Raw genomic sequence first — 144,179 nt, forward strand, 5'->3', positions numbered from 1 at the left:
GAGGAGGAGGAGGAGGAGGAGGAGGAGGAGGAGGAGGAGGAGGATATTTAGGAAAGAATCAAGAGTAGGAGGAATCACCGAGGACTCTGAGGAAGACGGATGCATGAAACTAAGAAGAGGTAACTAGCCTTATGGCAGACATAAACTAGTTTAGACAGGATAATTGGGATATGAGCTAGTGCCTACAGTTCATTAAACAATCTGTGAATAAAAGTCATGGATCGGGGTTGGGGATTTAGCTCAGTGGTAGAGCGCTTGCAAGCGCAAGGCCCTGAGTTCGGTCCCCAGCTCCATAAAAAGGAAAAAAAAAGTCATGGATCATGTACATAATAGGAAGTCAGCTTGAAATATTTATTTTTGTGTGTGTGTGTGTGTGTGTGTGTGTGTGTGTGTGTGTGTGTGTGTGTGTGTAATGTACATAGCACATGAATGGAGGCCAGGGGACAACTTTGTGGAGTGGATTCTCCCCTCCACCTGTATGTGATTCCAGTAGTCAGATACATGTTATCAGGTTTGCATAGTTGAACAGAAAGTGCTGTTACTTTCTGAGCCACCTCTCTGCCCCTATTCAGCTTCTAAGACATAAATAACGTCATTTGTGAGAATATGAGTAAATCTGAGGGACATTATGATAAATGAAGTCAATCAGGCATAGAAACACGTACTGTATGTGCTTAAAAACATGTGGAAGCTAAAAACTCACATATCTACAAGTTGAGAGAATGGTGGTTGGTAGAGGCTTGGGTTGAAGAGGCATGGTCAAAGTTCATAATCTGTCAAGTAGACAGAATAAAACATAAATGAAATGTTGGATATGTTAACACTGTAGGTTAAGTGTGGCTGGTTTTTTATTTATTTAAATTTTATTGTTTTTATTTTATTATGTCAGTACAAAGATGTAACAGGTCCTGGTAGCAGGTTGCTGACCTTGCTTTGGATCCCTAACCTGCCACTTGATCTCTCTGTGTCACATGTGTTTTTTACCATGAGGCCATTCTGTCACAGTCTGATACAACCTGAAGGTTGTGCCTGCTGGATCGATTCTGTGTTGTTTCAACTTTCTACATCTAAAATTACAGTAATATACATTTCTCTTTTTATAAAGTAGCCACAGTTGAGTAGTGAATGGATGAATATAGCTAACTAGCTTTATTCCATAATTTCACATTGTGCGTATGCAGCATAGTATGTTTTATAGTTTTCAACATTCAATAAAATAAATTAACCATAAATCCTGAGAACGATTGAATATAGGGAATGGATTTACAGCATACTATTTTATAAATATAAAGCACCATCTGTTTCATTATTTGTTCTTTTTAAACTAGCCTAGAATGTCCAGCCACAGTGGCAATAAACCAACTTCTAAGTTGAGTCTTGCTTTAGCTAACATCTCTACCATAATCTCCACAGCTGATGTAGATATTAATATCTTGCTGTACTCTATGAACTTTTTGACCTTAACTTTATTGAGTCAGTGCCATATCTTCATTACAAGCTTCACCCCCTTTCCACCAGAATTGACAGGATAGCTTAACTATTCGTGTGTCCGTGGCACCACTGAACCTGCTGAAGTGTTTGTAATCACTACAGATTACAAAGCAGCTCTGGACTATGTTTTCCAGTGCTAGGTCAAACAGCGGCTGATAAAAATATCTGCAAAGGGGGTTATGTCAGTCTCACAAAGTGTAGCTCTCTTGGAATTTGTGGGTCACTCTGGCAGATGAAAACCTTTCATTTCTAAATACTAAACGTAGCACTTAGAGAAGTAAACAAGAGTGCTGTGTTATGAGATGAGTGGAAAGCTTTGCTATAGGCTTTCAGAATTTGCTCATTGCTGTTAGGCACAGACACTGTATCAGACTGGAAAGAAAAAGACTACATCATTCATTATACAGTGTTCTACTAAGGACATTAATAGTCTCTTGCCTCTCTACTTTTGCCACACACTGTGTGCACAAAGATCTTCAGATCACCATGAAAGAAACAATTTCCTATTGGTAGTCAGGGTGTTAGCACTTATGCACGCCTCTACAAGTCAAATTCCATGCAGATCAGTTGTATTACTTTTTTTTACATTGTTCAGTGACATGATGGAAATTCTTTGCAATGAGTTTCACTGAGCAACTTAGGGTGAATAGCTTTGTGTTCATTGTCGTAGCTTGTGGGATAAGCCTTAATAAAATTCACATTCCTAAAACCTGTGGTTGCCTGTGAAACTGTTTCACCCAACAATGAAATATTTGGGTTGGCTAACATGAGCTACCAGCTGGCTAAACATGGGTGAGGCTGAATGTATTGTAATGCCATCATTAGTAGGAGTTGGCAGACAGTTCATGAAGATACTAGGCATTAAGACAGGACTGTGCCCACAAATAATGGGAAGTAGTCTAGGAGGGAAGGTGACACTCCAAGCCTTCACTATTTATAAAGTGCTGTGCAGTTGTAAATGGATTCCTTAGGCAGTTAGTTTCCTTAAGAGTTTAGGTGCATAGCCAATGTCGTAGTTTCCTGTTACAAAAGTGAAATATTCCACTGTGGAAACAATGGTAGTTTGTGGGGGTCCCAGACCAAATTCCCCAAGAGACCACCTCATTGTTATTGTTTAGGTCATACTGACCTGGGGCTCAGAAAGTGCATTTTCCACAGCAGTCTTTATGCTTTTTACATGTTAGCTGTCTCCCATGACTAGCCTTTCAGGGAGTAAAAAATAGTGTACATTGGAAACTCATTGTTTGTTTTTCCCAGAGGTCTCTGTAAAATGTCAGTATTTTTTTTGAAGGCATGCTCCTTGACTTGAAATCCTGAGGTTGGAGAGTTCTTAGGAGTTTGAAATTCTGTATTTTATGTTTCCATAAACCAAGGATTTACAGCTCATAAATATAGTGACAAAAGTGAAGAAGATGCAATTCTGTATCTGAAATGCTCTAGAACAAAAGCATTTCTCATGAAACACACAAGCACTGTTATGTCCTTCAGGCTGTGGCCTATCCTGACCACATCAGGTGACTTTTTATTGCCATTTGTTTAAGACAATTGCCTTCTCTGTATGGGAAGCCAGTTCCTCCTGAAAGGTTCACAGATGGAAAGAGGAATTGTACATGGGGGCACCAACAAGCATAAAGCAATGTCCTGGAGAAGCTGTTGAAAGATAGAGCACATGCCTTCTGTTTCGCTCCATGTCTGGGCTCAGCTTCCAATGTATTACAGTTGGGCACTCAATAGTCAACAGATTATTGGCTTCAATCTTTCTTGGATACAACAACAAGTCATTTGATTAATAATTGATGTTAAATTATCTGCTGTGTCTAACTGGGGGAAAGAAAACATGTATGATCTGGTCTTTACAATGTTAAGGAGGAGAATCAGGAAATTGTGTCACAGTGGACATTGGACCTTGGTAGATGATACAGTGATATGAAATTAGTAGTTAAATCACTCAACAGAAAAAGAAGCAAGTTGAAAAATAGTTGTGAATTCATAAATCTGGGGGGAAAAAGTCCCTAGACTTTTTTCAATATAGCTGTGAATTGACTTGACACAATATCCAAACAGGGCAAATGTTGGAACTTACCCAAAGATTAAAAAAGAGTGACTTTCCACCCTTGCTTATTTTATATAAATTAAAAGAAAAACAGAATTTTGTTCTCATTCTGATCTGCCCAATCCACCTCTATAATAACTTGGTAACCTAGAAGGAGCTCATTCTGCACATAACCCCTTTGATGGAGGTGTTTGGTCATAATTAAGAATAGCTGATAATGGTAGGAAAGAGCAGTGAACCGGGGGTCAGAAAACAGGATTCTGGTCCAGGATTCATGACTGATAATAATTTACTCTTCATGCTGGGATTCTCTGGGAAAACTAGATTCTGGTCCAGGATTCATGACTGATAATAACTTACTCTTCAAGCTGGGATGCTCTGGGAATGAGAGGTTCCACAGGTTGATTCTTATCCACAGGAATAAGGTAGCACTGCCTTGAAGAAACTGAACTCTGGATCATTCTTTCATGCACTGCGCATTTGGGTAAATTATTATTTTAAAGAAAATGCAAGAATCAAATTAATATGGGTTGTTTTTGATAACCATTTCCTTTAAGTTAATCTAATTGTTTGAAAGGTTAGCCCCGATGTAAAAAGTAACATGTATTTAGAGAAGGACTAAGGAATATTCAGCACATAGCTGAGCAAGCGTCCCTGTGGTGTAGTGAGGCATCTTTTGAGTGTGTTCCCAGGAGTGTAGCTGGTTCTCGAGGTAGAACTGTTGCCAAATTTTCTGAAAAACTGACAAGTTGAGTTCCAAAGTGCTTGTACAACCTTATAACTCCTACTGGCAATGGAATGCTCCCCTTGTTCTACATCTTCACCAGCACGTGTTGTTTGATCTTAGCCGTTCCAGCAGCAAATGGAAATAGGTGCTGAGAGCCAGAGCTAAGCATCATGTGGCACATAGGGAGTTTGTAAAAGAGAGGGGGATAGAGTCGAGTGAGCCAGAAGAGTCAAAGACACCACAAAATCTACAGAGTCGAGTAACCTGAGCCCATGGGGACTCACAGAGACTGAAACATCAAGCAAAGAGCATACAGGGGCTGGACCTAATCCCCCATTCTATACTTGGAGCAGAGTGCAGTTTGAGCTTCATGTGGGTCACCTAACAGTTGGAGCAGGGGCTGCCTCTGATCTGGACTGCTGGTTGGGCCTCAGAGGGAGAGGAGGTGCTTAGTCTCAGGGAGTGGTACCAATGGTATGTGTGGGGGTACTTCCCCTTCTCTGAGGAGAAGGAGAGAATTGTGGACAGGGACTCACAAGGATGGGAATGGAAGGAGAGGAGGGAGGGGAGCTACAATTGGGATGCAATGTCAATAAAAAATAAATTATGACATATACAGCCACCCAATTAGTTAAAATGGATGAAGCAAAGAAGTGCAGGCCGACAGGAACCGGACGTAGATCTCTCCTGAGAGACACAGCCAGAATACAGCAAATACATAGGTGAATGCCAGCAGCAAACCACTGAACTGAGAGCGGGACCCCATTGAAGGAATCAGAAAGAACTGGAAGAGCTTGAAGGGCTTGAGACCCCATATGTACAACAATGCCAACCAACCAGAGCTTCCAGGGACTAAGCCACCACCCAAAGACTATACATGGACTGACCCTGGGGCTCCAACCTCATAGGTAGCAATGAATAGCCTAGTAAGAGCACCAGTGGAAGGGGAAGCCCTTGGTCACCAAGACTGAACCCCAGTGAAGGTGATTGTTGGGGGAGGGTGGCAATGGGGGAGGGGGGGGAGGGAACACCCTAGGGAAGGGAGGGGAGGGTTAGGGGTTAGGAAGGGAATAACAATCTAAATGTAAATAAGAAATACTCAAGTTAATAAAGTTAATAAAGATGGAAAAAATTATGAAAAACTGGGATATTATGGATCTTAATGGTGTCACTAGGCAGGCCTGTGTCATGCATATTTAGAATCCAATCTGCAACACAAAGGTCTGATATTTGGACTAATTAGTTCTGTTGTTCATCTTTTGCAGTGCTGGAGACTGAAATGAAAGGACTTTTGTTTTTTCTCCTTAATAATTTGATAATTTTTTGTCTAATTTTGTGATTTTTGCCTTGAGCCTTCTGCCCCATTGTTGTTTATGAGATAGAAAGACACTAAGATACCATTTGAAGAGTTCCTGCTACCATGTAACTGGTCATGGTTCATAGAGCCCAGACACCCTCAGCCATCTGTTCATTCTCCCGGCTGTGGTTCTGACTTAAATAACAGGAGGCAAGTCATTAACAAACACCTTCTGTTGGCTTACAGACCGTGACCAAGAACCTTCAACTGCAGGTTTGAGGTCATATATTTAACTTCTAGATGTTTGATGTAAGCGATTCAAACCATAGGGCCGAGAAGATGGCTTAGCAGGTAAAATTCTTATGGCACAAGTGTGGGGACCAGAGTTTGGGTCTCTACAACCCAGATAATAGCAGCCCATCTGTAATCCCTGCCTGAGGAAGATGGAGTCTGGAGTAAACTGGCTAGCAATCTAGCTGAAGGTCATGCTCTGGGTTTAGTGAAAGAGCTTGTCTCAGTAAGCCAGGTGGAGAATAACTGAGAAAGATACCTACTGTCAACTTTGGGTCTCCAAATGTATTTATATATGTGTGTACACTAGTACATGTGTGCATCTCTCTACTTGTAAACATGCTCGCACAAATATACATGACATACACTTGTATACAAAAATTGTAATTAATATATATTATCATGTAAATACCATAAACATGTTAATTAAATGACACTGCTTCAAATTCAGTGGACAGTCTTACACAGAACATCATTTTTGTTGTAAAGGAAGTTCTAGTGCAAGAGAATTGTTGTAGGTCATATGTCTTCATTACTTTATTCATTTAGGAGACAAAATACCTGGTGAGAAGCAAACTAAGAAAGCAGATCCTAATGTGGTGGCAGGAGAGTGAGGACGCTGCTCATTTCTCCCATCAGGAAGTAGAGAGGAGACTGAATGGAGAACAGAGCTATATGCCTCAAGATCTATCTCCCAGGGTTGATTTTCCCCATCTAGTGTAACGCCGGGTGGGGACTGAATATTTGAACTTGTGAGCCTGTGCAAGAAATTTCTCATTCATGAGATGACATCCAGGCAATTTTTTTGGAATATCTTTTAAGTAAGAAATGCAGGCAAAATGTTTTTGTGCACTGTGTAAAGGTTATCCTGGTGTAATTCAAATGCTGATTTCTCTGCCCTTGGATCTTGTTTCAATCTGGACACGGCATTGTAATGCTGTCAAGGATTTTCTACCTCATGTTTGCGTAAACAATTCTTGCCATTTATTCTTTGTCTTGCCAATAAATGTTGATCACCCAAAAGCTAGACAGTCTAGAGACAATAGGGTGGAAACCCACTAGCCAGGAGGAAAGGAGAGAGAGAGGGAGAGAGAGAGAGAGAGAGAGAAACAGACACGGACACGGTCACGGACACAGACACAGACACAGACACAGACAGACAGAGAGAGGGAGGAACAGAGAGACAGAGACAGAAAGACAGAGAAGGGAAATGAGGAGAAGGAGGAGGAGTTGTGAGTTGGAGCCTGGGTGAAAGGGTCTGGAGGCAGATTGGCCTCAAAGAGGAAGGAAGATAAAATTTGTAAGAGTTCAGCAGAAAAATAGAAGGTCTAATTGCAAATATTTGAGATTGGAGCTGGGAGGTAGTCAGATTATTTTAGGGGTTAAGATAGATACTTAGACTGCCCAGGCATTGAGGTGAGTCTTTAAAATGAATCTTTGTCTCTCTGTGTGGCTATTGAGAACTCACTAGGATAAAGAACACAGCTACCATATCAATTCACTATTTACACTCATATTAAAATAATTCATTTCACAAAGAAACAAAGTGATAAGGTGATTTGGCAAGTTACTTATGTTGCTGTGATGAAATAGCATGGTCAAAAGTGACGTTTGGAAGAAAGAATGTATTTTGGATCACAGTTACAGAGGCATAAGAGTCTGAAATCCGGGCCCTGTACTTCCTAAACTTCCTCAAACAATGCCAGCAATTGAAAACCATGTGTTTAAATACAAGTCTGTAGGGGGACCCTCATCATTCAGTGCATTGTACAAATCAAAAGTGATTTGTCCTTCACTTTCTTCAAGGCAAGAGGCTGCTGTGTATCCAATATATAGGTCACCCCTCTGCACCTGACCCAGGTAGGAACTACTGTCTCATTAGCAATGAAATATGAGTGGAGATAGAATCATCTTTCCCTGCTCTCATCTGTATGCTTTGGAGACAAGCGAAGGGCATCTAGATCCTAAAAAGAGGAGTCTGGTGCTTGGTATAACAATGTGAAGGTTATGTTTGCATCCAGTATCTTCCTCCTCCAGCAATACTGGAGCACTGGCATTGGAGGTATATGCTGCCACAAATGCCTTTTCCATGGATGGTGAGATTTCATCTAAAAATTTCTTCAAAATAAAATGGATAAATTAGTGTAAAAAACTAGTCTATTATATCTAATAATAAAGATGAAGTTAATTATTTTATTAATATCAGACAAGAAATATTTCAACTGGAACGTGAACAAAGCAAAGTGAAGACATTTCATCTAAACAAAGTCATCAATCCATCAAAACAAATCTTAAACTTTTGTTCAGCCAAGGCACTAACACATATCCTATTTCATGAAGCAAAACTTGGTAATATGGATAAACAATAAAGTTACATTTAGAAACACCTTAATTATAATTGGAACATTGCTCACATTACAGTTAAAATCTCAATACTCTTTTCTTGATATTTTTCTTGGATCAAAAATAAAGTTCAAAAATGTAAGCTCAGACTTAAATCTACTAACCAACCTGGTCTAAGAGATGTCTGTGGGCCACTCCATACTTAGAAAATGAATCACAATAGGTTATATGTTTGTTCTTTAACAACATCTCAATACCTTAAAAAGAACAAAATTCAGAGTAGTATTCTCTGACTAAAGTTCATTTAAGTAGTTTATGTATGTTAAAGTATGTTTAAGTAGTCCTAATAGGTAGTAACTAATACACAGAACTATACGACAATACTTGGAAATTGAATACTATATTTTTAGGTAATTGATGGGACAAGAGTCACAGGAAGTTTTAAACATATAATAATAAATGCCAAAATGTGTCAAAACTTGTAAAAAAAAAAGAGCTGAACACGTTTGTAGGATGAAATTTATTGATGCAAATGATGTCTTTAGAAAAGAAAAAAAGTTTAAGTGAACTATTTAACATTTTATTTTCAGAAATTATAAAAGGGGGAGTAAATATAAAGTAAGAAAAACAATGTAAACCAAAGCAGAAAGTACAGAAAACCGATGTTTCGAAAACTCAGCAAAATCAATGACTATTGTAAGTTCCTCTTCAGAATGATGGGTGAAGAACACAGCATACTCAGGCTTCAGCAGCAGGAGAAGTGAGGTCATCCTCGGATGCAGTGAAAAAGAAAACAGTCTCACAGAACAAATATGGAGAAATTTGATATCAATGGAATAAATCAAATTTGTGAAATAAACGTAAAAGCTTTCTCAACGAGAAACAGGTAGGCTAAACAGATGAAAAATTTTTACAGTTAAAGGTTTTCTCATAAGATGTGAGAAGACGCCTCAGTGAGTAACTTGATTTTCACGCTGAGTACCCAATGGTGGAAGGAGAAAACTGACTCTCACAAGTTGTCTTCCGACATCCAGATGCTCCGTGTCTCTCTTTCTGCCTCTGCCTTGCTCTCTATCTTTCTCTTTCTCTCACACACATACACATACATACTCACAGAGAGAGACGAGAGACATTAGATAGACTGAGGTTTATATTTTTATGGATAGATATAATTATATGTTTAGAAATACATATATGCATAGACACATATGTAATAACAATTAATCAGAAAGAGGTCATGAATTTTAAGAGAAAAGAGGGACTTGGAAGGATTTAGAGGAAAAGGAAGGGAGAAAAGATATAACTATATTATGATGTCAAAACATAAAAGTACTTAAAATCAATGATTAAATGAATGTAAACAATTAAATCCCCTTATTAAAATTCTCAAGACTTAGAAGACTTTACTGGTGAGTTCAAACACACAGTTATTAAAACTTATTTATTATAAAACCTTTCAAAAAATTGGAGAGAATAATCCATTTTACAAGACTAGACTCACTTGGATACTAAAGCAGACAAAGACAGTGTAAGTACAGAAAGCTATAGGCTTTATCTTTCTGAATACTAAAGGGTTAAAAATAAAATAAAACAAAACAGCATCCATAATATGAGAAACCAAATCTTGGTATATATAAAACGTACTGTCAACGGATAGTTAAGCTACGAATGTAGAGGTAGGTGTTTATAACAGTAGATATGTCAATTTAACCAATATATATCTCTGCATATAATTTCTGTTGATATAGAAAAAAATAGATTTGACAGAAGTCAGTGTATGAATATTCAAGACAAGAAATTCTTTGAAAATTATATTAGAATGGAAGTTAAACTAATAGGAAAAAAACTTAAAAAAAAAAAAAACTTCAATGATTTTTATTTGATGGCAAAAATTTGGGAGTGTTTTACCTAAGATCAGGAGCAGAGAGAGAGGATGTTCTGCCGTCACCTGTGGACAGCCTTGCACCAGCAGGTCCTTGGGACATTCATAGAAAACCAAACAAGTCGTACAAGTACTGAACTTTAAAATGAAGTGAGACTCATTTTATTCACAGATAAAAGTAAAGAAAGAACAAATTAATTAATTAGCTCAAATCATGTGAAGTAAGTGAGTTTAAGGGCAGAGAATATAAAGTCAGTTCAAACACATACAATATATATTGTGCGATAACTCATTTTTATAAAGTGTGTGAGTGAATGCCCATGTGAGAATTTGTACATCCCATGTGTGCCTGATAATCTTCAAATACCAGAGGAGAGCATCGGATTCTCTGGAACTATAGTTAGAGTTGTGAGTTGCTGCGTGGGTGCTGAGAACCAAACCTCAGTTCTCTGCAAGGGCAAGTGTTCCTGACTTCTGAGCCAACTCTGATCCTGTATGCTTATACAGCTGGCAAATAATTGCATGATTAAAGTTTTAAATGCCATGCAAATAGTGTTGAGCTTTGAAATCATGATACGTTTAACAATGATGCATCAATCAGCCTGCTGAAATACAAAATGCTTTCTTCTGATTTTGAGACCAGGTCCTTCTCTGGAGACCCAGACAATATGGAATGAAGTAGAAGTTTCTGGTTGGGCCATGTGATACAGACTCACATGGTGAGACCTAAGCTCGTGGCGTTTTGCAAGATCCTGGGAAGACACATGATGTTTGAAGGAAGTATAAATAGGACTCAACGGGTGATACATGCTTGCATAGCTGGCTTTGTTAATGGTCTCAAGACTTCATTTTCACTGACTTCGCTTCATTGAGAGAGGCACGGCAGAGAACTTCTGGTTTTCCGGGTGGTCATCGTCTCTCCTACTGACTCCTGCCACTTCGGCACAGACCTGGCAGTTTTTTTGCTAGATTGGCACCACCACTGCTGATGCCACCATTTTCCTCCCCTATTTTTGGACAGTGGGCTAGAAGGGGGGTCGTAGCATTTAAGAACCCTTATTAAAAGTATGCTTAAATAACCTTGCCTACAGTTGATCTTTTGGCTTAAAGACTCACTATGATCTCTAGGTTTAACCCTTATTTTTCTGATGAATATAACCCGAGGCCCAGAGAAACTGTTGAATGCGGGTGTTAAATTGGTTTTGATCCCAGATCCCTCTTCCCATGGGGCAATTCTGTTAAGTTCAGGTAAAATCCACTCTTCTATATTGGCGCTGTAGAGTAAACAGTGACTTACTTTGTTTTTCTGGAATGTTAACAATGGGAAACTGGCACACGTTTGCTCAGCTGTGAGGGTGCATTTCACTTCTTTATTCTTGCTTCTCTGGTCTGTTTCCTCTGCTAAGTGAGTGACTCCCGGTGACCTTGCCACGTTTGTCAACAGTTCCCTAAGAAAGCTCCAGAGAAGACAACTCACAAGGGATCAAGTTGTACCTGCTTCTCTGTTATGATTCTCCTGCCTCTGTCTTTTTGTGCTGAAATAGCAGATCTGTAGCACTGTGCCAGACCTGAGACACAATTTTTAAAATGCAAATAATTTAAGCGGTATACAAAACTTGTGGATCAAAAGAATACTTGTTTTGATACTAATTCTAACCAAATGGACATACAAAATCAAGGCATTAAAAAAAAAACACTTTCAGAAGTCAGGTTTTACCAACATGAGTTTTTATTTTTTTATATATATATGTAAGTGTGTGTGTGTGTGTGTGTGTGTGTGTGTGTGTGTGTGTGTGTGTGTGGTATTGGTGCATGTATGTATGTACGCATGCTTAAATGGGTTTGTGTGCATGAGGGCCAGACGTTGACATCAGCTGCTGAGGAAGGGTCTCTTGCTAGGGATTTGAACTATTGTACTTATGTCTGCTCAATAAGTGCCTTTTTGATACATCTCTACTTTACCCTCCACCAGCTATCTTTTGGCATATAAAATTGACAAACTATTTCTAATATATGTTATATTAGAAATATATATGGAAATGTTAATAATAGTTGAATAGCTAAAATTATTTTTAGAAAAAATAAAGAAGAAAATTTTACATTATTTTTATAATTTTTTGCAAAGCTACAATGATCAATACAATATAAATTAACATAAAGATAGATAAGTTATACCACTATGACTTGATAGAGTACAAATAAAAAATGTGTGTATGTGTTTGTGTGTGACATACCAGTGCAAATGGCCAAGTATTTTTTGACAAAGTTGTTAAGATAATTTAGTCAGAAAGAATAGATTTGCAAGAAATGTTAGAATACTTGGATAAAATCTCAAACTACGTACACTAGAGGAATATTACCACGAAAGGTGCCATGGCCCTAAACCTAAGAGCTCAAACCACAATGCTTCCAGAAGAAAGCAGGAGAAATCTTTGTGATATAAGTGAGAAATACCATTTAAGAAATAAAACCATAAACTACAAAGTGAAATAAATGAGTTGAAGGTCAACAAAATTAAACCTGGTGCCTTTCAACAGGAATGGTTTTGAAAACTGAAGGGGGAAGAATGCTTGAAAGACATTAATGTAAAAGCATCTGTTTGATGAAGGAAGGATGTGTACCTAGAATACATGAATAATAATTATCTCAATAATAACTTGTAATTTCAACTTAATTTAAATGAGATGAAATTAGAAAGAAATAAGAGATTCAAAAGGAAAATAATCTCATCAAAATATGCTTGATGTCAGGCATAGTAGGTCACTCTGTTATTTTAGCAGGCAAGAATCAAAGTAAGACAGGAGGATTATTGAGGTTAATCTAGACCACACAGAGTGATTGTCTAAAAACACAAGCAAAATCTCAGTATCATTAGAGAAATGCCCATAAACTCCAGTAGAATACTCTAAGGCACTAGAACAGCTGAAGTTAAAAAGACTGAAAATCGTAGGCAGCTTGGATAAAACTAGGAAATTTCTTTAAAAGTCAAATCTCCAAGAGCTATGTATAGCTTGTATATCTCTAAGTGGAATGAGTCCTATCTCCACATCAGGATGTTGACATAAATATCTATAATATTTTCATTCATAATAACCTAGCATCAACAGTAATACATCCATCCATACACAGGGATATTATTCCTCAAGAGAAACAGACGACAACATGGATAACATTCAAGCATAACACTGAGTCAAAGAAGACAGACACAGAGGGATGGGCACTGTGTGATTCCATGCTGTGAATACGGATATGATATGCTGCCCAAAGATGTATGTGTTGGTAGCCCGTTCTCAGGGTGGCGATATCAACAAGTTGTACTATCAGAGTTCTGACATAGTGGAAGAGAAGTTAGATTGCAGGAGAGAATGCCCCCAAAAGAAGGAATTTGACCCCTCCCTTCTCTGGCTTCCTGTCTTGCTAGGTCCATCCATCTCCTTTGTGCTTTGTCTGTGACATCACCTATATGTGCTATAGACAAGGTAATGCCCTTGTTAAAGTTGACACCATGCTTGAAACTATGACTTAACCTATTTTCTTCATGAGTTTTCTAGTGTCAGATATTTTTCTATAAAATTCTATAACTAGCTGGCCTGTAGTAATCAAAAGAAGATTAACCGTTGTCTCTTGCCATAACAGAAGAATGAAGATTAACCAGAAAAGTAGATTTTTTTTTTAAAAAAATGCAATGAATGACTTGACCAGAGTGGTGGTCACAAAACTGTGAACTACACAGAGTTGGCTACACGGATTAGTGTATTTATTACGACTCTGGATAAAATTAGCTGGTTTTCAAGAAAGAACCAGGAGAAATGGTTGATTCCAGTTTTATGCAAGGAAAAGTATGGAGTAGGTCAAAAACACATTTTTGTGCCTGACAGAAATGAAGGAATATGCAGCAAATGATGCTAGGCATCAGAAGGACAGTGAGGCACATGTGCAGAGGTCCCACTGAGGTGTCCGAGGATACCTTTAGAACCCAAGATGATTACACAGTGGATCGCAACCCATTGATAAGAGTAAGAATCAATAAATCCCCATTGTCATGAATAGATCCGTGAAACAATTTATCAGCAATAGCAAAGACAAAGTTCTTAATAGTCAAATGCTGTCAAAGTATAAAAATAAGGACATCGAATATCACCAACGGACAGTAAAACTACCAAGGGAAGCATTTACAACAGACAGGAAGATTATACATTCTTAACACCTTCCCTCTCCATAGCTCTTGAATATGAAGTTAAAATAATATTCGTAGTGGAGAAAACTGGCCACCTTACACAGGTGATCACAGACAACTGTTGAGACAGGAGAGAGATACCAACAGACTTGGAAAGCCGAGAGATAGCATGAAGGAGGTGAACTCTGAGCTGGGTTAGGAGGTGGTCCGGAAGGAGACAAAGAAGGCAGAGGCAGCATTGAGGCAGAAAGTGCAGCAAGTACGGAAGGATGTGGGATAAAAGGACGTGTGTTCTCAAGTTTGCCTTGAATGGCCGAGTAGATGTGAGATGAAGGGAAGCAAGATATGAGGAAAAGGAAGGGTGAACCTTCCACAATGAACTCCACAATGACAAGTGGTAAAGATGTTTCCCTGCATCCTGAAGATGGAAACTTTTAGACAATACTCAATAGACAGGCTCCTCAGGGACTGAGAAATCTACACTCGGAAGGCAATTGTTAGGTTGGAAATGTAAATTTTTAGTTTTCTTTTTTATTACATGCTGTGTTTGCATGGGGTGTGTGTGTGTGTGTGTGTGTGTGTGTGTGTGTGTGTGTGTGTGTGTGTGTGTGTGTGTGCAGTCATCAGTAGTTACAAAACACCAAGAGGAGCAAGAGACAAAGAGTTACAAACGAACAAAGCCAAGACAATGTTGGAGGAGAGGAAAGAACAGGACAGCAACAAGCACAGAAAAGGAAGTAACATAAAGGTCAGCATTTCACCCCAGATGAAATTGCCATGAATAGAAACCACTGCCTGGCCTCATCTGCAGTTTTTTGCAACTTCCTGTGAATGGGACTCACTGGCCTCTTTCCTTCTGTTTGTTTTGACGGGTCTTCCTCCTACAGGCAGCTGCAATCTGAGCTCTTTTCTGCTGTAAGGTCATCATACTGTAGATGTTTGTTAGGGGTCTCCCGCTCAGGTTTCCCGCTACTAGAAAACAAAGTTAAATGTTTCCATTGTAGCGTACCACTGCAGTTGGCTGTGACTTATTTGGAAAGAAGGCTGAGGGGAGGGTGTGGAAACACCCTAAAAGCTTCGAAAAGTCTGCCGTCACTCTTCAAGAAACTTCAAGCGTTTCCAGCAGCAGAAAGAACAAGCAGGCTGTTTGTTAGAGTGGCAAGGCCACATGGCTCCATTTACATCCCTAGATAGCCTGTGGCGTAGGGCTGAGGTTAAAAGTTTAGCCTTCTGATAAAACAGGTGATTCAGACACTGCCCCAGATGGAGGGCACAGCCAGATAGCCTCAGCAGACCACTTCTGGTTTTTACAAGGAGACTAGTTATTCATTTACTTAAAGGGGTTTGCTATTTCTCAACATTTTTCTGAATCCGTTTTGCTTAGCAAGGAGCTAATCAGTGTAGGACTTGTATCAACTCTGTGCTGCCCACTTTCGAGGAACAGAACTTTGAAAGTGACATAGCTCAAGACCACAAGGAAGTTTCAGTGCAACAAGGGCAGACAGACATCTGCATATGTGTGCTCTGTGATAAAGAATGGGAACTGAGACCCTGGTAGAGCCTGGAAAAGAAATCTTATCTCAGTGTGCTCCCTTACAGACACAAACAGCGCATCAGATAGCTGGGTTTGGGTTGTAATGGCAAAGGCCTTTGAAGATAAGAGGAACTGTGCATTTGAGCATGACCTCAGCCAAGAGATCAAATGCGGGACAGAGAAAGAAGGATCAATATTTGAGGCAGGATAATTCCGTTTCCCTTTGCCCCCTTCCCATGGAAAAGAAAAAAGGAGTTCCTCAAGAATATGGTAGTTGCGCGGAGAGGCTCCAATACTCTGGTGGTCTGTGAAAGCATTGAGACTTCAAGTTTGAATTGTTTATACACAGAGAAAGCTCTGGAAAAGTCAGACATCATATATTTAACAGTCACCTAAGTAACACTTAGTCTGTTCAAGGCACCGCTCCAAGTGACTTATAAATAATAACGTAGTGCTCTTAATAAACCTGAGAAGCTTTAGTATTCCCATTGTGCAGCTAAAAATCGAGACATAAAGAGGTTAAATAATTTGCCTGGGTCACATTTGTCTTTTTATTTTGTTGAAAGGTCTCAGGAGTAATACAGCCTAAAATGCAGGGAATGGGGAGAGTTTTACTTTCTCTGATGGCACTCCAGGTGTTTGGGTCCCCGGGATCAGAACACTGACCTTCTTGTCTCTGCACTCACTGCTGACAGACTTGGCCAGTGGGGTTGCTGACCCCCTCTCATTCTTCAGGTGTCTGTTTTAGGGCACCTTCCTCAATTCTTTTGTCTTTTGTTTCTTAAGCTTAGTCTATTAGAGCTGCTCGTGGGTGTGCTCCAACATTAGCTGAGGTTCATGGTTCTTTTCAGGGAACTGTCTGATTCTCCATGCCAGCACAGGGCAATATGATGATTCTCTGAGGATCTTCTTCCTGTATGGTTATTTGGGAAACATCCATCTTCTGCGGGTTAATCTTTCTTTCCTGAGACTATACAGGCATAGTGATGAGTTTTTCTGTGTTGTGGAGGTTTGAATGAGGGTGGCTTTCAGAGGCTCATATGTTTTGGTCTCCAGTTGGTTAAACTCTTCGGGAAGGATTAAGATGTGTGGACTTGGAGGAAGTGTGCCACTAGGATGGTGTTTGAGGCTTTAAAAGCTCATACCACACCCAGTTAGTTAGCTCTCAATCTCTCTCTCTCTCTCTCTCTCTCTCTCTCTCTCTCTCTTCTCTCTCTCTCTCTCTCTCTGCCTCATGATTGATTATTGTCTCAACATGTAAGCTTTCAGCCACTGCTTCAGTGTTAGGCCTGCCTGCCTGCTGCTATGCTCCCCACCATGATAGTTATGACCTCAGTCTCTGAGACTGTGATCCTCAATAAACTTTATCTTCTACAAGTTGCTTTGGTCATGGTGTCTTATCACAGCAATAAGAAAAGTAACTCCTGCTCACAGAATACATAGGATGAAATCTCGGTGCTGATCCATTGCCAAGCATATATGAGTTATGTGTTGACCTTTCTCCACCAGTGTTCTGATTATGATGCTCAGGCAGGAGTGGTAGCCAATGTCTTCTATACTATATGCACCCCATTGCTAAAACCCAGGGTGGCCCTTAAACCCATCTAGTGGTTTGTTGACCCATATAAGAAGTCGAAGGTTACCACTTTTGTAATAGCTGTGGACTCTAGGCTATAATGTACCATAATGCCTGCAGCCCTTCTACCTGATATGTCTCCTGCTTCAGTTTCCTGGAAAAATGTAGAATTCTCTCAAATCTGTCTTTTGCCAGGGTAGAAGAAGGATTATAGATATTTTTGCTTGTTTGGAACAACTTCTTTATCTCTGTCCATGCACGTCACCAGCTCTTCTTGCTATGTTGGTGTGAAAGTGGTTGAAATGAATCATATTCCAGAAATGTAATGGTCATGGACTAAGGAATTCAAGAGAGGATACCATGGAAAGTGAACTGTTCTATGCATAATCATGAAATTCCAAACAGAAGACTGAAAATAACAACCAGCCCTTGGCCTTCCAGTTTCTGCCTTCTCAACACTGCCCACCTGCATGTATCATCACAACCTATTAGACCAGAATTCACATTTCTCCACAGTCCTCTCACAGGACTTGCATGGTTAACAAAGGGGCACTACTATTTAAAAGTCATTGGAATCCATCATTTTCAGGAAACACCATGGGTAATTCAGTATTTTAAACAATCGTGTAAGAGCATGTGACAAGTTGTGTTAGGAGTCAAGGGGCAAGCAAAGCTAAGCTGCTTTAAAACAGAGCCTCAGAGAGCTGCGGCACTGTGTTAGCAGAACTATTGTCCTTTCTCTTGATAGGAAACGAATTTATTAGAAACAGTGTTTGGGACAGCAAAAAGAGGTGGTCCTGAAACTATAAAACAAATAACACCACCACCCTTCCCCACTCATTTGCACAAAAGTAGGTAATAAGCAAATGTATTTTCCTTGCATACGTGCTGTGCTTTCTTCCCCTTAAATATGTCTACCAATTTCATCTGTCTGTTTGGGAGTTATTCTGCTCCTGTAAACCTTCACTTCCTCCCTTCATTGCTTTCCAGTAGAATACGGATCTCTCTCCTCATTTCATACTTTGAGGCATAGCTGCCAGCTACCTTTGTGACTCCATCTCTTAGGCGGGGCATTGCCGCACATCTGCAGCCCTGAACTTCTGGCTGTTTTTCAGCCTTTCTGCCTTTTCTCGTTCCACATTTGGTTTTAATATCCCTGCCCCACTTCTGTCTCTTCCATTTTTCTCCATTAAAATCATACCCGAGCTTGAAGGACTCAACGGTCTCCATTCCCGCCCCCCGCCCCCTGCCCCCGCCGTAAGTCAGACATCTCCTTTTCATCTGTACGCACAGGGAGCTGCACTTCGTTTGTAGTTTATTTTCTCCTTTCCTTTCTTTTCCTCCTTTCTTTTCTTCTTGTTACAAGTTAAGTAACGTGAAGACTTAGGGGCTTGACCAGGGCTCGAATTCAAAGGAGTCACGCAATCGTTCATCCCAGCAGAAATGGTTTTCCGGTTTGCCAGTTCTGACATCTACCTGATCAGTTTTGTTTTAAAGGAGTCATATACATTGAATTGATGACAAAATTATATTCATAATAGAAGCTGATAATGGGAATAGGCTCGTGGGTTCCATGCCCAAAGTCCTTGTGCTCGGTTGAGTAAAATAGAAGAAAAGGTCCAGTCTTGACCTGGAAGTCTAGCAGTGCATTAAGTGTCCGGCGTCCATGGACACTTTAAGAACAGAGTTCGAGAAAGCAGAGTTCTTTTCATTGCCCCTGCTGTCTTGAAAGAGCAGACCCTGCCAAAACGACAGCAGCCATGCAGAGCCTCGCATCTGCAATCTCTAACAGGTTTCAGATTTCCAAAAATGACTTAAAAACTACATGTCAGCAAACTAGAGGGGCAAAAGTGAACTGCTGATAGGGAATCAGTGAATCTCGCGCACTCTTGAAATGCTGTGACAAAAATACACAAGGCACCAACCACCAGGTCTGCAATGTGTCATTTTCCTCTTCTTGACAGTGATTGCATTTGTGATGTCTTTCAGAGACTTGAGCAAAGAACACAAGCTGGAAAATCAATACAGCAAACGTGCCAAGGGTGTGGATTAGAATGGGAACCAGAGTGAGCGAGAACGTGGTGTTTGGGTAACATTGTCCCTGCATTGGCAAACTTTAATCTGCTACGTTTTGTATCTAAAATATACAGAAACACACAGATGTAGTGAGAACGGCACAGATACAAATAGGACAGGCAGTGTGGGGATGAAAATCAGACACCTCTGACTAAACTTGGTCTATGCCATGCTTATCACAAATGACACAGTGAAGGCTCCAGAATGGAAGACAACTGCCATCGGGCATCTTATCTCCTAAAAGTCTGTCAGTGGCTTCGTGTTGTCTCTCCTTCTCAATTCCTTTCCGTTCATCTGATTGTGACTGTAAAATCCTCAAGGCTGTATATTTTCTTTGGTTGCATTACTGCCGTAGAGGAAGAAATGGACAATTATATTCATATGCCTACTGTGACGGAACTCAGTCTTGTATATTAAGGAAACGATGCCCAAGGTGAATGGCAGTGTTCTCCAGAGGCTGTATGTTACTTCAGTCCATACATGCAGCCTTAGTAGACTAATGCTTTGAGAATAGAAAGAGGATATATTTTGTAGACTCAATATATACACATACAATGTCTTTAATTTACATCTATAGGTGATTTTAAAGATTATTGTTTCATTTGTTTTTCTTATAAAGGTTAGCATCTAGACTTCCTTTAAATTATGAGTGCTTAGAAATGGAAGACTCTCATCCTTAGACAAATGGCTCCAGAACATGCACTAGTGGGTTACGAAACACAGTCAGGCACTGGTTAAATTGCCATCAACCAGGAATTCTGAGCATCCCGACTGAACATATGCATGGAATCCTGAAAAAAGCTTTAGAAATTTAGTACTACAGTTCTATGTTTAAATAACTTCAGAGTTGATCTACAATGAAGGCACTTCTAGGTTTAAGCAAAATAGCAATTCGTTTCTCAATTTTTAAAGGAGGCCTATTTTGTGTAGCTGAATATAAATTTTTTTAAAAATACTCTTCCCCAAGGCAGTTTAATTTTGAGCAGAATTTGAGTGAAGAAGTAAAAGCAAATCTCAAAGATGCTTCTTCAGTGGTAACATGGATCCTGGAGTACAGCCTCAGAGCCATTTGGCAGTACCTCACATTCAGAAGGGCCAGCCAAGGAGGCACATAGACAGGCTGCTTCAGAGAGATCAGCCTAAACAAGTATCAGTTCTCAGACCTAATTTCCCATGTCAGAAGCCCTCTGTAAATCTCCGAGTTCCTGTAGTAAGAAGTCTGTCCCTTATTAGTTTCTTTGCATGTTATCATGAAATGTGAGGGAATGGCAAAAACCACGGTCAAGGATACCCATGTGACACTGGCTTAAGCAGGCGTAGGGCGTGGCTGGAGTATGTTTCTGCTCAAAACTGGGTTAGAAATGTGACCTAATGCTTGAAGTCTGTCACTCCCAAGGAGGAGGAAGCTGTGCAGAGTGCTGGTGATGATGGCAGGTTGCCGCCCCAACTGGATTGCACAATCAGCTTCTAGGACATGCATTCTCTCTCTCCCTCTCTCTCTCTCTCTCTCTCTCTCTCTCTCTCTCTCTCTCTCTCTCTCTCTCTCTCTTCTCTCCCCTCAGAAGTCAGTAAGCCACACTAGAGGGCAGGCTAACCTAGACCTTTATTTTCCCCTGAGATCAAGAATGTACTCTCTTGTGTTTGATATAATGTATTATAGAAATAGAAGCCTACAGTTCAAAAAGACTGTGGCACTCTACTTTTGGCGACAGGGCTTGTGCTTTTTGCTCTATGTCTATTTTATTCTGTCCTTGGAACATGTAAGGACAGCATCACTTTAAGTAAAGCTTAAAGAAAACTAGATCAACGAAAGGCAATGAAAATAGTCAATAACATGTGGTTATTAATATGAATTAATTAATGTTATATTATGAGAAATTAATATTATCAGAACAAATTAATATTATTAGAAAACTGGCATTTCTTGGCCAGTAACATCGTCTGCATATGAACAGGGGATACAGAAGACATTGTCACTCTGGTGCAAGTCAGATGCACAGTGCTGGTTTGTATCTAATATCCTGCTTCTATTTCTTTTGTCTTCTGTGTGGCACTTTAGGAATCGAGACTGTAAACTGTATAAAGTGAGCTGTCTCAGGAACAAGGTTAGCATTCTTTCTGCTAGGCTCACCCCATGCTGCCTCAGACTCCTCAGACCTCACAAGGATTTTAGGATGTAGTGGAGAGTTACATGAAAATTCCACACTGAACACTGGGTGTATGTATTGTTAGAACGTCACTTGCTAGCCACAACTGGCTGTTTACTATTATTGAAAATACCCACGTGGAAGATTAGCCTATTCTGCATATGCTATGTGCTGGTCCAGCTTCTCTACACACATGGTGACAACAGGATATACACAGCAGTCGATTTCTCAGAGGATTGTGACACGCAATTCTTCAGTCTGAGAAGTTTCCAGATCTGTAGCCACAGCCAAATGTAGTAGCACAGTTCAGTAATCCCAGCATCTGGGAAGACAAGGCAGAAGGATTATCAGAACTTTGAAAATGGCACGGGCTACACGGGAAGCCATTTTCTTACACATAAAGAGACAGAGACAAAATCAAAACAAGAAACAAACCTGTAGTCTGCCGGCTGGAGACAGTGGTGCGGTTTCGTATCTGAGTGTAAAGACCTAAAAGCCATGAGAGCTGAGGATGTAATGTTATGTCTGAGTCAGAGGCTGAGAGGAGCAGCTGACGCTGCAGCGTATAGACGGGATGGGTGCTCTGGAGTTCTTGCTCGCCCAGTCAGGCCTTCAGCTGACCAGATGAATCTTCTCTGACTCTTGCTTTATTGCTTTTCTGGGTCTACAGATCCAAATGTTAATTTCATTCAGAATCAATCTCCCAGACACAACTAGAATAATGTTTTCCCCAAATCTGGGCACCTCAAGGCCCAGTACCACAGAAGTCTAATTATCACAGCTACTCATTGCTTTGTGTTTAGTTTTATGCTTTAGAGAATGCAAAAAAAGAAAAAAAAATCCCCCTCTGCAAGCATCATTTCAATTGGTCCCCACTTGCAACCTGTGACCAAGATGTGTATGTTCAGATCATCACAATAGCTTACTACGGTCAGAAGAAAAAATTTGAACCAAGAGCAATCTTCATGCGCCTTACAAAAATGAAGCATAGATAGGTTTCGTAATTTGAACAATATGAAATTTATGTTATTTTTTTCTAACTCTTAGTCATAGGCTTAAAAGAAAATCCATTGTGCATTTATTTCAAAGTCTAAACAGTGATAGCCACAGCAACAAGTCCCCAGAGAAGAGTAGACTAGCCGACACAGGAAATTCTCTTTGACTAATCCACTCGTGTTAGAGTGGTGCACAGTGTGTCTCTGGTGGGCTTGGTGCATGAGGGTGAATGTAACACGAGCTCAGTGATGGTAGAGGCAAGCACGAACAAGACATGAGTAAGCATGTCGTCACAATTAATACCAACGGAGCCACAAGAACACCCCATGCTGAGAGTGTCCCCTCCTCATGACTCACTTGTCAGAGATTTCCTGTGTTTGCTACTTTTCTCACATAGCATTTCCACTCCCCAGAGAAGACACTCTAGCCCTTTGGGTTGATCGGATACATTTGTTCCGAGAGCAGGACATCTGGGCCCTTTAAATATTGAGTGTCCTAGTGATGATGGAAGTGGTTAAAAATGAACCAAGAGAGCAGGAAAGGGGAAGGCTGTACCAGACAGAGATGGTTTTGTTCTTTTGTTCTTATGTTTATAAGCCAAAAACATTAAATATCTAAAATTTTAACTTTCCTTTATCCTTCAAGAATTCAGTGGAGTAAGACAAGGCCTAAAGTTGGCATAGGCTAAAAATATCATGTACAAGCAAAATTATCCTATAAAATATTTTAAAAATTCCTTTTATTTTGTATATATAAGTGTATATGACTGTATGTATGTCTGTGTACCATATGCCTATCTGGTTCCCATGGAATTCAGAAGAGGGCATAATGTCACCTAGAACTGAAGTTGTAGGTGGTTATGAGCTGTTGTATGGGTGCTGGGAACCAAACCCAAGTCCTCTGTAGAGCAGCTAGGTCCTCTGGTAGAAGCCAGTTCTTTTAACTTCTCTCTACTCACTCTTTAAGTTCTTAAACCACTTGAATTGTTGTATAAATCCTTCCTAGCAATTTACTTGTGCATATATGATAAAAATATACATATGAAATTTAGAAACAAGACATTTTGAAAGCCAAGGTGGGTCTTGGTACTGTCTGATGTGAGGATGTGTTAACCATGGTTACCTGAGTATTTCCTTGTCATCTTCACTCACCCCGCAGCTTGTGTTTGTTAAGTAAAATAACCTCTGGAATTGCAAGGCAAGTTTCTTCCACTAGTTTTTGCTTTTACATAACTTCAGACAATAAAAAAGCTGCAATGATAGCATAAAATTCCCCAATGGTAGACTTTAATATTTTCCTTATTCTTCCTTGATTTCTCATTCCTGCGGTTTTGAGTATATTTATAAACAATGTGTGTCCTTGTTTGTGTGTGTATCATATTATGTCTGAGAGTGATCCAATCACTGATTCCCTAAATGATGACCTGATTCAAAAAAAAAAAAATCCTAGCAACGGTGAAGAATAAAAGATCTTTCGGTACTCAGCTGGTAAGGATGCTATTTGGGTTTACTTATGAAAATCTTCACGAAACCGAAATAAAATCTGTCTTTTTCTAATTTACATTACTAATGTGCTATTACACTCTCTTGGCTTTTTTTTTTAAACATACAGATGTGAATGGCATGTATGATCTCATGAATAATTCAAAGACCCACTGTGAGTTCTTGCCCCTGGATTCTATTGTTCCCCAGCCAAGGAAGATGACTTTTCAGTTTTGCTGGAGCTGAAGATCCTCACAGGCAATATTATTGCTATTAATGTTGCTGCAGGTGATTATTGCGGTTACAAATGATTTTTTTACCAACAATTACTAGGATCCCGCACTGTATAGTCTTCAAACATCAAGACACATCTCACACATTTCAAAATGTAAGTTACTATACGTAATATATGCTTGTCTGTGCGCTTGCTTAGTAAGTTGCTGCCTTGTGCAGAGTTAAATGCTTTTAATGTTATGGAGTTTTGCACTGGCTCAATATGTAGATTGCACTCTCTTTAGCAATATGTTCCAAGTCACAGAAAACAATGAAACCTGTGAGAACATAGTAGAGAACCCCTAAGGAAGGTAGATCAGTCAAGTCGAAGTGACATCTCCCGAACACCACTGCCAGCTGCCCTCATAAGTGTTTGTGGTATGATTTGAGCATGGTTTCCAAATTGTAGTAAATTCGACTAAGCCCTAGGATTGCTGTTGTTTGCAACGCAGTCTGATTTACTTAGGTTAGCACATCTTATCCCTCAGAAAGTTTCATCTTTCCTAACGTGTGCCAGCAGTGATCGGTGAGCTGGTTTCACAGGAAGCTAGCATTTCAGAGGAGTTCCTAGAGTAGGCTGGGGAGGCAGCTATTTTCAGTGACCGTTTATGTTGTGTGGACTAAGGGCCCAGAAATAAACAGACCCCAACAAATACTTGTAACTAGACGACAACGACTCTTGTGACTATTGCACAGGGCCAGCATGCTGTGTGAGGAGACTTACAATAAAATACATTAGAGTAGGAAATGCCTGTCCTGCTTCTGCATCTATGGGGTACCCATCTTGTACCCTCACATCACAGGGTAAATGACCCATGGGACTGAAAAGAGGAAGATGCCACCATTCATGGAGGGTTTTTTTTTTCCCTAAAGCAAATGTTTAACAAGCCCTGTCATTTCTTCTGCACAGTAGCCATTATTATTTGGGGGAAACCAAAACACAGGATGGTTGAGTGATGTGTTAAGTGAGATTCCAAGAGCTAGGCAAGTGGATGAGCATGAGCATGAGGCTATGGGTTTAGCATGAGATGCTGAGGCTCAAATCGTCCATCCCGGCTCTAAAACATATCGGATGTGTACCCCAAAGCAAGTCAGTAATAAGCGTCTATTTTTCTTATACTTAAAATTGTCATACTTTTTAAAGACTAGACTTTTGTTGTGTGTGTTTTCTTTAACCTATAGCTAAGCTAACATACAGATCTACTTGTATTAGTGCAAATTCTCCCTCCTTCTCATTTCATGGCAGGCTGTTTCCCCAAACCCCCAAACCCCCAAACCCATATTGCTTCAGTTTTGTCACTGAAAGAGCACAGATAATAATAATGACTGCCCTCTCTCCCTGTGTGAGGACTGGGACAATCACAGGACAATATATTTTACAAAGCAGTATGTATGTATCTTGCATGATTGTTGTCTATGAGCTCCTTTTGTGTCTTCAGTATTCGGACCCAATGGAAGCTCCAGAAAACAAGGCACTGTATTGTTGCTTCTGGACCCTGAACTTGTAATTCAGATGTCTGCAAACATGACGTTCTCTGTGAGCGCTGACACACTGCCTCTCACAGCCATTTATCAACAGCATGTTCACTCAAACCCTTTTTATTTTATGCTTAGTATTTTTGATGGAAAGTTGTATAATCCATTTTGTTTTTATATAATAAGAATATTATTGAGATTTAAGAGTGCTACTAGAGTCCAGCAATCACACTTTTATAGTATTATAAATCTCTGTCTTCCACATGCCTTGAATATTGTTCCTAGAAACAAGAATCATGTTAAAGGGGCATATTACCATTTTAATACCCACAGGTGTTTCAGTCTTAAACCTCTTTCTTGCCCACATTGCCACACTCGTCGTGTACTGAAATAAATGCATATTAATTTTAGTGCTATTTCATTTCTGCAGGTGTGTCTTAATTTCAGAGTTCACTTAAGCCTGTCTAGACCTTAAATGCCACCAAATCTCTTAAGCACACACTTAGATTTTTATTGTTTTTGTTGCATTCTTTATTATTCGAATTAATGAATGCAGTTTTTTATAAAGCTTACAGCTAACCTGAAAGACTGGATCTGAATGTGCCATTCTGGTCTGCCGAGTAAATGGAGATTTAATTTCAGATACTTCATTGCTTAGTATGAAGCTGATGAACTAGGACTGAGTAAGGCTTTCTGCACTGTTTTTCCTCTGTAAATCGACTCCTGGAGCACACCATAGACTAGCTGCTTACCTAGACCATTTTTACTACCAACCTGTCAATCACCACTGACTGGGGTTTTTGTAAAACATATGTATGCTTGACAATAGTATTTACAATAGACTTACTGTACTTATATACGGAGGATATTTTAAGAACAAAGGTTACCTTTAAGGAAATGAATTCCTGAGCTAGGCGAGAAGATTCAGAGGAACTACCACTGAAGTTTTGAGATCAGAAAAGTCAAAAATTTAACTGAAATGTATAATAAATTTCTGATATGCAATTATACTTACTGTCATAGAAGTAAAATACAAAGCATGGTATTTTTGGAGAGTACTTAGCTGTGCTGGAACACAGCCATGAATTAGAACCAAAAATGATTAAACATTCATTTTCTGTTATGTCGATGCAAAATTATGGAAATATTTTATCTCATATACATTTAATGAAATGATTTTAATCAAAGTTTTTTCTCCTCAAAATATATCTATTCCACAGTGTAAAACAAAATAAAATGTTTACATGCTCTTACTGGCTGAAAAATATTAGCCATTTAATAAATATGACTCTTGGTACAGTGTCAGGAATGTTGTCATTTCATAAATGACCCTTTACATCCCCTTGGGCATCATATAGTGAGGCACTGTTCTGCTGTGCAGGCCCTACATACACCTCAGTTTCCTTTATTACTAACTGTTTCTCCCTTCCCTTCATCTACCCCCTGATGACTAAGTATTTCTGGGGACCTTAACCCCCATTCTATAAAGAATGCCTTCTCTCTTCCATCTTGCCTTGGGCAGTAAATCTCCGTTCTCGTGTCAAGCCTGGATAGTTGCTGTACTCTGTTCTTATTTTTATTCTTTATTTTGTTTTTACAATGTTAGCTTTCTTTTTTTTCTTTTATTGGATATTTTTTATTTACATTTCAAATGTTACTCCCTTTCCCAGTTTCCCGGACATAAGCCCCTTACCCCACCCCCTTCCCCTTCTTCTATAAGGGTGTTCCCCTCCCTATCCACTCCCTTTCACACCCCCACCCCTGACATTCCCCTACACTGGGAGGTCCAGCCTTGGCAGGACCAAGGGCTTCTCCTTCCATTGATGCTCACCAACTGCTACATATACAGTTGGACCCATGTGTCAGTCCATGTATAGTCTTTGGGTTGTAGCTTAGTCCCTGGAAGCTCTGGTTGGTTGGTATTGCTGTTCTTATGGGATTGCAAGCCCCTTCAGCTCTTTCAGTCCTTTTTCTAGTTCCTCCAATGGGGAATCTCGTTCTCAGTTCAATGGTTTGCTGCTAGCATTCTATTTTTATGATGACCACTGCTAACATCGGGAGTCCTTGCCTCCTACCCTACCCAGTGCTACCCTGGGGCTGAGGGTTCTGTGGTAAGCAGTAGTTCCAGATGACCTGGGAAGTGGTGTGGCGTTTTGTCTAAACAGCACCTTTATGTAAGCCACTTCCCTCTTTAGTGCTGAGCCACGTTGAGGACTTCAGTGATGTGCAGCTTCCACATGTCTACACCGTGGGTCCCTTCAGTCAGGGTGAGTTTACTTTACTGATCTTAATCCCCCTTTCTTACTCATGTCCTTTGCCAGAAGTATCTAGTTTATACTATTAGGTTTTAGTAAAGGACCTCATTAGAAATTAATGGCTATTTATTCATCTTTTATATCAAAACTTCAAGATATCAATTCTATTCCCTCATACATTCACAGTGATTTTTTTCATTGAAGAAGTTATTTTCATGTATATGCTGTGTTTTGCGAACTATTACATGTAGGAAATTAAATTAGTTTGGCTTTAGATGTGGTCAAGATTATATTTAAAGAGTTGATGAATAGCAATTTATTGGGTATAATCTTCACTTAAAATTACTTCCATTGAAGTATTTGAGTCTTTATAGTTGAATACAATTTTTAATATTTTGTGAAAAGTTAAGAATCTTCGGTAGTCATGGAATATGAGGAGAGTTAATGAATGTAACATTGTAGTTGTTACTGAAGCATTTCATATCCTATCTTTAGTTACTGTTTTCTTTCTCTCTTGCTTAAAGGCGACCACAAAGAAACAGCATTGATAACAGTATTTCAGGTGTATGTCTTGACCACTGAAAATTCCAGAATATATGACAAACTATGAAAACAGTTCTTTATTCTATGTGGTCTCCTGGGCACAAAGCCAAATCAGTTAATGGACTTTGCAGAACCAGGTGGGTTATAAAGGAAAATATAGACAGAAGAATATGATCTGAGGCTTTCTGAGGGACGTAAGCTAGGGACAGGCACTGAGTTACAGATTGGTGATGTCACTGTGAATTAGGGTAAACAGGAGCATTTTCTCCTCCTGAATCACTCTAGGAGATAGATGGCAACTGTAAGACATGAGATACAGGGGACAGTGACAAAAATATTCAATGCTATTTTCTTATAGCAGTGCATAACTTGACCTTGGCCCCACCTCTACAGAGTTTTATGGCACCAGAAATGATATTAGAAGGCCAGTCAGTAACGGGGCGCATTCCCAAAGCATTGTCATCAAGGCCAGTCAGTGGCTAACACAAATGAATCGGGATTCAGGTCAGCATGCTTTGTTAAATTGAATCGTTCAAATGCATATGCTGTATTTCTCTTAAATAGCACATGCATAAAGGCTTCCATGACTGATCTCCAGAGAAGGAAACATCACACATTCTGCCCTCTCAGAGGTTATTTGGGAAGATCCGTGGAGCCCATATGTTGGAGGTGCCAGTAAAGGGTGGAGGTCAGCCTTCACTGTTTCTGGTCCCCCTGGATGGATTTGGCATCATGGACTCAGTCATGAAAATGATCTCCATCTCATACTTCTTCAACTTTGTGTCCTTGGATGCCATTTACCTGATTATTCTTGAGTCGCAGACAGCTCAAGAAAATTTAACACATCAAAGCCATAGTTAAGGGAATGGAATTCCTCATTTATCATAGGACGGGCCTCTAGTAGTTGTCTAGCTGCCTGCTTTTATTTTACAGCAAAAATCAGAGTTACTGATAACAACAGTGATTATGACAGTCAAGATTTATGCTTTATGCTATGTAAGTAACTAGGATTATATCGTTTAATCCCCCTGGCAGTCTTGTGAGGTAGGGACTCTCATCCCTCTTCAAAGAGAGAAAACTGAAGCACATCAAATAATTCTTAAATATAAAGAGAAGCATAGTCTTAATAGTCTGGCTATAAAGGCTTACCTACTCCACTGTACAGCTTATAGTGTGTGTGCATGTGGGAGGTATGTGTGCATTGGTGCACATGCGTGTAAATCCCTGTGTGTGGGTAGTTGTTCATGTATTATGCATGAATGCAATCTATGTGTGTGTGCATGAGCATATATCCATGTATATGTACATGTCTGTATATGAGGTACATCTCTATGTGACATCCAAGTATGTGCATAAGTGTATGTCCATGTATACGTACATGTGTGTCTGTGAGATACATATATGTGCATGAGTCCTCATCCTCATGTTACTCACATGTATGTGCATGAGTACATATCTGTGTGTGCATGTGTGCATGTGTATAGAACAAAGCTCAACCTGATGCGTCATTCTTTGAGAGCTGTCTACTTTATCTTAATTTTATTTTAACTAAAATAATATTTATTTTATGTGTATGGGTATTTTTTCATACATGCATGTACGTGAATCACATGTGTGAAGAGTATCTGCAGAGATCAGAAGAGCATATTGGATCCTGGAGCTTTTTGATGCTAGTGGATCCTGGAAACAAAGCCCGAGTCTTCTGCAACACGTGCTTAGAACCACTAGGCCCTCCCTCCGGCTCCTCTCTTGCTTTTTGTGAGGTTCTTTCTCTAGGAGTGTGGCTCACCAACCAGGCTGGGCTCGGTGGCCAGTGAGCAGCAGGGCCCTCATCTGCCTGCTCAGCACGGTGTGTGTGTGTGTGTGTGTGTGTGTGTGTGTGTGTGTGTGTGTGTGTGTGTGTGTGTGTGTTGCTCAGCCCTTTGTTCGATTCTGGAGATCTACTCGGGTTCTTCTGTTTGCAAAGCAAATGCTTTGCTGACTGTGCTGTCCTTCCAGCCTGCCTTTTTATTTTCAGTTTTCAATGACTTGCAGAATATTGCATGGCAATTTACTAAAACCGTAGCTCAGATGTTCTGCTTCTTAGTCTTTTGCAATTAATGGATTGCACTGAACAGTGGTGGTAGCCATTGATTTTAAGAGGTGGGGGAGGAGAGACAAAGATAGAAACAGACCAGGAGAGTCTCTATTATGTTGCTTTCCTTTCAATTTCTTATTATTTCATGTTCCCTTTGCCCTTTCCTCCTTCCAACTCCCCATACACTTTCACATTGATGGCCTATATTTTTGAATATCTATATATCATCTATATATCTACATAGCTATGTATCATCTATGTATCTATATACCTAATTAACTGTACACGGCAGATCCCCTTTGTGGGAGTCTGCCTATTATAATCTCCAGCTTCTCCAAGGGCAGCCTATATTTTAAATGCTAATTAATCCTTTCTGTGTGTATGCATGTGTATATGTGTGAATGTGTGTGTCTGTATGTGCACATCCCTGTATGTGCATATTTGTATATTTGTGTGTGCGTCCATGTGTGTGTGCACGCATACATGTGCATGCATGCCTATATGTATGTGTGTGTCTGTGTGTATATCTGTGTCTTTGTGTGTACATGTGCATGTGTGTACCTGTGTATTGTATCACCTATGTATATGTAGCACAGCAGTAAATTTGAACAGTACGATTTTTCTTTTTCTCTCCTCTTTTACTGCCTGTCATATGTTTTTCCTCTTGTGACTGTCACACATCTATCACATGAACACTTTTGTAAATCTTCTGGAGGTAAATATTTGACCATATTAGACAACATTTTCCTTTATCATTATTATAGTAGTGTACATTTATTTCTTGTGAATTCTTTGCTTTCATAGTTATTCCTTCACTTTTTCAGTACATCATAGCATTTCTTAAGTCCCTGAAAAGAACAGAAATTCAGTAGTACGTTGGAGAAGGCCAGAGGGCAGTGTGATACTTGTGGCTTTTTCCCTTGGAGACAGTGGCTGGGGTGTAGTCCAACATCTGGAGTTTTCCAGTGGTTCCAGACCTATTTCTCTTGTTTCTCTGATTCTCTTGCCTTCTCTTGGGACCCATTTTCTTTTACTGGGTTGCCTCGTCCAGCCTTGATATGGAGTTTGTAGCTAGTCTTATTGTAAATTGTTAATATCCCTGAGAGGCCTGCTCTTTTCTGGAGGAAAAATGGGAGAACAGAGGAGAGAGGAGGTAGGGGAGCTGTGGGAAGTGGAGGAAGTGGAAAACTGTGGTCTGCATGTGATATATGAGGAAAAAAGTAAAAAGGAAAGAAGGAAGGAAGGAAGAAAATGGAAGGAAAAAAGAAAATGGTTAGTGCTCCACCATTCTGACCCAAGAAACATAGTAAAGACATAGAAGACAACACAAGAACTAACAGTTTTTAGGGAAAGCTATGATCCCATCAATCTCCAAGCATTTCAACACTGACCCATTAAAGAAAAGGACTCTGTGCTCATCCAAAATTGTGTTGTGTATACCCTTTAATGGTCTTGAGGTAATGCTTCAATAATGATTGAATGCAATATCAGAGGCATGGAATCGCTACAGTCCGCAATTCCAATTATAGAAAAGAAGAAATAGTACAGAAAAATATCCCAAAATGTTGGCAATGTTTCTGAGTTATTTATATTCGCTTCTTTGTAACTTTTTGTATATTCAGGATTTTCTGAAAAGAGGAGCATGCATGTTACTTTTATAATCATACCCAAAAGATATATGTCTAAAAAGGAAAACTGGGAGACTTTCCATTTGTCTGATAAGACAAACAAAACAAATCCCCAAAGGCAGAAGACCGTCATCCATGCTGTCTCTGTCGGGAAGGCACTTTGGTGTGGTGACAGGTAGTGGGCTGACAGTCCTTGTTTTTCCATTGACAGCTGTTTGGTTCCCTTTTAGACATGTCTCCTCCTGGACCTTGTCACTTCACACATCTGTGTATCTTCCCATTTGATCTGATGGGGAAGGTTCCCCTCCCCTAGGAAGGCTTAACGTAAGGATCATCTCCACACAGGAAGCTGTAGAGCTGCAGCCACTTGAGTGTGAGATGCTCACGGTGTGCCAGCTTAGTGCAACGCTTAAAGAAAACATACACTAAGTCAGCTTCTTTCTGCCCCTCTGAGCCCATGGCTCACCCATTGCCAGGGATTGTTAGGCAATTGGCACCATGGGGAAGCAAATCGAAGTGCAGGGTCTTTGTGCAAATGGAAGTTTGGGTTGCAGTGCTAATTGTCGTTTTCAACAGGATAAAGATATCCAGATGTGGGAGACAATGAAGTCCTTTCCTATGTCACTGAACAGATGGCTGAGTTCAAAGAAACTTTTATTCTGTGAGGGAAGAAAATGAATACACCTGTGGTGTCTTGGGTCCACTCTCAAGCTCCTTAAAGTGAACCATTATGTAGGTTATATTTACTAAAGAACAAATGGAGCACTATACTGAAGTGCTTTTGATGTAAACTGTTTAGCGAGGGAAGAACAGAAATGCATTTGTATGATATTTATGGATGCAGTAAACCTTTCAAGAAGTTTATACAAAATTTCATATTTTCAAACCTATCATATAAATTTTATCGAAGCAATGGTTGTGAGATATTAGATATGAGAATAGTTTTAAGGTGCATCCTGCATTTCATTTCTCACCAGTAACAACTTATAAAATGAATGGCCAAATCAGACAAATGAGAGCTGGATCTAAATAGTTACAGGCATATAATCAATGTTTTACATTAAAAAAAAGCAGCAGCATCACTGGGGTCAACTATGTCACAAGTTCAACACTGTTATATTCATATTTGTTGATTGGTTAATTGGTGGTGTTTAGTTGTAATGCATGATGAAGAAAAGATACTCAGAACATAAGTAAGAGGAGAATGAAAAACGATCTGCTATGAATTTAGAAACCAGGTCTTGACACCCAAGGGAATTAACGTGGTTTTTATTGCTACTAGTTACACACTGTAATTCTTAACTGTGTTCACATCCTAGATGACGGAATTCACCATCACATTCAAAGTAAAGAATACCATGGACTGGGGATTAAAAAAATAAGGAAAAGCAGGATGAAATTTGGGCCAAGTCTACAGAAAAGCAGTTCATATTTTGTATAAAGTACAAGAGCAAGACAATGTCTTTCAAATTTGGAGCACTGTGCTTCTGGCAAAATTCGATTTTCTGTTCACAAGAGTGATGGCTTCAGATTAATTTTTTAACATCAAACAGGTTTTTTTTCCCAGAGACTCATTTTGATGAGTTCTGATGGGTAATCAGAAATACATGGATTAACTCTGCTTTCAAATAAACATGGGTTTAGCAATTAAAGAGAAGAAAGCTTGGCACAGAGAGCTCAGACTTCTGCCAAACTCTAAACACGGGACTAGTCAGTTCAGGGTACTGGATGAGAACATATGCTGGAGTGAGGCCCTCTTCTCTGGGATCATCATAATAACCCCATGGCCTACTGCTTTGCTCAGCTCCATCCAGGGCTTGAGAAGGACAATGATATGAACTAGCTGTCTACCTGTATCCTTTGGGAACGTCTCATCACACCCATGTCCCACACTGACTGGAGAATCCAAAATACCTTCTTGGGCCTCTGCCTACAAAAGACTCTACCTCTACTGCAGTTTTTTTTCCAAAGCACTTTGTGGGGCACAAAGCGTTCTGTTCCAGGTGTGCCAATTTACTTACTTACCTTTTAAATTCGTAGTGCATCCAAAGGGAAAAACCAACTGACAAGTAGGTTCCAAGAATCACCCTGAATGCAGTGTTAGGGGGACATAGGCACAGTCCTTCCTCTAGACTATCTTCCAAGCTTGGGATGAATGATGAGAAAGGGAAGGACCAGGCTGTCTCAGTGAAGGAGCAACATCTCAGTATTTCACAGATGCACATGTTGCTTTAAGCTCTAGCTGTGACAGGGGCAATGGGCCTGGCTTCTGCAGAAAATTCATATTGTCAGATCCAGAAGGATAGTGATTTGACATGAAGAGCCACGTGAAAAAGGACAACATCTGAGATTGAGATCCTGTTGTCGTTTTAGGGTATAAACTACCCTTAGTATTAGGATTAAACCATAAAATAATGTCTATCTAGATTCTGTGTTCAATGGCCCAAGAGAAATGCACTAAATTTCTAAGTCCCTGCTAACTTAATGCTCATTTTCTGTCTTTATTCTGCTCATACACAGGACTCTGCCTTCCTCATCTACCGAACGTGCATGCCTGGTTTCCTTCAATAAAGGCTGCAGTTATGAGCACAATTCATTCCAAGCAGTGGGAACTCAGCCGCACATATGGAATTCCGGTTAATTTTCAGTGTTTCATTTTGCTTGTCCCAGGTAAGGAAGCAGATCCACTAAGTGAACACTGGCACCACTGTAGCACTCAGCCATCATGAGGCCAGAGAGAAAAGTGTGACATTCAGTGAAGTGTGACAACAGGATTCCCACAGGGGCAGCAATGGGATGACAGTCATGCATGGTTGACAGGGAAAGCCAACTTGTGGACAAGTGGGCCAGATCGTGAACCGAAGCCAGATTGGGAAATCATGGCCCCCTTTCTGTAGCCTAGGTTTTCATTTTAGAGTTTTCTTAAAACAGAACAGTTTCTGAAATCAAACCCGAGTTTAATCCCTATCTGGCTATATATATATATTTTAACCCGGCTATATTTGAGTTGTGTTCAAGGCATTGTAGTGAGTAATGGGGCACAGAAACTGGTCACAACCCTGAGAGCCAAAGGGTTGAGGACAGGAAAGCAAACAAGGAGACCAGAGGCGAGTTCAGTAATGTACATGGTGAAACATAGTCAACTTTTGAAGAAACCTTCAAAGAGAGTGACTCATTTAAGGAATTGGTAGGTGGGAAGAGCCTCAAGGTAACCTCATGGATAGAGGCATGGAGGGAAGTACAAACACGACTGCCTGGTGGGGAGGTCGAGTGGGAAGCCTAGGGCACAAGCTGGAGTGACCGAAAAACACCAGAGAAGTGAGCAGAGGCAAAGTCTCTGAGACCCAAGTGTATTCTTTCTAAGGCAGGAATAGAGAGCCAATGGGGACATTTTTATGGGCTTTGGAATGTTCCATTGTAGATTTTAAAAGTCCACTCTAGCACAGAAACATTGAGGGCCAAGACTACTAGGTTAGGCATAGGGAAAAATCTGGTAATGATGCACATAAGGCATCATGAGCGAGAGAGAGGGGGCTGATGAAGGAAAGTCAAGAAGGAAAGGTGTGAAAGTGCTCTAGCCTGTGGGTGACTTGGCTTCGGTGGCTCATTTGTTCTCAACATCCTTGATCATCCTTTCTAAGAAAGTATCATCTTCTACCTACATTTAGTCACTTACATCACCATATTGTCTTCATAATGTCTCATGGTCTGAGAAAGGACATGTGTGCGTGTTCTCTTGTTTATTGCTTCTGTTGAAAGGAGTTTGGCTTGATTCCTTACCTATTCATCCTCCTCACTGAGAACAGTTCCTGGTATCATATAACACACAATAGTTACTGAAAGAATGAAGGATGATTACTGGAGAGTATCACTAGTAGAGAAAAAATGAACTTTAAGGACAAAAGCAAAGAAGGTTAGTGTTTGACGTAATAAATGTGAAAGGTGTCAGCAGATGCAAATGCCTATGGACAGAACATACTTAAGCCTTCCTTCATGCTATAAGATGGAGAAAGTCAAGTGCACGAGAATCAGCTAAGACTGACTGAATATGCTCTTCCTAGCTGTAATGATCCTATGCACATCCCACATGCTGTTGGATTTGAGTCTCACTGAGTATGTTCTTCATAGCAGGAATGGTTCTGTGTGCATCACACATGCTGTTGGACTTGATTCTCACAAAGCCTATGGAAGTGGATAGCATTATTATCCACATTTTTTTTGAAGATGAGGGGGGAAAAGTCTTGGAGTGATTTAAGAAAATCATCTATTCGAATCCCTAGCACACAAGTGAAAAAGCGAAGTATGACCGTGTCACTCCTATAACCCCTGCTCTACCCCTATGCTGAAGAGACTTCCTGTCTGCCAGCCTCCTTACACATTCAGTGAGGGAGAGCCTGTCTCAAGGGAAGAAGGCAGAGTGATGGAGGAGGATACCTGACATCCTCATCTGTTCATGTACTTCTCTACATCTCTACACAACCAAGTGTAAACTCCATGTATGTGTGTCCCTCGAAGGGGTGCGGGGGTTATTACTTAGCTTATGTAACTAAAAAGGAATCTTTCCTATTCTTTTAGAAAGGGCTACGAGTTGAGTGTTAGAAATGGAATCTGAAAAAAAGTTTCAAATTTCCAGGAAGAAGCAGACCCACATTGTTAACAACAGGACAGTTTGAGAAGACGGAAAAGTCAGCACTATCAAATGCTGGGTGAAATAGAATCATCTAACTGGGCTCGTCTCCTGGGGTGCTTTAAGTGGTGTCCTCAGCAGGACAACAAGGGTAGCACAGTCATCGCAGCCGGAGGCGAGGTGCTCTTATGAGACCCGGACTACTTAAACATTCTGCATTTGCAGCATCCTTTCCCCTAGAATTTTTATGTGGTCCCAGGTACATAGATATATAAAATAGGTATATAAACTAAATATTTGGCACTAATAAATAATACCGATCTTCATTTTTAAATAATTCACTGTTGACATACATGAACTTCTAACATTTATTAGAGTTGAAGGCGAAACTGCATGCTGAGGAGACCGATGTGCTTGCTCTCTTACATGGAGGATTAAATCTTGGCTGAGTCTTTGATGCTGCAGGAGGTGGTGAGTCTTAGGTGCTTTTCAGAGTCCATCAATGTTTTGATATCTATCCTCAGGGTCAGGGTTCAGAATTCCACTTCTCACAAACACACAGGACAAAAGCAGCGTAAGCATGCTCAGGACCATTCCAGAAACTAAACACCAATCCATCCCAACCTCAAATCGACATCCCTCAATGATTTTTTTTTAAATAAAAGAAATCAGCAACACAAACATCAATTTCTAAAATACAAAAAATTCTGACAGTATACTAGTTTGTACACAAATCTACTAATTTGATATTTACATGCTGAAGGGTACTGGTGCGAAAATATTGAAATCTCTGCTTCCTCTAATGAGAGGAGGAAATGAACTCACAGGAAGGTTATGACCTAACGGAGGAGGAATAGAAGCTTCACAGGTCTTAGACTGAAGAGGAGGTACATTCAAGTTGAGAGCAAGGCTTCTGTGGCATCAGGCTATGTCCTAGAGTAGAAGGCAGGGAAATGGTGGCTGATGGTGAGCCCTGAAACGAGTCTGTGATGAGTCTGTGCACTGGCTGGATGAGAGGAGGTGAAGGCTATTGGTTTGAGGAGGTAAGAAACAGAGTGAGAAGACACACACAGCACCCACAGATCACAGACTTTCCAGGGCGTGTTGTGAGGGATTTTCTAAATGAATTGAGATGGGCAGGCCTGCTTTAAATGTGGGCAACACCAACCCACGGGCTACAGTCCCGAACTGAATAAAAAGGGGAGAAAGCTGGCTGAGAATACACATTCATCTCTCTTTACTGCCCACCTGTAGACACAATGTGGCCACAGTGGTTTCTTTACCATGCTTGAGGCAGGTGAAAGAAGCATTCCTTTCCCTAAGTACCTTTGCAATGTAATTTGTCATGACAGTAAGTAACCAGTAAGAGGATTTACCTCACTTCTCCCACTTCTCATACCTTTAGCTTACTTTCAAATTCAAGGCCAAAGAAAATGTGGCAGGCTGGGACACAGATTTAGTACTGGCAACTGGGGACTGATTCAGTGAGGTTACAAGTTTGAGGCCAGGCTGAGCTGCATAATGAGACTATTTAAATTTTTAAAGAGAGAGAGAGAGAGAGAGAGAGAGAGAGAGAGAAGCTGTAGAGCAGTTGTGAATTTTGACTGGTATTTTAAGTCCCTATCTCTTGTGAGTTTTAACTTGATAATATGGATTTTAGATCAGCCTTGGATTTTTATTATTGCTCTCAATGCACAGAGATTTATGACCCAATATCCAGAGGACTCAGCTTTGAAATGTCCACAAGGCCATCGCAGCGAGCCTTCAGAGACACTGGGCAGCCTAGTTCTCCAAGGCTACAACTACCTGCTTCCCTCCATTGGAGCCCCCACCCCCACCCCCCCCCCCCCCCCCCCCCCCCCCCCCACCCCCCCCCCCCACCCCCCCCCCACCCCCACCCCCACCCCGGACCTCTGACATCCTGGCAAAAACAAAACAAAACAACAAGAAGAAAAAACCCAGCACTACTGTTTATAAATAAATGCTATCGTGAGACTCAGCTCTACTCTTTGGAAATACAGAGAAAATCCCGTGATGGTTGGAAACCTGGGTGGGTGCTCGTAGAAAGTCATACAAACAGACGCAGAAGAGGACGGATGCAACTGGTCTCCGAACAGTTCTTTGTCTTTATGTCTCAAAACAAACGTAGATAGACTGAGAGGTGGCAAAACAAGTACATAACTCAGGAGTGCCTTATTTTATTGGGTGGCAAAATGCAGCAGGTGGTGAAAAAAAATCACGCAAGAGGCTTGAACACTGAGCAGACACCGGGAATACTTTGGTCCTCAGCTTCCCTCAGAGGAGTAAACTCTGAGCTTGTGGAGGGATTGCCCAACATGTGATACCTTCGCCTTTTGCCTCTTGTAGATCAGATCCTTCTCAGTAAAGTCTCTCTCATCACTTTGGCGTGCAAAACCTTCACGTGTTAAAGCTCTCTTTTCTAACAGGTGGCTTCATATTCTCACAGGTCTCTTCATAACTGGGAAAACAGGTCGGATTTCACATTTCTAGCCAGAAGAGGCAATTCTTACTGCTATTATTGTCGGGGAGTGGGAGAGGGAAATAGGCAAATTAAAGCAGGTCTGCTCAGTTCCAATTCGTCTTAGGTTCCTCCTGATCTGTGAGAATTTGCTTGATGCTTCACAATGCAGAAAGCTCACATATGCATGTGGTCACAATGAGCATATTTTTCTCTTTCCTATTATGAAGAACATTAAAAAATAATAGTCTGGTGATGCATTGGGGAGTTATGCTTTTCCTAGTGTGTGGTTCTTGGCCCAAGGTATATGATGGTTGGAAAAAAGTCAACTCAGGCTGCTCTGCGTGATATTATGTCTCTGGCAGAAAATGGTTTGGGGGGTTTTATGGAGTACAGATTCTCAAGGTAAAACCTTTAGCAAGTCACAGCACGGAGACAACAATCAAGCTGTGCTTTCAAACCTTGCATAAATAAACTAAAAATCTTTATAAAAAAGCAAGCTGCCAAGACTTCATATTTGATTTAAACATTGCATTTCAACACACCTTAAGCCTGATATTCCCACTCTGTTTAGTAAAGACTAAGACAAAACTGCTTGGTGGTGATGTATGTGCTCCATTTATGTGATAGCACCTGATATGGTTTTAATACATGTCTTATAAAAACTTGTTTGCTCTTTTATTTCCTGTATCATTATTTAGACAGATATAGATATTTTGATAGGTATGACTTTATGGTGTTCTCTTAAAACACTGAATATCTCTTTTCACTCAACATATGTGGATTTCCTGTGTACTCGTTTGCTTGATTATATGAAATCAAATGAGTTCAGTGAGCTGACAGATTTCACTCCGCAACCTCTGGAGATGCAAACATTGTCTTTAGTCTTTGTCCATGCGCACTACTACCTTTATACGCCCTGCTCTTTTCAAAATGCCCATCCTTTATTCTCACAGCATATTATTTGTTTGTTTCCACACATAATATAAATAAGGAATATTTGTCTTTGTCTAGCTAAGTCTAATGTGTGTAGACCACCATTTCTACTTGTCTTTATGGAATATCATTACTAATTTTTCTCTATGACTGAATCAGAGTCCACTATACGTATATTCTTCATCTACGTTCTATTTATTCATCTGTTGATGGACATGGACCTAGGCAATGTGGAACAAACATGGGTATGTAGTTATTTTTCTGGCTTGCCAACTTCCTTTCCTTTGCAGGTGTATACATGTATGTATGTACCTATCTGACTATCACCTAGATCTATACATTTATCTATTTATGTATGTATGTGTATATGTATGCATGTATGTTTATCAGTCTATCAACTTACACATTGAGAAATGCTGTTAGAAAATATAGCAGTACTTTTTATTCTTCAACTATTTGATGGGCTATACCATACCAGATATAAATAATAACGAGCGTCTGTCTCTACAGAAGAGCTTGGGTAGCAGAATGTCAAGTCATCTAAGATACTGTTGTAGCCCCTAGTAAGTTGTACCCCGAGATGCTCCACCAGCAGTGCTTACAAGTGTATGGATGGCTCCACATGCCTGCTAATGTCGTCATCAGTTAAAAACATTTTAATTTGATAAATTTCAACTGTATAAGATATTTAGTGAAATTCAATTGCCTCTGATTATGCTCTTTATTAAGTGCCTTATCATAGATTTAATTGATATGTGCATTGAGTCTTCCATGAACAAATTTAGGTAGTCAAAATAACTAGCAAATAATCCAATAATTTTCCAGTTTTGAAGGGGATGAGAGATCGTTCAATTACTCACAGTAGCAACTGCAATCATTAGATCCCAAGAGTCCCTGTGAGTCATACAGAGTCTATTTATTTCTCTGCTCTGGAACAAACAAGAAAGAAACATTAAAACTTTGCACTTCCTTATTATTTCTAGAACTCAAATTACTTTTAGTTAGAAAAAAATGGTTAATGAGAAAAATGCTTAAGTAGGAAAAATAAAGCAAAAGGGCAAACCTAATACTTACTTGACCCATATTGCAGTCAAAGAAACAGATATAAGCACGTTTATACATTTTTGCGAGAACTTTTTCTTTTTAAACATTTGAGTTGCCTTGTATTAGTTGTACACAAAGGTGGGCTTTATGTTTTCATTACAGGGCATCTGTACTTTGGCCACAAGCAAACATATATTTGACATAAACCCATTCTCCAGGCATGATGGTAATTTTTTTTCACTCAGACATGCTCCCTCATTCCTTATACTTTTAGAACTATCTTTCAATTTGGGCCTTTTTGCTTAAAGATTCAAAACAATACAAAAGTCCACAGTATAAGGGAAATGAGATACCCAAGCTGCCACTGTCCTATCAACTGTAGTGTTTATCATACATGTTATCTTAAACTTTCTAATGGGTACATTTTAAAATGTAAAAGAATAAAATAAGAATGCTCCAGTGGTGCAATCGGTTAGCGCACGGTACTTCTAAAGAATAAAATAAGCCAAAGGAATAATATGTTTATTTTACCAAGGTGATAATCATTTCAATGTATGATTACTGTAAAAACTGAGAAATGGTGTCTTGATTAGTTTTAAATGTAAATCTTCAAAAAAAAAATCCATGTGAGCCTCAGAGATAGTTCAATGGGGAAGATTGCTGACCACCAAACCTGACCGCCTGCGTTCCTTGCCAGAATACATACCATAGAGTTTCCTACAAGGAGTCCTCTGATCTCTAATTCCCACACAACACATGAACTGCAGTATATACAAACACAAACATACAATAAATAATTAATTAAAGCATCAGAATGTAGTCTGATCTCTCAGGTCATTTCAAGCCGTGGTGGCCACGTATCACGTACTTAGTAGCCAAGTGGCTTCTGTTCACCTTCTTGGAGACACTGATACCTTAAAGACATCTGCAGCTCATTGCAATGTTCCCCACTTTAAATTCCAAATCTTTTTTTTTTTTTTTTACTATCCTTTTTTTTTTTTATATTAACTTGAATATTTCTTATATACATTTCGAGTGTTATTCCCTTTCCCGGTTTCCGGGCAAACATCCCCCTCCCCCCTCCCCTTCCTTATGGGTGTTCCCCTCCCCACCCTCCCCCCATTGCCGCCATCCCCCCAAAAGTCTAGTTCACTGGGGTTCAGTCTTAGCAGGACCCAGGGCTTCCCCTTCCACTGGTGCTCTTACTAGGATATTCATTGCTACCTATGAGGTCAGAGCCCAGGGTCAATCCATGTATAGTCTTTAGGTAGTGGCTTAGTCCCTGGAAGCTCTGGTTGCTTGGCATTGTTGTACATATGGGGTCTCGAGCCCCTTCAAGCTCTTCCAGTTCTTTCTCTGATTCCTTCAACGGGGGGTCCTATTCTCAGTTCAGTGGTTTGCTGCTGACATTCGCCACTGTATTTGCTGTATTCTGGCTGTGTCTCTCAGGAGCGATCTACACTTCTGCACTTCTTTGCTTCATCCATCTTGTCTAATTGGGTGGCTGTATATATATGGGCCACATGTGGGGCAGGCTCTGAATGGGTGTTCCTTCAGTCTGTTTTAATCTTTGCCTCTCTCTTCCCTGCCAAGGGTATTCTTGTTCCCCTTTTGAAGAAGGAGTGAAGCATTCACATTTTGATCATCCGTCTTGAGTTTCATTTGTTCTAGGCATCTAGGGTAATTCAGGCATTTGGGCTAATAGCCACTTATCAATGAGTGCATACCATGTATGTCTTTCTGTGATTGGGTTAGCTCCCTCAGGATGATATTTTCCAGTTCCAACCATTTGCCTACAAATTTCATAAACTCGTTGTTTTTGATAGCTGAGTAATATTCCATTGTGTAGATGTACCACATTTTCTGTATCCATTCCTCTGTTGAAGGGCATCTGGGTTCTTTCCAGCTTCTGGCTATTATAAATAAGGCTGCGATGAACATAGTGGAGCATGTGTCTTTTTTATATGTTGGGGCATCTTTTGGGTATACGCCCAAGAGAGGTATAGCTGGATCCTCAGGCAGTTTAATGTCCAATTTTCTGAGGAACCTCCAGACTGATTTCCAGAATGGTTGTACCAGTCTGCAATCCCACCAACAATGGAGGAGTGTTCCTCTTTCTCCACATCTTCGCCAGCATTTGCTGTCACCTGAGTTTTTGATCTTAGCCATTCTCACTGGTGTGAGGTGAAATCTAAGGGTTGTTTTGATTTGCATTTCCCTGATGACTAAAGATATTGAACATTTCTTTAGGTGTTTCTCAGCCATTCGCATTCCTCAGCTGTGAATTCTTTGTTTAGCTCTGAACCCCATTTTTAATAGGGTTATTTGTCTCCCCGGTCTAACTTTTTTGAGTTCTTTGTATATTTTGGATATAAGGCCTCTATCTGTTGTAGGATTGGTAAAGATCTTTTCCCAATCTGTTGGTTGCCGTTTTTGTCCTAACCACAGTGTCCTTTGCCTTACAGAAGCTTTGCAGTTTATGAGATCCCATTTGTTTCCATTCTTGATCTTAGAGCATAAGCCATTGGTGTTTTGTTCAGAAATTTTTTCCAGTGCCCATGTGTTCAGATGCTTCCCTAGTTTTTTTCTTCTATTAGTTTGAGTGTGTCTGGTTTGATGTGGAGGTCCTTGATCCACTTGGACTTAAGCTTTGTACAGGGTGATAAGCATGGATCGATCTGCATTCTTCTACATGTTGACCTCCAGTTGAACCAGCACCATTTGCTGAAAATGCTATCTTTTTTTCCATTGGATGGATTTGGCTCCTTTGTCAAAAAATCAAGTGACCATAGGTGTGTGGGTTCATTTCTGGGTCTTCAATTCTGTTCCATTGGTCTATCTGTCTGTCTCTGTACCAATACCATGCAGTTTTTATCACTATTGCTCTGTAATACTGCTTGAGTTCAGGGATAGTGATTCCCCTGAAGTCCTTTTATTGTTGAGGATAGTTTTAGCTATCCTGGGTTTTTTGTTATTCCAGATGAATTTGCAAATTGTTCTGTCTAACTCTTTGAAGAATTGGATTGGTATTTTGATGGGGATTGCATTGAATCTGTAGATTGCTTTTGGTAAAATGGCCATTTTTACTATATTAATCCTGCCAATCCATGAGCATGGGAGATCTTTCCACCTTCTGAGGTCTTCTTCAATTTCTTTCTTCAGTGTCTTGAAGTTCTTATTGTACAGATCTTTTACTTGCTTGGTTAAAGTCACACCGAGGTATTTTATATTATTTGGGTCTATTATGAAGGGTGTCGTTTCCCTAATTTCTTTCTCGGCTTGTTTCTCTTTTGTGTAGAGGAAGGCTACTGATTTATTTGAGTTAATTTTATACCCAGCCACTTTGCTGAAGTTGTTTATCAGCTTTAGTAGTTCTCTGGTGGAACTTTTGGGATCACTTAAATATACTATCATATCATCTGCAAATAGTGATATTTTGACTTCTTCTTTTCCGATCTGTATCCTCTTGACCTCCTTTTGTTGTCTGATTGCTCTGGCTAGAACTTCAAGAACTATATTGAATAAGTAGGGAGAGAGTGGGCAGCCTTGTCTAGTCCCTGATTTTAGTGGGATTGCTTCAAGTTTCTCTCCATTTAGTTTAATGTTAGCCACTGGTTTGCTGTATATGGTTTTTACTATGTTTAGGTATGGACCTTGAATTCCTATTCTTTCCAGGACTTTTATCATGAAGGGGTGTTGTAAATTCCAAATCTTTACTTCAGTTCTTTCCCCACTTCCCAATGTGTTCTTGTTCTGTACTGCAACTTGGGTATCTTTTCCAATTAGAACAGAACTAAGCTCATCGAGTGGATTGTCCCGAGATGGATGCAGAGTAGAGCATCTTACTTTTCATCAATAGAATTACCCCCAAGACCGATGCCTACCCATCATTTACTATAACAGTTCAAATTAGGATAATCACCCTAATTTTTGTTCCCTTCAGCGGAATCTCATTCCAAACTGCACACGTATTTTCATTAAACTAGAAAGGATAATTATTTTGGTGTAACTCAACTCAGGGTTGCTAGTCTGCTGACTGAAAGAGCCACGATTTAACATCAGTACCCACCGTTCTAGAACTTAGCTGTCTGGACTCCTTGGCCAGTATTTATTGTGTTTTCTAGGCTATGTGAACAGTAATGATCTGAGGTAAGACCTAGACCAAGTGGCTCTCTTACCTCTGCACTGTCTATCAAGGACCTATAGCTTGATTCCTTCTCAGAGCAAAGGTCAATGAATGCACGTGCCATCTAGGTTAAGCAGAGAGGCTGTGGTTAACACATTACTAGACAAAATAACTGTGTCAGAAGCCATGTTTGTTTAGTAGATCTGTTATGAATAAAGCCAATAGTTGTAGTCAACGACGATGTCCATTGCCTTGGGATAAAGATGCTCTTTTCATGTGCTCTCCCAGATTCACTTATGTCCCTTTTGTTGAGTGCGAAGAGCGTGTGCATACAAATAGTGGCGTTCCTTCTGGTGATATCTATCTGCTCCCCAACTCCTAAGCTCTAAGTCCCCGTCAGAGAGCATCCGGCTGCACACACTCAACATGTTCTTTCTGCTGTTCTTTTAGGGGGAGGCTGCCGATGACTCATTTGCTCCACTTTCTAGTAAGGTGTGAAAAACCCCACCATGATGCCCAGGAGCTTCTAAAAACAAACAAAGAGACAGACAGACTGACAGACAGACTGGAGTCAGGGGTTTAATAGTGACTAACCAGAAGGCAGCTTCCATGTAATCTTCTTTATGGTAAACAGTAAAGTAAAAATGACTACACATCTGAGCTGCGCTCACTTTAGAATGCATATGGACGCAGTGTCTTGAAAATAGATGTGTTAGTGCCAATCTATGTCTGACACTGCAAATCACCAAGTGGGTGGGAAGAGCGCGCTTAACTCAGGTACAGGCTGCGATCCCTCCCACCCCTAAATGTCAAACATAACAATGCGGTCTGAAAGGTACACGGTATCTTTGTAGAAAGTCCCTCGGGGAATTATTAGGAAGGTTTCTGTAGCTTTTTTTCTTTTTTGCTCCGTAGTATGTAGCAGTGAGGCAATCTGAGAACAGAAGCCTGACGCGCTGAGCCAGGGAAGTCATTAGCACCGCCCTCTACTGCGGTATGTCTCAAAGACTGCATGACCATTTCTCTCAGGAAAGGTCATGTGATATTGACTCTTCGGCCCCTTGAGTAAATGGAGCCATGTCTATTAGCAGGCAGGGTTTTCTTACGGATCAGCACACGGAGAACTTCAGAACTATAGACTCCTTCCACTGCAGAAGACAAGCTTAGGTGCAGATATTTTGTGACTCAAAAAGGATCAATGCGTAGATGCCAAGAATGAACTGAAACCTAAATTCATTAGCAATAGTTACTCAAAACTAAACGTTTGTTGAGAGAGAGGGATTTTATGGTGAAAATATACTTGAAAGTCTATTGAAAACCCATCTGTACATCTAGTAGATTTAACCTGCCTGAGTCCTTTACTGAATAATACATGATAACCACTTAAGTCTTGTTATCAGTGTTGGCTTTAAGCCTGTCCATCGCAGAACATCTGTAAGCTATTGGAATCAATGCTGAAAAATCAGGCAGGTTTGTTTTGCTCCCATAGTCCCTTAGCTGGGGTTAGTGTTGATAACTTAGCATCACAGTGTCTTTAAGATTGCCTGCCCAGAAAAGACTTGCTGACTCTGTCTTCTTCAATTTCTCCTAGGGGACTCCAGAGTTAACAGGTCTTCTCTTAAGAAGTGATGTTTTTAATTTCTCCATCAGCACCAGATTGCTGGTCTCCTTGTAACTCATAGTGCATGACTTCCTTTTGTAGTGTGTTCTCCACAGATCTACTGTGGTCATGTTTAACCCTTCTTTCATAATTTTCTCTTATGTAGTGTAGTTTTGGGGACTACTGACCAGTTCCAATAGGGGCCGGTCACAGACCCCTCTGCCTGCTGAAGCCTCTCTGATTTTCATGTTGTATTAGGTTTCCAAAGTCCCAGCTCAACACGATGCTAAAGTCAAGAACAATTTTCTACCCCAAGTCATGGTGCATTGTTTCATGGGCAGTAATGTGCATGTATTTGATATCATATAGTGATCTCAGTAAAAGTGCCAACTTGCTCTTGCCAGGGCCTTCTCTTCTATATTTTATTACACATGCTTCTGGAACGTCTTATGAATCTGAGGTAGAAAACCCAGAGGATGACATACACCCTTCTTTACCCATGAGAACCTCTGCTTCTCATATTACCACCATGTAAAATATTTGTGTGTATGTGTGTGTGTGTGTGTGTGTGTGTGTGTGTGAGAGAGAGAGAGAGAGAGAGAGAGAGAGAGAGAGAGAGAGAGAGAGAGAGAGAGAGAGGTTATATGGTGTTCAGAGCTCAAGAGCTCAAATCCCTATTTCTAAAATAGTGAAGGAATGAATTTAACTTAAAGGTATTTCTACCATACTTCAAGACTTGACATTTTGGGCATATAAGTACTTTCTCTGTACTTGCAGTTATTAGTAAAACTTGTAGTCAATATAGTAATATTGGTAAAGTGGTGTCTAATAAAATGTAGCTGCTGTGTGCTTTATTGTACAACACATAGCATTTATTTCTGTCATATTGTAAATAAGGAAACCAGTGCTAACATTGAGTCATGAAGGAACAGCAATCAAGGTGGAATGGGGAGGAGTTGACCAATGGAATACAATTATGGAGGATTCCTACCATACAGAATTGATGTCATAACTTCAAGAGTATAAGTAATAATAAACTATAGTAAAATGTCAGAAAGTGATACATTTCAGTATCTGTTAGATGTTTTTATACATAGATTACTTAACCGTAAATTTCTATTATTTAAATTTTAATAAAAGGTTATATAAGTGCTCACAAATTTTTGAAAATTTAACCATCAACTCTTGTAGGACAGCATACTGTCTTTCCTAGTTCTAGCAACCCTCTGGGTGTATTGGAATGAGCAATACATGCTATCAGTACATGTTGTTACGAAGGCATATGTGAAATAGTAATGTTTAGTATGATGCATAGTACCTTGGCGCTATATTTGGCATAAATGCAAGAGGTAAATGTACTTGGTAAAATGTTTACATATTTGGTATCCTTAGCAAACCAAATTTTCACTCTAATAATTCTGAGACTGTGTGCACAGATTCTGTCCTGTGCAGGGTAGACCATATCCTATCCTTAGAGAGGGAAGGGGGGAGAGGGCACAAATGACATCATTTCTCCTATGCCCCTCACGTGGTCCTCATTAAGTTGACTGCACAGACTATAAAGAGGGATTTTAAAAGCCTGGAAAAGTTGAAGGCAGACAATCTCTTGTTCAGAGGATGGAATGGGGTAAAACGTAACATATGTGCCCGATAATATAGTCTTTGTTTTATGTAATAATTTATTCTCCTCCCTGATTTCCCTCTCAGTAGAACAGACATGACTGGAGGTCAGTCCCCAGTATCACTGGAAGCTGGAGAGTAAACAGGACTGATGTGATGATTTATTCGGCAGGGGAATGGCTGAGCCCACTGCACAGTGGCAGCCTCCTAAGTTAGATTACAGTGGCTGCTTTGGCCAGACAGGTCTGATGCTTTATGAGGCTGAGAGTGTTCTGCATTTAAACCGTCCAGTTTGCATCTGGGAAAGCCTGGGTCAGGAAAGGTAAAAAGGTCACTTTTTGTCATAATGGTTCTCAGAGCCAAAAACGGTATCTTTCCTGAGGGGCTGGCCGGAAAAAACATTCAGCTTTTTGTTGAAACAGAAGTCTTGCCTAATTGAAAGTCTGGGAGATAAAAAGATCTTTCAACAAGATACTTAAAGTCATTGACAGATATTTTCCTACTAATTATCAGGACTAGTGACTAAATATAATGTGCTGTTGTGAATAGAATGAATCTTTACTTTAAAACTCGTGGGACATTTCCCTTACAGACTCTGTGATATCTTCACACTAAGTAAGGAGTTGTCAACCTCCAATGAACTGCATGAAACATGGAAGCAGAGAAGTCAATTTTCAAACTTATTTTTATGAAACTCCAGAACTAACTGAACATTTAAAATTTTAATGATAACTAACTTGAAGGGAGTGGTTTATTTTCACATTAGTTACTTATCTACAACTGTGATAAAATACCATGTAGAAGGTATGGGATAGAAGGAAGGACCTTATTCTGTGGAGAATGGGGGTGGACTTGTGGTTCCACGGAAGAGTCTGTAATCACAACAGGGAGATGTGGCAAATAGGCAGATACAGCTGCAGGAACAGCAAGCTCAAATCTCACATCTTTTTTTAACTATTGAATTTATTTATTCCCTTTATAACCCAATATCAGCCCTTTCTCTCCCCCCAGCATCCCCTCCCCATTCTCTTTTGAGAAGGGGAAACACCACCTCTGGGTGACCCCTCTCAATCTCTGCACACACACACACACACACACACACACACACACACACACACACACACACACACACACACACACACACACGTCTCAACAGGACAGGTTCATCCTCTCCCACTGAGGCCAGATAAGGCTGTCCATTTAAGCTCGCAGGATCCATAGGCAGGCAGGCAGATGGGCTCACAGATTGCCCCAGTTGTCTGGGGGACCTGCATGAAGACCAAGCTGCTCATCTACGCAGGGGCCTATGCCCAGCACGTGCTCATTCTTTGGTGGTGATCGAGTCTTCTGGGAGTAGAGTCTCCCAGAGGACAGTTTATGCAAGATTCAGGTCTGTAACACAAGGGAAGGTATTTGAATATTTCTCAGAAGGGGAAACAAAGTAGATATCAGAGATTGATGAACAGAGGGAACTGGGTAGAAGAGGGGATTGAGAGGGGAGATCAAATAGGGAGAGCAGGAGAAAGAGAAGGGAGATCGTCTGGGCATGGGCTATCTCTTTTTTTCTTTTTTTTTCTTTTTTTTTTATTATTAACTTGAGTATTTCTTATATACATTTCGAGTGTTATTCCCTTTCCCGGTTTCCGGGCAAACATCCCCCTCCCCCCTCCCCTTCCTTATGGGTGTTCCCCTCCCCACCCTCCCCCCCTTGCTTCCCTCTCCCCAACAGTCTGGTTCACTGGGGGTTCAGTCTTAGCAGGACCCAGGGCTTCCCCTTCCACTGGTGCTCTTACTAGGATATTCATTGCTGCCTATGAGGTCAGAGTCCAGGGTCAGTCCATGTATAGTCTTTGGGTAGTGGCTTAGTCCCTGGAAGCTCTGGTTGATTGGCATTGCTGTACATATGGGGTCTCGAGCTCCTTCAAGCTCTTCCAGTTCTTTCTCTGATTCCTTCAACGGGGGTCCTGTTCTCAGTTCAGTGGTTTCCTGCTTGGCCACGCCTCTGTATTTGCTGTATTCTGGCTGTGTCTCTCAGAGCGATATGCATTCACTTTTGATCATCCGTCTTGAGTTTCATTTGTTCTAGGCATCTAGGTAATTCGAGCATTTGGGCTAATAGCCACTTATCAATGAGTACATACCATGTATGTCTTTTCTGTGATTGGGTTAGCTCACTCAGGATGATATTTTCCAGTTCCAACCATTTGCCTCTTAATTTCATAAAGTCATTGTTTTTGATAGCTGAGTAATATTCCATTGTGTAGATGTACCACATTTTCTGTATCCATTCCTCTGTTGAAGGGCATCTGGGTTCTTTCCAGCTTCTGGCTATATAAATAAGGCCGATGAACATAGTGGACACGTGTCTTTTTATATGTTGGGGCATCTTTTTTGGGTATATGCCCAGGAGAGGTATAGCTGGATCCTCAGGCAGTTCAATGTCCAATTTTCTGAGGGGCATGGGCTATCTCTAAACACATCAGAGACCTGGGATGGGGAGAGGCCAACATTCATTGTAGCACTATTCACAATGGTAAGTTATGGAACCAACCTAGGCATCAAACAATACAGAGATGGATAAAGAAATGTGGCTTTTATATACAACAGAGTTTTTTTTTCCAAGCATAAAGAATGACATTATTCCATTAGTGGGAAAATAAATGCATAATTGGAAATAACCATATTTAGGAACTTAAGCCAATCCTAGAAAGGCAAATATCACATTTTCCTAATTTGGGGGTCTTAGAATTTATAGATATGAAATAATATGTGATACAGATGTCCTAAATGTTAACACAGATTTATCTAGGAGCAGAAAAGGCACTAGTGAAAGCAAAGTAGGCAGGGGGATAAAATACATGGAAGAATATGTTAAAAATTCACTATAAACCTGTACAAAATGTCCTCATGTAACTGTAAAACATTTTTCTCAATATAAAAATAAGTAAAAATAGATTGCTGGGCTCTGAGTTAAAATGTGATATTTGTGTAATACTACTTGGCAATAAAAATGAATACATTATTGATGTATTCCATAACTCCAACAAAGGTCTAGGGAATTATTTTGAGAAACATCGTTTTCCCCAAAGTTTGCATAATATAGATTTCATTTGTGGCTCATCCTAAACATGACAGGGTTACAGAGATAGAGAAAAGATTAGTAGTTGACAAAGGCTGGAAACTGGATCAAGAGGTGAGATTATTGATAAACAGATAGGACAGGGGCTCCTGTGTGATGGAATTGTTCTTAAGTGTGGTCATTTCCATACCAGTGTCCTGGCTTTAGTGTTAGATAATAGATCTGCAATGCATTACCATCAGAACCAACTGGACAAACACAAACTAGATCTTCCTGTGCAATTTTATTGCATATGAATATACTAAACATGCACACACACATGCACACACACACACACACACACACACACACTCATTGATCTCATGGCTTGCACATTCTAAAGTAATGCTTAAACACTAACCTACATCCACTATCCTAATGTTCTAATTAAAGTAATAACAAAACCTTAAAGATTATGAGGAAGTTGAGCTGCACAACTTTGAAAATTGTGTAGATGATATTAAGGAAAAGCCCCCCCAAAAAATCTTATGAAACTCATAGCACTTTTACACAGTATACATGGTTTAGGAATGTGTAAGTATTTTGTTAGCTATGGTACCTTGCCTGGAAAAGGCCTGCAGCTCACTTGTAGGAGTAAGCACTGTCAGAGTAGCAGCTTTGAGAATAGTAGAATGGCTGTCTGAAATGGTTTGAAAAGTTTGAAAACTGGATAAGGATTCAGTGTCTATTAACATAGAGGATAGCTGGGGTATCTGAGGAAAGTTGGACAACAGAGATATTCCCTGTATTTCTTTTGTGTAGGTTTGCCCATTTGTTGGGATATATAGTTGTAGTGGCTATTCCTGGTTGTCAACTTAACTATATCTGGAATGAACTGCAATCCAGAGTTGGAAGGCTCAGCTGTGATCCTGATCTTGAGGCTGAGAGATACAAGTTTCTGACATGGATCTTGGCATGGAGATCTTGAGGCATAGTGGCCATGAATCCCAGGAAACTAAGGTAAGGAGATTTCTGAGTTCAAGGTCATCTCAGACAGAGCAAGTCCCAGATCCAGGCATGGTGGTACACACCTTTATTCTGGGTCACACCTTCTGGTGGAGACCTATATAAGGACATTGGAAGAAGGGAAACTCTCTCTTCTTCCCCTGCTTGCCTTGTGGGACTGAGCCACTGCTAGATCCTTGGGTTTCCATTCACAGATGCTGCTGACCATTGTTGGGGAGTTGGACTACAGACCGTAAGTCATCAACAAATTCCCTCACTGTATAGAGACTACCCATAAGTTCTGTGACTCTAGAGAACCCTGACTTATACAATAGTTTTCTGTCTATACATCCTTTCTCATAAAAATCATATTCTCAAATTATTTCCAATTACATTAATAGCCTTAGAACTAGTTTTGCTTCTCCAAAGACAGGCAGGAAAGCAAAACTGAATGCATGTTCACTATCCACAAATGGCAGGACGCCGAGACAGTTGGAAGGGGAAAAATTCCACTTACTGAAGGTAACTGGCCACTAAATGTTTCAGAGATTTTCAACTGTAGTGATTCTACACAACTCTCTATACAAAACAAACCATGATAAAACTTTGATAATATTTCTTCTTCTTTTTCCCCAGAGGAAAAAAAATGCTGAAATTTAAAACAAACAAGTTTCTAGACTTCAGAAGAGAATATTATGGTGATATAAGATGTAGATTAAAAGAAAATAAGCTTATAGACTTATTACAATTTTAAGAAAGAGTAAAGAATGTATTTATTCTGTTCTTTTTTTGTTTAATTTAGGTGTATGTTTTATGTGCATGAATGTGCATTTATATGTATGAGTGTAGATATATATGTGCCATGGAAGTCAGAGGACCACATCAGGTTTTATTCCTCACCTTCAAATCTTTTGCAGACATGGTCTTGTATCATTGACTGCTGCATATACATAGTTAGCAATGAAGTGCCACACAGTCTCCTGTCTCCTTTCATTTTCTCAAAAAGGCCACAGGAATCATTGATGTATGTGTGACTGCATTTGGCTTTTATATGGATCTAAGTTTGGGAACCTGGGCTATAGGTTTGCATGGCAAATGCTGTAACCATTCAGCTGTTTCCATAGCCCAGCTTTCTTGAATGCTAATTTAACAAACAAGGAAGGAATAGAAACTTTTCAGTGGAAAATAAAAATTGTACACACAGTGCCCTGTCTATGAAATGAAAATGAATTGCATGTAGTTTGTTGTTGAATGTATATTATTCCTATTCTGGGTAAATGGAAACATAAACAGATGATTAGAGACACCATTGATGTCACAGTATATTTGTTCTGTGGTCAACTGATTCATTAAGATAAAAATGTTGTGGTAATAAAATTAAGGTCCTATGCTTAATTCTCATGGCCAAGTTCCTGTCCATGTAGATGGCTTGTCTAACCAGATCTCATCTTACAAAACACAGTTGTCAGCAAAGACACTTATGGAATTCTGCATTATTTCAAATCTGTTGTCTTGAAAGTTCTACTGATTATGGATCAATAGTCCAGTGGAATTCAACTGAGACACCCAGCTGTCAGGCTGTCTAGCAGACCTTGCTCCAGTCAGATCGACTTGAACAACAATTTTTGAACTCAGACATTGAACTATCACGTGACACAAATCACAGGGGCAAGAGGCAACAGAGGTTTTCCTTTTACCCTACTGAAATGTATTAACATTCAGAGAATGAGGGTAGGAGAGTGGGGAGAGGTGTCATTTTGATAGAAAACTTGAGCTTGATGCTTTAGGCCTTAGAAAAGGTGCTGTGTTTTCTACAAGAGAGAGGATGCAAGTTTCAGTAGGAAACAGAGAAGGTGATCCAAACTCCAGGAGAAGAATGACACCATAGGTTACACTTACATTCTCCTGAAAAGCCAAGTCCAAATAAAAAAAATAAAAAAAAATACATTCCATTTCCAATATGAGAAGGAAATGACCACATCCTCAAACCACAAATTATAGAGCAAACCTTCCAAAAACTGGAAAATCAGTACCATTGCAAGTAAAAGAAAGCTGTCTAATCACACTAGCCTCATTAGATCCCAAGCAAAATAAAATTTCCTCAAAATCCAGCATTACAATCTTGAAAGGTCCACTAAATAATACTTTAATAAAGAGACATGTCCTTCACATCGTATTCAAACCAAGAAATAGGACTTGTAATGAGAGCAGAATGACCAAGGTGGTCATGACTTACAACCTGGCCTCCTGACCTTGGTAAGGTCAGAACTAATTGGACCTACAGTAGCCTTTATGATGAGACACCTGAATGAAGGCCAAGCTTAAACAGAAACATCCATTGATTAAATAAGCTGGAAAGGTAGTGAGCTATTCAAGATAAATGTACAGCTGTAGCATGCTCTGCTTTATTCAAATCATAAAATAACCTGCTTCCCCTAGGACCAGTGTTCTCGGATGACTGTTTAGTAGGGAAGAGGGAAAAGCTCTCCATCTTCATACAGCTTGGTTTTGGTGTGCAGATGCATTTGTGTAAATATATGAAGACTCTTCTTTACGTTATGACTGTGCATCATCAGGGAAAAGCCTGGATTACACATGTAAAAATCAAATCAAATGAAGCAGAAAGTGAACTTAAGAGAAGCAAGAACATAATTTTAAATTTTATCAAAAAGTTACACATTTCATACTAATAAATTAAGACTAGGAATTCTGGAGGAATAAAATGACACTTAGGTAGCCCAAAGATTGTCGGCATCAGAAGAATAAGAATTTTTAAAATTGTGTGTGTGTGTGTGTGTGTGTGTGTGTGTGTGTGTGTGTGTGTGCGCATGGTCATGCATATGTGTGGTCACAGTGACTGTTTGGAAGCCAGAGGATGACTCGAGAGTCAGTTCTTGCTCAATTTGATGAATTTGAACATCTACATGCACTGTAAATCTACACCTTAAGCCTGGGTAAGTAGGAATATGTACTAGAAATTAAAGAGGATAGAAAAATATGTGCTTTTCTGAAAAGAGAGTTAATTTACTTGCTTTATAATGGTGATATAAATCATTCCCAAGAGTCTGTAATTTCAGGCTTGCTTTCACATGAACTCAGACCTGTGAGCTTGGATTACCTGTGCAATTCAAGAACCCATGACAAAATATTGAATTAAATTAAATGAAAGTTGTCTTAAATTGCTGATTCTCCACAGTCCGTGGAAAAAGCAAATGTAAAATTTCTCTGGGGAAATCTCTCCTCAGTTAAAGATCAACATGATAACCACAGATTCAGAGTCGAGTAGGAGCACCCAACCAAAATTATAGAATCACAAGTAAGCAAGCTTGGGACATGAGAAAAACAATGAGCTGAAGAATTGAGTTTCTAAGGCATCCATCCATACTTTAGACGTCATGCAAGAACTACAAATCGATTACCTTCAAATGTATGAAATAAAATTAAGATGAATCTTGGAGAGAGCTAGAGGGTGAATATTAAAATCCATTGTGCACATATTAAATTCTCAAGGAATGGATAAAAATACGTTGACAAAATGATACTAAGATTTTAAGAATGGAACTGACAGGTCAGAAAAAGAATTTGTGGAGCTGAAAAAAAATCATAGATGAACTTGCAAATTAATACAATGGAAGAAAAATTAAATAAACTCATAGACAGTTCTGGGAAAACTAGGCATACTGTGTATCTAAAGAAGAAAAGTGAGAGAAAATATTGGTCTAAAGTGGGAGAGAATGAGAAAGGATAAATACATCAAACTGGAGTTTCAAAAGGAGAACAAGAAACAGCAGATCCTGGAAAGGAGATGAGTAGTTAACATGGTTTTCAGTCAGTGCATATCTCCTAAGAGTGCCTACAATGAATGAACCTTTGATAGCATTTTTATTTATTCTTTGATGTCTTCATACATTTTTACAGTGCCTCCTTGACCAATAACTCATGTGAATGCATTCCTTGTCTAGCCATGATACATTCATTTAATAGGCCATTCCTTTGTGAGCACTGCTGTCCATCTAGGCAGGTTCTTCTCTTCAAACTAATTACACTAATTATGTTTTTAACTAGCTTATAAGCTAGTAGATTTCTGGGAGTCAAGAGGAATACATTTTAAAATAGGTACCTGGAGCCCTTGATTTGAAATTCTGAGCACTTAAGACTAATGAAAGCATTTCCATATTGAGAGAATGAGCTAAGGACAAGCTATTAAGGACAGAAAGTTATACTGCTGACCACAGGGGAAGTGAAGACGGTGAACTAAAATGTTTAAACTGCTGAAAGAAACTTACACTATTTCCCCCTAAGAACAAATAAGACATTTCTAGACAAATCAAACTGAAAACAAACTACTATTAAACAGGTAGAGGAAGGACTCATACATTCAAAGAAAAGAGAGAGAGAGAGAGAGAGAGAGAGAGAGAGAGAGGGGGAAAGAAAGAGAAAAGAAAAAAAAAGAAAAAGAAAAGAAAAGAAAAGAAAAGAAAAGAGAAACAAGCAGGAAACTGAGCCCCAGTGGGAACTGAATTCATCAAACAAGCATTGGGAAAATTCTTCAACATGTTGCTATTGTTAAGAGGTGACACACTTAAACAATAAAAATATAATAAGCTCCACAAGTAAAGACTCAAGGCAAACAACCAGGAGTGTGAATGGCTGTAGACACAGCAGACACCATAAAATGTATGTTGCTGTGTGATGCAAACATTGGTTTACCAAGGCCTTTGTATAGTGCATGAAGAACGTGAAAATAAATAATCTTTCACTCAGTGAAAAATAAGTAAAAGTTTTAGAGCATATCAAATATTGCATATGAAAATAACAACAGCAATATTGCAAAACATCACAGAAAAGTGGGGAGGTCATTGCAAAACAAGACAATTTGAAAGTATAAAACTTTAATAATAGAATAACAAACAGATGAGTAATAAGAATAAGTTTAAACAGATTGAATGCTTTGGCTACAAATTTATAGGTCATATTTAAAACAACAATGATAAAAGTCCATGCCACTTCACAGATAACATAGAAAACCTGAAATAATACATGCATTAAGATAGGGATCAAATTTGGAGCACACTTCAGAATATGAGTAATGGTAGTGTATATTGGTTGGAAATGTAAAAAACAAACATTTATGAGTTTATGTGAGTTGCCTTGGTCATGGTGCCTCTTCATGGAAATCTAAACTAAGACAGCCAGATATGGGTGATGGGTCTGGGATGTGGGTATCCATCATTTTAGCAAAGCCTCAAAGTTCTGTGACCAGATGGGGATCTAAGGGCCTGAACAGGTGCAAACAAAATGTGTATTGAAATGACTTTGTCAGTATTCTGAGGTGTATGTTAAACTGAACATTCAAAAGAAAGACAGGAGGTAAATTAGAAATCAGCTTCTCTTAGGGTTTTATTGCTGTGAGGAGACACCATGACCAAAGCAACTCAGACAAAGGACAACATTTGATTAGGGCTAGCTTATAGGTTCAGAGGTTCAGTCCATTATCATCATGGTGGGAAGCATGGCAACATGCAGGCGGACATGATCTTGGAAGAGCTAAGAGTTCTACATCTTGATCTTAAGGCAGCCAGGAGAAGACTGTTGTCCGTAGGCAGCCAGGAGGAAGCTCTCTTCAGCATGGGTGGAGGTTGAGCATAGGACCTCAAAACTGGCCCCCACACTGAAGCACATTCTTCAACAAGGCTACATGTATTCCTAGAAGGCCATACCTACTAGTGCCACTAAGCATATTCAAACCACCACATAGCTCACATACACCTGAGAATGTTGAATGCAATACTACAGCTGTGTTTAAGCCAGATCCTTGAAGGGTGCTGGTCAGGGGATAGTGAAAACTGCTTCTTAAATGCAGTACCTCTTCTCTGAGTGAGTGTGGGGCTTAAGTCACATATCAGATATTTACATTATGATTCAAAACAGTAGCAAAATTACAGTTATGAAGTAGCAGCAAAATAACTTTTCGTTGGTGGGGTCACCACAACATGAAGAACTGTATCAAAGGGTCACAGCATTTAGAAAGATTGAGGACCTCTGGTCAATAGAGATGCTCATTTCAGTAGTCCTCGGCCAGCCTGCATTTGGGTAGAAGTACAATGGAAGAGAAAGGCAAGTAGAAGATGACCCAAGATGAACATCTTTTCTGATCCTTCGAGGAAAGCAATATGCTAACCATAAACAAAAATTGTTTTAGCCACTCTGATTAAAATATAGTCAGCAGACTGCTGCTCCTGAAAACAGAACAGAAGAATACCCTATTCATATTATAAAGAACAGCTAAAGTTAGTGGAGAAAACAGTGTATTTGTGTGTATGTGTTCACATATAGACGCGCATAACCACTATTTTATATGCATATGTATATATATATATATACTATGTATGTCCAATGTATAAAATGCATACTATATAATAGCATGCCATGTATATATTAACATACAGTGTACTGGACTTACACATTTTCATATACATAAACACGAGAAGACTGAAAGGTACAGAAAGAAATCAAACCACTGAGCTGCCCAGGTGCCCTGCTTTTCTGTGTTCATTTTCTCTGGTAGGATGACAGTTCCATTGTTTCAAACATGGCTCTCCACTCAAAGTTCTCTTCCTCCTATTAATGTCCTAAGCTGTAAGTATTTGTTGATCTCAGATTTTATTATCTTTCTTTGATCTCATATAATTTACTTAGCATTTTCCTTTTCAAAGACCACACATGTTCCAACTTCTGAAGAGAATATAAAAATTACACAATGTGTGTGTGTGTTTTTCTGCCATAAAAAAGCTTTTGTCTCTTTTTTCTGGATGTGTGTGTGTGTGTGTGTGTGTGTGTGTGTGTGTGTGTGTGCTCCTGTGCAGAGGCCTGCATCTGTGCATACACACATGTAAGCATGTATATAGAGTCTGTGAGTAGGTGCTATGTATGTTTGATCTTTCTCGCTTTGCCTCATCTTTAGATGAAGTGCCATTTCAGATGTAGCTTTCTCCTGTGAACAGTGGGAGGAGGGTTAGCCTGGAATTCACAGTACTCATGTGGTAATTCACCTTTGCCTCTTCTGTTTAAAATTCTTCTTAAAAACTGCTACATTCAGTCATGGTAATTCTCAGTAAACAAAATTGTCAATACCATTCACCATCAAGAAATGGCAACTTGAAATCAATTATTGAATTTGACTATATATCCACTTAATTTAATACATTAAAAATGGCCGAGCATATCAAGAGCAAGAGAAGCCCTATTGCTGCTAGAATGTCGCATGCCACTGGTAAGAAGTGTAAACTGGTAAAAACATTTAGAATAACCAAAGTCAAATTAATATTTTATAACATTTAAGTCATGTTTTGGTGACACGCTAGGGATGTTGTGAGTGGTAGTTTAGTTTCATGGAGAGGGGGGACTCATAATAAATCTTTTGATGCTTGAATATATGTTATTATTCAATATCATGTGTATTATAAAAATATAACATTTAAAAACTGAACATCTACTCTGCTCAAATACTAGGCTCTATAGAATTCGTATTTACCTTTTCTTCTTTCTTAACATATTGTATTGAAGGTGATGAGAGCACAGAACAATGAATAAGTGGTTTCATTGTAGATTGATTCAGAAGAATTATCTGTCTGCCAAAACCATTAGTATTTATCCGAGTGAGACAGCTATGGAATGCTGGGAAACTATTTGGCACACCCACTACCATTCTCTAATTTGTGTCCTTGGAATTGCCAATTAACTTCTGGTTGACTGTACCTCTTCCAGCATTTTTCCTTTTAAAATTTCAGAGGTTTGCTGTCAATGAAGTCAGCAGACAGAGCTCTGGAGAGATGGGATTATTCCTTTGACCATAACAGCACGTGGGTGTGACAATGGTGGGACACAAAAATATCAAGGCAATGAGTAACATGGCTGTTTTGAACAGTCAGTTCTTAGTGCAACATTAATTTCTTGCAACAAACATTAGAAATGAGTATGTCTACATTCAACAAATGATCCAAAAGAAATGGCCTCTAGGGTAACCATTCTATGGTGGAGCTTTACTCTGTTACTTACACGCCCAGTTGCATGATAAGACTGCTGTGAGAGTGGGTACTCCATGGAGTACTGTGGAATCAGGGTAGATATGAGCTACCAGCGTAGTCACAGTGAGAAAAAGTTTGGGGTTTGCCTGAAGGGTCTTGAAGGGTTTCAAGAAAGATATCTTAAGTCGAATAAAGAGAATTGGTATTAGTTTTCTAGAAATCATTAAATTTAACCCAGAAACTTATAAGCGTTGCAAAAAAATCCCTAGTATTTTTGACTCTTGAAGCAGATTAATAAGATGATGTGCACAATAAAATAAAGCTAGAGAAACAAAACAGACATAGGCAACTTGGTGAGTTAATCTTCAGGTTTGAACTTGTCTTTCCTGTGGTCTTCCAGTACTGGGTATACACTGAAGCCTGGTGGTGTTATAGACCATGCCTACCCTGCCTCTCCTGCCACTCTTTCTTTCAAAAGCGTAAGCAGACCCAGTGTGCACACCTATGTGATCAAATTTCCAGGCTAAATATCTTCTATAAAATCTTCTGAAAGCAATAGGATGCACCCACTTATAAGTTTAGGAATGGAAACCAATTTTTAATTTGTTCCTTCTGTTTGCTGAAAATATAGTATTTCTCTTTTAAAGACTTTACTATAAATCTGGTTTTCTTTCAGGAACACAGAGAAACAATTCACAGTGATGCATTAGCGTTGATGGCTGGAGTCAAGAGGTTGCATAGCTATTAGGAGTTGCTGTTTTGGGTTTTAAAAAAGATTTTAAAGTTACACAAAGATTTCAGATTTTAAAGGAGCTAATTCCAAAAGGAGAAGGAAAGAAAAAAAAAGAGTTACCTAATAATAAAAACCATGACAGCCAAGATGTGGGTGGTCCCTATGGTAGCTTGTGATGTGTTATGCCCACACATGGCAGTTTGATGACACATTGCTCCATAAAGATGAGTGTAAGGAGATACCATGGCATTATTAGGGTTACAGCTGGAAGTCTATTATCAAGGTTTTGATTGCAGCAAAAAGAAAACTTGTATTTAATTCATTTTTGAACCATAAAAAGAAATCAAATATTGCTTTGGTGCCCAAGGAGGTGGGTGCACTTTTGGAAGACATTGAAAGCTCATCTACAGAGCTGAGAGGACATTGAGTCCAAGAAGAGATTGGGAACAACGAACTCATGGGGAAAAAAAGGAAAGAGTCATCTCGAAGTTGAGTGGGAAAGGCAGAGAGGGCTGAGATGATGGTAAGGGAGGGACTTGAGGGGAGTGCGAAGATGTTCAAAATAGACTGTATGAAATTCCCAAAGAATTAATAAAGTAAATAGAAAGCTAAAATCATAAAACTATCATCAAGAGACAGAAATGACAATGAATACAGAAAAAGGGAAATAATCCAAATACACACAGGATATGTCTAAGAAAGGTCTTCGTAGCTTTAAAGGAATCTACTTAACAGTCAGAATAAGTTCAAAGTCAAGACATACAAAGAACTTTCAAAGGAGGTAGCAGCGAAGAATCCTGGGAAGTTCTGACACAAGTTCAGACACAGGCACAGGCACAGGCAGCTTGGCAAAGCTAAGGTGTGGATTCCATGCATTGAGGTTGTTAGGACAATTGTCTTCTCTTGGTATTAGTCACAGTCATTTTCTACCACATTAACCTTTTGAAAACTTGGGAAGTAACTAATAACCAATAATGTGTCCTCTCCAGCCATGAGAGTTGATGTAAGTTGTTACTGTCTCCAGATATGTGAGAGATGATTAGCAACCACTAAGTGCTTTCAGTACATAAACTGAGATTTGACCTAGATTTAAACTGTGAGTGTGTGTGTTATGTGGGGGGTGTGTGTGTGTGTGCGTGTGTGTACGCGTGTGTGTGCGCGCGCGCAGGTGCATGTGCCTGTATGGTCACACTGAGAGAGGTCAGAGGAGTAGGAGCAGATTCTTAGCCCCGGTCTACCACGCACAGCCTTATTCCTTCGTTACAGTATCTCTTGCTAAATGGGGAGCTAACTGGCAGCCAGCAAGCCCCAGTGATGCGGTATGTTCTCCTCCTCCATGTATTTGGCTTACGGTATATTCCATCATGCAAAGTTTTTATATGGATGATTAGGATTGGAATCAGATCCTCACACTTGTGCAGCACGTACTCTCACTAATAAACTATTTCTCCAGTCTCCTTCTTTTTTGTCACAGACAGTAGCAGACACACAAAAAGATCAATACACTGTAATCTAATGGGAAAAAAGCTCTGTAAGTGTAAAGCATGTATTTACCAAGGCTTGCAGTTGTGAGTGACGGGTAGATCTACTTTCTGGGATAGCCTATAAAACCTTGAATGTGACTACTCCATTTATTTCTCTCTGTCCAAAGTATATACATCTTTCTGTGTGCACTTCGAATCTTATTAACAGTGAATCCTAAAAGTTAAAATGGAAAATGATTATGAACACTGGTTTAGAAAGGAATAATGCCATATGCTACATGCTATCTATAGCTTGGCTCTAGATAAATAGCACAGAACTAATTATAGGAACCATGTTTACAGCAGACTCCCCAGGATTGCTTGGAGTTTAAAGCTTGTACCCCAAACCGACATCTCCCCATTCTACTCTTTTATCTACCACCTACTTCTTATTTCTGTGAGATTAATATTTTGTATGACATATATACATGATATCATACGATGATGATTTTTCTATGCCCAGATTCCTTGTCTAATTTTCTGCCTCCCAGCTTTATTCCTGTAATGGGTGAGTAAGGCAAACATAGTTGAATAATATTTCACCGTGTATATGCATATCACATTTTTTTTGCTACTCATCTGTTGATAGACCTTTAGGTTGATTCTATGTTTTGGATGCAATGAGCAATGCCAAAGGAAATATAGGGGCGAAACTGAGGTGCACTTGTATTATGTACTTCTCACTAGCAGAGCTGCTGGACCATGCATTGTTTACCTAGTGCTTGTACCAGCCTGCTTCCTCCCAACACTGTACACACGAACCAATACACAGCACAGTCACATGAGAAGAGAGCATTATTTTCTTAAAATTTAATAACAGGGAAGATTTTCATTGTTTATACCTCTTGCTATATACATATGTGTATAAACACACAAAACCCATGGGTACTGATGGACATGCTGATTAACTCCCCTATGGTACTCATATTAATATATATATGTATATATATGCACATATATATTTTTGACTATCTTGAACACATATAATTTTAGTTATCAACCAAGTATTTTAAAAATATTCTAATTACTTTAAACAAATTGATAATTGGACTTCATTAAAATAAAGAACATACTATGGAGGACATTATCAAAAAGGCAACAGTACTCTAGGGTAAAATGTGTATTGATAATCACTCTGTCAAAGGAATTCTATTTAGAATATAAAAGGACTCCCAAATGGTTATTATCAAAAGACAACCCCCAACGTTTAATTGCACAAAGAATCTGAGCAGATATTTCTTCAAATAAGACGTAACAGTTAATTAGCACATGAAGAGATGCTCAACACCATCAGGTATTAGGAAATCACACGACAGCATTTCACACTCAGTAAAGTGTCTGAAAGAAGAGACAGCCAAGAATATGTGTTGTTAAGGACGTTGAGAAAAGAAATTGACATCCACTGCTCTGGAAAAGTTGGGCAGTGACTTAAAATGCTGTATGGAGAGTGTCCCAGAAACTCCAGTCTGAAACATCTTACCAAGAGAAATGAAGATATGTTATTCTAGTTTAAATTCTCTCCCATGCGCTCACACTGTGAGTGCTAGTGACAGTGTTTGGGAGGCACAGAGCCTGTAAGAGTTAGGTGCTGGGTGATGATAGTGCCGGTCACTCAAGGTAGACTTTAGGTCTACCCTTTCTGTAGTCTTTTGCTATGCCCTTTCTGTGCCTCTGGTGGAGCAGAACAGAAGTCAGCCATGAACTCTGGCTTTCTTCCTATCTGTCCTATGCTTCAACCATCGGATTCAGTAAGCCAGGGTAAACCTTTCCTCCAGTGTGTGTTCTATCAGATGCTTTGTTCTAGCAAGAAGAAAAGCAGTACACACACCTCCATGACAACCTGTATCTACACATTTACAGCAGCACTGTTTACAACGGTTAAAAAGTGGAACTAACCCAAAAGCCCATTTGAAAAGTGAATAAATAAAATAAGCAAAGCCTCTGGACAACAAAATATGTTTTAGTAATTAAAATAAAATATAAGGGTGGGGACATCATGCATTGGTAGAGTTTTTGTCTAACATAAGTCAGACTCCAGGTTCAATTGGCAATACCAAAGTGAAAAATCAAACAAATAAAGTATGGATATATGCTACTAAATAAATAAACTTCAAACCACTGTATACTATGTAAGAAACCACTCCCGTAGGCTGTATAACATTCTTTCAGATATGCGTAACAAAATTAACTATGTAGCACATTTAGTGAGATGAAGGGAGGGGAGGGGACCTGTGTGTTGGGTAGGGTGACATCTGCCAGTGCATCCAAGATTTCCTGTCCTTTCAGGTGATGCAAACATTCTCAAGTCAGATGATAGTGGTTGTTTCCCAGTATGCTAGAAGCCATTGCTCATATACCTCAGGAAGGTGAATCGAAATTCAACAGTGAACAGTAAAACAGGGGTTCAGGACCACACATCAGTGGTGAGGTCTATCAAATTAACCCTTCATTTGCAGGTGAGACTAGGTACCTCCTAGAGCCAAACCTTGTTACCTTATTACCTTATGGTAATAAGGCTGCTGACCTTGCATTTTATAGAGCTTATTACAGAATCTCTCATAACTTCCCACTGGCTGGTAGGACTGCTTTGGGAAACATGAGGTGAAATCATGGTGAGTTTGGCAGTTTCATAACTGGACAAATATGCTAAGCCGGTAAGTAAATACTGCGGATAGAGTAATTCTCCACTGTGAGATAACACATTAAATATTTTAACTCTTGTAGGAACTGGCAGTTCTCAGTGATTTCAAACATGATAGATCTTGGAAAATAATCACTTATAGACTACCAGAAACAAACTGTTAAGGATTGCTGACAAAAGCCCCCACTGTATTTATCATTACTATTCATTTGGATGCATACAGTAAAAGAATCAAAATGGAATAAAAGCCGCAAAGTTTTTCTTGGGATTAAAAGTTTGCAGCTCATCGGACATTCTTATGTTTCAAATAACTTTAAAAACAGATAAAATTTAGGGTGAAATTGACTCTCAAACATCTAGTTCTGCTGTTTCTCTAGAATTTTCCCAAACTGTAGCTCCGTAGTCTGTAACTGAAGCCCCTGGAAGACACAGACACACAGAACTTGTTAGTCTTGGCCTAGCATGGGCTCTGTGGTCTAGAGTTGATTATTGTATAGAACTAAATGGGACTTTGTTTCCAGGCAGAATTTACTCCTCAGCAAAGGAAGGCTAAGAGCCTGTGGAAATGTCCCCATCCTAAAAGAACCCGGCCAATCAGACTGCTCTCCTTCCAGTCCTTTTTAAAGCAGGGTTGATGTTTGCAAGCATCATAAACTCCTCTGTATTGTACCAAGGAAAGTACGTCTTTGCAACTTAACAACCTGGACGTCTTATTTTAATTTATTAATTATTTTATTTATTTACATTTCATTACCCTTCCTGGTCTCCCCTTCACCAACCCCCGAGCCCCTCCCTTTGCCTCTAAGAGGGTCCTCCCTCACCCACCCATCTACTTCCACCTCCGAATGAGCCATTTTTGAGACTCTAAATCTTAGAGGTTTCTTCAAGCCCTGCTGTGCTCATTTATTCAGTGTTTACTGGATTTTCTCCTTTCCCCATTTCTTTATTTGTTGTTGTGTTGTTAGGATATATCCTCCCCAGGGGGTCTTTGCATGCAGTTGGAAGCTACTGTCTTGCCAAGACACAGGTTGCAAAACACTTGTGAGTGACCTCAGATGCTATACAAACACGAATCATTGCAGCCCGTGCTTTCAACACTTTGGCAGAGGTCTTTCATGCAGTGTTGGCCCACTCTCCCATGAAATGAATACTCAACGCCATTTTATAGACCTTGTTCAGCCTCCTACTTCACAAGCCACGCAAAGCCGCAGAGTGACGGCAGTCAGCAGGATGAACGTTGAAGGTTGCGTTCCCCATCTAAAGAAGATATACTTTCTACAGGGCTTTAATCAATTAAGTGTTTCAGAATATTGCAATTTTCACCCAGAATTTTCTGATAGCATTTCTGTCTTTAATCATAAAAATGGAATGTTGTCCAAAAACCACATGATTGCCTCACTTCGGGTCTAGAGATTTCAATGACTCTAGCAGTAATAACATATAGCCTGTACCGAGAGACGTGCCAAGCATTTGTGCCAAGCACACAACGTGCAGCATTCCTACGCCTTGTGACATCCCTCTAAGATATGTACTACCAATACTGCTTTCTGTGCAAAGACGGGAACTGGCCAAACTCAGCCCCACACTTGTCTGACCAACTCGGCCCTCTTTGCATTGTTAAATGAAGCCTATTCTTGTCCTTTCAGGTTTGAAAATCTCTGTTGTCACTTAAGGGGAATGTGTTGGCATCCTTACTTACTACGCAGCATATTAACAAAGGGTAGCAAACATGAGGTGAGGAAAAACTATTTTAACTGGGTTTCTACACGACTTTTATGCCTTTATTTTATAAGAAATCATGCTGATCTCATCCATTTCCCTTAACAAAGTGTATTTTCTTTGTTTGAAAACTACACAATTGTTCTACTTATATTTCTTGGGCTCTATGTCCTAGTTTTTAAATTGGATTCATTGAACTCTTCTCTTCTTGTGTATCTTGAACACTAGACTTCTTTTTCCTCCTTTACTCACCCGTTTATGTTTTCATATTTACTCACATATTGGGTAGTATCGATGACTGAACATATACACTTTTAGTCAAGGAAACATGAAGCTAGCACCAACTTAAAAATTAAAAAGTTCTCATGCCTTTTCGCTATACTTTGTTTATTGAGTAAGAACAAAAGAATAGCAGGTGTTGCTTTTGGTTACCCATGAGTACTCTTGAGGTGTGATTTATTATGAAGTCTGACTCACACTGATGAACCCAATTGATTCCTATCCTTGGACTCCCTACAAGGCTGGAACCACTGAACCACTGCTTGTTTGTGTTTTCTTACAGATTTTAAATAAAAACTAAACACACACATACACGGAGGAAAGAGAGAAAGAAAGAGACTAAGAGAGAAGGATAGAGGAAAGAGAGAGAATGTGTATGTGTGTGTGTGTATGTGTGTGTGTGTGTGTGTGTGTGTGTGTGTGTGAGGGAGAGAGAGAGAGAGAGAGAGAGAGAGAGAGAGAGAGACAGAGAGAAGAGAGAAAGAGAGAGAGTAGCACATTCTGGGAGATAAGAGAGATATCTAAAAAACTCTTAAAGCATATTAAAAAGACTCCACATTTGGAGACAATGAGATTTGAACCAGTATTGAAGGATAGAAGGGGGTAGATGATACTGTGGCCATTATGTGGATAACACCTACTGAACTTGGCTGAAGCTAACTGGAGTAGTATGTTGTCTCGCTAACCAATGAGTAATGAGGAAGAAGAAACGGGCAAAGGATTCTTCAAAAAAAAAACACTGATTTGGAGGGCAAGCCTTCTTAGTGTTACTTTTTCTTCTTTTTTTTTTTTTTTGAATAGGGACCCGAACAGCAAAATCAGCTTGGCTTACATATAGACAACAGTATGCTTTACCACTGGGGGCTTGAAACCCCAACCCTATCCTATGTCCTGAAGGGATCCAGGGAACGAATCAGATGATTAGCATATTAACGGTCAACTGTCCATAGCATAAACCTCAAATGCAGTACCGCTGTTCACCACTAGAGGTTTGCCCTAGCTTTGAGATTAGCCTGCACATGAGTAAGTCGTTTATAATCCAGACAAGGCTGGAATCAGCACGAGTATCTTTGTTTTAATGAATGATTAATTTTCACAGTATGTTTTTTTTTTGGATTTTTGTTTTTTATGAAACTTGAAAAGTAATACTGCAAAAATAAGAACACTGATTTGGAGGGCAAACATCCCCTCCTCCCCCTTCCTATGGGTGTTCCTTCCTTCTTTTTTTTTTTTTTTTTTTTTGGAGCTGGGGTTCACTGGGGGCCCATTGCTTGCAGGACCCAGGGCTCTACCACTGAGCTAAACCCCCAACCCCTATCCTATACTTCTGAAGATGGACTCCATGGTCTCAGATGAACCAAACACTCATTGTCCTATAGCTCATGAATCCTCAAATAGACTTTCTTGTTGGCTTGTTTACTTCTTTATTATTTAATGAGTATGTTATAATTGCAGACTTTAGGCAATCAGCACGAGTAAATTCATTTTTAATGAATGATTAATATTGGTGTAGTGTTTGAAGTGCTAATGGATCACTTAAAGGTGTAAAGGAGACTGAAATAAATTACCAGAATGTATTTAAGTTGGTTCTCTTTGTTAAACTTGTGCTAATCAAAATTTTATTATGGTTTGCTATGTAAAGATACACAATATCCCAGAGTCTTTGTGCTCTCCTCAAGGTTCTGAGCTCCCATTTCTCCTTATTTCTTTTCAAGTCTGGCTGGATTAAAGAGCTACATTTATGATTATGAATAAAAACTAGATACAAGAAAGGAACCTAATGCTATCCATTTGGCTCTCCATTTTGAAGAGTGACTTACCAAAAATAAATAACTTAAGAGAGTTTTTATTTATATGTAAAACCAAAATGAAACTATCACATTTGTCTTCACCTGTTTTTATATCTTTGAAAGGTTCGTAAATGCTAACCCTGAGAACTTATTGTACCCAGTGTTCCAGGACAGGGAAGCTAATATTATCCTTGTTAAGATGAGGAAGCCGACGCAGAAGCTTAGAGAAGTGAAGAAACATATCTAGAAACATAAAGCTATGAAGGGGCCAAGTTAGGATTTATAGAGACTTTAACCTTTTCATCACCCTACTTCATTAGCATGAAAAAGGAAGAATAATTAAATGTTCGATTTGACAATGCCCTCTGTTGTTTTTGTTTTGTGTTCTATTTAGGATTTTACTTCAATCATTTGCAAGTGTCTAATACTTGTATTTGCCTTTTAAGTCAATAAATTGAAGTGAAATAACTAGGGATTAGGCATTTGGGCATATATTGGTAGTTCTACCCCGTACATTTTTACATGGGCGCCTTCAACTCTATTCACTTTTATTTCTTTCCCATCTTACATTAAAGCTAAAGAATAATTGCTTTATATTTCCACTTATTTTTTTATTGTGTAAGAGTTGCACACTCACTGACTCACATGAATCCACAGTACCTCTTTAAGAAGGACTGCTTGGCTGTGTGTAATAGACGTCAAAGCTCCTCATGCCCAGCACTGATGCACTGTGGTTGCGCTGCGCTCCTACCCACTGAGAGAGGAGGTATCATCATGGTGTAGGGATGGGCTGGTCCTCATATTGTAGAAACTCTGTCATCAAATTTAAATACTTCATCAGCATTGTAGAGTATAATGGAGAAATGGAGGGATCTAGACCATGAAGTTGTTTTGTGTTTGTTCGTTGCAGAGATTTCTTAAATTTGTGCTGGTTGTTCTCTCTTTTGCTGTTGTGGTTCTCTTTTTATGAGATAGGACCTCGTTCTCGTTAGCCCAGTCTTCCCTAGAATCTGTGGTCCTCCTGCTCCAGGTTCTAAGGGCTGTGATTACAGATGTTTGCCACCGTGCATTACTATTATTTTTCTTCCTATTTTTTTATTTATTTACTTATTTATTTGTTTAACCACTTTACATCCCAACTGTAGCCCTCCCAGTCCCCACTCACATGGCCCTTCTCCCCATTCCTTTCCACTTCACCTCTGATATGGAGGAGGTCCCTCCGGGGAAGCCAACCCACTTTGGCACCTCAAGTCACTACAGGACTATCGTCTCCCACTGAGGCCAGACAGGACAGCCCAGTGAGGGGAGCAGGATCCAGGTTCACAGTAGGCAGGCAACAGAGTCAGGGACAGCCCCTGATCCAGTTGTTGGAGAGCCCAATGAAGACCAAGCTGCACATTTGTTACATATGTGCTGAGGGCCTGGGTCCCGCCCATGTGTGCTCTTTGGTTGGTAGTTCAGTCTCTTGGAGCCCCAACGGTCCAGGTTAGTTGACTCTGTTGGTCCTCATGTGGACTCCTTTATCCCCTTTGCATGACTTAGTTCTTCCCCAACAATTCCAGGAGACTTCCTGAGTTCAGTCTAATGTTTGGCTATGGGTCTTGCATTTGTTTCGGTCAGCTGCTTGGTGGAGGATAGTTACACTATTATTCTTAAACATAGTAAAATGTACAGGGTGGGAAATGCAGAGGTCTTAAGCAAAGTTTTCTAGCTTTTGACCCCATAGTCTCACTTCAGCAGTCTAGTGACACCTTGAGATGCCACCTTAGAAGATTGCTTTCAGTGTATAAAATAAAATGCATAGTCCTCAAAAGATATACCAATGTCTATTCACCATTATTACTGTGTTAATTAATACATAGAATATTTTAAATGTCTTAAACTTTATTTTAACATATTTAATAAGGTTAGATTTTTTATTTTCTTTTACAGTTAGTTTACTTATGTGTGCATGTGTGTATGCATGTACCTGGACGCACTCATGTCTCTCACAGCACACACGTGGTCAGAATATAAATTTTGACATTTGATTTTCTTCTTCCAGCATGTATGATAAATAAGAATACAGAAAAAGCTCAGGTCATCAGATATGTCAGAAAGAGCATTTACCTGCTGAGCCGTCTCACAAGCCTGAGTTACATTTAATGATACAATGTGAAAGCTGGACTGAGACATTAGGGCGGAAATTATTTTTAGCTCACCACTTTTGAACAACTGATACCAACTGCTAAAGACTATGTACCACTGGGATGAAGCTTAGGTTTCTGGGACCATGTGAAGTAACCTCAACTTCAGGAGGTTAATAAGGCTAGAATGCCCTGAGAGTTCTTTTTTTTTTTTTTTAAATTGGATATTTTCTGTATTTACACTTCAAATGTTATCCCCTTCCCTGTTTTCCCCTGTGAAAACCCCCTATTCCATCCTCCCTCCCTCTGCTTCTATGAGGCTGCTCCCCCCACTCTCCCTACCCCCTCCTCTACTCCCTCCCTCCCCCCCTCCTGCCTCCCTGCCCTGGCATTCTGCTACACTGTGGCGTTTAGGTTTCACAGAATCAAGGATTCTCCCCCCATTGATGTCTGACAAGGTGGAAACCCTCTACATATGCAGCTGGAGCCATGGGTCCCTCCATGTGTACTCTTTGGTTGGTGGTTTAGTCCCTGAGAGCTCTGGGGGGGGCATCTGATTGGTTGGTATTGTTCTTCCTTTGGGGTTGCAAACCCCTTCAGCTCCTTCAGTCCTTTCTCTAACTCTTCTATTCAAAGAGCTCTCAAATACACAATTTAGCAATCGATTTAAAGATAACATTTATATAAATGTTAATTATATGTACATATCAATGTTATATGTATGAATATGTAATAAAATAGATAATAATGCTCAAAATCACTTTTGTAATTGTGGGACTATGCATTATCTATAATTTCCTATGGGTGCTAAGCTCACATATACCAACATTTTTGTGTATGTTCATGACTGAGGTAATTACTTCATTAGAAAATATACAAATAAAATTCTTTAACAATTTTTCATGGATCACCTAAGTTAGAATCATAACTGAGCTCATAAATACAGCTTTACACTTATTATGGCCTAATGTCATTTAAGTTTTCTAAATAAACTTGAAAAATTTTTATTCTGTAAAATAATGGCAGAGATGTGTATTTTATGATTTTGATGTCATCAAATGAGATTAAGCAAGGCTTTAAAGAGTTTAAATGTTGACTAATTTTATTCCTTCATTATACAACATTTGTTAAAGAAATAAAATCATATTGGAATTACATTTGTTCACTGGCAAATGCATCTGATCTTTTAATTTCCTTGATTTGTTTTCTTTGAGACATGACAAGAAGGTGGTAGGAGATAGACAATGAGGAAATGGGGAAATGCCAAAGAACACAAGAGAAGAGCTAAAGGAAACCAACCAATGAAAGCTAATTTCTTTGCTTTTTCACTGTTTGGTTGAGATAAAATATTAATATGAAATGTATATACTCAGATGTATTAACATTGTGTGAACTGATAGTACTCTTGTGTCAGCTAGGTACATACCACCTTAACCAACTTGTAGAACCCAGAAGTTTCTATGATGTTCTATTGCACCGTGTGACTCCTACTACCTCCATTAGCAAACACTATTCTGACCTCAATATCCTGAATAATATTTGCCCATTGTTGAACTTTATGTAATAAGTCACAATATGTTTGTTGACTCTTAATGCTGGCTTTGGTTAACCGGCCTGTGCTACTTTTCCATTTTGCTGACTTCTCTCAGTGGTCCACTGCTTCTGTCTGTGTATGGAAAGACTCATTTACTCCTTCTGTCTTTGATTTCATGTTGTTTGGAATCCTACTACTCCAACCAATCATTTGTACTGTGGAAGATGCTAAAAATGTTAAAATAGTTGTCCTCTTAAATAAAATTTATAGCTTTCAAAATGCTAATAAGAAATACTTTGTATTTCCAATGCAAGAATAATACACTTTCATTTCTTGTGTGCATCCATTCTTTCTCCAGATCCAAAATGCATGAAAATGTAAATAATACGTTGTGTGAAATGATATAAGAGGTTTTTTTCTTTTGGCTTAATTTTCTTTTTCATTTCTGCCACCACCACTGAGCAGTCTCCCAAAAGGCCAAATCAGTAATGACCATTGCGAGTTAAAGAAAAAACAGTCCAGATCTAACCTTGACAGTCGAACAGCAGAAAGTCATTTGGGAATATCACATGTACCTCTCTGGGAACTCATGAGTGGAACCCTGGTTCCACTGTGTTATAGATTGTTCTGCTTGTAGAAGCGCCGAGAGGCTGGGATCTGTTTGCAATTACCAAATCAAAATGCAATTAACTAGTCACTGGGAACAAACAATGATGTCTTTAAATGCCCTTTGGAAATGTCAAACTGGCAATAGGGATCCGGTTCCCATGGTTCGGATGTTTTCACTTACCAGCCTCCCTGTGAAATATTACTCTGAGGACCATGCGATGGTTTGGAGAGGAAAGAGGAAGAGAGGGAGATGTGGCATTGATCTGGGTACTGAGGCTTTTTCTTTCTCTCTTAGAACACTTCAAAGGAAACGTTCCCTGCTTTCTGTGTTCTTTTGTTCTGACATCACCTATAAGATATAAATGCATTTCAAACTAGGTATTGAATTTTGCTTCCACGTGATCTTTTTTTCCTTACAACATTCTTAAAGGAAGTTTTTCTGATATGGCTGAGATGTGCAACTCTGGGTTTTGTTAAGAAAGAAAGAAACATAAAGATAAACCTACTTCTTTATGAAAGTAAGTTTCTTTTTTAAAAAATGCACCCTGGACAAGCTCAGAATGCTGTCATTCCATCCCCTTTGACAAAAGATTTCTCTACTATATGATTTTCTAGATAATAATCCAATGTTTATTAGATTGTTGCTGTATCTCCTAAGTCAATCTTTAATCAAGTTTTGTCAAAAGCTTTTAGAAGAAAGTGAAAAGTAATGAGTGTTTCTGAAATAGTGGATACAATAAAATATCCCATTTGATTGTCTCCATACCTTCCCATTACAAAGGGGTTGCATACATTGAAATTCTCTTTGTATGCATTTATATTTTTACAAACTTTGTATTTCTTCTCCTACTGCTATGCTAGATGTCAAAGTAGAAGGGGAATTACCAAAACCAGGACAGAAACAAAATGCAATGGGATTGAGGGTAATCCATATGCTTTCTCAGGCTGATATTCAACTTACTAACAGGAGTATATGCTTGAGATCAGAGAGGTGTCTAGAAACTGAAGAATCCCTCTGCACTCTGCACTGTGCACTGTGCACTCTGCACTGTGCACTGTGCACTCTGCACTCTGCACTCTGCACTCTGCACTTGATTGACATTCAGGCCTGTGCTCACTTCGGAGCCATCAGCTCCAGTGCTTGGCATTAAAGGCTATGGCAACTGAAGTAAGGAAACACATTTCCCCAAGAATGCTTTCTCCAGCAGGATGAACTTGCTAGAAGGGCTCTCCTAGTGATTGTAGACAAGGGTCCGAGTGAAAACTGTAAATATGTACACGTTATAAATGAAGACAAAATGGCATTCAGTAAAAAGCAGAGCCTCCTACCTTTTTAAACCCTCCTAGATAATGAGCTGTAAGGTTATTATCTTGGTAGAGAACTCAGTGTTTTCAGTGCTCCCTGCTACAGTGTGACTGCACCGGGACAGCTGGTCCAGGCCTGAAGCCTACAGCATTTCTCCTTCTACTCCCAGCTCCATACCAAGTCTCAAGGAGTCTTAAGAATTTCCACATGAATACCCTGATCCACTGGTCCATGCTGTATTTATAATGGCAAACAGTGATCCTTATGAAATGGGTGCAGACAATGACAACTCTGGGGAAACCTCAAATTGTACTTTCAGAAAGGTCAGCTCATGCTCATGGATATTTTAGCAGTGGTTTCCAGGGTCCATGTTTCTATAACATGTCTAAAAAGCAGAAAGCATTCTCCCTGATCCAAAGTAGCATCACCCCAATGTGGGGCATGCATGCAGGTGGGCCCTTCTTGCTTGGGTTTAAGCTAATACAGAGTAGCTGCTCATCATCATTCAGGAGGGCTGTCAGACATGCCTAAAAGCCTTTAATTGTACCACATGCTGTACCTAATATTGCAGATTCAGACATGAGTAGGCTACTCCCTTGAGTAAATCACACCCTTTTGAAAAGGCTACTCAAAAATGCAGCTATTAACACAGACAGTAGGGAGTTCCTTCCTCTCCCGGGACTGCTGGGATGTGAACTTTATCTTCAGATGAGCTAATTGTTCCCCTTTAAGGGCAGTCTGGGAGCCAGACCCTGGTCATCACTGCCACTGATTCATGTTCTCTGAGGGATGGACTTGATCCAGTAAACAGCTCTCCACCTAGTTCCTGCTTGATTTTGGCCCACTGCCTGCTCCCCGCCCCTTTCCCCCCTGAATTCAGCTTCCTAATCACAAGCTCCTGTGAGGGGAACCTCCCTCATCAACATGGCCCAGATTAACCTGTCTGCAGTTGAGACTCCCCTACAGCTTCACTTGCTGAAGTCTAGCTGCCTAGAGGTTAGAGGAGAGCTCCACCCTAGCTTAGGCCAGGACAGGTGGGAAAGGTCATCAGTATCTGGGGACTCTCTATGTACATCCGCACTAGAGTTCCTAAATAACCAGAAATATTTGGAACCAGGATACTCTGAAGAACTACTACTCCATGTTCCTTCAGCAAATTTAGCTCTTACTTTAAAAACTCTGGAGACCAATAATCAAATGAGATGGATTTTATTTAGGTCCTACTTCAGATAAAAATATTTTAGAGTCAAATAGGTACAATTAAATGTGGCCTCACTGTTAACTGAAATGGAAAGACAGAGATTGTTACTGAGAAGAAAATACAGATAAAGACCTGGAAAAACATGGATAATAGTTTACAATATGATCATATGGTAACAGCATGAAGCTTATTTTGTGTTACTACTTTCATAGAAATTATGATTTAAAAATATTTGGAAAATATGTTTTATTTCTGTTTGTTTCCAAGATTACTTGTGCCTCTGAGATCATATATCCAGTGGGTTCAAGTTCCAGGTTTTCTTGGGCAGAATTATGTTAATCTTCTACCTACATGGGTTTGCTGAGTTAACATTTAATGTTAATCCTTCAGTTTTCAAAGAAGGAGGAGAAAGAAACATGCACATAGAGAAGGATTTACAAGACTATATAGAAACTGATTTTCTATGAATTCTTGTAATTTATGTGTGTCTTCTTTGTAATCCATTCATTCTTTCTAGAGTTCATTTACTGAAGAAAGATTGTATTTGGCTTTTATATATATATGTATATATGTATGTGTGCTTATACATAAATATCTCTCTATATACCCATTTATATGTAGATAGATAAATAGATAGAGATAGAGAGAGAGAGATGGATAGATTCAAGGTATGTATTTACTAAGTTTCCTTGCTATTTTGGCTATAGGAAAATTCAAGTGTAATGTAAACTCATCATTTCATTAATAGATTTATTACCTTGTAGCTTGAAAAAGCAACCTCACTTTTCTGTATACTTCATCACTATTATGCAAAAAAATCTAATTTCAAAGTCTAAACTCTAATTACTTCTTTTTATTTATAGGGTGATTTTCCATACCACTTAAAAGTCACTTGGAAAATGAGGACATATTAAAAAATAGCAGCGTCCTCTCTAGATCATATTACATCTCAGACACAGAGTAGAACACGTAATTGATGGCCTTGGGTGTTCACCATGACCATGATTCTCCGAGTGGCGAGGCTCACAGGGGACATCCACTGTCCCTGGTACCAACTCTACCGCTGAATACATGAGAGCAGATTGAAGTGTGAGACTCTCTGTTGTGGAGTTATGGAATTTTCTGGTCTTGACTGAGAATTCTATTAGGTGAGGTATACACAGGCCAATACAGTGGGGGATGGCAAACTGTAATGCTTTATTTTTTTGTAAAACAATCTTGTTTTACAACCAATCGTGTCGAATTATAATATTTATCCACCAAATAGATACTAGAATTATAGGAATCTGCTATGTTATGGAACTAAAGAGAAGAATGTTATAATCCTAGTGAAAGGGTAATTCAGAAACATGACTGCAGCAAAGGGGTAAGCACAGATACTGGGACCTTGGGAGAGTGAGTATTAATCAAAAACACCTTTCTCTCCCACATCCTTTACTTACCTACAGAGAGGCAGCATTCAAGAAAGGGGTTATTTTATTTTATTATTTTATTTTATGCTATCAATAACTCTCGCGCCTGCCTTCTCTCCTGGCTCCCTAATGAATGCATACAAAAGTGCTCATGTTCTGATGAACACACTGTGCTTTTCTATTCAGTTAACATCATTGCAAAGGTGGTGACTGATGCAGATGCTGCAGTCTGCCTCAAGAAAGGCTGGCTTTTCATGTAATAGGAATTCTCAACTTATCCTTCTGATACAGTTCGGTATAGTAATTTATGTTGTTACTAGCGAACTGTAAGCCCTCGGTGTGCAGTTCTCAACGTTTGGTTTATTATGATACTTGGAGCTGTGGCATGACAACTCTGCTACATAAAATCTGCTTTGTCCAATCATCCTGACCTTGAAGGTGTTTTGAAATAAAACTTGTCTGCTTGTCTTCAAAGCAGAACTAATGAGATGACCCTTCAGCAAATGCTCACTAATTTAAAATGAATTACCATGAAAGCCACATTGGTTTTGGTGCATCAGACAGCAGTAACTTGTTAACCAAGTCTGAATTGAAGTATTGATGAGCGTCTCTGGTGGAAAAGGTGCAGTGGTCTCAAAACTGAATGGAGGGGTGAGCTAACTGGGCATGGCTAGCCAAGACTCTGGCAGATCAAGGATCTACTGTGAATCTTCTGAAGAGCACACTCAGCTTCCACCACACACATCAGATTTTCCGGACTCCTTTATGCTTTAATTTTCACTTAACTATTAAAATAAGTGACGTATTCTTTAAACAGAAACAGATGTGAGATCTAATTTTTTGTTGGGAGTGGCAAAACACATAAAGAGTTTGCAAAGTACTAAGCTCAAATATCTTAGGATCACAAATGGAGTCACTAAGATATAGGAGTGTAAGACAGCAGGGTAGTCTTTGTTGGGATTTTATGTTTTCTCTAGTGAAACGCTCATGATCCTCTACTTCCAAGAAAATTATATATATATATGTATATATATATGTATATATATATGTATATATATATGTATATATATATGTATGTATATATATGTGTGTACATGTGTATATGTGTATATATATGTATATATGTACATACACATGCATATACATACACTAGGGGATATTTAAATATTTTATAAAACATTTAAGAAAAACAATACACTTATTTCTGCTTTAAAGAACTGAATTTATAATTGATACATTTTTATCTCACTGGGAAAATTTGCAGTCATTTGACCAAATGAGCCTTTTCCATCATTAAAGAAAAAGTTGAGAATCGAGTTACCTTCCTCATTCCATCGTGAGAGAAGCCGCTGTACAGAGCAGAGTAGATGTAACAGCTTTTAAGAGAGAAGGCTGTGGGCAACACTCCTGATGAACTATGTGCTTTGTAGTGGTGCGTAAATTAGCATATATATGGCACCATTTTTCAGGTGAGACAATTTGGTAATATATTTGCTACAATGCACTGCTAGAAAGTTAAATCCATGCTAAATAAGGTGCTAGAGCTCTTTTGTTTTAGAAAGAGGCGTTGGATTGATGCCTTTCTCTACTGCCCACACAACATGCACATTGTGCTGGCTCGTGGCTTCTTGTTGTTGTTTAACTTGATGTCAAGCCTTTTGGCTGTTACCACCTCTGTTCTTTAATTGGAGAATTTGGATGTCCAAGAAAATTAATCAGTCAAAGTCTTACATTTACTAAGTTGCTAAGCAACGATTGGAATGCTGATTGTTTTTGATGCTAAAATTATTTTCCACTATTCCAAATACATCCTAGGACAAGTTTCAAATTATTCTAAGTGCTTATATTTCAGTTACAGCCTCATACAAATTAATTTTACACTCTTTATCTCCTGCATAAATTCAAAAAAGGCATCTGGGGCATCTATGTTAGTGCTGAGGATTGAGAAAGTTTGAAGGACATGACACAAAGACATGATGTACAACGGCAGAGCATCTAGGCACTTTGGGTGACATGGGAGAGTGTCTGACATATTCTATTAAAAAAAGTGCATATTTTGCAAAAGTCAAAAACAAAGCCAAGAAAACAAAGCAAAACAAATCCGCTTTTACCTGGGTGACCTTCCAGTATGTCGTGAAGATCACACAGACGCTTATGGAGAAGTCTCCAGAAAGAGCCTGAGAGGCAGATGAAAATCAATGAAGATAGAATCTAGGAAATGACGCTTCAGTAATCATCTTTCCAGACCATAGAAGATCTGATTAAAGTTGTTTCATATAGGTTATTTTTCCAGTAAGACTAGATTCAAATATAAAAACTCTCTTGGCTTTATAGCATTTCAAAGTTATATATTTATTTCACATGAATCTTGTGCCATTTTTAAATTTTTATACCCATAAACCTGAACACTTCAGACAGAATCAGTGATTAAGTAGTGAACAAAAACTAGAAATAGACCAGGAGTTTAAGAGAACACAAAATTACATTTTACATATTCATAAAAAGATTCATGAGATGGTGTTTTCCAGGAATAATAGAAGGAAACAGATAAAATGAGCTGACACTTTTAGCAATAGATTGAATAATTATTTCAAGTGAGAGTTTGTTAATATACCCAATACAACCTGTGGAACCTAATAAGGTGGCATTATCCAATCTCTAGAGAATTAATTGTTTTTAAGAGTACATACATTTTATTAGGAAGAAGAAAATTCTCATACAGGTATTGTGTCCCAGTTTATTAATTACAGAGAAGTATTGACGTACAAATGCACACACACATATATCCACATTAACACGTACATTTACACACACACACACACACACACACACACACACACACACACACACTTTCTTATGCAACGTTGGCTAGACCCTGAAACAGTTTCCACATCTTTAGCAAAGTTCCTACCACACAGTTCAGTTGTGTCTATGTTTCTTTCTCCATTGGGCCTTCTTGTTTTTCAGAAGTTTTAAACAATGTTCCACATCACAATCTCAAGAAATAGTATTTTATCCCAATTTTTTCCGTATTAAAGGTTATATTCAAAGAAACTATACATGTTACTGTTCCTGTCATTTTGCCTTTATTAATGCAAAGAGAAGTGAGGTTACCCTTCTAAGTTTGGTGACAGTTCCTTCTCTGGAGCTTAAGTATTACTCATAGTTATTCCATTTCCACAAATATTAGAAAAATTGGAAGATAAGAATATTTATCAATTTGAAAAATTAGCTCTGAATTGCAAGCTTTGTCTTACAAGGTACTTTGCACTCCAGTATTCAGTCTGGGGGCGAGTGGTGATCAGTAGTAACCTGTATCTACATCCATTCCTTAGTCGGTTTGCTTAGCGCACAATTACAGCAAGAATGTTCACTGCCTGTTCAGGCTACAGTGAGCAAATGCACCAGGCTTTTTTAACACTAGTATCTAAATCCATCCAGAGTGTTGTGTGTTGATTCTTTAGTACCCATTATTTCAATTTTTCCAAATAGTAAGTGGGGTAGAGTAAAATTGCATTATTTGAAAAACTTTCACCATTGACAACACATGTCAGTCTGAGATGAAGGATAGGGCCACATCCTAAGAGACAACTTTCCCTACAGAAGATCCACAGGACATAAATGAGTCAGTCAGAAACAAGAAGTGTGGGGTAGAATAACCATACCCATTCTCTAGATCTTAGTAATCAGGAAAGGCCATTGTGACAACAGCTCAGCCTGCACCAGCTGGCCATGGAAGCACATTACCACACCTTTGAATGTCTACCTTCAGATTCCTTTGGGAGGAAATGTTAAATAGGAACGCATTTGCTTTCAGGAAAAGTTGAGTAGGAAAATAAGCAACATCCAATTCAAAGATGTTTCCATGTCTTCTTTATTTAAGCTTTCCTTTTCTTTTCTTGTATGTGAGTTTCCAATTAATTTCCTTATCAAATATAATAAATTAATTTTCTTATCAAATACAATAAATCAATGTATAGAAAACCAACAGCAAACATCAATTAAATTGAAAATAGAAGCAATCCCATTAAAATCCAGACCAAGGCAAGGTTGCCCACTCTCTATGTATTCAGTATAGTTCTTGAAGGCCTACCTAGAGAAATTAGAGAACACGGGAGATCAAGAGGATACAAATTGGAAAGGAGGAAGTCAAAGTACCACTATTTGCAGATGATATAATAGTATACATAAGAGACCTCAAAAAATCCACCAGAGAATTCTTACAGCTGATAAACAACTTTAGCAAAGTGGCTGGATATAAAATTAACACAAACAAATCAGTAGCCTTCCTTTATACAAATGATAAACAGGCTGAGAAAGAAATTAGGGAAACATCATCCTTCACAATAGCCACAAATAGTATAAAATATCTTAGTGTAACTCTTACAAGCAAGTGAAAGATCTATATAACAAAAACTTCAAATCCCTGAAAAAAAAATCAGTGAAGACCTAAGAAGATGGAAATTCTCCCATGATAATAGATAGGTAGGATTAACATAGTGAAAATGGCCATCTTACCAAAAGCAACCTACAGATTCAATGCAATCCCCATCAAAATTCCAACACAATTCTTCACAGATATGGGAGAAGAAATTCTCAACTTTATATAGAAAGACAAAAAACCTTAGATAGCCAAAATAATCCTCAATAATAAAAGAACTTCCAGGGGAATCACCATCTCTGACTTAAGCTATACTACAAAGCAATAGTGATTAAAACCACATGGTATTGGTACAGAGACAGGCAGATCAATCGATGGAACAGAATCGAAGTCCCAGAAGTAACCCCATATACCTATGGACACTTGATCTTTGACAAAGAAGATAAAACCACACTGTGAAAAAAGAAAGCATCTTCAATAAATAGTACTGGTCTCACTGGTGGTCTTTATATAGGAGAAGAAAAATAAATCCATATTTGTCACCGTGCACAAAGCTCAAGTCCATGTGTGTAAAGGACCTACACATAAAACCAGATACACTGAATGTAATAGAAGAGAAAGTGGGAAAGAGCCTTGAACTCATTGGCCCAGGTAAAATTTTCCTGAAAAGAACACTTAGACTTATGCTGTAAGATCAAGAATTGATAAATGGGACCTCATGAAGTTGAGAACCTTCTGTAACGCAAAAGACACTGCCATTAGGACAAACTGGCAACCTACAGATTGGGAAAAAAAACTTCACTAACCCTATATCCAACAGAGAACTAATATCCAAAATATATAAAGAACTCAAGAAGTTAATGATGCCCCCAAACCAAAATAACCCAATTAAAAACTGGGCTACAGAGCTAAACAGGAAATTCGCAACCGAAGAATCTAAAATGGATGAGAATCACTTAAAGAAATGCTCAAAGACCTTAGTTATCAGAGAAATGCAAATCAAAATGACCCTGAGAGTCCACCTAACACCAATTAGAATGGCTAGGATCAAAAACTGAGGTGACAGCAAATGCTGGTAAGGATGTTAAGAAAGAGGAGCACTTCTCCATTGCTGGTGGGATTCCAAACTGGTACAAGCACTCTGGAAATCAATCTGGAGGTTCCTCAGAAAATTCGAAATAGTTCTACCTAAGGACCCATCTATACCATTCTTGGGCATATACTTAAAAGATGCCCCATCATTCAATAAAGACACATCCTCCACCACGTTTATAGCAGCCATATTTTTAATAGGCAGACGCTGGAACCAGCATTTGATGGCCCTCAATTAATGAATCGATACAGAAAATGTGGTTCATTTATACAATGGAATACCATTCAGCTATTAAAAATGAAGGCACCATGAATTTTGCAGGTTAATGGATGGAACTAGAAAATACCATCCTGAGTGAAGTAACTCAGACCCAAAAGAACATGCATAGGTACGGAACACCTAGGATACAACCCATCAACTGTAAGAAGTCAACAAGCAGAAAGGCCCAGGTAAGGAGGCTTCAATCCCATCTAGAAGGGGGAAGGAAAGAATCATGATTTGCAGAGGTAGGGAGCAATCTGGGTGGGAGAGGGGAGTTGGAAGGGAAAGGGGGAACAGAATCAGGCAGGAAGAAGAGAACCCCAGAGGGCCAAGAGAATGAATGGAAATAAGCAACCTTGGAGGGATGGGAGGAGGGTGACCTCTAGAAAGTATCAGAGACTTGGGAGGTGAAAGACACACAGGACTCTTTGTGGTGGTGATCTTAGCTAAAATGCCAAACAGTGGGGAGAGGGAACATGGAGAATCCACTCCAGGAGACAAACAAGGCCTCAAGTGGAGAGACAGGATTATTAATAACCCGCAGTCAATATTTCTGACCCAGAATTGTTCCTGTCTAAAAAGAACTACAGGAACAAAAATAAAGAAGAGACTGAAGTTATGGTGGTCCAATGACTGACCCAACTTGGAATCAACCTCATAGAGGGACAAGGCCTGAAACTATTACTGTTTCTATGATGTGCTCACAGACAGGTGCCTGGCATGGCTGTCCTCTGAGAGGCCTGACAAGCAGCTGACTGAAACAGACATAGACACTTATACCCATCCATTGGACTGAAGTCAAGGGCCCCTGTGGTCAAATGAGAAGAAGGATTGAAGAAGTTGAAAGAGAGAACAACCCTTTAAGAAGTCCAGTAGACTCAACTAACCCAGACTCCAGGGAGCTCTTAGACTGAGCCACCAACCAGGAGCATACGTGGGCTGGTCTGAGGCCCCTGGCACATATATTGCAGAAGTCTGCCTGGTCTGGCTGCAGTGAGAGAAGAGAAACTTGAGGCTCCAGGGAAGGCAGAGTCTTGGTGGGGGTGTGGGCAGCACACTGTCAGGGGTAAGAGGGAGGAGAAATGAGATGAGGAACTGTGGCAGGGGGGACCGAGGGTGGTAACAAATGATATATAAGTAAAATAATTTAATAAAAAATATGCTTGTGTGTGTGTGTGTGTGTGTGTGTGTGTGTGTGTGTGTGTGTGTGATAATCTCAGAGTTCTGGCCCAAAATCAGCCTTTAAAGTTCATGATCCTTGCTCCTTATGTTCCTGTGAGGTCAGAATTTGCCTTTCTTATTGTTCTAATACACAGCCTCTGAGGCACACTGGTAGTTTGAATCATACTGTTCCTTATAACTTGAAATTAGTTCAGTGGGTAAATCATGAACACCACACAGTCAGCGGCAGTGGTTTTCAAACCCTATGGCAAGCAGGAATACTTTTGGCTTTAAGCCCAAACCCATCCAACACTCATAGAGTAGCTTCATGAAACCAAGATTTCAAAAAAAAATTCTCTGTTTTTTCCATAGCAGAAAGCATCTTAGACATTGCTGTATCTCTCAACACAAATGACAACTACAAAGGGTTCATTAAGCACACTTCTTTCTTTGTCTCTTACGGCCAATAATGGGTATTTGCTCAGACCCCAAACACAAAATTCCTTCCTCTCCACGTCTAAGTTCCCACAAGAAAGCCTGTCCAAGTCAGACTCTTTCAAAGTTAGGTATTTCATGCAAACAGAGCAAAGTTGGAACCTTGCTCTCTTAAGTGAGCTCAGATACAAAGAAGTCCTATAAGCAAAGGGCACAGGTTACATTTAGCATTTACACACATTGTCCCTGATCACAGTTTTCACAGCTCACGCAGGGCAAAATACCAAATGAACAACAGAACAAAACAGAGCAGCAAACAGCAGCCTACGTGTTCAGTCCCAGATGCTTTCTGTTATCTGCCTTCCACTTCTCTTCTGTGAACATTTAGTCTTGATAGGATTTATAACAAACCGGGTCTCCAAATTTCAGTGCAGCTCAAAATCTGAAGACATTTGTAAACAGTGTCTTATGTCATGACCTTTTTCTTTGCTTCATTTTTATTGAAAAATAGACTTTTTTCTCATATAATATATCCTGATACTGATTTCCCTTCTCTCTACTCCTGAGTCCCTCCCTACCTCCTCTCCTGTACAGATCCACTCTCTTTCTGTCTGCCATTAGAAAACAAATAGGCGTCTAAGGGGTGATAATAAAATGAAAGGAAAAATAGTAAAATTAAACATAAATTAAAATCCTCAGTGTCTAAAAAGGGCATGCTTTATATAAATGTGTAACCATTTCTCTTTCCATTTAAGACTATAAGTATATTTTCTATTTTCCTCCAGTAAGAAGGCATGGCCTCCATGCCTGGAATGGAGTGAAAAAAGATCCAGAGAGATGATGGCACAAAGTGTGATTAGGAGAAAAGGGATCATACAAAAAGGGGGAGTGCATCACACATGGATATAATTTAAAAGCAAATAGAAAATACATCTGTTTAATTTGAAAAATATGTCATAAATTCAAATTCTTCCCTGACCTATTTGTCAGGAAAGAAAGACCAGTTCCTTGCTAGTAGCGACAGCCTGTGAAACACGTTTTCATTAGTTTAAGGACTGGATGTTCAGGGTATATGTTGTCTGCACAGGACACTGGGAAAGGGAACTTCACTGAACTTAAAGACTTGATTAGTAATTACCCAAAATTTACTTTTGCCATAAAGTAAAGGGTCTGCTCACTTTCCCTCTCAAAAGCTGTTTAGACAACTCGGCTGATAAATATCTAGGTGATACTTATTTCCTAAAGAACATAAAAACATAAACCTAAAAATAGCTATTAGACTAAGCTGAGAAAAAATTGCTCACATCCAGACACTGATAAAAGAGTTACAATCTTACAGCAAAGTCTTTAACCTATTACGATTCTTCCACTCCCTATCCCAAAATGTTCCCTGTGCCTAAGACACAGGGGTGTTTTGTAGATGTAGCCAGTGGGACTGAACTTCATGACTCTGCCTTTTGACTGCTTGTGGTTTCCACAGTGGTCTCTCTCTGTTGCAAAGGGAAGCTTCATTGATAGAGATGAAGTCTACAGTCTTCTGTATGTATAAGGGAAAATGTTTACAGATTGTTGTTAGGAATTGTGCTTGGCTGGTAAATTAGTAATTGTAGTTTCTTCTCCAATAACCATGACTTCAGTAGCACTGAGTAGATTCTAGATTTCTGTTACCAAGCATAAACTACCTCATAATGAGTGGGTCTTAAGTCTAATTAGAAAGCCATTGGTTACTGCTATGGTATGTGTGGCCAATAATATCCGATCCATAAAGTCTCACCAACATGACCACCCAATATGAGCTGGACAAAGATGACATTAATAAATATGTGTTTTAATTAGATTTTCTATTGCTGTAATGAAACACCATGATCAAAGCAACTTGGTGAGGAAAGGTTTTTTTTTGGCTTACTTTTCCACATCACTGTTCGTCACTGAAGGAAGTCAGATCAGCAACTCAAACAGAGCAGGAACCAGGAGGCAGGCATTGATACAGAGGCCATGGAGGGTGCTGCTTACTAGCTCGCATCCTATGGCTTGACCAGGCTGCTTTCTTATAGAACTCAGGACTAACAGCTCAGGGTTGGTCCTACACACAATGGGCTGGGCCGTCACCCATCAATCACTATAATTTTGCCTGCAGCTCAATTGTATGGAGGAATTTTTGCAATTGATGTTCCCTCATCTCCTGTGACTCTAGTGTCTGTCAAGTTGACATAAACTACCCAGTACAACATGCCACCTAGATGGGGAAAGGACTACAAGATCTCATTCTCACAAAAAGAGCTAAAGGCAGCTGAAGAAAGCTGTGAGTGGAAAAGGTGATCTTCCCCAGGGAAGAACATACTATTGGTTGTCCAGTGCCAAGCAACTCTGAAACATATGTAGAGCTAACAGTATATGAACTGATATTTTCATATATATTTAGGAATATATATGTTTATACATATATATTTATGTGTGGAATAACAATTAGTGAAAAAAAATAGACCATGAATTTGAAGACAAATATGGAGGTTATAAGGGAGGGTTTCAAGAGAGGAAAAGGAAGGGAGAAATGTTGAAATTAATTTATATTCTCAAATTAAAAAAACCACTTATGTGAAAAACTAAGGAGAATCATGCTCAATGGTAAGTGCACAGAAAGCATTTTTTTGGCAAAATTTTGAAATATTATTAAAATAATACTTTATTAATGTTTTGAAAATTTTTCTACAATTAATTTGACCATATTCACTTCCTACCCCAAACTTCTCCAGCCTCTCTCTTTATCTATGCAGCTTGACATTGGGCAGAGTTGTCCAAAGACCTTGCCAAATCACACTCTCTTATTGCTGTCCTGGTTGCTCCTCAGAGGTGGAGGTAAGACCCTATTGCTGAACGGACCATCCCCAGAGGATCTGAACTGCATCTGATCTGAAGGCCTCCTTCCTGAAGGCTAGTTTCATGGTACCAGAAGCCACTAATGTAAGCTTCCAAAGGAGATCAGCAACCATCAGTCCTATCCAGCTACAACCCACTAAATAGAACAGTGAAGTGGCAATTTCTGGTCTCTTTAGAGACTCAGTTATGTCATGTGTAGCTTTGCTGAAGCAGACAGATGAGAGGGTGTTTTTCTGAAGCAGACACAGGTTACAGGAAGTTTTGTTTTAGGTGACACAAAAGAAGACACACAATGTTTAAAGAGAATATAAATATGACCCCACCGACAGTGGGAGGAGGCACTTGAGTTGGTTCACCTTGCACTGCACTGCTGGCATTCACTCGCTGTGGCTCCATAAAGAGTAACTTGACAAAGAACTTCTTGTGATATTCCGGTTGCTTCTTGTTCCGTCTGTGGACTAATGCTGATTCGGAGCTTCATGGCTTCTTTTCTTTTACTGATTAGACTGGACTGCCACAACTGATCCATGTTTGATACTTTGGATAGGACTGCTGATATCCTTATAACAAAGAGTCAATCTCCCCAAGAACTACTTCTAAATAGATTGACAACCACCATTTCTTATTAACCTTTCTTTCTCCCCACCTCTGGTAGGTGGGCTAGAAGGGAGATTAAAGCATTAAAGAACTCTAATTAAAGTAGGTTTTGAAAAATCTAAGTCTTCACAACTGTGACCATAATGGCAGGATAATCCTAAGTGTGCAATCGTGATATGCAATTTGTTTTCCAATACTAAATGTTCAGCCTCAATCTGTAAGACACAAGAAGACTGCGTTATGTACCACTGTGTTTCACAGAGGAAAACACATTGAGATTCTAGGCCAGTGGAGTCAGGTTCTTTCCCAAACTTGAATAGATGAGTATTAGAGCTTGATGATGCTCCAGAGCCCGCTTTTGTGCCGTGTCCCTGCCTTACTCCCTCAGTGGAGATTGTACTTGGAATGTCAATAAAGAAGGGTTTCCAGGATGTCGTGAAATGTTACACTTGATAGAGAGTGTCACATGATTGCATTTTGTTCTCTGAGTCAATGCATTGTGGAAATTGTCGATTCACGTATAAATGGTTATTCAGACTTTAAACCCATCAAGGACTGTTTTAGCAGATTGAACTTTATCAGTAAACAAAACAGGAAAAGTTTTCCACATTTTTGAAGTTTACATTCTATCAGGGCCAAGAAAAACGATGAAGTGCACTAAATCATAAAATATATTTAAGAGTTCTTACAGAAATTAAAGAGAGAAAATAGCATTCTCAGGCCTGTCTATTAGGATGATTGCAAGTAACCATTACAAACAAAGCATATGAAATTTAAGAGAAAGTTGATGGCTATAAGGTGGTTGGTAACATAGAGATATGAAATAGATAATGGCCAGGCTACAAAGCAGCCAGTGTAAGAGCCCGAAGGCAGAATATGTTTAATATGTTGGATGAATAGGGACAAGCATTGTTCTAGAGTAGAGGGAACAAAGCAAAGATGTAGAAGAAAGAAATGGACACAGGGAGTCACCAGTTTATGAGGGTCTTTTTCAGTCCTTGTGACAGCAAGATGTGTGGATGTAACTACAATGAAGAATAATAAGTCTCCAGTCTGAGAGGAAGTAATGATGGAAAAGAAGTTGATAGGAGGAGAAAAAGTGAAAATGATGTAAAAGCATTATTTGTATATGAGATTCATTTAAATTATTAAAATTTTAAATAAATAAATAAATAAATAAATAAATAAATAAGAACCAAGGCTCAGATGCTGAATAAAATAAGGACATTGAAGTTACTCTGTCTGGAGGAGAGAGATGATCATTTGCAATTCAGAAAGGCCACTCTAATGCATGAAGAATTAACTGGAGGTGGGAATCTTGGTTACTGTTTCACTGTTGTGAAAAGAACATCATGACCAAGGCAACTTTTACATTTTTTGAAAAACATTTAACTGGGGCCTTGCCTGCAATTCAAAGGGTTAGTCCATTATCAATATGGCAGGAAGCAGCAGCAGCTTAACACCATGATTCACATGCAGCAATTTGAGAAGAGAGAGAGAGAGAGAGAGAGAGAGAGAGAGAGAGAGAGAGACACAGGAATTGGTGTGGGAATTTTTAACCTTGAAGCCCACGTCCAATGAAACACCTCATCTAATAAGGTCATACCTTCTACCCTTTCCAAATAGTTCATCAACTAAGTACTAAGGTGCCTGTGGTATCAATGGATGTGGGCAGACAGAGGAAGAGATTCATTGGCACTATCTGATAGATTTAGGTAAAAGACACGGATGGCAGTAAAGAGACAAGGAAACAAGTGGATCCTGGTTCCATGTTGAAGGGAAATTGCTGTAAGATCCACATACAGTTTAAGGATATTAGCAATAATCAATTAGAAAGGCTTACTCTAAAGTTTTGGATTGAACAACCAGAAAAATAGGGTCTTCGTTTCATTTATTAAGGTAGGAAGACTGAATGCAGAATGTGTGTTTTTAAGCAAAACAAGAGTTTGATTGTTGACCTATAGGCAGGTTTACCAGCCAATGACATAGAAAAGTGGAGTTCAGAGAAACCATGTGAATTGCATGTAAATTTGAGAGGCCTCAGCATGACAGCATTTAGAATCTGTTATCATGAATGCTAAAGCATTGAAGACAGAGACACGAAGAGATGTCACTCTTGTATTTCAGAGCCACTCTAATGTGGGATCTTCTGCTACATAACCTACTGGTAGTCTATGACTATATACCAACTCAAATCAGTTATGAACCAATTTTGATCATTCCCCTTCATTTAGTTAGGAATGAGTACATATACACAAATATGCACACACAGAATCATGTGTTCTTAAGATAGAGAACATAGGTCCAACATTAGTGAAAGACAGCAATGTAAAGCACTGAACTGAGAGCGTCGTTTGTCCTATGGCCCTGTCTATTCCAATCACATGTAGGCCATTTTATTGCAGGTCTTACTTGACCTCAGTCATAGCGTATTTAATAGAATGGAGCTTGCAAAGGACTCGATGCATGGTTATGTCCACATAATTGCTTCATAGATCAAGGAGAATTCTCTGATGCTTTTTGAATAGCATTGATGGGCTAATCACTCCTTGCTTATGCTATATTTCCCAGAGTTTTAGTGCAGATGTTCCTTTGCAGGCTTCTTGTATCAGACCCTCAATCTGCTACAGAATGTACTGCTCTGGGTGCTACACAGATGTGGCAGCTGGCCAAAGCACTCAGTCACTGACTCAAAGCAGCATCCCACATTTAATATGTTCTGTATGTATGCCAAGAGTAAGACAGCAGGTGTTGTGGTTGCTTTTTAATGATAAAATATTTAATATGAAATAATTTGTTCTTTCCTTTGAGATATATAGTTATTCCTTAAATCACTGGGTCCAGAAAACCTCACTGATGACATATCCCTGAATCTCTGTAGGGCTTATGTCTGGAGCACATTTATCTTATAATGCCTGATGAACTATCTACAACCTGCAAATGTGGCCTAATACAAAGATGTCATCAATATAGTAAATTAGTTCCATTTTAGAGAATGTCCACCAAGGCTCCCTCAGACTGTGGCAAAGAATGGATGTTACAACCCTGAATAAAATCATAAATAAAAGAACGTGTTCTCTGGACTAATAATCACATGTCATGTGTCTCAGTCTATGGTAATTGCTCCAGTGAATGTACCATGGAAGCAGTCGTCTAGACTTTGGCTGAGTGCACTTCATTTTCCAATATTTTCCAGCTTTATGGGGAATAAAACAGGGATTTTTGGGGCTACCCATACTATCTTCTGAGGGGTTGGTGAAAGTTTATAGCCTAAAGATGAAATAATGTTCCTTATTGTGAACTTGACTGAACCATAATTCACTCAGCTATCTGGTTAAATATTCTGTGATTGTTCATCTTAGAGTAACATTGGCTTCGGGATAATGAATAGAGTAAAGCAGGTTGCCCTCGCCATTGGGTGCAGGTATATAGGTCTCCACCAATCCAAGGAACATCAGAATAGAACAGAAAGGAAGAATAGCAATTATTTTCATTCCTATTATCTGTCTCTGCCTTTCCTTTTTCTACTCTCACTTTGAGTGTAGCATTCACTCACCATCCTACAGAAAAACTAAAACTGCCATTGATAGCTTTGGGTCTTCTGTTTCTTATATCTTTAAACCAGGGTTGGAATTCTGTCATTCCGTGTCATGAATGTAGCTTACCAACTATAGATTATTAGTTTCCTTAGCACCAATAACTATGTCAGGTACTTTCTTATCATCTCTCTCCTCCATCCTACCAAATACATAGCTTCCTGATACTCTTTCTTAGGAGAACATAGACTGGCAGACTATCTTGGTTCAAGTAGAGTTGGCATTCCAGTTTGAGTTACTACTTTGCCTTGTATGACAATTCTTACTTACTTGACAATACTTCAAACTCAGATAAGACCTTTGTAGGGCTGTCCCGTCTTCTAAATATGCCAACCTTAATTAGACTCCTGACCATTCTGGAAACAACTATTGAGTAGATCCATGATCCTAAGGGATCCATTGTAAATATGACTTGGGCCTAGATCTGTTTACTACTTGATTCCCAGATGCTTTTTCTTTTAAAAGTACAATGTTATTTAAGTTCTAGGTAACAATGTTAAACCGATTCTGTGTCTATAATAGTTTAAATGTTTTCTTTCTGTTTCTATGGGTTACTTGGTAAGTAGCAATTGCCACCTGAGGGATAATAATATAGGGGGAATTGTGCTTATATGTTCTGTGGTGTTATACAAATTATTTCTGCTGTAGATCAAGCCTCCTCCATACCAGGACTAGATCTGAAAACTGGACAGTGTTTTGAAACTGTGAAAAAGATTTAAAAAATTTAAGTTATATCTCTTCGTTCCATTTGCTTATAGCATTTTGATTGTACAGACTGAGTAATGCGTTTGTTCACTGCCTATCTATCTTGAAAATTTGTCATCTGTTCAATGCACCTCTGACTCTGTGGTCAGTATGTGTTGTCTGACACTGACCATGCTGCTCAGAATACTAGTGCTAGCCTTGCTTCAGTTGGCTCAATGCTGCCCTTTGTGCCATGGTGCTGTCATTTCTGTTCCCGTTGGAAAGTTTGATTTCATAGTGCAATTTGTACTTCTGCCCCCCATTTACAAAGGAAAAATAATCTGAAACTTATTAACATAAAATTTGTATATGGAACGTATAGTAGACCCTCTCATGAGCACAGACACCCTGTATCATCTGGCTTTGTGCAGTGCATTCTCACTGTCATTTCAACTTTGCAAAGTTCTTTGACTTTTCTCATTAGCCATGATATTTCTTATACAGTTGTCTTTTACTTGTTATAGGCCATGGCTTCCAATTTCCAAAAACTAATCTAGCCAAGTATCAATGTATCCTACCATTCTTGAAATGAATTTATATACCACATCATAAAAGTAGATCCTTATCTCAACATATTAATTCTTATTCAACTTTATATTTCATATAGTTTTATAACCAGAATTTTCAGAAACTAGTCCATATAAACACTCCAGCTATTACAGGGAAATAGAGTCATTATACTGGCTAGGTCCTGTGACCTCTTTAAGGCCTTATTTAAATACCCAGAAATTTCATGGTTTATTGATACTGTTGTCTGATGTTATTCATTGATCTTATGACTAAGAGAAGAAGGGGCAGGTCTTAAGGGTGAAGAGTTTCCAAAGTAATGTTGTTTATAGCACAAAAAGAAGGAAAAAGCCCTGGCCTCCATTGTACAAGAAAGAACCACTTCTGCATGTCAAATGGGTTCGGGAGAAACAAAAATTCAAGATTTTTGAGTGCCTCACTCTCAATTCACTAAGTCTCAGAGTGTTACTGGTTCCCAAGTATATCTTGTCTTGAGAAGATAAAGCCGAAACAAATAACAATTTAGTTAAATCTTTAGTAAAAATGATATAAATTATATAAAACTAAAATTATAACTTCTTCAGTCACTAACTTTCATCAGATAAATTATGAAAAAGAAAATACATTCATGAGGAGGCAATAGTGCCTACAGAAAAATGCAAACAAGCCAGGCACTGTGTCATGAGACCTTCAATCTTGGTGGGATCGTGAGATAAAGGATGCCAGGGCAACATGGCTACATCCTGATGACATAGAACAGGATAGAATAAGTGTGTCCTAGTGAAAATCTACCTCTCTCTTCAAACACTTTCACGTCTCCTGGATACAGGTACAGTCTTATGCTGCCCTAACAAACTCCTTAATAGTATTGTTGTTCGATTTTCCTTTTTTGTTTTCCGGAGCTGAGGACTGAACCCAGGGCCTTGCGCTTGCTAGGCAAGCGCTCTACCACTGAGCTAAATCCCCAACCCCCAATTTTCCTTTTTCTGTAACCTCTAGCTGTTCCATAACCATACATTCTCCTCCCATTATCTTAGCCCTCCTGATTTCATCTTTTCTTTAGAACTTTGACTTGGAAATGCAGCAACTTACCCGACTTTACCCCTTGGATGTTACAAATACACACCAGATTCATCATGTCCATGTGCATCGCTTAGAGAAAGACCAATATCAGTTATTTCTGTGATACAGAATAGCAGTCAGCCTGGAGTTTCCCCCCAGTCAATCCACTTTACTTTACTTTGCAAATATGCCCACTGAACTTTTTATAAGAATGTCCCCTGTCCCTTCAAAGATGTTATCAGCTTGTTTAATAGCAATGGTGTCTTCAATCTACTAGAATCTAACATACAAGAAATTAATGACAAGCTACTGACTGATTCTTTCAACTGACATTTACAAAGCAGTACTGTGAAGGAGCTAACTAAGTGCTGAGTAACAGGTAGCTGATGAAAGATTTTCTCTAGGCCACATCTCTTGCCATGTTTGTTGGGGAAAGCAGACAATCCCAAGTGTACAGCATGCTTTGTCAACTCATTTTGAGCATGCTCATATGCATGTACACATTCCCAACACCTAAGACTGCACTGTTTTCAATGATAAGTATGAAAAGAGGAAGGGCCAGTGTTTGTGAGGCTCATTCTTGTTGGCCAGTGCTCTGAGTGAATAGGAACTGTGTAACACAACAGAGGAGGGGCATCTAGTGAAATGCCAGCCCCCTGATCTGTGTGAGCATCCTCCTGCTTTGCATGGGAATCCTCCTGGTGATGATAGTTCCTGGCTTCCATTGCACACCAGATATGGATCTGGGATTTCTATCCTTTGCCCCTTAATGTCCAAAGTCACGCTGTGGGGGTTATACCAATCACTCCTTACTTGCAGGGAACAGAAGAAAACTAAGAAAGTTAAGGGACATGTCCAGATCAATGAAATGTGAGCTTGACCGCAGAATCCTTATCTAGCTTCCATCTTTGTCCCCATTAATGGAAAGGTCATGGCCCTGGAGAGTGTCTTTTTGGAGTGCTAAGAAAGAAGATTAACACTTCAACTCATAAAACCTCAATTTCTCTAGTTAAGGGCATTTATTAGTTCTTAAACACATACCTCATCACATTTGATAATTTGGTGTCAATCAATAAGGTCAATATTTAACTCAGAGTCATTAGAGAAACAACTAAGGTCCTTAACAATCTGCTACAGGCTTTCCACTCTAACCTTCCGGAGCCTCTTGAATTTCCTCAGAAGTATTTTCTAATGCTATTTTGCCACTAATTGGAATGGATTCTTAACCCCTGGTTCCAGAGAAGAGAGAAAGTTATAAGCTTTCTGACTGAATCTCTAGAACCAGTTAATTGTATCTTCATATGAAAAATCTCTCTATTGAATCCTCACTTTCCACTATGCAGACTAAGTTATATTATGTGTGTGGGTTTTCTAGAATATTCTAGGCCTGCCTCCTGCTATGATTCACTGGTAATTCCTAAGGTTCCTCTTGTTTCTTGAGGAACTTCTCTCAGCTCTGTTTCCTTCTAATATCCATTGCCAATTGAAAACAGCAAGCAGAATTGGCTGTACTTTTAACTAACAGGATGTGGAGTATGAGGGACATTGGGGGTGTTTCTGGATATGAGGGCCAAACTGGATGGCACAGAGTTCTCAGCGTTTGAAGGAGTGTCTGGCGTCATCTGTAGACTATGTGTTATTAACCGCAGGTTCTTCCCAGCAAGCCTATTGGCAAGAGAACTCTGAACCAGAAATGTTGTATGTTTTTATGGAGAGACTGGCATCCTAGAAAATTTCTTCCCATGCCCAGGCTGTGTGAGAATCCAGCCCTGTGCCAAGAGTGCACTTGCTCAGCTTAGCCTTTATGCCTGGTTATATTTTCTCTTTTTTTGAGCCTTTCTTTTCCTCAAGGTGATGACATTGAGCCTTGAAGTCCGTAGTCTGTGACTCCACACCCTTCTACTTGGTTCAGCTGCAGGTTTGTTGGTGTCATATCATAGAGCACATTGAGTCTTACTGTTGGAACAGATTCACTTCCTTGTGCTTGGTTCGAAACAAAATAAAACATAGCATAAAGCAAAACAGCAATCACACAAACCCTGCCCAACTCAACTGTCTCGTTCTGATGAAGTTCCCTCCTCTGTTCATCTGTTCATTCCAGATTTCCTCATTAATTTCTTCTTCCTTCCTTCCTTCCTTCCTTCCTTCCTTCCTTCCTTTCTTCCTTCCTTCCTTCCTTTCTTTTTTTCATTTCTTCATCTCTTCATTTCCTTCTTCCTCTGCTTCTCTTCATTTCCTCCTGGTCCTTTTCCTTCTCTCTACTCCTCTTCCTCTGTGTGTTTTGAGACAGAGTCTCATGAAGCCCAGGTTGGCTTCCAACTTGATATGTAGCTGAGGACGACTTGTATTCTTGAAATCACAGGCCTGACATTTCATTTACTTTTAGTTATCAGCTTCTTTTGTTGTTTACCATAGAAGGCCATGGCAGAATTAGCAAACAAGTTTGTTAGGTAACCAAAAGAGGGTTCATATATTTATATTCAATGAAAAATTGAACGCTATTATCAAAGATCCTACAGTTTCCTCATCTTAATCAAAGTTGTGTGTGTGTTTGTAGTATTATTTAATCTCAGTGCCTTTGATCACTCAGTTCTCAGCAAAAGACACAACAACTTTTATATTTGTAATAAGCCTTAATCAGTAATAAAGCTGATTATTCTATTCTATCATGTCTTCTGTGCCAATAACCCCAAGATATGACTAGCCATGTTCTGCCTGGGTTGCTCTTACTCAAATTGGCCAGCCCTCTTGGCCACATTTTCATGATTCGTCCACCCCATGTAGTCTTCTCCTTTCTTCACTTTCTCCCTTTCTTTCTTGTGGTTCTGCCTCAGACCCCAAGCCTGGAAACCTAAAAACCTCAGCTACCTCTCTTCAGCCCAGCTATAGGCTATCGGCATCTTTATTCAACCAATAGTTTTAAATTAAAGGGCAAGGTAAGTGCAGATTCTCCTGTCCCTGTGGGTAACCAGACCTTGGGAAAGGCAGTATTTAGCATTACAATACATAGCAAAGGATAAAACCTGGGGTATGTGTGCGTGTGTGTGTGTGTGTGTGTGTGTGTGTGTGTGTGTGTGTGTGTGTGTGTCTGTGTGTGTGTGTGTGTGTGTGTCTGTGTGTGTGTGTGTGTGTGTGTGTGTGTGTGTGTGTGTGTGTGTGTCTGTGTGTGTGTGTGTGTGTGTCTGTGTGTGTGTGTCTGTGTGTGTGTCTGTGTGTGTGTGTGTGTGTGTGTGTGTGTGTGTGTGTGTCTGTGTGTGTGTGTCTGTGTGTGTGTGTCTGTGTGTGTGTGTCTGTGTGTGTGTCTGTGTGTGTGTCTGTGTGTGTGTGTGTCTGTGTGTGTCTGTGTGTGTGTGTGTGTGTGTGTGTGTCTCTGTGTGTGTGTGTCTGTCTCTGTATGTGTGTGTCTAATTTTTGTAAACTTTACACCAACTAGAGACACTTAGGAGAAGGGAGCTTCATTTGAGGAGTTATCACCATCAAATTAGCTTGTGGCCATGTCAGTGTGACACTTTCTTGATTGCTGGTTGATGCTCAAGTGTCCAGCCCCCTGTAGACATCATATCCTTGGGTAATTAGAGCTAGTTTAAATAAGAAATCAAGCTGAATAAGGCATTGCTAAGAATCCATACACACTGCTCCTCCCATGTCTCTGCTTCATTTCCTGCCTCTGGTTTCCTGTCTTGAGTTCCTGTCCTAAATTCCCTTCATAATGAGATGATGAGCTGTATCATACAGATGAATACTTTTCCTCTTCAAAGTTATTATCGCAGCAACAAAGAAGCAAACCAGAATAAAATTTTTCTCCCTGGCATGGAATTTGCCTAATAAGCTACAATGTCTGACACAGGAAACCTAGAGATAAGTCTCTGCTTGTTTCTCAAGCTCTGGGTTTAAATACATAGTCTACACAGCTTTCTCAAGTGTTTTGGGGAACAAACTTGGGTTCTCATGCATGCAAAGCAAGCATCTTCCTACTCTTTAATCAAAGTCTTAAGGAATTCAAGACATAATTATAAAAATTGCTAGTGTTTTGTTAGAGGAGTTTATTATATTTGATCTAAGGCACTTCCTCACTTACATTTGAGAAGAAAAAAAGCACCTGTGAGTAGGAGCCAGGATTCTGCTTGATATTTCAGAATATGTGACTTCTCAAATAAATATTAATAGAATAATCCTAAGTTCTGTGTATCTAAGTTGGAAAAACAATTAATGAAAATTCTGTGTTTACTATTCTTCCAAAGTCTCTTCTTTTACTAAATTACACATAACACTTAAAAGTTTTGGAGAAATCTCATTAATTCTGTCTAGGTAAAGCTGAAATCCATTGCTGGTAATACAATCTAACATTAGAAAATTATTTTATCCAAGCTTATCTAATCTTCTGAACTTGAACAATCAGAGAATACATTGGAGAGATCCTTTAGTAACTTTAATGAATTCATTTGACACTCAAAATCCAAAATGACCATGGTATTCTATATGCCAATAAATTGCACCAGAAAAAGAAATTCTACCACAACATGACAATCAAAACCCTAAATGAAGAGAGCAAAGAAACAGTGTTAAAAGCTACAAGGGGAAAAGGCCAAGTAACATATAAAGGCAGACCTATCAGAATTATACTCAATTTCTCAACTGAGGCTCTAATAAAAGCTAGAAGGTCCTGGGAAGAGGTCTTGAAGACCCTAAGAGACCACGCAAAACTTTCAATCACCATACATGGAGAAACCAAGATATTACATGACCAAATTTAACAATATCTTTCTACTATCCCAGACCTACAGATGATACTAGAAAGAAAATTTCAAACCAATGCAGCTCAGTACACACACACACACACACACACACACACACACACACACACACACACACACACACACTCCCTAACCAAAATTCCACAAGGAATAAATAATTTCACACCATAAAACTAATAGGAGAGAAACATACACACTAACACAATGTTACCACCAATAGCAAAATAACAAGAAGTAACAATCATTGGTTATTAATATCTTTTAACATCAATGAACTGGAATACCTAATAAACAGACACAACCTAACAGAGTAGATAGGCAAACAAAATCCATCATTCCGCTGTATATAAGAAACACAACAGGGGCTGGAGAGATGGCTCAGAGGTTAAGAGCACTGACTGCTCTTCCAGAGGTCCTGAGTTCAATTCCCAGCAAACACATGGTGACTTACAACCAACTGTAATGAAATCTGATGCCCTCTTTTGGTATGTCTGAAGACAGCTACAGTCTACTTACAAATAATAAATAAATAAATCTTTAAAAAAAATAAACTTTCATATAAAAAAAGAAACAACATATCTTAGCAACAAAGATATACATTATCTCAGAATAAAGGATTGGGAAAAGGTTTTCTAAGCTAACAAATGTAAGAAAGAAGCTGACATGGTCATTTTAGTATGCAGTAAAATAGACTTTCAACCAAAAGTAATCAAAGGAGATGGGGAAGGATAGTTCATACTCATCAAAGAAAAAAATCCACCAAGAGGACATCTCAATTCTGAACATCTAGTCTCCAAATGTAAGACCACCCACATTTGTATAAGAAACATTACCAAGACATCAATCACACATTGAATCCCACATATTAATGGAGACTTCAACACCCGACTCTGACCAGTGGACTGGTCATTGAGACAGAAACTAAACAGAGACAGTGAAACAAGCAGAGGTTATGATTCCAATGGACCTAACAGATTTTTACAGAACATTTCACCTAAACACAAAAGAAAATACTTCTTACCACCCCACAAATCAGTCTTCAAAGGTGACCATATACTCTGTCACAAAGTAAGCTGTAACAGATATAAATAAAAAGATTGAAATAACCCCGTACATCTTATCAGATCACCATGGCTCAAAGCTGGACTTCAACAACAACAGAAATAGCAGTCATTGGGTCAGAAAAAAAATAGAGAAAGAAATAAAAGATTTTTTAGAATTCAATAAAATGAGGACACAACATACCCAAAGTTATAGTATAATATGAAAGCAGTGCTAAGAGGAAATTTCATAACATCAAGTGCCTCCATAAAAAAACTGGAGAGTTCTTATACAAATGAATTAAAATTACACCTGAAAGTTCTAGAACAAAAAGAAGCAAACACACCCAAGAGGAGTAGACAACAGGAAATAATCAATCTTAGGCCTGAAATCAATCAATCAGAAACAAAGAGGGCAATAAAAGAACCAAGGAAACCAGGAGGTTGTGCTTTGAGAAAATCAGCAAAGATAAACCAACCTTTAACCAAACTAAAAGGCAGGGAGACAGTACCCAAATTAACAAAATCAGAAATGAAATGGGAGACAGAACGACAGATACTGAGGAAATTCACAGAATCTTTAGGTCTTTTTTTTTGTCCCCCGGAGCTGAGGACCAAACCCAGGGCCTTGTGCTTGGTAGGCCAGCACTCTACCACTGAGCTAAATCCCCAACCCTGAATCTCCAGGTCTTACGTCAAAAGCCTGTACTCTAAAAAATTGGAAAATCTAAATGAAATAGATTATTTTCTAGATAGATACCAATTACCAAAGCTAAATCAAGGTCAGGTAAACTATCTGAATAGTGGTATAACCCCAAAGGAAATAGAAACAGTTATTAAAAGTCTCCCAAGAACAGCAACAAAAACAAACAAAAACAATCAAAACAAACCCATACCTAGATCAGATGGTTTTAGTACAGAATGCTATCATACTTTTGAAGAAGAGCTAATGCCAATACTTCTCAAACTATTTCATAAAATAGAAACAGAAGGAACATTGCCAAACTCATTTTATGAGACCACCGTTACCCAGATACCTAAACCACAAAGAGACTCCACAAAGAAAGAGAATTTCAGATGAATTTCTCTTATGAATATTGATTCAAAAATTTACAATAAAATACTTGCAAAGCAAATCCAAGAATATGTCAAAGTTATCATCTACTATGATTAAATAGGCTTTATCCCAGGTATGCAAGTGTGGTTCAATATGAAATTTCATCAATGTAACGCACTATACAAACAAACTGGAACAAAAAAAATGCATGATCATCTCATTAGATGCTGAAAAGCCTTTGACAAAATCCAACACACCCTCATTTTAAAAATATTAGAGAGATCAGTGAAACGACATTCATGCCTAAACACAATAAAGGCAATATATAGCAAACCAATAGCAAAAGTCAAATTAAATATATAGAAAATTAAAGCAATTCCACTCAAATTTAGGACAAGACGAGGCTGTCCACTCTCTCCTTATATCTTCAATATAGTACTTGAAGTTCTCTCTAGAGCAATAAGATAACTAAAGGAGATCAAGGGGATACAAACTGGCAAGGAAGACGTGAAGGCATCTCTGTTCTCGGATGATATGATGGTATACAAAAGTAACCCGAAAACTTCTGCCAGAGAACTCCTACAGCTAATAAACACATTCAGTAAAGTGGCTGGGTAAAAATTAACTCAAAGAAATCAGGAGCCCTCCTTTATATAAGCCATAAACAGGCTTAGATAGAAGTTAGCAAGACAGTACACTTCACAGTAGCCACAAATAATATAAAATATCTTGGCATAACTCTAACCAAGCAAAACACCTGTATGACAAGAATTTCAAGTCTCTGAAGAAAGATATTGATGAAGATAGCAGAATATGTAAAAATCTTCCATGTTCATAGATTGCTAGGAATTACATAGTAAAAATGGTCATCTTACCAAATGCAATCTATAGATTCAATGTAATCCCCATCAAAATTTCAACACAATTATTTGTAGATCTTGAAAGAACAGCTCTCAACTTCATATGGAAAAACAAAAACCCAGGATAACTAAAACAAACCCAAACTTCAGGAGGTACTCTATTTCTGACTTTAAGCTATATTAAAGAACAACAATAGTAATAAAAGCTGCATGCCATTGGTATAGACACAGACACGTTGAAATATGGAATCCAAATGAAGATCACAAAACAAATCCAAATACTTATGGATATTTGCTTTTCGACGAAAAAGCCAAAACCATACAATGGAAAAGGGAGCGCATCTTCAGCAAATGGTGCTGCACTAACTGGATATCCTCATGTAGAAGAATAAAAATAGACACATATTTATCACCCTACACAAGACTCAAGTACAAATGGATCAAAGACCTCAATGTAAAACCAGCTACACTAAGTGTAATAGAACAGAAAGTGGAGAAGAGCCTTGAACTTGTCAGTACGGGAAACACCTTCCCGAATGAAACACCAATGGCTTAGACACTAAGGATAAAAATGAATAACGGGAACTTCATGAAACAGAAAGGCTCCTGTAAGGCAAGGACAATATTATTAGGATAGCCTACAGGTTGGGAAAAGATATTCATCAACTCCACATCTGACAGAGGGCTAATATCCAAAAAATATAAAAAAAAATTAAGAAGTTAGGCAACAACAAACCAAATAACCCAACTAAAAATTGGGTACAGAGCTACAGAGAATTCTCAGCAGAAAAATCCTGAATGACTAAGAAGCACTTAGATGTTCAAAGTCCTTGATCATCAGGGGAATGCAAATCAAAACAATCCTGGGATTCCATCAAAAACTCAAAGAATAGCTAAGGACCAAAAACTCAAAGGAGTTTTTGTGATAGGAACTGGAAACATAGATGTCCATCAACTGAAGAATAGATAAAGAAAATGTGGTTCATTTCCATAATGGAATACGACATAGCCATTAAAAACAAAGACATCATGAATTTTGCAGGCAAATGGATAGAACTAAAAAATATCATCCTGAGCAAGGTAACCCTGATCCCAAAGGGCATGCATGGTATGTACTCACTTAAAAGTGGACAAAAGCCATACGGTATATAGGATAACTGACTTACAATCAACAGAACCAAAGAAAATAAATAACGAGAAGAGCCAAAGGGAGGATTATTGAATCTTTCAAAGAAGGGCAAATAAAATGGGCATAGGAGATGAATGGAAGGAGGGAACTGTATGGGAGAGGGGATGGGAAGGGAAGTGGGGCAAGGGGAAGATCAGATGTAGGAAAAGCAGGGTACAGAAGGGAAATTGTGGGTTCAGGGGGAGATGACACTAGGACATGACAGAGCGTGATAGAAACCTGGTTTGGGGGGGGCGCAGATCCCAGGGTGTCTATGAGCATACCTCTAGCTGAGACTCCTAGAAGTGGAGGATGTGGATCCTGAAGTTGCCACTTCCTTTAGTCAGGCAGGATTCCCAGTGGAGAGATAAGAACAGCAGCCCACCCACAAAACCTTGTATCCAAAATGTGTCCTGCCTACAAGATGTACAGGGACAAAGATGGAGCAGAGTCAGAGGAAATGGCCAATCAATGACTGCCCCCAACTGAGACCCACTGCACGAGCAAGAATAGTCTCTGACACTATTAATGATACTCTGTTGTGCTTGCAGACAGGAGCTTAGCAAAACTGTCCTCTGAGAAGCCCCATCCAACATATAATGAAAAGAAATGCAGAGACCTATGGCCAAGCATTAGATGGAGCTCAGGTAGTCTTACAGAAGAGTTGGGAGAAAGATTGAGGGAGCTGAAGACAATAGGGACTCCAGATGAAGGCCAACAGAGTCAACTAACCTGGACCCTTGGGGGCTCCCAGAAACCAAATCACTGACCAAGAGCAAGGACATTCTGGACCTAGGCCCTTGCACATATGTATAAGATGAGTAGCTTGGTCTTCATGTAAGGCCCCCAACAACACGGTCTCCCTGAAGAATCTGTTGCCTGTTTACCTGTTCTCCTAAGTGGGCTGCCTTGTCTGACCTCAGTAGGATAAGACGTGCTTAATCCTGCAGTGACTTGATGTGCAAGAGTTGGGGAGGGGGGCATGATATCTATAGGGGGCTCCCCCTTCACAACAGAGAAGGGAAGGGAGGAATTGGGAAGGTTCAGTGTGAGAGGGTACTGGGAGGAAAGGAAGGCTTATATTGGAATGTAAAATGAGTAAATAAATTTTAAAAAGCAAAGAAAAAATGATAAAAGGGAACTTTCTACCTCCAGATCTTAAAAATGATTATTATGAAAATTTGTTCTATGTTAGCATGAGGTACATATCAAACCTTGATAGGGAGGCTGACACTGGCCAGCTGCAGCATACATGATAGTACACGCAATCCTGTCACTGCTCCTTATAAGCACAATGAGGGATTGGGAAGTAGGCAGTGAAGGAAGCCAGTACTGACTCTAGTCAGACTAGTCAGATGGTAGAGTATGACCAGAATGAAAAGATTTTTGTGATTAGCATAAAAATGTCATTTGTTTTTGCAGACTATCTTTTTAGTTCTTTTTGCAAGAAAACTCAAGAGACTCCAGAGACAGTGTGTTAAAACTAGTTTTAAAAGGTCAACCTTACTATTAAAAATATTTTAAAATTAATAGCAGGCACACACTCTAGCAAAAACCAATTAAAATTTGAAAGGAAAAAGGGATGAAACATTTATAATAGCAGTAAGAACTATTAACTATATTAACTACATAAGAACAATTGCACTATCTTTATGGAAAAATTGAAAGCTATTCTTCAAAGATGTATGTCTAAATAAATACTCACAAAGTCACCATTTCCTACATATTTTGTGCCAAATGTTTCTTCCAGATTCCAGTTTCTAGGAAGCAACAATTAAGATTCAGAAAAAATAAACAAACAAGCAAATCTAATAATAAAAGGTAACTGATGACATTTTAAAACAAAAGAATGTAAATGGAAGCCCTAAAAAGAAAGAGATGTGAGAGTAGAGTGGAGAGAGAAGGTTTCTACAGTGAAACACTTGAAGAGATTCATGGGACTTGAGAAAAGTGTATGAAAATTTCTGGGGCAGAAATATGACAGAAGAAGGAAAATGGGGTGGGGCTATCTTTCCTGCTGTCATTAAAAATAGTATGTGTAACACAGGTGCTAGAAAAAAGTGAAGTCAAAGAGCAGGGGCCATTTCATTTAGTTATGCTACTTGGTTTCATTATTAAAAGCAAAGTTAAAAATCAGTAAAATTATTGCCACTTGGACGCTTGACTATTTTTATATTTAAATACCTTATATTTAAGGTAAATCCAAAGAGAGAAGCAGTTTGACTTCTGAGGAAAGAAAAAGACTTCATTCTATGTTGTGTCTTTGGGTAGACACTATGAACTGCTAATCTAACATACACCTCTTCTCCTCTGCTTCTCACAACCAGAACTCTTTTTCAAGAGTGAGGTAAGGCACTAGGATGGCAAAATGACACTGTCCAGATGCTCAGTGGCAACACATCTTATAAATGAACCCTAAGCTCTCTCTATGGAGGTTCTCCCTAGGCAAATGAGTTGTTTCTTCCTTCTCCCCATTTCCTGTATACATGATAGTCTTGCTGGGTCTTGTAGGGAAGGAGAGGAAGATGCCATGGAGTGTCATGAATGGAGTCTTCTAACCACAAGGAAAGGGTAATGAACATGATGAATGGCAGGCTACTGCCATTGCTCTTGGTTGGCCCCAAAGACAAAAGGAAGTCCCTACCACTGAAGACAATGTGTACTACTAACATAGGGCCCAGAAGCCCCTGAGATGGAATCAACTTGAAAGGTTAGTCCCTAAGGAGCCCAATCAAAGGAGGGAAACAAAAAACAGTCCTACCCAATGAGGACATCTATGAACCACATCAGTGGCCAGCACAGCATTATAACTTTAATGGTCCAGTAATGCCACACTAATATTGGAGGTTGTGGTTTGAATAAAAATTTCCATCATAGCTGAGTCCTCAGGTAGTTCAATGTCCAATTTTCTCAGGAACCTCTAGACTGATTTCCAGAATGGTTGTACCAGTCTGCAATCCCACCAGCAATGGAGGAGTGTTCCTCTTTCTCCACATCCTTGCCAGCATTTGCTGTCACCTGAGTTTTTGATCTTAGCCATTCTCACTGGTGTGAGGTGAAATCTCAGGGTTGTTTTGGTTTGCATTTCCCTTATGACTAAAGATGTTGAACATTTCTTTAGGTGTTTCTCAGCCATTCAGCATTCCTCAGCTGTAAATTCTTTGTTTAGCTCTGAACCCCATTTTTAATAGGGTTATTTGTCTCCCTGCGGTCTAACTTCTTGAGTTCTTTGTATATTTTGGATATGAGCTCTCTATCAGTTGTAGGATTGGTAAAGATCTTTTCCCAATATGTTGGTTGCCATTTTTTCCTAACAACAGTGTCCTTTGCCTTACATAAGCTTTGCAGTTTTATGAAATCCCATTTGTTGATTCTTGATCTTAGAGCATAAGCCATTGGTGTTTTGTTCAGGAAGTTTTCTCCAGTGCCCATGTGTTCGAGATGCTTCCCCACGTTTTCTTCTATTAGTTTGAGTGTATCTGGTTTGATGTGGAGGTCCTTAATCCACTTGGACTTAAGCTTTGTACAGGGTGATAAGTATGGATCGATCTGCATTCTTCTATATGCTGACCTCTAGTTGAACCAGCACCATTTGCTGAAAATGCTATCTTTTTTCCATTGGATGGTTTTGGCTCCTTTGTCAAAAATCAAGTGTCCATAGGTGTGTGGGTTCATTTCTGTGTCTTCAATTCTATTGCACTGGTCTCTCTGTCTGTTTCTGTACCAATACCATGCAGTTTTTATCACTATTGCTCTGTAATACTGCTTGAGTTCAGGGATAGTGATTCCCCTGGAAGTCCTTTTATTGTTGAGGATAGTTTTAGCTATACTGGGTTCTTTGTTATTCCAGATGAATTTGGAAATTGTTCTGTCTAACTCTCTGAAGAATTGGATTGGTATTTTGATGGGGATTGCATTGAATCTGTAGATTGCTTTTGGTAAAATGGCCATTTTTACTATATTAATTCTGCCAATGCATGATCCTGGGAGATCTTTCCATCTTCTGAGATCTTCTTCAATTTCTTTCTTCAGAGGCTTGAAGTTCTTATCATACAGGTTTTTCACTTGCTTGGTTAAAGTCACACTGAGGTATTTTATATTATTTGGGACTACCTCTCTTGGGCATATAACCAAAAGATTCCCTAACATATAACAAAGACACATACTCCACTATGTTCATAGCAGCCTTATTTATAATAGCCAAAAGCTCGAAAGAACCCAGATGCCCTTCAACAGAGGAATGGATACAGAAAATGTGGTACATCTACACAATGGAATATTACTCAGCTGTCAAAAACAATGACTTTATGAAATTCATAGACCAATGGATGGAACTGGAAAATATCATCCTGAGTGAGGTAACCGAATCACAGAAAAACACACATGATATGCACTCATTGATAAGTGGATATTAGTCCAAATGCTCGAATTACCCTAGATGCACAGAACACATGAAACTCAAGAAGGATGACCAAAATGTGAATGCTTCACTCCTTCTTTAAAAGGGGAACAAGAATACCCTGGGAGGGAATAGGGAGGCAAAGTTTAGAACAGAGGCAGAAGGAACACCCATTCAGAGCCTGCCCCTCATGTGGCCCATACATATACAGCCACCAAACTAGATAAGATGGATGAAGCAAAGAAGTGCAGGCTGACAGGAACCAGATGTAGATCTTTCCTGAGAGACACATCCAGAATACAGCAAATACATAGGCGAATGCTATCATTAAACCATTGAACTGAGAACGGGACCCCTGTTGAAGGAATCAGAGAAAGGACTGAAAGAGCTTATAAAGGGGCTTGAGACCCCATATGAACAACAATGCCAACCAACCAGAGCTTCCAGGGACTAAGCCCCCCCCCCAAAGACTATACGTGGACTGACCCTGGGCTCCAACTGCATAGGTAGCAATGAATAGCCTAGTAAGAGCACCAGTGGAAGGGAAGCCCTTGGTCCTGCCAAGACTGTACCCCCAGTGAATGTGATTGTTGGGGGGGAGGGTGGTAATGGGGAGGATGGGAGGGAACACCCATGATGAAGGGAGGAGGGTTAGGGGATGTTGGCCTGGAAACCGGGAAAGGAATAACAATCGAAAGCGGAAATAGGAAATACCCAAGTTAATAAAGATGAAAAAAAATGAATTTCCACCATAGGCAAGTATATTAGAGTATGTGGTCCCCAGTTTGTGGAACAGGTTGGGAAGGATTAGGAGATATGGACTTCTTTGAGGGGATATATCATTGGCATGGGTTTTGAGGTTTTAAAAGACCATACCATTCCTAGTTAGCTCTCATTAACTCATGATTGTATCTCAAGATGTAAATTCTCAGCCATAGTTCCAGTGACATGCCTGCCTGTCTGATGCCGTGCTCCCCACCATGATACACACTAAGTCCCCCTCTGAAGCTGGAAGCCCCATTGAACTCTTTCTTCTGTAAGTTGCCTTGGTCATGGTGTCTTATCACAGCAATAGAGAAGTAACAGGCAGTGGTACCCATCAGCTTTCTAATTGGACTTAAGACTCTCTCAAAAAGAGGGACATTATGTCTGATACTGGAAACTGAACTAAATACCAAGGGCTAGTGAAGACACCATATAATCTGATTGCAAGACAAGCAAATGAATCTTGAACTGACCGGGAAACTTCTTTGCTGGTTACCTTTATAATGCTATGAGGTGCTATGTAGGTTACTGAGGGTCAAGTAGAAACAGACTTGAAGTACAAGTATACTTGGATTTTCTTTTTTAATTTGTGAGATTATAATGTAACATTTCTCCCTTCTCTTTTCTGCTGCTAAACCTTCCCCTCCCTTTTCTTCCCTTCCCACCCTCCTTCAGATCCATGGCCTCTTTTTTCATTAATTAATATTGTGTGAATATATACACATTCCTAAATATAACCTGCTCATGTGTATAATGTTATTCGTATGTATGATTTCAGGGCCGATCATTTGGCAGTGAACAACCAATTAGTATGCTCTTTCCCACGGAAGGCCTCCTTCTTGGTCCCAGTTTTTCTTTGTTGCCTATTGTTCTTTGTGTAATGTTGTAGTCATTTTTGTAGCATCATTTTTCTTCCACACTGGATTGGCTCCTTCTATAATGAATATCTTCAAGGGAAAATGGGAAGAAAGAGACTGGTGAAGCTTTCTGGTTCTGTGGCCAGCTGCAAGAGCGAGGAGCTCTAGTTTCGAAGACCCGCCTAGGAGAAGAGCAGCTCTGATTTCTATGAGTCATCCTGGAGGAGGATGACTGGGGACAGGAGACAGGGGGCAGAAGGTCACATAAACCTTGCTTTTGAAGCCTCTCCAGTGTTCAGTTCAAAGGGTTCAGCATACTAAGGCCCCATACTTTGAGGTATCATGTTCTGAGCCCTAAAACCATGCAGGGAGGACAGGCCTTGCACTGCCCAGGACTTCCTGGGTTGTGTATGACAGAAAATAATTCACATTCACCTAAGCAATAAAAAACATTTATTGGCTCACAAAACTAGAGAGTCAAGGAGGCAGCTTGTTTCACTCACTGTTAGCCTCAGCGGTGCAGATGGTGCTGTTGATCCTTCTGTGTCTACCTCTTCTCCCTATTGGTCTTTCCCACAAGGGCTGCACTGTTTTGCTTTCCTGCTGGAGTCTTGAAAGGTCATCCTTGAATCCTAGCCCCTCACCTTGCATCACTTGACATCACCTCTCCACACCCAAGTCTTTGCACTTTGTTTATATGAAATTTTACTTCAGATGAGACGAACGAAAATGGGAAGAGCAGAGATTCTGAATTAAAGAAGCAATCTCACTGGGACATAGCAAACTGCCTTCTTTATGCACCGAAGTTGTTTATTCCAGTCTAGATAGTCTAAAATCTAAATATATGATCAACCAAGTGAAATGACAACTTCTGGATAGACGATTTAAAATCTTCTCTCTGACTGTAAGACAATGACAATAACAATAGGAATGCTGTGAGGGCTTATGCCAATTCACAGGGGAAAATTAGTAGTGTGAAACAAGGTGCACCTGGGGCTTGAGAAGGGTAAATGTGACCCATAGGCACCAAGGAGTTTCCCTAGGTCAGTCCCATTCAGCAGCTAATACTGTTTCCCCTTCTCAAATTGTGGTAATAAGTCCAACTGACAAACTGCTATGGAACCAGGACTGAAATCTGTTATGAGATCTCTTATCTTCCAAGTATCATAGACCAATGAGTTGGCCTCTCTGAACACTCCTTCCCCAATCGTGTCCCAGGGACAGGGCAATGAGCACAGGAACCCAGAGCTTCTAAAGTGACTTCAAGCTACCTAGTCAGTGCATGCCAGGCTTTCTGGATTGCCACTTTGAGGAGACTAGAAAAGACCAGGTCCTTCCGACTATTGGGGACATCCATTTAAACCTGAAGCATAAGGCCCTTTCTTCAAGGCATTTTTCATTCTAAAATCTAAAATGATATTGTTCAATAATAAACGTGCTATCCCGATTTCCATCTATCTGATGTTTTTTCTATTTCCCAAGTGTATCCCTTCTATTCAGAGAAAGGATGTCTTGTGTTATCACCTAAATAACAATCATTTTCTATAATAATAACAAAATAATAATAATTTTTATTATAATGGTATGCTGTAGGACAGGTTATAAAATGAATGAGCATGTCCTGTACAGTTGTTTATTTCAGCAGCAAGTGTGTGGCTGACTTCATTTGAACACTAATTGATGTCAAGTAGATTTTCTTTCCTAGAAAGCGGAGTAGAGAGTCTTATTTAGCCTTAGAGCCAACATTCCAGCATGCGTGCCCAGGCTTGCGTGGGATCACACTCCTGGAGCTGCTGTTTGGTTAATATTTGCTCTGCTGATACTTGTTTTATGTCTTCAGTTTTCTGAATAAGTAATTTATAAAGCCACCCAGTCAGAAACATTTCTGAAGCGTTCCTTGTATTTTTTTCTACATGCCAGCTTTAACATATGAATAACAGTTATATTCATATATACATATAAACATGCACTCATACATGCATACACACACATGCACAAATATAGAGACATACATATATATGAAATTCAGTGGTAGCTCAGTGCATAAAGTGCTTGCCACAAGAGAGTATGAGGACCAGCATCTGGATCCTCAGAAGACACATAAAATCCAGGTAGGCATGGTAACAATCTGCAATAGCAGAATTTAGAAGGCAGAGATCGCACATTCTCCTAGGGAAGTCATCTTATGAACCGGCTAGATTTGGAGAGCTTCTGGTTCAGCAAAGAGCTAATCTCAGTAAATAAAGTAGGTAAAGTTAAAGAGTCAATGCTGGATTTCTACCCATGTAAACATATGCACACACACACACACACACACACACACACACACACACTACAGGTACACAGACACACACATGCACACACACACAAATATGTACACATACAGACACATGTGCACATACTACAGGCAGTCACACCCACAAGTACACACTTTGCACCGTTCCCTTGGCCTATGTTCTATGTGCACATTATCAACTCTATGTGATAAGGAGAATTTGTGACTGAAAAGAAAGTGCCAGATCCACTGGATTTTTACCTGTGATCTCTTGTGACAAAGAGAAACGTCAGTCAGTTGGTGAAATGACATGACCTCAAACAAAGTAGGAACTATGCCATGCAGCTGCATGCCTAGCTGCTGGCATTAACTTGTTTAGTTATTTAGGGAAAAAATTCAAAATGAAAATACACTGATCACACGCCAGCAGTGCCCTTTCTATCTGCTTCAGATCGCTCTTCTGCTTTCCCTAACGCTGGCACCATTGCACCTCCACATCAGGTTGGAATTCTAGATTTGGAGTGTAAACAAGATTTAGTACATCTTTTCTGTTTCTTCACTTGCCTGTGTGTGTGTACTCCAAATATAAATCACCTATAGAACAAGCAGGTAGAAGATAAATCATATTCACTCACTGATGCATTTTTATGGCAGTTTGTTCTGGGATACTGGTCATTTTTCTGTTGGTGTGATAAGACGCTATAACCAGGGCAACTATAGAGGGAAGGGTTTAGGTACAGCTTATGGGTCCAGATGAATAAGAGTTTATCATCATCATGGCATGGCGGACAGCATGGCACCAGGCAAATGGGCATGGTACGAGAGCCACAGATGAGAGCCCACCCCTGTAAACAGGAAGCAGAGGGGGCCAACTCAGTCTTTTGAAACCTCAAAGTCTTTCTCCAAGGACATCCTTCCTGCCAGACATCCTTATCCAGCCCAGCAGCCAGCAATGAGGTACCAAGTATTCAAATGCTCAAAACTTGTGGGACCACTCCTTGACTCCTATAGTCTTATGGCACTACCATAAAGAAAGCATAGTTAGTTAAATTTCATAAATCCTCGTAATCCTTCAGTTTCCTTTTAACTATGACCCCCAAAAGCAATTAAATATTTTCACTATATATTGGTGCAGATTACATTATCTTTCCAAAACGGAGAAAGGGGGACACAGCATGGAAATACTCAAAGCAAGACTAAAATCCAAGAAGGCAAACTACAAATCCTGTAGTTCTACATCTAATGTCAAAGGGCTCAGAGGGCTCTGCCTTTCAAGCTTGGCTGATTACAAACATCTCTTTTATGGGCTGGCCCCACTCCCTTACGTAGCTTCCTTGAAAGGTGTCCCACAGCCCTGACAATGCCAATATCTTGGATTCTCCAATGTGACTTTGGCTACACATCTAAAACTACACACACTGGCCTCTTGGGGTCTTCATGCATGGTCTCTTCTGCCACATGCCTAGATTCAGCAGCTCCTTTAAGCTGTTCAGCAAGTTTTCATGATCCCTTTAGTCTTGTAGGCTTCATAGCTCTAAAGCTAGAAGCACTTGGACAACACAGCAAAGTTTAGCTATTAACTTGGAGCAAACTCTGGCCCTCTTGAAACACACTTGGAACAACTTTGTTTTTTCATAACAATGACCTAAACCATTTCTCCATTTCTGGGACTTAGGCTCTGGAACGGAAACTATGAGATGTGCTGTGATCATAGATTACCCTATTATTATCTAGAGCTGTCCAAGCAGGAAGCTAATACCACTCCATCCAGAAGGCAAAAACACGCAAATAGATGTCTTATGAGGTCGAGTAGCTCATCTCCAGCTTCCCTGTCTGCACAGCACCTCTGTTTTCCTTTAATTTTTATAAAGCTAACAATACATACACACACACGCACACACACCTACACACATATATACTTGTATACACATACATATATGTAAACAATATGTATATATACATTAAAACACATATATACAAACATGTATATACTCATAGAAACATACACTGAACACACACATATACATACATATATGTACATATGTACACACACACACTTGAAACATAGTCTTAGCATTTTCTTTTCTCTCACACTAATGTTAAGAACCATGTTTAAAAACCATACAAAGGACAAACAGGACAAAGATAACCCCCTTTATGGCCAATGTACAAAAAGACATTTAGGAAAAATATTGGTCCAATCACTGCTGGCTTTATTAAATAAGGGATCCCCAACACAGCCACAGTCATAGTCACTTCCTCAATGAGTGTCTGAGTGTAAGCAGAGACAGAGCCTCCTTTGTTTAAAGGAGACTTTCTGAACTCAGCCGCAGGTCCCCAGACGCCTCTAAGTCCTCTGTTCTGAACATGTAATTAATTCATAAGAAGCCAGGTACCATAGAAGCTGGAGTCTGACAGTAGATTCATTCAGTACCAGCCAGATGTGGAAAGCTTTCAAAGGGACAGAAAGGCAGTCCTATTGCCCAGGGAAGCAGGAAGCCATAAGCTCTGCCTTGCAGCCTTACCGTCACCTGGTAATGCCATTTCTAATGGATTGGAGTCTACCCTAACAGACGCAGATGTTTTCTCTTTTCTAAAAAACCAAAGGTTATTGGTTAACCCAGGGCAAGGAGGAAGTCTCTACTTGAAATTTTAAGTTTTTCAGCCTAAGATAACATAAAAACCACGTGGAAGGAAATGTTTCTGTTGATTATTTATTGCTATTTAATGTCTCTTAAAAAATGTCTGATAAGGCCTTCAGGAAATAAAGAAAAACATTTTTTAAAGCCTGGGTTCTTTTCTTTTTCCCGGAATACTGGCCACATGAATAAAGCTGACAAATCATGTCTTCCAAGAAGACTTCTCCATGTTCTCACTGGGGTTAGCTCCATCCGTTACCATCAGCAATGTGTTATGAAAGAGCTCTCTACCATTTAAAATAAGAAAAAGTTGAGAGGGATACTTCGTGAAAGAAATTCATTCAAAATAAAAAGCTAACTAAACACCAGAATGAGCAATACTGAAATCATGTGATTAACATGAAGATTCTCCCAAAGGATCTAAAAATCAGCTGAGCAAGAAACGGATAAGGAAGCCTAGGACTTTTTTTTAATTCATGTGAAAAATAATTTTAACAGTTTTATATCACTGGGAACACATTAAAAACTGCAATTTAGCTTTGTTGTTTAATTATCTAACATAATTTTGACCCAATAAAAAAAAGGGTCATTTGTTCGTTATTTTGTATTTGGCCATAGTCGGACCACATCTAAATTAATGCACTGATCTCTATTGATACATTTTAAAGTATTCTGTTCTGTGCATAGGGTTTTAATGTAAGTAACTTGGAAGTATTTTCAGATAGCTAAAGGTGAATGAGGTCAACATTAATTGCCTTCCCATCAGCACTGAGAATATCCTTCTTACGATCCACTAAAGTATTCCCTTTTGCCTGGAATATATTTGGCTATAGGCAGGTCATAGCTCTGTATTGCCAGGCTTCCTCACATCTCACATGCTTTCAAACTCCTCACTGGCACTCTTCAGCCTTCAGGCATTAAGACATTGTCTGTGCACTTTCCAGTGATAAGAAATAGATTTCAAAGTCTATTATGACATCTTCAGAGAATAGGAAGACACTATTTCTTCCCTTCAAACAAATTAGCTTGGGAGAAAGCCAGGCCCTTGTAATTATAAAGGCACTGTCCATGGATTTAAGGCCCTATATGAAACATGTTGAAGTTTTCAGAGATTTTTTTTATCAATTTCAAGAGATGATTACATTTTCAAAACAACATACTTTAAAAAACTACTGTTCTATTATTAGAAATCTTGAACTGATCATTAAAAAAGAAAGTTTATATTACAAAAACTCAATAAAGTGGCTGGAGGGGCTCAGTGATTGAGAGTACTGGCTGCTCTTCCAGAAGACCTGTGTTCAAATTCCAGCAACCACATGTTCCAAAAAAGAAGACCAAATCTGAAAGTTAAAACTACGGGGAACCTTTAATTAATTAAGGATATTTCTAAGCCCTCATCTTTCTTTTGATTTTACTATCTCATAGAACCTGAAGCTAGTGGCTTTTGAGTATATTTGCTTTTGTCTGTAGAGATATTTGATAAACAAATCCTGTTCCCACTAGTGAAATTAATAATTTGTTTCAATTGTGCTTAACTACTCTCTCCTCTGCTAAAGACCTACTATAAAAATGTGGGACAATAAACTATCAAAGATAATGGGCTTTTACAGTATCCCAGGTTCTTAACTGTGTACAGGAGAGAGGACAGCACAAGGAAAGGAGGGAGGGAAGGAAGAAAGGACAAGGAGGGCTAGAAACAAGAGACACTAACTCAGACAATAAGGGCAAGACATGACACTGAACTAAGTCAGTCTGAAGAAGAAAAACCAAACAAACCCAAATATCAGCAGGTCAAGGGATTTAGATTTTGTGCTAACACTAAGAGCTCTAATGAGAAACACTAACGAGGCTTACAAGATCTCACACCCTGGCTGCTAAGTTTTACATCCCCTAATATCTATGACGATGACTGGAGTCCTTGGACTGATCTCCTCAGAGTTGATTTGTCTCCTACCCCGTCCCACATTCTTCCAATTTCTGGTTGTCCTGAGCAAGACTAGGTTTTATTTTTCTCTCTCTCTCTCTCCCTCTCCCTCTCCCTTTCTCCCTCTCCCTCTCCATCTCTTTCTTTTTGAAAAATGGCTAAAAATAGTTTCCTGCCTTCTAAAATAAAGGAGACTTGTAAATAGGATCCCAGCCCTGTCTCTCCTGTGTCACATATCAGGATGCTCTTGGGCTCTTCTTCCGTGACCGTGCACCTGGATTCCTTGGAGACCACTGTGAACTCAGCTTTGACGAATGTGCCAGTCAGCCATGTCTCTGTGAAGGCCTAGGGTGTGGATGGAAGAAACAACCACCACTGTGTCTGCCCGGGGAGTGGAGCCACAGGGCACACTGTGAGATCTTGATGCCTCTTTGTTGGTCAAAGCCTTGTCACAAGGATAAGGGTTTCCATGTTACAACATGTGAAGATACTGTTGACAGCTATATTTGTCATTGCTGGCCTGGGTACACAGGTGCCCTGTGTGAGACAAACAAATGAATGCAGTAGCAACCCTTGCCAATTTGGTGAATATACCTGCTGAGCTGTCCTCAAAGGATCACTTTGCAGGCCTGACATCCTCCTTCAACTAACCTGGAGCCTCACAGAGAGGAGCCTAGCATAACTGTCCTCTGAGAGGCTCCACCCAACAGCTGACTGAAATAAATGAGAGACCCACAGACAAACATCGGACTGAATTCGGGAAGTCTTATGGAAGAGTTGGCGGAAGTGTTGAGGAACCCGGAGGGCATAGGGACCCTACAGGAAGATCATCAGAGTCAACTAACCTATGCCCTTGGGGATTATGAGAGACGGAACCAGCAATCAGAGAACATACTTGCCCCCTACACACATATTTAGCAGATACGTAGCATGTTCTTCATGTAGGTCTCCTATCCAATGGAGCTAGGGCTTACCTGACTCTTGCCTGCCGGTGGATTTTGCTCCCCTTAATTAGTCTGCTTTGTCTGGCCTTAATGGGAAAGGATGTGCCTAGTGGTCTGCAATAACTTGAGGTGCCAGGGTGTCTTGGTACCCAAGGGCTACTTTCCTCTTCTCAGAGGTGAAAAGGAGGGTCTGGGAAGAAGGGGATGTGTAAGAGGGGGTGCTAGGAGGAGAGTGGCTGCATTGGGATATAAATTGAATGAATGAATGAATGAATGAATGAATGAATGAATAGAGAAAAAGAAATTCCATTTTCTTTATTATTTGCTAAATTGTGGTAACTCAGACAAACTTTAAGGACGCCTGAGATTTGTTTGAGGGCTGAAGATGTCCCTATGTCTGGTGTATCTGTGCATGAAAAAGACTCTTTGGCTAAAAGAATAAAAGGTAAGGAACTATGTGGTGTCTGGAGGTTTCATGCCACTTGGGTGGGAGTGTTGACAGTCAGTGGCTAAGCGGGAGGCTGTAATTAGTGCCCTGTTAACAGGTCTTCTGTAAATCCATCATTTGAAAAGATTCCTACAGCAAGACGAAGGAGCCAAGATAAAGGAAACAGGAAATATCCACCAATAGTAAAGAGTAAACTTTCTAATGAAAAGCATCAAGACCAGGTCTCGGTACCGAGAGCTGAGGACTCAGAAGCACAAAGCAGTGAGGTAGGCTAGCATATTTCAAAGCACTCAGTATAGTAGTTCTTCTTTTCGAAGGGGAAAAAAACTAAGGAAAATGCACAGGATGAAAAGTTTCACTGCTGAGCAGATAATACAAAAATATATTTTAAAGCACTGTAAAAATTTAATATCCTTTCCACTTATTATACTAGAGTTAATTGCTCTTGCCTACGCGAATAATTGAAAAATGAAAGAACAAAGCAATCATGCAGATGCCAGAGAATTCCGGGCTGAGAACAAAGACAAGGACAAAGGACAGTTAGAGCAGACACTCAGCAACAATATCTGGAGGATAATTCTGAAATGCTTATTTAGAATTAATTCTGCTTAAGATTCCCTAAAAACAAAATTTTTAAAAAGTCGCCCTAAAATTAAGTTTCAATTTTCTTCAAGTGTGATCCCTGTTAGGTTGACCACACTCCAGGTCAAGCCTCACACTCAGCTGTATTTGGCAACACACTTAATTGGAATGGCGGGGTTGGGGGGTGGGTATGAATGATGATGGTGGCTAGAGAGGTGAGGACGTACGTGTGGATCTGGGCAAAGTACAAGGGGGTTGAACATACTCAAAATACATTGAATGGAATTGTTATCATATTTATATAAATATTAGTTTAAAAACATTTAAAATAAACATCTAGATATATAGAGAAGACAGACAGATAGATGATAGATAGATAGATAGATAAATGATAGAGATAGATAGATAGATAAATGATAGAGATAGATAAGATAGATAGACAGATAGATAAATAGATAGATAGATAGATAGATAGATAGATAAAAAGCTAGAACAAACTGAAGCCATTAGTCTCCAATAAATGTGCAACTATATGAAACGCTTTGTAGTTAAATTAAAAATAAACAGATTAATCTAGAAATCTTAGAAATCTAAGCATTGCATTGCATTAGAAAGAATCCGAACTCTAGGCAGAACTCATTCAGAAATTAAAGAGACTCTTCTACTTCCTCCTCATTCCAAGAACAAGGGGCCTCTGTTATGTGTTATTGAGGAAAGCACATATAGAAACCTCAGATAAACAACTTCCTGGACTCACAATCCACTTTAGAATAAAAATGGCACTAGGAAAGCCAGGTCACCCTTAAGTCTGGGCTTGGGAATCAATTGACTATGAATACCATTATGACACAGTTTCAAGTGGGTATGACCATTAAATAACAATTATTAAACAACCTTAATGCCAGGGGTCTCTCCACTCTTATCTTACCAATTAAGCACAAAGACATACCTTCCCCCACCACATGGTGTCAGATTAGAAGCAGCAGAGTGACAGGGAAGTGAATTATTAAGATAATTTATGAACTTTTCCATAACATGTTAGCCATGACTATAAAAGCACTTTAGTTTGCAGTCAATTTAAATGACCAAACTCCAGGATCTTGGTGGAGCATACTATAGAGGGGTCTGCTTTACACCCAAAAATGGTTTTACCTTATTGTATGTCTTCATGTTATTTTGGTTACTCGGTTTTTCTTTTCTTTTGCAAAAGCACATCATACTTGCAACAGAAATTAATTCCTAAAATGAATAAAATAAAGCTACTTGGTACTAGAAGTTAAAATTCTCTAGGAGAGAGGAAAAAACAAAACACAAAAGAAACTCAAAGCCCCAGTGAACTGTAACACTCAGTAAAGGATACATTAATAGTCACAGAAGAACTTCAAAGTATTGAGAGACAGAGAATTTGCATTTAACTGGGGACTTTTGTTTTATTTAAGACATGGAATGTCCGGGTCAGTATGGAAACGTGTCTACTTCAATGTGATTTTTTCTTAAACCCTGGTTATCTTTGAGAATCTGTTGAAAGGGAGCCAAAAGAACGCTCTCCAATTCATTTCCAGAGGAAGACATGTGAGGCAATCATAAAGGCCTTGGTAGTGCAGACATTATCTAGAAGAATTCATTTCCTTTTTGCTATAGGTCATTGCACTTTTCAATCCATTTTACCATAGAATACCCATTTCCTTAACTATTCCCCTAACTTCTGTAACATACTTTATTTAGCCTGATCAAGTGTTAAGGGGCTTCTGCAGGCCCAAAGCAGGGGCAGTGGTTCACATTCTGCCTTCTGACTAACACTTGGTGGTAGTTGCTCTCACCCGAGCACCTCAGAAAATTGCAAAAGACCTTTCCACTATCTGCCACATTATTCATCATGGAAAAGCAGTCTGCTGAGAATTCCAAGGTCCACACATTGGAAGATTTCTAAGTTAACCCACCTCTATCCTTTATGGACAGCAGAAACTCCGCCCTATATGAGAGCATTTACTGCATCAAATTCACCTCATGAAAAATGCTGAGAGATTGTTCAGGCCTATGATTTTAAGACTGAGTAAGGTCATTTGTTTACCTGTCTTTTTGGAGAGATTATGTGCCTACACATGGGGATAATATGTGTGTATCACACAGGATCCCAGTGACATGTGGGGGTTAATTTCCAACTGCTGACTGGAATGTTAATCGCTCTCTGGTAAACTTTCCTCAGAGCTGGGTGCTTACTAAATGACAACGCCCTAAAGATCTCAAATGTTTCCTTCTATTTCTTCATAATGGATGCTGGTAACCAAATTCATAAAACTGTGCTTGTGATCGCCCAATCATAGGACACGTCCCATTTTATTTAATTAGTACATACTTGTACAGTGCTTGGCTGGAATGTAAGGCTTGTTTATGGCGAGTAGACCCAAGTTAACTCCCATACAAATAGGAAAGGAATGCACTGCACTACACAATCTCGAATACATCTAGCACCCAAGTGAGAACCAGTAGGATCCATAGGAAAACAGGAGCTTCTGTAAAGCAAATCCCCACATCACACTTTATTTCTCCAGTTCTTGAGTGAGTGTAACCCCCTTTTAAGAAAAGCTTTTTTTAAAAGCTGGTTCTTGTAGGATACACAATTAAGACACTCGATGCCCACAGGCTACTCCCACATTTTTGTTGTCTCTGTATGTAACAAACTATAGAAATAACCCCTGAGTATAGGCCTGTTATCTTCATTTTTAAGTAACTTCCGCAGCATGTGAGATGTATAAGTAAAATGTATCAATGTAGAGAAAGCATTAGTGACTAGCCAATAGGCTTCCTAACCATTAAATCACCCAAATCTGGTAATCTAGGTGCTAAATTGAATGTCATAATAGCTACTAATTAAATAATTGTCAAACCTAAAGATGAAGTGAGGTGGAAGAGGAGCTGGGATTTTCTCATAGTTGGCTATGAGCCGAGCATTTTACTATCTCTTACCTTTGTGTCAGTGCAAGTACGTTCATATTCATATTCTTCTACAGAACAGAACATTGAAAAACAAAGAAATGATTACCAGTCTGAGGTTATACAACTAATCGTAGAGCTGGAATTGAAGTTTCGGGATCATTTCAGAACCTCAAACCCTCCTCACTAAGCAAATTATGTTGCTGCCCCACAAATGAATAACGGTAAATAAAACCCTCAAGGAAAGGCAGGGGGTATTGTTCCTGTATGGTCCCCATTTATTCCCTTCCTCCCTGGCATCTCAAATAACCATGGCATCCCTGGTGATCCTAAGCATTTGAAGAAGAACATGAAAAGCACTTGTGCACAAGGGCTAACTGATTGACTAACCATTCCAACATGTGCGGCACTGCAGCTCAGTGAGCCTGGGAAAGCGAGACGTAAAAGAAAAGCACCCATTTCCTTTTATTAGAGCAGAAACATGAAAGGGGACGCTAAGCAGTAACACATATGACCCTTCATTTGCAATTGGTTCTCTTCTGACTCAGTGGAGTGGGTGCCACGGGTCATGAGATAAACTAGCAGTTTGCTCTTTTCAAGGCATAACAACTTCCTCCCTTAGATCGGTCACAGAACAACTCCCCCATGTTGTAGATTTCTATATGTCTCTACAATTAGCTTTTGGGGAATAACTGGCTTTCTGGTATTTTTCCTGTGTGTCACCCTACCCCCACCTCTGCCCATGCCAACCTTTTAAAGTGTTCTTCAAACACTTTCCTTCAAATGCTTGTGCCCATGGCTCACTAAATTTTCTCTATATATTTTCTATAGGAATCTTTCTAGTCCTAAAATCATTTTTGCTCTTTCTGGCATTTTTATTTCCTAGTGACGGCACAAAATCATCAGGGCTTCAGAAAGAGAGAGGTGTCCACCTCGTTTAAAATTACATCAGCCCAGTATGATGGCTTTTCCTCGTTCCCTTTATCCCACTTCAGTTTTCTTCATAGAACTTATCACCCACTAACATAATTTATTCACCAAGTTTTGCTGTTGCCCTGATGAGAATTTGAAGTCCATAAGAAAGGGGACTTTGTTTTTTTATCTGTATCAGCAATATTTAAAATAATATTTGACAAATGCAGATCCAAGTTAGACACTTGTGAATGAATAGATAAATGAATGAATAAATAAATAAAAGAGGGGGCTTTCTAACCCCTCTCTGCTGTTGGTCTTGCTTCCTTCTAGCATATTACTCAGAGTGTCAGAGTAAAGTTTGAAGGCAATGCCACTGAAAGTGATATTTCTGGACCATCAGAATTGGTCTCACTTAGGAGTGTAGCAAAAACGTTGGCTTTCAGAGCCAACTTCAGACTCTCTATTGGTACGTTTTGAAAAGAGTGACTGAGAAACTGTTATATTTCAAAGCCCCTGGGTTTGAGAATTAGGACCTAAGAGGTGGATAGGACCAAGTTGTTGCCTTTCGTTTCTGCCATGGGACAGAATTGAACCTAGAAACACAGTTCCATGACTACTGCCAAGCTTGACTCCATGACTTGCCTCCTGTTTACCTGGATCCCAGTTCACTGGCTACTCTTTCCCTTCATCTCTCCTGCACGTTGGTTCTGCCGGTGGCACGTCCTTTTTGTGGTTGCCAGTGCCTGGCTTACTCTTGTTCACTACGCATGCTCTGTAGAGTATCATTGCCTTACACTTCCCAGATCATGGTATGTGAGTATGGTGTCTTTAATTGACATTTTGCACCACTGGATGAACTGATCTAAGATTTCGTAGAATTTTCTTACCATTTTAGTCATACCATCTGACTCTGAGTAGGCCTTCACTAATGTTTCTTAAATAAATTAATGAATATAGAACTGGGGGCTTTGGGAGGCCTACTGAAAACAATGCTGTTGAGGATGGCCGGATGTTGTTAGATGGTCTCTCAGCTCCAAGGCTGAGAGAGATTGTTAACTGGACCTTTTAGACTCATCTGAATAAAGATGCATTTTGTCAACCATATAACTTGCAGGCTGCCTTTATAAAGAGTAAAGGTCCGAGTACTGAACAGAAGCAAACGCCAAGGTCTTCAAGGCAAATGCTTTGCAGGCACGGAATCAGCATCTGTAAAGCTTTCATCTAAAAGCAGGTTTGGGGCAGTCTGGGTATAGCAAGAACAATAGTAAATCCCAGAGAGTAGAAGAAGGCTATAACACAAAATTAGGCAGAGGCAGGAAGGAGGAGACCACAGTAGAGATTCTGGATTTGTTCAAGTGAGTTTCAGTATAATATGTAAGAAGGGTTCTGATGTGATGGCTGAGTTGAAGGCAGACTGTTAAGAGAGCAAAAGCTTTGGCAAGACCTACAAACGCAGTGTGATGCTCAATGAGTTTACCACACCAATCCATGGCCTACGTGATGAACTGTTTCTGTTCCACATGCAGGTGAAGGCAGGAAGGCAGGTGAATTAGCAGTTTTCAAGACTAGTGACAGATATTTAAAATGAGAAGTCACAGCAAGACATAAGTTGAGCCAATTTCATCATGGAATATGACTCGGTTTATAATATTTCTATATTAGAGACACTCTCTTAGGTGATTGCTTTGTTTAATAACTCCAGTCTTCTGATTCACTCAATACTACATTGAGCACTCAATGGTTTTCCTAAGCAGAAAATCATCCAAAAGTAACTTATTTTTGGCTACCACTAGAAATATATTCTTGTTGACATTTGCATGTGGGGTCTTCATACTAAGCCCACCCATGAAGCAAAATGATGAACGTCTCCCTTTTGGGTTGAACCACATGGAAGGTGAAAAAGAATCCAGTGCCTTTATTCTATCCTGTGTCTTGGCTAATCCAAGTCATTCTCCATGATGAAAAACTGATTGCAGTACTCCCAAAAGGAGGTCACTAGGCTTCCTAGTAAATATCAAAAAAGAAAGAAGTTATTTGGTTTGCTTTAGAGGAGAGCAGTATCCATTCCATAAAGGCTGAGATAAACAATGTCTCTGGCCTCACAGTACTGAGAAACGTCTATTGAGGAGCAGGGTCTAGCTCAGCCTTGGACACTGACATGATGCTTCGGGGCCACACAGTCAACAGTGTGGTTTTTTGGTTTTTGTTTTTTTCTTAAAGCTTGGGCAAGCAACCGTTACTTCTCCAGAATAAAGGTAGATGTCTCTAGATTATAGCAGCATCATATATAGTCTGTTTCAAATCCAAGCTAAGAGTGTCTACTACATCATAAGTCAGCTTTCATGGCTTTCAATCATTTTTACTTGTTGTTTTGAGATATTGGGATGAAGATATTGGAATAGAAATTTGAAGGGAAAATTTGTGAGTCTATGGGGAGTGTAATCAGCAGCAGTAAATGAGGACACATAAAATATTAAAATCTTGAAAAACCAACTTATTTAACATTTTAAGAATTTGAAGTAATATAAATTATAATATAGTATATTTAGTAATATAAACTATTTAGTTGAGTACACACTAGGAATTTTATGTAATTTTAAGTAAAAAAGTTAAATAAGAAAATATGTGTTTATAGTAGAAACTTTGAATAGTTTTATGGCAAATATAATAAAAAGAAGTCACTTGTGGGTTTAACATCTGGAAGAAGTGAACAAAATTTGAATATGTGTAAGTAAAACTCCTTATAAAATAATTGTCACACATTAATAGTACAGTTTAAAACTAGAGCCTGTCCTTAGATTAGAAATATAAAGATAACAGTTTGTAATGAGATATTTAATATTGCATCTACACTTTTTCTCAGGATGTTTCATCAGATACCAGTTTATTTTGTATTATTTACAAAGGTGTTAGAACATCCTAATATACAATTATGTTATTAAAATGAAACTGCTGGAAGAATTTCTTAGATAATCCTGTGTGAAAAAATGGAACAGTTGTCTGTAAATTATGCTGCCCATAGAAACAGAAGATAGCTCGCTATCAGAGCAGGTAAGGGACAAGCTGGAGGCACGAGGAGAGAGCCAGCACTGCAGAGTTCAGTAGATATTCCTAGGACACTAGGAAACACTTTCAGACAATGGTCACTGTGATAGCAATATAAAGGAGAGAATCCTAGCAGAAATATAAACCTGGTGGAGACTCTTACCTATCCAAAACAACTAGGTACAAGGACACCCTTCAAAAAAAGCAAGGTTGGATGGGTCTATCAATCACATTTAATGGAATGATGGCATCCCAAATGAAATCAAGATGAATGGAAACATAACAAGGAGAATTAATCTTCATGAATAAAAAATCAGAGAAAGAAATGAAAGGGATGTTGACAGAATTAGATGATTCCAAGGCATCTATCCAATAAAGTTGGGGGTCCTTGTCCAATGGGGGAGGGGTGGAGGGAAAACTAAGAAAAAAGCCATTTTTTTAAGCTTAGAACTCAATGACTATGAAAAAGGAACAAAGAAAAAAATCCCAAAACAAAACAACAATTATAAAAAACAGTATTTCAAAAGACAAGGTTCCTAAAATATTGTAAATCCCTTAAACCCAATATAACAACTTCCTAGACATTTTTTCCACAAAAAGATATATCTTGTTTTCGCCGTTTTTGCTCATGCAATTGTAACGTTCAACTCAAACTTTTGTTTTGTTTTTGAGTGATTAAACAAATAAAATATGTGATTTAGATGCTTAAAAAAAAAAAAAAAAAAGCAAGGTTCTTAGATATTATAATGTTTATGGAACATAAGGTGGACACATAACAAAGATTAATCTTTAATGCTGACAGAATTAGATGATTTCATTTCCAATAAAGACTAAGAAAAACATTTTTTTAAGCTTAGTCAATGAAGAACAAATGAAAAAAACCAAAACAAAACAACAATTATAAAACATGTCCACACTCAATGAACCCCTTTCCTGCTGCGAAGGTCACTGATTCTTCTTGGCAGAAGTTAGCACAAATTTTAAGGCAGGTTTGATCTTTCTTCGCTACATGGCCTCATACAACAGTATTATTTAAGGGTTTACCTAGTCCTTGATCTACTGACATGAATAGCATCTTACCTAACATGACATCACATCAAAGACTCCTCTTTTAAAAAGGAAAGTGAAATGTCAGCACACCTTCTCTTGGGATTCCCAGTAGGTCATCCTGAGTCACACACTGTCGTTGCCAAAGGTTGCCAGACTCTTAGAACAATACAAACTCTTTAACCTGCATCTAAAGTACTAGTTTGAAGATGACAGCCCATTCATTGGGTAAGGTTTCATTTTCCGTGACAGAGACATTATAGACTAATAGCAAGTATAGAAAATGCTACAACCTCATTCAATTCACACATGGTTCCAACAATTGACAGCAGGCCTGGCCTTACTGATCATTGCTATGAGGAACACACTTCCTATGCCTATCTATCTTTATGTTTCAAGATCCTTCTTCATAAAGAATCTAGTTTGAATCCATTATACCATAGAATGCACAAACTCTAGAGGCCCAATTCACCAAGAGCCACCAGATTACAGGCTGTGACACTTCCTAGCACTGGGTGTCATTTTCCTTGTGTTACTTATTGGAACCCATGCTTCAGCAGGTACATGGCTGTGTCCAGTCACTTTTCAGACAAAAGCACATACCTGTTCGCTTCCAGGAACAAAGTTTATTACTACTAACATTCTTGGTCATTTCCCATGTGGCCCTATATTTTGGTTTTAGGATTTTATTTCTGCTTTTGTCAAAAATATATTGCCTGGTTTCTAAGATATTTTTAAAATAGTAATACCTAGTTTTTCAGACATTTGACTTTTTTCTCTACTGTTATTGCTAACATCTTATAGGCAGATAGAGAGAGGTGATCTAGGAGCAAAGAGTTTGTCTTTCCTAATTAAAAAGGGTTTGGTCCCCTCCACTCAGAGCTCAGAGAACTCTGGAGAAGAGGAAGCAAAACAATACTTTAAGAGGGAGATGGGATGGATGATCCTAAGGAAACAGCATATTTCAGACAAAACAGAACTGACACATATGAACTTACAGAATCTATGGCGGCATGCAGGGCCTGTAAAGATTCATGCCAGATGGAGACCCAGCACTCAGAGGAGAAATGAGCATGTACTCCTATCCCTAACCACGGAGTTATCGCCAGTTGTCAATCATTGGCAAAGGAAAAAGTAGTTTTCTCCGCTGGAGTCTCACTGGGTATATTGACCAGCCTTAAGGGTCCATGTCCAGTGGTAGATGGCCAAGAGAAAACCAACTCAGTGGTATTTTTGTAGACTTTTTCATCTACAAAATGCATTGTTTGAGCATTTGCTTGTTTTAGTGGTCTTTTATGTGCACATTACAGTTTCCGGTTTTGTGGTTTTATGGGTTTTGTTTGAGTCAGTGTGTGTGTGTGTGCGTGTGTGTGTGTGTGTGTCCTTTTTTATTTCTAATTCTGGTTTGTTTATTTGTTTTGATTGGTCAGCTTGTTTTCTAAGGAGAGAGAAAGAAAGGGCATGTAGTCCGGTACATAGGCAAGTAGGCAGATGGGGAGGATTGGGGAAGGGTTAGGGGAGGGTAAACCATGATCAGATTATATGTTTTAATTTTTTTCTCCATCTTTATTAACTTGGGTATTTCTTATTTACATTTCGATTGTTATTCCCTTTCCTGGTTTCCAGGCCAACATCCCCCAACGCCTCACCCTCCCCTTCTCGATGGGTGTTCCCCTCCCCATCCTCCTCCCATTACCACCCTCCCTGCAACAATCACATTCACTGGGGGTTCAGTCTTGGCAGGACCAAGGGCTTCCCCTTCCACTGGAGCTCTTACTAGGCTATTCATTGCTACCTATTCAGTTGGAGCCCAGGGTCAGTCCATGTATATTATTTGGGTAGTGGCTTAGTCCCTGGAAGCTCTGGTTGGTTGGCATTGTTGTTCATATGGGGTCTCAAGCCCCTTCAGCTCTTTCGGTTCTTTCTCTGATTCCTTTAACGGGGGTCCTCTTCTCAGTTCAGTGGTTTGTTGCTGGCATTCGCCCATGTATTTGCCATATTCTGGCTGTGTCTCTCAGGAGAGATCTACATCTGGTTCCTGTCAGCCTGCACTTCTTTGCTTCATCCATCTTATCTAGTTTGGTGGCTGTATATGTATGGGCCACATGTGGGGCAGGCTCTGAATGGGTGTTCCTTTTGCCTCTGTTCTAAACTTTGCCTCCCTATTCCCTCCCAAGGGTATTCTTGTTCCCCTTTTAATTTTTTTTAATTAAAAAAAGTATAGGCTTGTCTCGACACTTCAAGACTAGGGTTTGTAAGAGTGGGAGAAGAGAGGAAACAAATCCAGAAACTCTCCCTTCCTGCACACTTAGCTTTCTAGTGAGTTGGCAGAGGGGAAAACAGGAAGCCTGACGGTCATAACTACTGCTTTGTTAGAGGAAGCCATGGGGGCAGAATACTTTGTTTGCTCTGAGTTTTATTTTAATCTATGGAGAAATTCTAGTTTATCATTCATGAAGTTAAAATTCCGGTTGGGGATTTAGCTCAGTGGTAGAGCGCTTGCCTAGGAAGCGCAAGGCCCTGGGTTCGGTCCCCAGCTCCGGGGAAAAAAAAAAAAAGGAAAAAAAAAAATTCTCCTTACATGCAGAATATTTTATAGATTGGAGCTCAGTTATCAGCCTTAGATATCCCTGCTTGCTGTTGGAGTTTGCCTTTGTCTCTACACACTAGGGAAGCTAGGACCAGAAGCATGATTTCCCAAACTCCTGAAGATATGGCTTAGAAAACATTATGAAGCTTACCAGAGAAGGGAAGGTATTTCCAGTCCTTTCCTTTAGCTTTCTAAGACCATTTCCTTGGTTTCTCTTAGCTGCTTCTCTGATTTAAATAACTATCTTTTAAAAAGCAGCCTCCAGGGAAGCAATTGTCTGTGCAAATTAGCATTTAGTGAACCCAAAGTCCTGGGTTTTCCACATACCATCAAAATCAGGCTAAAACGTGGGAGGTCTGATGTCAGTGTGCCCCTCTGACTCTCTGCAAGGGCCTCCTGATGGGGAAAATTGTCATACTAAATGGAACCCCAAATAAAAATGGGAATGGAAAATGAACTAGTAAAATATAAAACTTCCTTAACTCAATACTAACAGAAATAGAGAGTAAAGCTACAAGACTGCTAAATATTAGATAGATAAAAATCTTAAATATTGTTAATAAATAATATTTTAAAATCTAAGACAAATGCATGTATTTATACATATTATTCAGATTTGCATGACTATAACGAATGTGTGAAGTAAGTAGAAGAACAAGGGGAAAAGCTTTTCTCTGGCATAAGGTAGTTGGAGCTGTAGACCATGACTGTAAAGACACACCACTGTCTGGGTTCTGGTGTGGGGTGTAACGCATCATAATGGGGATTCATGACGGAGAAAACCATTGACTTCACAGCTATCCAGAAAAGATGCTGACTCATTACCCATTTCAGAGCACTTCCCGGTGGCAGCAAACATTCATCTCTTAAAGGTCCCACGACCTTTCCATAGCATCATGGGGTTTGATTTATGGGCTTTTGGAGAGACAGTACAGGTCCCAACTACAGCACCTAATAACCTAATATGGATATGGATATATACTACCCAGTACTTTCACACTCAATTATTGTGATATTTAAAGTCTATAAAGCTTTTATATCTCTACTACAAAGAATGTTTCTATAGTCAATTTTATAATTTTGTCCTCTAGGCAAGCTTTTCATGAATATATGTTGTTATCTGGCAATATAGGTTATTTGGATTGTCTTTCTGAAAAAAAATCTTTAAAATCAATTCAAAAATATTTTCAATACTCATATTCTATATCCTACAAGATATTTTCCTACTCTGCCTCTCCAACAATATTTTTTTACTTTCTTTTATATCTATTTCCATTCCTAATGTGGCCTTTCCAAGCATTATATATAAACTGATTGCTACATCTAGTTTTTTGGAATGGTCAGATATCTTAGAAAAGCATGTTGATTAGCCAAGGAATTAAGTAAATATTTAGCATAACTTGCCAATGCTTTTAACGTAAGCTAATTCATATTAACATCTATATTTCTGGCCATTTTTTTCATATTTGTTTTACGTGTATGAGAGTCTTGTTTAGATGTATGTTGTATAACATGAGTGCCTGGTGCCCACATTGTTCAGAAGAGGGCATGGGATCCCTGGAAATTGGTGTTATAGATAGTTGTGAGCCACCATGCTGGTGCTAGGAACCAAACCCAGGTACTCTGTTACAACCAGTGTCCTTAACCTACAATGTAGTTGCTCTAGTTCACATGGCAATTCTTAAACTCTGACAACTGTGTCTCTGTTTTCCTATGGTATCTATATATGGGAGTAGAGAAGGATTCATTAGAGAGAAAGTCGCATGCAAGGAAACTTAGAAAACATGAAATCTGGGTGCATAGATAACAATGTGTTCAGTAGTGATTAACTGTATCTTTAGGGCAGAAGGGGAGAATGGATTGCTTGTAGTCTTCCCATGTCATTAAATATTTGTCTAAGACCAGAACAACATACAATTATACTCATTACTTGTAAAAAGTGATTTTCTGCTCATTAAAGGAAATTGTGTTTACTTATTCTCTCTCTCTCTCTCTCTCTCTCTCTCTCTCTCTGTGTGTGTGTGTGTGTGTGTGTGTGTGTGTGTGTGTGTGTGGTGTGTGTGTGTGTGTGTGTGTGTGTGTGTGTGTGTGGTGTGTGTGTGTGTGGTGTGTGTGTGGTGTGTGTGTGTGTGTGTGTGTGTGTGTGTGTGGTGTGTGTGTGTGGTGTGTGGTGTGTGTGTGTGTGTGTGTGTGTGTGTGTGTGTGTGTGTGTGTGTGTGTGTGTGTGTGTGTGTGTGTGTGTGTGTGGTGAGCATGTGGGGGGTGGGGAGGGAGTTGGTGGGGTTATTTATATGTGGTTGCCAGTGGTTGCCACCAGAGTCTAAAGAAGCCACAGACTCTCCTGATAGTAAAGTTACAGGTGGTTGTGAGCCATCTGACATGGGTGCTGGGAATTAAGTTTGGGTCCTCGACAAGTGCTCACAAGCACTAGCCTTGTCTACAGTTCCTAGAAGAAGTTTCCTAATTAATGGCTAGATGTTTTGTGTAGAAATATAATGAAGAGAGACAGATTTCTGCAATAAAAATACTCAGCATCAGGTAGGCACAGCGCTGATAATTTCCAACTACTTATAAAACAGACAAGAAAATCACTTGAGCCCACTCATTTGAAATGGAGGAAAACTTTGTCTCACAAATAAAATAAAAACAAAAGAGAAACAGAAAACTATACAAACGTTTAGAGTGCTCCTGTCATCCAGGAGGTGGCTGTTTCTTAGTGTCCACTGGGTTTCAAACACCATCAAATCCTTGTTTTGTTGCCTACTTGGGGATTCCCAGCTTTGGCATTGTGAACACTGAGGGTCTTTGCCATGAAGCAATCCTGAGCACCACAGGGCATTCTTTGACATCCCTGACCTCCACACAATAGACGAGCAATATCTCTTCACCTTTACAGTGACAAACAGGTCTGTAGACACTCTAGATATGAAACGGACACTAACTGGGAACCACTGTCTTAACGGTGAGTCGAAATTACCAAAAATGTGAGTATTTTGGTAAGATGTGATTTTCAATCAAGCGCTTTCCATGGATGTGTGGTTGACCTTCGTTTCCACACTAAAGCAGCTTCCATGCAACGGCAATCTACAAGCGAGTGCTGTCTCCTCCTTATTTGAGATTAGATGTCTGCTTTCAGTGCTTTCCGTCATGGATATGAATCACTCTTGGCAGGAGGTTTAGAAGACGAAATTAAGTTAAAAAAGCAATTTAAAAATGGTTCAGCAGTGACAGAAACATAAGATGCTTTATACAGGAATGTAAATTATGCAGGATCTTAAGGTTGTGAAACCTCAGGTACCCCCTGTTTTTAAAGAGTCTGACTGCAAAGCAATTGAGCTTTTGTTCAATATTAACACCTCAAGTGCAGAATTTGTCTAATCTTGTTCAAGCCATTATTCATCACTGACAAGATCAGAAATTTACTAAAGAATGAAGAGTTTGTAAAGCTCTGCCTAGTCTCCTTGCTGGTGGGTTTAAACATGTATTTTATTATTAAAATGCTATGGAAGACTCCTTGGAAACACTCAGTTCTTTCCAGTGATAGACAGATGAGTGTAAAGATGCAGACACTGACTTCATGAACCTTCCCTTAAATCTCACCCAAAGGCACGTAGGGAGAAAGGTATTTTCCCTAGTACTAAGGGTCCTTGAATTTAGCCTGGAGGTTTGCCTACCAGGCTTGGCTTCAAAAAGTTTCCAAACCTACAATCACATTTTTTCTCTTTCCTGAGCCCTCTCTAGTAAGTGTAGCTGACTGGACGAGGGCAGACATGTGAATCCAGGGAATCCTCTTACTGACAATGAATAGACATTTCCTACCCATAAAAAAGATCAGACTTAGATCAAACATATTCCCTTGTGGAAGTGTGACTTAGGAAACATACAATGAACATTGCAGACTGTATCAAAAAACGGGGACCATATAAGAGGGAAAACCATAGAAATCAAGTAAAACTGAAGAAACTTTGGAAAACATAACCAATTATATTGGCTCGGGAGTTGGTTCCATGGGTAAGAGTGCTTACTATACAAGCAGCATAGCCCGTTTGGTATCCAGAATCCACATAAAAAGAAATCCATGTGTGATTGCCTGTGTCTGCAAGCCTAGATCTGGGGGACATGAGGAAGAGGAGACGGGATGGTTGCTAAGGGCTTGCTGGTTACCAGCCTAGTTGAAAATAGACAAGTCCGGGTTTGTGGAGAACATTGGCTCAAACAAATTTGACAGAGAACAGCAGAGGAGGGTAGGAGTTGCCACCGTCCTCTGCCTCTGCATACACAGGTACATGCATCCACATACAACAGTGCGTGTGCAGATGTACATACAGAAAACACCTGAGTTCACAGAAACTGAAGATTAGAGAAAATATACTCAGAAGAGAAAACAAAAAAGGTACTTTCTGAATTTTGAGGGAAGACAGTTTTGGGTTTTCTACCACTTTAAATGGGATCATTACAGAGGCTCCACCAAAGCAAGTGAAGTGGTTGAGTATGTTTACCGTGAATGAGGGAAATCCAGGTTTCCTTGGCCCTGTGTCTAAGTGTCAACTGTTTATAGGTAAACAAATGAGGAAAGGCACCACTCTGTGATTTCCTCCACCAGACTCTGGGGATAATAGAGCTTAGTGGGTGCTTTCCAAACTCTCTCTTATTGATGGGGCTTTAAGGACACTTTTCTTTCATGTCTAACCCATTGATACACTCATCCTGCATGTGGGTCATGATGCCTTTGGGAGTTGAATGACTGTTTCACAGGGGATGCCTAAGACCAACAGAACAAACAAATATTTACATTACAATTCATAACAACAGAAAAAGTACAGTTATGATGTAGCAATGAAAGCAATCTTATGGTTGGGGTCACCTCAACATGAGGAACCAAATTAAAGTGTTGCAGCATTAAGAAGGTTGAGAACCACTGCTCTAGATGGTTCAGTGTTATGGTTGCCTTTCTACTTCCTGGCTTATTTATTTGTTTGTTTGGTTTTGCTAAAACCTCTGTCAACTATAAGCTAGTTACCAACCATGGTAATGATTCTTCCTGGGTGGCTGGGAAGCAAAATGACAATGTTTTTAGGACACTGGCTGCTCATATCATCCCAGGATCTTAAAGTATAATTTTACTACATTTAGTGCTTTATAATTTCCCAGGTGTGGGCAGATTTATTGGTGTCTAGTATCCCTAAAGTACAAATTTCCAAGTTCTACTCATTGCATTTCTTTACTTGGAGTACACTCCTTCGTTGAGTTTCGCCTGAGATCATTCCTCCAGTGCCTTTCCCTGACCGCTCCACTCCACATTGCCTTGACTTCTAATCTTCTTGTGTGGATCCCTCATTCCTGCCTTTCATGCGATCAAGAAGTGCCATTTCTGTGCCCCAACAGCCTCTACCATATTACTGTATGCTTCATAGAAATGTACCTCAAACATTTTGTAATTATTAAAGAGTTGGTAGTGCCCATGGGATTGAATATAACAGTCAAGTTTGCGTTAAGACTCAGAAGTATGGTGGCTGAAAAATCTCCAAGAAATCTATCCAGAATATTCATCTGTGATTTATTCAGGTAAATAAATCACCTTGGTGCAGATTGTGTTTTCTAGGAAGCAGATTGTGGAGGGAAGGAGGGTGAGCTGGAGACTTATCGACCATGCTTTGGCATCAAGAGTTCTAGAAAGTGAGAGAAGGAACCAACATGAGCAGATAGATAACTCAGGCTGAAGCACAATTGCATGTGGGTAACATTGAGGCCATTAAGTAAATCATAGACTTATTAGAACTAGGGGACCAATTTTGTACACTCAACTCTACAACCCTGAGTAGGTCCAAGATGTGGACTTTCATAAGATGAGGAAAACAACTCTTTTCAATTGAGATCTTTCCCAGAGATGGCTGATATCAGACTTGTAATGGAATTCGTAACTAAGAGGGAATAAGTTATTTAGTACTGAAGAGAGATTTTCAAGGCCTATTTCAAAGTATAAACACACAAAGTAGGTCACAAAGACTTAAGGGCCTAGAAGGTAGAAGGATCTAGTTTAGATTGAATTTTACAGGTCTTTATCTATGTCAACAATATGCTTTAGACATTTTTTTCATTCTTCTAGCCTCCCAACTACTCCAAGGGACTACTCAGCAGAACCATTTTTCCTGTGCTTGTACTTGATCTTCTGATTGAAATACCTCTGGCAAGTCAAACCACATAATCCAACTCAAATTTTCCATCTCACCTTTTAGTGACCCTTCATCCCAGGCTTTGCAGACTGTGGTGGTTTGAATATGCTTGGCCCAGGGAATGACACTATTAGGAGGTATGGCCTTGTTGGAGTAGGTATAGCCTTGTTGGAGGAAATTTGTCACTGTGGGGTGGGCAATGAGGCCCTCATCCTAACCATGTGAGAGCCAGTCTTCTCCTGTTTGCCTTAGGAACAAGTTGTAGAACTCTCAGCTTCTTTCGCAGTGTGTCTGCCTGCCTTGATATTGTCATTCTTCCTACTATGATGATAATAGAATGAACCTCTGAACCTGTAAGCCAGCCCCAATTAAATGATGTCTTTTAAAAGAATTGCTTTGGTCCTGTTGTCTCTTCACAACAATGAAACCCTAAGACATAGCCCATTCCTTTCCTGACACATAGATTGTCCTACCTGCTGTACATGCAGGCATTTAAATATGCTTCACTTTGTGTAACCCTATAGCTGTGAGATGCATATAACCCTCTGTGAGCCCCCAAGCTCCTTGAACTTACAATTATGCTGACAGCACCTAGCATAATGCCTATTATGTTGATGACACCCATATATATCCACTCCTCAAACCTTGACCTACCAACTGCCATATTGAAAGAGACATTTTGAAGTGCAGCTGATGGATGGATTTCATTGTGTCCCTGTCCTACCTGAGTGCTATGATTGCTACTGCCTCAAAGAGCTCACACAGTACAGCAAGAGAGGAAAACTTTAAGCAGGGGGCTTCTGCTCTATTGTTCTCCATTCACCATGCGCACTGCAGGACAAGAAATAGGTAGTTCCTGTCAAATGACATTATTTCTGAAACTTGCCCATAGGCATGCATAAAGAAAGGCATGCATAGAAAATGATTTCATCATATACTCTATGACTTGGTTTAAAATAAGTTTACATAATTGGGAAATTTTTGAAGAGTTGACATAATTTCAGATTTCTCTGTCATTTCCTGAAAGTACCATCTGGTAAAATTGGCTTATCACCTAACTTTTAAAGTACATATGAGATTTCCTGCTTACAACATTTCCCCAAGGGATGAGAGAAAAAAAATTACAACTGGGCAGTTTTATAAGAGGGATTATCTATAGTTCCTGAATAAGACGCCTTCTCCCCCTGTGAGCACACCTGCAGATGCTAATAACTGATTCACGCAATGTTCCTCTTGACTTGAATCAAAATTGGCAATAAATATATACGTCTCGAATAGCAATTTAAAAAAATCTTGTGTTTACTGGTTCATAAAACTGGTTTCTTCTAGTTTACCAGGGGAGAGGGGGTAGGTATTCAGGGAGCAATTAGGGATAAGATAGCCAAAGAAACAGTTATTTGGAAAAAGAAATCTGTGTGTCTGGCTCTCTCTATGAATTATGACTATTCAAAGGAAAAAAATCTGAACATTTGCCAAAAAGACCAGCGTGTAAAGGGACAGCTGGAGTCCTCGGCGAGGGTTACAATGCATTGCTTGTTCCATGAGCAAAGAACGGAATCACTTAGCACAGCGACTCACACATTGCTCGAGACACTGGCACATCGTGAACTCATGAAGCATTTTCATCAAAGGGAAAGAGCTGGGTATTTCTGGAAGGTCATTGACAGCACTTTGGGTACAGACGTGTTGACCTTCCTGGTAGGGATTTGCAGCCTTTGTGGCGGGCGGACCCCGTCTCTGTGGATGCCTCCCTTGTGCTTGAAGGTTTAGACAGGATGCGTTGTATAAACTGCCAAGCCTAGCTCCTAATCCCTTAGGGGCTCAGGAAAATTGAACCAAATAAAATAAAACCCCACTGTATTTTTTTCTTTGGATGAGAAATGAAAATAACATTTTTTAACAAGAATGTGAACCAATATATAAACATGCCCCAAATTTGGAACATTCAATAGGACTCTAAAATTTAAACTCCTTAAACAGCTAAATACAATGAGTGAAGAAGCATGGAAGTGGGACTATAAACATATCTGAGAATCTGTCATAGAAACCACCTCAAGACCCGGTGACTGTGAGCTGGACTTGGATCTAGCTCACGCATGGTACTCAACAGTGCTACAAAGGTCACCCTTTCTACTAGAGTCATGTGCCAGCTTAGGGAGAGAGGCATATCTTTACCTAGTCCTAGATTTATGTGAGGAAGCAAAAAGCATTTGAAAGTGTGACTGGACAAGTCAGTTTCAAGAAAACGGAATACTGTTAGTCTAATGTAATTGGAGTATGTTTCTGAGATTTTCCAGGTTGGTGAATGTGTTCCTCTTAGTTAATTCTTACTACTCGTGTGCATCAGGCATATTAATTTATACTTTACTTTATATCTAATTTATCTTAATAAGTCTCATGCTTTACTTGGTACTCACAATGCTTATAGATATGAAAATATATCTCAATGAATATAGGAACCTCAAAGAATGCAGAGCAAATAGTATGAGATTCTCCTAGAGGGCTATCCTTTTGGTGCCCTTAAGGTAGTGTTTCCTAGTCAATGTTCCTACTTTAGACCATCTCCAGTACAAAAGCCTGGCTGATAGCCCAGGAGTTGTTCAAACTCAACCCTGAACCAAGGAAACAGAATGAATCACTTACCATTAGACAAATCTCCAGAAATTTGTTACATCTTTAGTACTTGTGGTGAGCCCTAAGTAGGAAAAAATGATGTTTTGTGAAAAGATTCCAGCTACCAGAGAAGTTAGTACACTTTGAAATGCCTATTGGCAGAATAACCAATTTAAAAAAAATCTATTCTCATCAGAGTTTTACAAAATTCCCAAAACTCATATTAATAATAAAAGATACAAAAGATAATAAGAGAAAACCATGTTTTGTTTAATGAACTGTTCAGTGGACAACACAGCAGTACTCTGAGTGGCTCATTACCATTTCTATTGAACGGGTCACTTTGTGTCTCATTGTCCGGGTTGCCTACTGTTTTATGTGCCCCGACTCAAACAATCTATTTAATGCTTTCTTTTGTTCCAGCAAGTCTTCACATTTTCCTCTTTCTCTCATTTCAGAGAGAGTATTTTACAAATTAGATGTCTGTACTGTTTGATCCTATCACATGAAGAAACAAAGAAAGACTGGCAACATTTGGCAAAAGAAAAATGTATGTACAATATACCTACCGACTTCTTTCTTTTGGTTTTCTTCTTATTTTGTTTTTGGGAACATGTTTCACCCCAAAGTTCAAGGTAGCTTGGGACTATGTTACTCTTAACCTCTCGAATGCTCTGACTCAAGTCTTCAGAACCCTCGGTTTATAGGCTGCTGTATGCTACAACAAGGCCATTAACTTTTTTTCAGTACACAGTTCAATAAGGACAGTTACATTCATAATGTTCAACTCAATTGCCTTTGAACTTATAAAACTGAAACATCACACCCTCTAAACAATCTTCCATATCCCCCTGCCTCCTGCTTTTTGTAGCCATCACTCTTCATAGGACTTTGAGCCCTCTTGATACCATGTAAGTGGAATCATCTAGCATTTTCTTTTTTCAGGACTGAATTGTTCCACTTAGCAAAACATCTTCAAAATTCCCTTGCCTTACAACATCTTCCTGTCAGAATTCCTTCCCTTTTAGGTTCATAATGCTCCATAATGTGCACACACCATGCTATATTTTGTTTTGGGTTTATGCATCAATACAGTCTTCCTCAGTTGCCTCTATCTTTTCTCTGTTGTGAATAATACTGTGACAAACATAGAAAGGCAAAAGCTTTTTGCCAGATTCTGATTTTGGATACATACTGAGCTGGTTAGTTTCTTGTCAACATGACACAAGTCAGGGTCAGGGTTACCTGGGAAGGGAGAACTTCACTTGATTGGCTTTCATCCAATTCCTGTAGATAGGTCTGTGGGCCATTTTCTTGATTAATGATTGATGTGTGAGGGTCCAGTAAGTTGAGAGTGAAGACATCCCTCTGCAGGTTGTGCTGGGTAATACAAAATGCAAGCTAAGCAAATCACGGAGCAAGCCAGTAAGCAGCACTCCTCCACGGCCTCTGCTTCAGTTCCTGCCACTACATTCCTGTCCTGTTTGAGTTCCTGCCTGGTCTTCCCTCAATCATGTACTTTGATTGGGACATATATAACCCGAATAATCCCTTTCCACTTCAAGTTGCTATAGATCAGTACTTTCTCACAGTAGCAGAGAAGCAAACTTGACACATAAGACACATATTTAAATGGGGTATTACTGAATCATATGGTGTTTTTATTTAGAATTTTTTTGTTTTGTTTGTTTGGTTGGTTGTTTTTGTCTTTTCCAGACAGGGTTTCTTCTGTGTAACAAGCCCCGGCTCTCCTGGACTCCATTTCTAGACCAGGCTGGCCTTGAACTCACATAAATCTGCCTTCTCTGACTCCCAAGTGTTGAGATTAAAGGTGTGTACCACCATGCCCAATATATTTTGAGGTTTTTTTTAGGAAGCACCATAGCATCTTTTTAGATAGTACAGTATTTGACAGTCATACAAATAGCCCATGAGAGTTCTAGGTTTTCCACTTCCAGTTAATTTTCTGTTTCTTGCCTCTATGAGAGTCATCTTGATGGATATAAAGTGATACTTTACTATAGTATTTATTTGTATTTCCCCCCCCAATGATCTTTCAATATATTTTTCAACACTTACCAATAACCTGTACTTCATCTCTAAAGAAATGTCTATCATATATATTTTGCTCCTACTCTAATGCAGCCATTTGCTGTTTTAGTATTTTTGAGTTATATATGAGCTCTTCATATATTTTGAACTGTAACCTTTTACCAAATTGTGATTTGTAAATATTTTCTCCTGTATTTCGGGTTACCTTTGATCTAATGGGTATTGCTTTTCTTTTATAAAGTTTAATTTGAATGTGGTTCAGTCCACCTGTTCTTTGCCTTTGTTCCTTCAGTAGAGACTTGCATACTGCATACAAACTCATCAACATTTTATGTTCACTGTTGAGTTCAGTCATTGGACAAGAGCATCTACTAGTTTTGCCAGTGTTTGGACTTGATGGTCAAGTGGGTGACTTCTTCTAAAAGGTTGAGTTGATGAAACACAGAGATGATAAGTATATTTAGGAAGAATTTTTGCCAGATTAATTTATTCTTACTCATTTATTTCTAATAAAAGGATTCTAATAAAGGGGATTTTTACTGTCACATATTTTAGCTCTTTGAAGCACAATGTACCAAGGAAAGATTCATGTCTCAACATATAATCTGAAAACTGTTCAGGCAAAACCAGCAGAGAAAAGCAAAAGATAGTAAACTACAAGACAACTGTATCTGATTTTCTCCAGAAACCAAGTCTTTGATCTGTACTGACACTAAACAAGAGTTTCTTTGTTTCCTCACAGAAGCTGTGAATGCTTAGACATCATCTCTAGAGGATAAGAAACTCAAAGAATTGGTCTTCCATGCTTTTCTAAAACTTACCTTAGCCAGGATTGTAGATCATCCACATAGCATATATTAAAATAAAGTATCTAGGATCCATAGTTCATTTTGGTTCAAAGCCATAATTGGGAACTAAGAAGGGTATGAACTTTTTTCTCATGATGACATAAAAACTACTAGAGTAGATAAAATTTGAGGCACATAAAACCCTTTACATTGTTCACTTTCTTAATGATTTGTTTTCTTGGTACTCAAATCTGAACTTTTATATGTTCAGAGAATCCATCCTTTCAAGTTTTCTCCAGGTTTTAGTGACATTTGTCCCTTTTACGTTTTCAGCTTCTGGGAGAAAATGTACTCATGATGGTCATGAGCTGCTTTTTATGCACAAATACTTATAAGGGATGAGATGATGTAGCACTGACCATCTGATCCGATGATACATCTGTGGCTTTTCCTACAAATAGTTGACTATCCAAACTTGGGCTTCTTAGACTCAAAGGTATATCTCTTTTACTTTTGTTACTTTGTAGTAATGTTGTTTTTATGTTGTTTATATTGGAAGGAGAATAAACAGTAGAGTGATGAAATGTTAAAATGAACTTAAACAAAACATAAAATGTGAGAGAGGGTTGAAAAGAGAAGGAAACTAGCAACAACAATGACGCAATCATAATATTCATAAACCCCAGGACACTTGCACATCTTCCTCCATTAATATCACACAACTTTGGGATAGGTGTTGCACATACCATCCAGACGAGCTCAACCATGGAAAGAACTGCATCTAGCTCAGCCCACACTGTGCAAAGGAAGAAAGCACAGGGAGACCTGTTCTCGAGGTTTCCCTGATAGCTAATGGAGCTGGAACCAAAGCTAAAGTCCTGCTCACTGTTTAAATCCAGGGAGGGCATCCAAGACTTTAATATCGAACCAACTCAAAACTGAAGAGCTGGATATGTGACCCCTTCCACATCGTGAACACAACAGCCTGTGAGGACACTCCCCTTGGAGCAGCCAAGCACAATCATGTTGTCTCTGAGGCTAGAAAAGGATTTAAGCATCTATCCTGCTATAGAAGCAAAGCTCTACTCTCTGGTCATCAGTCTCCCCACGTATAAAATATGAGTTAGATGGCATCTAACAGCATTCCTGGATCTGAACTGAGCTAATATCTAATGTCATTCTCAGATTTGAACTTAGCTGACATCTACTGTCATTCCTGAATCTGAGCTAAGCTGGTTTCTGTTCATGCTGACCCACATGTTACCTTCCACACAGGCTTGAAACACACCCCCCAGAGCCATGCTTTTGCATGACCCTCACTAGATGCAATTTACCACATCAGCCCAGCCAGCCTGGCTGGCAGTTGAGGATCAGAAGAGCATTTTTCCTTTATGCAATCTGAAGCAGGCAAGGCTGTGCTCCTTTCCCTCCTCCAGATCCTACTCAAAGGATGCTAATCCGGCCACATATGCTGATAAGGGGATCAAAAGAGGAGGTTTCTTTTTGTCCCTTTTTTCCCTTCACTATCTTCAAGAGAGAACAGAGTTGGGATGAGAAGACACCTTACACCTCAGTAACGGACAGACATCTTGTGCCAAGTCCCGGAGAAGAACCAGTCTCTCTCCTCTAGCCTCCACAGTGTCTGAAGCAGAACTTTAATTTGTACAACATGAAGTCAGCTCTGTTGTACTGTGAAAAGAACCTCAAAAATAGACCAAGTTTATTGAAGAACAAAAGAACGAAAACAGATGGAAGGCTTTGTAAATGGTAGGAAATGATCTGCAGATGGATGAAGGGATTGCTGTGAGAGCTGACAGACTTTTAGTAAGGAGGTTGAGGAGACACTGTGTCTTCCTAGCTATACCTCCTCCCATCACTCTTGTTATCTCAGGGCAATTGTCAAAGGCATCACATTTAATTCTAAAAAAAAAAAAAAACCACCAGCTGGAGCACTGACTCATACAGTCGCCCCTCAAATAAGCCGTGCTACTGAGAGAAGACCTTTACCATGCTGGATACAGTTCCCTCAATGCCCCCTTTTATGATTTTGAACTTTATTTTAAAGTTGAAGAACACTAGCCACTTCTATGCTCTCTACACTCAGATTTTATTATCTCTCGTCCACATTTGATGATGTACTGTGACAGTATTCCCTTCCAAGCCCATAGGACAGCCACCACCCAGTGATAACATACTACTAGTCATGGTTTGTGGCCCTTGGAAGAAAGGCTTTCTTTGTTGAATATGTTGGCTCTCCACAACTTAAGAACAACCAGGCTTCTATTCTCCCCTGTGTTAAGAGAAAAACAGGGCTCTCAAAGAGAAGAAATGGGAAGAGTGTACTACAAGCATAGTTTTATACTGATATACAGGAAATTTAAAAGATTGCTAGTGAGAAAGAGATATAGATTATAATCCAATGAGTACATACTTTATCAACTTTAGCCAGAACTGATCTTCATGTATTTTCCATGGCCATTGTGCTTAGGACAGGAGTCACTGTTACTGAGCAAGACAGGACTTGTAGCAGCATCCCTCACAGCAAGTCAAAGCATCACAGAGAAACGTGCCTGCAGCTGTGCTATCTGTATGGTCAATGGCAACCCAGACACATCTTGGGGGAACAAATAAGGAGATAACTAACCACAGGAGCGAGTTTATTCTAAAGCTCTCCCTGCTCACACCTATGACTCACATATTTATTATTTTTTACAGGAAATGGCAAAGTAGGCAGAATTATTTCTGAGTTGTAACAAATGAAGTTGTTGTAAGAAGGCATGTGTCCCTGCTTTAGATAAAGGTCTTCCGTATCAAGCATATCTACTCAGAAATAAGGACAGTGGAAGAGATATATGTGTGGCCCCATTTAGGAAAAAAAGTTGGGGTTGTTTCATTTTTATATTTTCTATAGGTGGACAAAGCCACTGTATCATGTTCTAGGAAGTATTTAAAATTTGAAGCAATATTAAAAGGTTTTAGATAATCTAAATTAGAATAATCCATGTCAAAAAATAATTTACTTTTTATAAAACAAATATCAATGTTATTGGTAAAGTATTAATATTTAGGTAGAAGAAAGAGTTTTTTAAAATATTTTATTAAGTCAGAGCTAGCTAGTTTACCTTTCTTGTGTATGGTTTATTTAAATCTAAAATTTGATGAGGGTAATAAACCAGCTATAACCTCTAACACCACCATCTTTCTTTTGGTCTCTTGTTCTTTTATTTTCTTTGAGTCTAGTAATAATTAGAAGGATATTTCATCTTGTCCAATTGCAGTTTATTTAGAGAAATGAAACTGAGTTAACATTTAAGAATCACTGCTGGACTCTGAAGAATGAAAATGAAGAGATTCAGCATTACAGATATGCCAGCTCTAATTACCTGATCATTCTTACTATATCATTTTTCTTCATACTGTTAGTAGAAAGTTTAATGCATTTTGGAAATCTGTTCCTAAAGAATGTATAGAAAAATAAAGGAGCGAGAATGGCTAGCAAAAAGAAACAAACAAACAAAATGTAATGGGAAGGATTTGCTTTGTCAGGTATTAAGACATAGAATCATCAAAGGATGAAAATTGTGCTGTAGAATATACACGGCAACATGAGATGTGACAAAAATGGTGTTTCTCATTATTAAGGAGTAGTAGCTTTGTTCTTCTGACTGAGAAAAATTAGCAATTATTAATATCCAATGGTAGAGAAGATGCTGAAAGAATTGTGTGAGGATATACAGTGTCACAAGCCTTTAAATACATTTTAGCATGTTTTTATAAATATGTATATGTCTTTACTTAACAATTCCAATCTTAGCTGTTTTTCCTAGAGAAATGTTTTATCGGCACAAAAAATGAGCTGTGTGAGACATACCCATAGC

Source organism: Rattus rattus, chromosome 3, assembly GCF_011064425.1.
Source record: "Rattus rattus isolate New Zealand chromosome 3, Rrattus_CSIRO_v1, whole genome shotgun sequence".
In the NCBI taxonomy this organism is placed as follows: domain Eukaryota; kingdom Metazoa; phylum Chordata; class Mammalia; order Rodentia; family Muridae; genus Rattus; species Rattus rattus.